General features: G+C 50.7%; 8 protein-coding genes, 1 long non-coding RNA gene and 3 other non-coding genes across 13 annotated transcripts in view; 7 read left to right on the top strand and 5 right to left on the bottom strand.

Moving 5' to 3' along the window:
* Positions 1 to 2209: 2209 nt before the first annotated feature.
* Positions 2210 to 7349, bottom strand: LOC101006181 (kallikrein-2). The gene is given in 5 exon segments (XM_021931355.2): positions 2210 to 2933; positions 2935 to 3042; positions 4405 to 4541; positions 4655 to 4941; positions 6451 to 7349. Coding segments are annotated over 5 exon segments (735 nt in total). The 5' UTR covers positions 6606 to 7349; the 3' UTR covers positions 2210 to 2885.
* Positions 7350 to 11578: 4229 nt separating this feature from the next.
* Positions 11579 to 17720, bottom strand: KLK3 (kallikrein related peptidase 3). Of its 2 annotated transcripts, none has more exon segments than NM_001112745.1 (5): positions 11579 to 11734; positions 13110 to 13246; positions 13391 to 13677; positions 15252 to 15411; positions 16673 to 16718. In NM_001112745.1, coding segments are annotated over 5 exon segments (786 nt in total).
* A 28942-nt stretch (positions 17721 to 46662) lies between these two features.
* Positions 46663 to 49013, top strand: KLK15 (kallikrein related peptidase 15). The gene is made up of 3 exons (XM_021931354.2): positions 46663 to 47419; positions 47540 to 47676; positions 48352 to 49013. The coding sequence occupies exons 1-3, from the start codon at positions 47140 to 47142 to the stop codon at positions 48502 to 48504; spliced, it is 570 nt and encodes a 189-aa protein (XP_021787046.1). The 5' UTR covers positions 46663 to 47139; the 3' UTR covers positions 48505 to 49013.
* Positions 49014 to 50509: 1496 nt separating this feature from the next.
* Positions 50510 to 55123, top strand: KLK1 (kallikrein 1). The gene is made up of 5 exons (XM_003915973.3): positions 50510 to 50612; positions 52444 to 52594; positions 53834 to 54120; positions 54239 to 54375; positions 54920 to 55123. Exons 1-5 carry the CDS (start codon positions 50567 to 50569, stop codon positions 55073 to 55075), a joined length of 777 nt encoding a protein of 258 aa, XP_003916022.2. The 5' UTR covers positions 50510 to 50566; the 3' UTR covers positions 55076 to 55123.
* Positions 55124 to 67247: 12124 nt separating this feature from the next.
* LOC101004443 lies at positions 67248 to 74222 on the top strand. Its single transcript, XM_009195068.4, has 4 exons — positions 67248 to 67770; positions 70428 to 70468; positions 72568 to 72593; positions 72971 to 74222. Exons 1-4 carry the CDS (start codon positions 67763 to 67765, stop codon positions 73208 to 73210), a joined length of 315 nt encoding a protein of 104 aa, XP_009193332.1. The 5' UTR covers positions 67248 to 67762; the 3' UTR covers positions 73211 to 74222.
* On the top strand, positions 70267 to 70357 carry LOC116271783. Its single transcript, XR_004180533.1, has one exon. It is a non-coding gene; the product is annotated as a small nucleolar RNA SNORD88 (small nucleolar RNA).
* On the top strand, positions 72393 to 72485 carry LOC116271785. The gene has a single exon (XR_004180535.1). It is a non-coding gene; the product is annotated as a small nucleolar RNA SNORD88 (small nucleolar RNA).
* LOC116271784 lies at positions 72805 to 72895 on the top strand. The gene has a single exon (XR_004180534.1). It is a non-coding gene; the product is annotated as a small nucleolar RNA SNORD88 (small nucleolar RNA).
* Positions 74223 to 75749: 1527 nt separating the features above from the next.
* Positions 75750 to 80955, bottom strand: ACP4 (acid phosphatase 4). Its single transcript, XM_003915970.5, has 11 exons — positions 80646 to 80955; positions 80473 to 80577; positions 80311 to 80397; positions 79371 to 79517; positions 79034 to 79132; positions 78865 to 78960; positions 77399 to 77531; positions 77245 to 77327; positions 76326 to 76450; positions 75943 to 76121; positions 75750 to 75865 (listed from the first exon to the last, which is right to left on the bottom strand). Exons 1-11 carry the CDS (start codon positions 80754 to 80756, stop codon positions 75750 to 75752), a joined length of 1281 nt encoding a protein of 426 aa, XP_003916019.1. The 5' UTR covers positions 80757 to 80955.
* A 4381-nt stretch (positions 80956 to 85336) lies between these two features.
* Positions 85337 to 85816, top strand: LOC103880159. Its single transcript, XR_641051.4, has 3 exons — positions 85337 to 85452; positions 85543 to 85602; positions 85721 to 85816. It is a non-coding gene; the product is annotated as an uncharacterized LOC103880159 (long non-coding RNA).
* A 17619-nt stretch (positions 85817 to 103435) lies between these two features.
* GPR32 (G protein-coupled receptor 32) lies at positions 103436 to 108702 on the bottom strand. The gene is given in 4 exon segments (XM_021930451.2): positions 103436 to 104308; positions 104311 to 104960; positions 104963 to 105335; positions 108589 to 108702. Coding segments are annotated over 4 exon segments (1248 nt in total). The 3' UTR covers positions 103436 to 104197.
* Positions 108703 to 139241: 30539 nt separating this feature from the next.
* The window catches only part of CLEC11A (C-type lectin domain containing 11A), a 2449-nt gene continuing 1792 nt past the window's right edge, over positions 139242 to 139898 (bottom strand). Inside the window, exon 4 of the mRNA XM_003915968.4 lies at positions 139242 to 139898. This exon is cut by the window's right edge and continues 42 nt beyond it. Coding sequence (XP_003916017.2) covers positions 139495 to 139898 — 404 coding nt within the window. The 3' untranslated portion in view covers positions 139242 to 139494.

Below are 139898 nucleotides of genomic sequence, written 5' to 3'. Positions count from 1 at the left end.
TTTAAATTCCATAAAACCTACCTTCAGGCTGGGCGCAGTGGCTCATGCCTGTAATCAATCCCAGCACTTTGGGATGCCAAGGCAGGCGGATCACCTGAGGTCGGGAGTTCGAGACCAGTCTGACCAACATGGAGAAACCCCGTCTCTACTAAAACTGCAAAAATTAGCCAGGTGTGGTGGTGCACACCTGTAATCCCAGCTACTTGGGAGGCTGAGACAGGAGAATCGCTTGAACTGGGAGGCAAGGGTTGCAGTGAGCCGAGATCATGCCATTGCTCTCCAGCCTGGGTGACAAGAGCGAAACTCTGTCTCAAAAAAATAATAATAAATAAAAAATAAAATAAATAAATAAATAAATAACCTGCCTTCAGTGTTTAGTCATGTGTTTCCTCCTCTCCTATTTTTTTCTCTTCCTGAGTCTTTAGTGTCAGTATCTACACTTCCAGCACTCACATCGTTCAGTATTTCTTTGACATTTTTCTTTCTCTGTCCTTCAATCTGGTCTAAAATGTCACTATTGCGTTCTTCACCTCTATCAAATTCTATTAATCCATTTTTTTTTTTACTTTTTTCAACTATTATATTTTTCCTACCTAATATTTCTGACCTACTTTTTCTCATATTTTATGTATGTTAGCCTTGCTCAATATTCCTAGTATCTTCTTTTATCTTTCAGCATGCTTATTAAGTTAACTTCTGATTCAATATAAAATCAATCGGGTTTCTTTCAAATAGTTCATCATTGCAGAGATAATTCCATGGGCTATTCAATCACAAAACCAAACCAGTCCCACAGGTGCACTCATCATCCCCTGTCTTTCCCTGACCCCCTGTACATTACTAAATATCCATTTACAATTACACAGTATAAGGTCAGAAAACAAGATTCAATTTTATTTGCTGCCTCAGTATATCTGTAACCAGGAGTGCCACAAAATCTCCTACTCTTGCCAGACATGTCCCACACCCACTGGAAAAGGCTCCCACCTGGCTACTTCCTCCATCAGCTGAGTCAGCTGCATTCCACAAGGTTGTCAGTCTAATGAGTCTCACTACCTGCCAGTCTCAAAACTTAGTAAAGCAAGACCATGACATTCCCCCATGGAAATCAGAGTTCACCCCACCCTCTTGTTACTCTAAAGCCTGCCTCTCACAGTCCTTGCTTCTCCATGCCAATCCTGAGCGCATCCCCCATGTCATCCTGCATGGTGTGCAGTGTCCTCCTGCTCTAGGCTGTGAATCTCTGTGGCTAAGAAACTGTTGATCTCATATCTCCAGTGCTATGTGTGGGGTGTTCAACCATCTTCATAACCCCAGGGTGGGAATTCCTCCCTCACCGATGGTGTGAAAAGAAGGTAAATAAAACAATGATTGAATGCGCTTTGAGTTCAGTGTCATTCCTCTATTTTCCCCTATTTCTGGATTCTTCTTTGTAGGGATAGCTCCACAGATCACCTGATCACAAGACCAAACCAAATCCCCAGGGGGGTTTCCTTATCCTCTCCCTTTCCCTCACCCCCTCCACAGTAAAAGGTTGATGCAGCAGCCCTGCACTGCTCAAAACCTGTACATTCCAAGAAAAGGGCTCATCCTTGAATAACTCCTGGGAGATGATATTTGATTCCTTGGACTGTTCTGCCCAAGTGCCTTGGTATACTTGGGGCCTTGGGCCATGCCAGATGCTTCATGCTAAAAATGGGATTTGTGATGCATGCCTGTTTTTGTACATCTGGGACTCTGGGCCGTGCTGTATCTGTTTGAACTCTAGGGAACCTCAGGTCAGAGGACTTAAGGTCAATTATTCAAGTACTCCATACTCATCCTACAGACCCCCAGTAAAAACCCTGGACACTAAGGATCAGGTGAGCTTCCTTAGTTGGGATTACTTCATACATATTATCATGTATCCTTGCAGGGAGAATTATGTGCTGTCCATAAGACTCTACTTGGAGAGAATAACTGTCAGATATGCCCTCCATCCAAAGGGAAAGGCCCCCACCTGGCCAGTTCCTTTATCAGCTGGATCAGCTACACTCCACAAGGTCCTCAGCCTAATAGCTTTGACTTCCTGACAGTCTGAAAACTTAGTAAAGCCAAGTTGCTCATCTTCGTAACTGCAAGTTTTCCTCTGTTTTCTCCACACTGTAATCTATACGTCTGTTTTGTTTGCTGATTTCAATGGGTATCCTATCGATGTGACAAACCATAATAAACCACGGCATGATGCCTCTTTATTTCTGGAAGTCCTGCTAGGAAATCATGAAATCTGACGGTGGCTGGGGGACCTGAACACACCTCCTGTAATTAATCAGCTTCCAGTTTCTCCCCTTAGTCCCTCCTTCAACAACACAGGAGGACCCTCCCCTTCTTTCTGCTCACGGTCTTCTCTAGGCTTCCCAGTGCTCCCAGGACAGAGTGGGTTACGTTTTCAGTGTCATCCTTGCTGTGTGCGTGCCTCGTGCGTTGTGCCTCCAGCTTATGTTCAGTGATCTGTAGAGAGTGTCCACCTTGTGTCACTGTCCATTCTTCCAGGGTGGGCCCCACCCCTCCCGTCTCTGCACCCCACAAACAACATGGTCACCCGCGTCCTTGTGTGTGTCCTCACTGAAACTGAGTGAGAAGTCTCCAGACACAGCCAGTGTTCCGAGGGAGAGGATGAAATTACACGAATTTCAGAAACACTGGCCTACACCTGTGTCTGCCCATTCCTTTTCCTAGCAGCCCTGGAATCCACACCAGAGAGCACAGGTCAGTAGGACTCAGGAGGCTCAAGCTTTGGCCAGGTGAGTTCCAAGCTTCAGGTGTCCAGCATCCAGAAAGGCCAAGTGATGCCAGAACGTGAGGTGGACTTAAATCTACTAGAGGTAGGGGTAGGACGGGGGCACTCAGGGGTTGGCTGCGATGGTGTCCTTGATCCACTTCCGGTAATGCACTTACCTTGGTGTACACAGCAGGCTTTTCAGGCAGGGCACAAGGCTCAGGGCCCCATGACGTGATACCCTGAAGCACACCATTACAGACAAGTGGACCCCCAGAATCACCCTAAAGGTAAAGGGGGAGAGACACAGTGAGAAAGATTGGCCCCAATATATGCCTAGGCAACTCCATCTCTCAGAACTGTGCAGGTAGATGACTGAGAGCAATTCCCAGCTCTCAGGGACAGAGAGAAATGTCTCCAGAACCCACTCCCACAAGAGTATGGGCAGAGAGTCCAACAGAGGGAACAAGGCTCCAGTCCCGGCCTATGGGGAAGGGACTTCAGGATCCAGCTCCTGCACAGGGGGCAGGGTCCAGGAGGACAGTCCCTGCAGACAGGTCAGTGGGAGGAGGAGCAGGAGCATCTGCAGGATGCTGCCCCTGCGGGTGCATAACAGGGGCCACCTCTCCAGGACTACTCTCTGACTAGATGTCCCCTCTCCAGGGCATCTGGGAGCCATGGAGGGCCACAGGCAGGGCTGGCCATGGTCAGTTCAGTGATCACAATGACCCACTGGGGCCAGGTGGAGAATGGAGTGGAGGGGAGAGACTGAGGGCCAGGAGACTGAGGGAGGCTGGGTGAGGGCCCAGGTGGGGACAAGGCCTGGAGCCACCCCAGGTCATCCTCATCATCACTTCCCCAACACCCCAGCTGCCCTCCCTCCCTGCAGGCTGATCCCACAGGGAGGCCAGCAGCAGCCTCTGGACACCTGAGCCACACCCTTTCCCGCTTCTGTCCAGCACCATCCATAGCTCCTGACTCCTCTGAGGAAAAGCATGTCCTCCTGTGGCCCAGGTGAGGCCCTCCAGAAGGGGCCCTCTCTTCCCCATGTGAGGCCATCTCACGCCCTGCCCCTCATCTCTCACTCCAGCCATGCAGACCCCTCGCTGCTCCTCACATCCTCCAGGCCCCTCCTCCCAGGCCTGGGCAGGTGCTGCTCCCTCTGCTCCCCCAGGTGCCGCAGGGCTCTGCCTTCCCCTGCGGCAGGTGTTTGCTCACTCCTACCTTCTGCAGGATGTCCCCTAGCACATTCCCCACCCCTCCTCCCTGCCCCAGAGCCCAATCACTTCCTGACGCCCTCCAGCATTTCCGCGTCGTGGTCCCCGTCCCTGCCCGTGCCCCTCACCAGCATGGGGGCTGCTCTCTGTCTGTTCACTGCTGCTTCCCAGGGCCTATGGCAATGCTGGTCACGCAGCAGGTGCCCAGTCAACACAGGAATGGGAGAATTATGCTGTGAGAATCACCTGTTGCGTTGAGGGAGTCAGGGAAGGGGGGAGGAGGGAGTGGCAGATGAGGCATGGGGAGGGGGCGTGGCTACAGCTGGGGAGCAGGGGAGGCAGATGTCTGGTTGGCTTTCAGATCCCAGCCCAGAATTAGGGTCTCCACTCACCTTTCCCCTCCAGATGTTGGGAGTAAGGATGACTCACCCCACAAGTGTCTTTACCACCTGTCCAGAGCCCAGCACACAACATGAACGCTGTCACCTTCTCAGAGTAAGCTCCGGCACACATGTCATTGGACAGGAGATGGAGGTTCACACACTGAAGACTCTTTAGGCGCAGGACTACGGGTCAGAGCAAAAACTGGGCTGTGGCCGGACCCCACCTGGTTCTTTGGCCCCACTTCCCCAGACCCAGGCATCTGGGCTCCCAGCTACACCGTCTGGCCCAGGCGTACATTCCTTTGGTTGGATGCTGCCCCAGCCTGAGGCATAGCAGGTGGTCCCCAGTGCTGGCTCCTGGGTGGGCAGGCCCAGGACCTTCACAGCATCTGTGATCTTGGCAGACTCCAACAGGCGGAGCAGCATGAGGTCGTGGCTGGAGTCTTCATCTGGTCTAAGGCTTCGACGCTTCAGAAGGCTCATATTGTAGAGCGGGTGTGGGAAGCTGTGGCTGACAGGGGCCCTCTGGCCGGTGTCTTCAGGCTCAAACAGGTTGTGCCGACCCAGCCAGACCTGGCTATTCCTGGGGAGGAAGGGGGTGGATGCATGAGGAGAGAGAAAATGGGGAAAGGTAGATGGGGCAGGGGAGGATAAGGGAGACTCCAAAGGGGAGAAAAAGAAACAGTGAGAAAAGCAGGGGTGGGGGAGACAAGTCGTGGTGAAATACAGACAGTGAATTAGAGAACAGGAGTGTGATTGTGTGAGAGGCAGACACAGAACCTGAGAGAAACGAAGTGGAAAAGAGAGAGCACAAAAAGGCAGAGGAATGACAAAAGCAGAGGGGAGAACAGTGAGAATTAGGATGAGCAAAGAAGAGACAGAGACAGTGAGAAACAGACACGGGCAAGAGAAAGGGAGAAGGAACAGAACCAGGAAGGGAGTGAGAGATGGACAAATGAGAAAAGGACGCGGGAAGTCAGAGAGAGCAGGAGAAACAGCAGAGAGGGAGCCAGGGGTGATACAGTGTGGGAGAGAAAAAGGAGGGAGGCCACAGAGGCACCTGAGGGGTGTGGGGTAGCAGGGGGAGGAGGAGAGGCATGAGGGAGGCTCACCTGAAGCTGGGGCTCAGGGCCGCATCCTCCCTTCTTTCTCCAGCTCCTTTCCCCTTCTTTCGCTTTTGTTTTTGTTTGTTTTTGTTGTTGTTGTTTGTTTTTTTCTGAGATGGAATCTTGCTCTGTCACCAGCTGGAGGGCAGTGGCACGATCTCGGCTCACTGCAACCTCTGCCTCCCAGGTTCAAGCGATTCTCTTGCCTCAGCCTCCCTAGTAACTGGGATTGCAGGCATGCACCACCACGCCTGGCTACTTTTTGTATTTTTAGTAGAGATGGGGTTTCGCCATGTTGGCCAGGCTGGTCTCGAACTCCTGACCTCAGGTGATCCACCCATCTTGGCCTATCAAAGTGCTGGGATTACAGGTGTGGCCACTGTGCCCAGCCACCTTCCCCCTCCTTTCTTGTTTCTCCTTCTCCTTCCTCCCTCCTCAATTGCGCACCCAGCTGCAGCTGAAACCAGCCTTTCCTGTGTCTCCCCAGGATGGAAGGATGTCCTGGAGAGAGTGCTGTGCAGTGACAGGCACCCCCCCTCTCACACACACACACACACACACACACACACACACTGAGCTTAAAGTCCTTCCTTTTTCGGGGTGCTCCCCACCCACTGTCACAGGCCCATCTGGGTGTATTCAGTAGTGATGAGGAAGGGCTGAGGCAGAGACCCAGGAGAAAGACAGGCAAAGAGATGGAGGGTGAGACACAAGGTGACAGAGATGGCCGCAGAGAGATCCAGAGACACACAGAGATGGGGGAGACACCAAGACAGGGAGACAGAAAAAAGAGAGGGAGATAGAGACCAAAACACATACAGACACAACCATACAGACACAACCAGAGCCAGATACCAAGAGACACAGTGAGATCAGACACAGAGAGAGACACAGGCAGCCACGGGGAGGGTGGTCCAGCCCCAGCCCTGCCTCCCAGTGCAACCTGGGCCAGGACTTTCCCTCTCTCCTTTAGTCTGAAGTCTCACCTAAGAAGTGACCCTGGGGGAAGTATCCAGCTGTTATTCCTGTGGGTCACAGACATTCCCTCCCCAGTTCCCAGGATCCTACTTACTTCTTTAGACAATGGGCAGCTGTGAGCACCCACTGGGGGTGCACCAGGACACCCCCACAGTGTGCCCATCCATGACTGTACACGGCCGCCTGCCAGGGTTGGGAATGCTTCTCGCACTCCCAGCCTCCCACAATCCGAGACTGGATGAGGGGCACTGCACCTGCAGAGGGGGTGCTGGGTCAGGGGGATCAGACCCAGAAGAATTGGATAGGGGAGGGAGCTGAGCTGTGGGTTTGAAGAGATACGGGGGCAGAGGACCAGGACTGGGAGTCCAGGACACAAGCAAGGGGTCCTGGGAGGGCTGGGAATTCTGTAGCTATTCCCTGCGTTGGCAGGTTGGTGGCTGGACCAGGTGGGGAGACTTCACGCTCTGAGAGCAGAGCTGACCCGAGATCAGAGTAGGGGACATGGGACAGCATCTGGAGCAGGCTTCGGGTTGGGGGTTGGGTCATTTGGAGTGATTTGGGGTCTTACACTGGGAGAAGGGAAACTGTGGTGGAAGCTGTGGGTTCTAAGAGAATAAGGGGTGCCAGAAACCAGGGATAAGTGCCCAGTGGAGAGGTTTAGTTGCTGGGAGAGGGAGGTTTGGGACGGTTTACCATGTCCAAGGTTAAGCAAACCGTTCTGTCTGGGTTGTTTCTTGCTTTGTTTTGTTTTGTTTTTGAGGTTTTGAAAAGGGTGCAGATTTAGGGCATCAGAGAACTGGCCGTTGTGGTTGGGGGTGCTCGTGTTTTTTCCATGGAAAAGGCTGGCCATTGAATGAAGAGCCTGGGGCAAAGAGTCAGGGAAGGAGCAGTTTTCAGAGCCCCAGTGCCAGACTGGGGGTGGGGGCAGCATTTGTTGTCTTAGGCCAGACAGCCTTGGGGGAAGAAGGAAGTGTCCGGTGGAATCCGGTGGAATCTCCGTTTCCTGGGACAAGGCTGGGAAGCCAGGTGTCAAGGGCCAGGGCACAGGGTTGAATGCTCACAGCTGAACGGGACAAGTCAGTAGACTGTGGCAGGACTGAGGGGCTCAGGAGGCGGCCGGATGATAGGGTCCAAGGAACCAATGGCATGGAGAGAGGTCCTTGAAAGGTTTTGAGCCCCATAAAGAGAAACACAGGGATGCCTGGGAACTTGCTCTTTAGTAAAGCGGCTGGGAGCAGGGATTTGGCTGGGCAATGGGGAGAAAGGTCTGAGGTAAGTGGGAGGGAGCGGGGACCTCGTGTGGGCATGAGGACTGCTGCCGTGTGGAGGAGTCAGGGGCACATTGTCTGGGAGGAACTGTGGGCTGAAGGGACGAGGCGGGAGGGAAGGGCTTCAGCATAAGAGTCAGAACCCGCCCCCTTTCCTTTATCCGTCCATCTCACCAGTGCATCCCACAGACAAGGCGATGAAGAGAACCAGGACCCACATGTTGACACAGATGTCCACAGCCAGGCGGTGAGCTTGGGGCTGGGGAGCCTCCCTGTAAAACCCTATAAAGGGCTTTATTCTCCAGGACTCTGCCCCAGCCCTGCAGGCACCTAGATGCTGATCAAGGCCCTTCCTATGAGGCTGGAGGCTGGACAACCCCCTCCCATACCCAGAGCTGTGGAAGGGGAGGGACAGCCAGCACTTGCTGTTCCACACAATACTAGATAAGTCTGGAGGCATTCCCAGGGTGTGAGGCCAGATTGGGCAGGGCCTATGGATCATGGAGACATAACCTAGGGGACAAAGCCAGAGAAGGCAGGCTCAGGATGAACAGCAACAGGGGTTGGGATGATCACTGACTCTTTTTAAAAAAAAAAAAAAAGATTCTGAGACAGAGTCTCACTCTATTGCCCAGGCTGGAGTGCAGTGGCTTGATCACAGTTCACTGTAGCCTTGAACTCCCAGACTCAACCGATTCTCCTGTCTCAGCCTCCAGGATAGCTGAGACCACAAGCATGCATCACCACATCCAGCTAATCTTTAATCTTTTGCAGAGAGAGAGTGTGGCTATGTTGCCTAGGTTGGTCTCCAACTCCTGGGCTCAAGCGATCCTCCCACTTTGGCCTCCCAAAGTGATGGGATTACAGGTGTGAGCCACCACGGCCAGCCCTGATCATTGATTTTCAATACAAAGTCTCATGTGCCTAAGTCCCAAGTACTTCCTTTGCACCCCAAGACCTAATATGCCCTGAAATATCAGAACTATGGGATTGTGAGACTTTCTGGTCCCTATACCAGTCTAGGCCCAGAAGCTGGACCTCCAACTCACCATGTTCCTGAAATAGAAGCTTCGGCATTCAGTGCTCTCTGATTCTTGCACTTCTACACTCAGAAAATAGTTCCCCACATATATTTCTCCTCTCATCATAAAACCTTGTGATACCATTGGAGATTGGATTCTCCAATCCAGAAATACGAGTCTCCCAGACCAAGTTCCCTATTATTTCGAAATCTAATGTCCACTAAACAATATGGGGTTCCAGTGGCTCCTCACTCCTCATTCTCCACACCTGTGCACTCTATTTGTACAACGGGGATTCCTGTTGACCTGCCCTCCTAGGTCAGAATTGTCCTCATGCAAAATCCAATGCCTGCTTCTCACTGAAATGTCTAGCTATCGGGAGCCAGGTTTATACACTCTAAGATTAAGTTGCAAGCCAGGCACGGTGAATGGCTCATGCCAGCAATCCCAGTGCTCTGGGAGTCCAAGGCTGAAGAATCACTTGAAGTCAGAAGTTCAAGATTAGCCAGGGCAACAAAGTGAGACTTTATCTCTAACAAAAAAATGTTTTTAATTAGCCCGGTTTGGTGGCAAGCACCTGTAGCCCCATCTACTCAGGAGGCTGAAGCGGGAGGATCCCTTAAGTTCAGGAGGTCAAGGGTGGTTCGGTGAGCTATGATCACACCAAAAACAGCTAATGCATGCTGGGCTTAATACCTAGGTGATGGGTTGATAGGTACAGCAAATCACCATGGCACACGTTTACCTACGTAACAAAGCTGCACATCCTGCACGTGTAGCCCGGAACTTAAAAAATAAAATAAAATAAAATAAAATAAAATGTAAAATAAAATAAAATAAAATAAAAAACAGTCCCATGTCGCAGGAAGAGCTCCAAGGCCCCCTGGATCACAAGCCCAAACCAGACCTGAAGAAAATTTCCTCCTCCCCTCCTTTCCCTCACCCCCTGTGCAGAATCAAATATAGCTTCATACTCAAGCAGTATAAAGTCAGAAAATAAGATTCCATTTTATTTGCTGCCTCAGTACTTGTAACTGAAAGGATCTCCAAGGTATATCCCCCACCCCCACAATGGGAAAGGCCCCCACCTGGCTACTTCCTTTATCAGTCGGGGCAGCCGCCCTCCACAAGGTCCTCACCCTGATGGGTTTTATTCCCTGCCAGCTTGAAAAATTTGTAACAAGACCATCACATTCCCCCACGGGAACCAGAGTTCACCCTGCCCTCTTGTTACAACAAAGCCCACCTCCCACAGTCCTTGCTTCTTCAAGCCAATCCTGAGTGAAATTCCCGTGTCATCCTGCCTGGTGTACAGTGTCCTCCTGCCCTAGGCTGTGAAGCTCTGTGGCTAAGAAACTCTTGTCAATCTATCTCCAGTGCTATGTGTTAGGTGTTCAGACATCTTCATAACCTCAGGGTGGGAATTCCTCACACCAATGACCTGAAGAGAAGACAAATAAGCCAATCACTGTATCCCCTTTGAGTTCCGTGTGCTTCCTTGACCTTCCCCTATTTCTGAATTCCTCCTTCTTGGGATAGCCCCATGGTCCACTTGACAACAAGACAGAACCAGATCCCCAGGCAGTTTCCTCATCTTCTCCCTTTCCTCACTCCCCGTACAGTAAAAGGTTGACTCAGAAGCCCTGCACTGCTCAAAGCCTGAACCTTCCAAGTACAGGGCTCACCCTTGGATAACTCCTGGGAGATGACATTTAATCGCTTGGAATATTCGGCCCAAGTGCTTTGGTATACCTGGGGCCTCAGGCGGTGCCAGATGATTCATGCTAACCATGTGATTCATGATGAATGCCTGTTCTTGTACATCTGAGGCTCTGGGCCCTGCTGTATCTGTTTGAACTCTGGGGAACCTCAGGTCTGAGAAGTTAAGGTCAGCTATTCCAGTACTCCATGCCTATCCTACAGACCCCCAATAAAAACTCTGGACACTAAGGCTCAGGTGAGCTTCCTTAGTTGGAAATACTTCATACACACGGTCACACATCACTCTGTGTGATTTAGGTGCTGTCCACAACACCCCACTAGGAGAAAACAATGGAAACTTTTTCCCTGTTTTCTCCACACCCCCACCTAGATGCCTGTTTCCTTTGCTGATTTCAGTGTGTCTCCTGTCAATGTAACAAACCAGAATAAACCACAGTATAACAGCTCTTTATTTCTGTGAGTTCTACTAGGAAATCATCAAATCTGAGGGTTGTCTGGGGGACCTCGACACACCTCTCCCCATGGTGAATCAGCTTCCAGGGAGTCCAGTCCCTCTCCTTACTTCATCCCCATCCCATGCCACAGGAAGACCCTCCCTCCTCGGTTCGCAGCCTTCTCTAGGCTTCCCAGTGCCTCCAAGACAGAGTGGATTATGTTTTCAGCTCCATCCTTGCTGTGAGTGTCTGGTGCGTTGCACCTCCAGCATCTGCTCAGTGCTTCATGGACAGCATCCAGCACGTGTCACTGTCTACTCTCTCAGTGTGGACCCCACCCCTCCTTCATCTCTGTACCCCACAAACAACACAGACACCCCCATCCTATCTGGGTCCTCAAAGAAACTGAGTGAGATGTCTCCAGGCATGACCAGTGTCCCCCAGGACACGGAGAGGACAAAATTACACCCATTTAAGAAACACTCTGGTCTACACCTGTGTCTGCTGATTTCTTTTCCTAGCAACCCTGGACCCCACACCTGAGGCCAAAGGTCAATAGAACTGGGGAGGCTTGAGCCTTGGCCCGGTCATTTCCAAGGTTCCAAGTGCCTGGTGTCTAGAATAGCCAAATGATGCCAGAACTTTAGGTGGATTTTTTTTTTCGCTACAAGTAGGGAGTTGATGGGGTGCTCAGGGGTTTGCCATGATGGTGTCCTGGATCCACTTCCGGTAACGCACCACCTTGGTGTACAGGGAAGGCCTTCGGGGTAGGGCACATGGTTGACTGCCCCATGACGTGATACCTTGAAGCACACCGTCACAGACCAGTGGGCCCCCAGAATCACCCTAAGGGTAAAAGTGGGGAGAGAGTGAGATAGGTCAGCCCCAGTTTCTGCCTGGGCAATCCTGTCTTTCAGACCCGGACAGGCACATAACAGATAGCAGCTCCCAGCTTTGGGAAAAGAGAGAAAGGTCTCCAGAGCCGACTCCCAGGAGAAGGTGGGCAGGGATTCCAATAGGGGGGACAGGGGCTCCAATCCTGGCTGATGGGGAACTTCAGGGTCCAGCTCCTGTGCAGGGGGGAGGGTCCAGGAGGATAGTCCTTGCAGACAGGTCAGTGGGACGAAGGCCAAGGACCATCTGCAGGATGCTGCCCCCGTGGCTCATCACAGAGGCCACCTCTCCAGGACTACTCTCTGACTAGACACCTCCTCTCCAGGGCACTGGGGAGCCATGGAGGGCCGTGAGCAGGGCTGGCATGGTCAGTTCAGTGATCAGAATGACCCACTGGGGCCAGGTGGAAAATGGAATGGAGGGGAAAGACTAAGGGCCAGGAGCCTGTGAGTGGGGCTGCGTGAGGGCCCACGTGGGGACAAGGCCTGGAACCACCCTCAGGTCAGCCCCATCATCACTCCGCCCACAGCCCTGCCATCCTTCCTCCTTGCAGTCTGATCCCATAGGGAGGCCAGCAGCAGCCTCTGAACACCTGAGCCAGGCCCTTTCCCACTTGTGTCCAGCACCATCCCTAGCTCCTGACTCCTCAGAGGAAAAGCATGTCCTTCTGCGGCCCAGGGGAGGCCCTGCAAGAGGGGTCCTTTCTTCCCTGTGCGAGGCCATCTCGCCCCCGTCCCTGATCCCTCACTCCAGCCACGCAGCCCCCTCGCTGCTCCTCACGCCCACCAGGGCCCTCCTCCCAGACCTGAGCAGGTGCTGCTCCCTCTGCTGCCCCAGGTGCTGCATGGCTCCCCCATCCCCTGCGGCAGGTGTTTGCTCACTCCCATCTTCTGCAGGACGTCCCCTCCCAGTCGTACTCCCTACCCCTTCTCCCTGCCCCAGAACCCTTTCACCTCCTGACATCCTCCAGCATTTCTGCGTTGTGGTCCCTGTTCCTGCCTGTGCCCCTGACTGGCACAGGGGCTGCAGAAGGGAGGGGCTGCTCACTGCTGCTTCCCAGGCTCTAGGGCAGTGCTGGGCGCATAGCAGGTGCCTAGTAACCGTGTGCTGAATGCAGGGACACATGGACTGTGCCGTAAGAATCACCTATTGCCTTGAGGGAGTCAAGGAAGGAGGAAGGAGGAAAGGAGATGAGGCACAGGGAGGGGGCGTGGCTACAGCTCGGGAACAGGGAAGGCTGATGCCCGGTTGGCTCCTGGACCCCAGCCCAGAATTAAGGTCCCCACTCATATTCCCCCTCAAGATCTTGGGAGTAGGGATGACTCACCGAGCAGGTGCTTTTGCCGCCCATCCAGCTTCCAGCACACAGCATGAACTTGGTCACCTTCTGAAAGTGAACTTGCGCACACACATCATTGGAAATAATATGGAGGTCCACACACTGAAGTTTCTTTGGAGTCAAGTCTACGGGCCAGGAAAAAACACTGTTGTGGGCCGTACCCCACCTGGTTCCTTGGCCCCTCCTCCCTCAGACTCAGAAGTCCTGTCCCCTCCTCCCTCAGACCCAGGTATCTGGGCTCCCAGCTGCACCATCTGGCCCTGGCATACGTTCCTCCGGTTCGATGCTGCCCCAGCCTGAGGCGTAGCACGTGGTCCCCAGCGCTGGCTCCCAGGTGGGCAGGTCCAGGACCTGCACAGCATCTGTGATCTCGGCGGGCTCTGACAGGCGGAGCAGCATGAGGTCGTGGCTGGAGTCATCACCTGGCCCGAGGTATCGATTCTTCAGGAGGCTCATGTTGTAGAGCGGGTGTGGGAAGCTGTGGCTGACCTGAAACACCTGGCCCGTGTCTTCAGGATAAAACGGGTTGTGCCGACCCAGCAAGATCACGCTGTTGCTGGGGAGGAAGCAAATGCAGGAATGAGGAGCGAGGATGATGGGGCAAGAGAGACGGGACAGAGGAGCAAGGGGGAGGCTCCAAAAGAGAGAAAGAAACTGCGAGAAAAACACGGGGTTGGGGAAGACACAGTGAGGGCCAAAAATACAGACAATGAGTTGGGAAACAGCAGTATGACAGGGTGAAAGGCAGATACAGAAACAGAGAAACCAAGGGAAAGAGACAGAATGTACAAGGACAGAGAGAATGAAAGGGCAGAGGGAAGAACAGTGAGAAACTAGGTGAGCCAAAAACATACAGGATGAGAAAGACAGAAACATAGAGAAACAGACATGGGCCAGAGAAAGAGAACAAAATGAGGCAGAAAGTGAGAAATAGACAAATGAGAAAGGGAACCAGGAAGTCAAGGAAGAATGAGAAATAAGTAGAGAGGAAGCCAGGGGTGATAGAGTGTGGGAGAGAAAAGGAGAGAGACTGAAGCGGAGTGGGCACCGCCGGGGAGGGGAGGCCTCAGAGTGGCTCTGCTGCTTTGGCGTCGGTTTCCAAGGGGGTAGGTAGCCTCGCCTGCAGGCCCGATGCTGTATTCCCCGCCGCTTCCCTCCCCAGGGTCCTTTCCCCCAAACCCTGTTCTCCTTCCCCCTTCTCCTTCCTCCTCCCTCAATTGCCCATCCAAGCTCCAGCTGGAACTAGCCCTTCTCCGTGTCTTCCAAGAGTGGAGGGATGTCCTGGAGAAGGAATGGAGTGAGAGGGGCCTCCTCATACCCACACACACACAAGCGATAAAACCCTTCCTTTTCTTTTCTTTTCTTTCTTTTTTTCTTTTCTTTTGAGATGGAGTCTCACTCTGTCACCCAGGCTGGAGTGCAGTGACGCGGTCTCAGCTCACTGCAACCTCCACCACCCAGGTTCAAGCAATTCTCCTCCCTCAGCCTCCTGAGTAGCTGGGACTACAGGCTCGCGCCACCATGCCTGGCTACTTTTTTGTATTTTTAGTAGAGATGGGGTTTCACTATGTTGGCCAGGCTGGTCTCAAACTCCTGGCCTCAGGCGATCTACACGCCTCGGCCTCCCAAACTGTTGGGATTACAGGTGTGAACCACCGTGCCCAGCCAAAGCCCTTCCTTTTCTCAGGGTCCCCCCACGCCCACCCTGTGTGTGTGTTCACTAGGGAGAAGGCATAGGAGAGACAGAGACGCAGAGAGAGCCTGGCAGAGAGATAGAGGGTGAGACACACTGGCTGGAGAGGGACCAGAGATGGACAGAGAGAGGGGGGGATATGGAGACTGAAGACAGAGAAGAGAGGGAGAGAGCGAACAAAATAGTCACACAGAGAGACACAACCCAAGCCAGATACCAAGGGACATAATGAAAGTGACACAGAGAGACATAGAGGGACATAGACATGGGGAGGGTGGTTCAGCCCCAATCCTGCCTCCCCATGTGACCTGAACCAGAACCTTCCCTCTCTCCCCCAATCCCAAGGCTGGCCTTAGAGGTTATCCTGGGGGAAATGCCCAGCTGTTATTCCTCTGGGACACAGACACCCCCTCCTCAGACCCCAGGCCTCTACTCACCTCCTGATGCAGTGGGCAGCTGTGAGGACCCACTGGGGGTGCACCAGAACACCCCCGCAGATTGCCCTGCCACGAGAGGCCACAAGCACCTGCCAGGGTTGGGAATGCTTCTCGCACTCCCAGCCTCCCACAATCCGAGACAGGATGAGGGGTGCAGCGCCTGCAGAGGGGGTGCTAGATCAGGGGGATCAGGGTTCACAGGAGGAACTGGGGGACTCGGATAGGAGAGGGATCTAGGATGTGGGTTTGAAAAGACATGGGGGCAGAGAACCAGGGCTGGGAGTCCTGGGACATGGGCAGGGGGAGCTGGGAAAGGCTGGGAATTCTGTCACTCTTCCCTGGGTTTGCAGGTTAGTGGCTGGGGCTGGTGGGGAGGCTTCATGCTCTGAGAGCAGAGGTGACCCCAGGGATCAGGGTAGGAGACACAGGACAGCGTCCAGACAATATCTTGAGTCTGGGGATGGGGTCCTTGGTGGTGATTTGGGGTCTTGGACTGGGAGAAGGGAAACTTGGTACAAGTTGTGGATTCTGAGGGGATAAGGGGTGCTAGGAACCGGGGATAAGTGCCTTATGGCAAGGTTCAGTTGCTGGAAGAGGAAGGTTTTGGAAAGTTTAGGAAGTCCCAGATTGAGAAAACAGTTCTGGCCTGAGTGGTTTTTTTGGGTTTTTTTTGGGTTTTTTTGGTTTTTTTTCCCGTTTCTGTTTTTGTTTTTAGGTTTTGAAAAGGATGCAGATTTAGGGAATCAGAGAGCCAGCCGTTGTGGCTGGGGATGCTCGTGTTTTTCCTATGGAAAAGGTGGGCCACTGAATGAAGAATCTGGAGCTAAGTCAGGGAACGAGGACTTCTCAGAGTCCCATTGCCGGACTGAGGGACCCGTTTGTTGTCTCCGGCCAGGTAGCCTGGCTAGGAAGAAGGACGTGGCTGGTTGGCATCTGGGTGTCCTAGGGCAAGATCAGGAGGCCAAGCATCAAAGTCTTTGGGATGGGGTTGAACACTCACAGCCGAATGGGAAAAGTCAGTAGACTGTGATGGGACTGAGGGGCTCAGGAGGCAGACCAGTGATAGGGTCCAAGGAACCAATGGCATCGAGAGAGGTCCTTGGAGGTTTTGGGCCCCACAAAGAGAAACACGGAGATGTCCAGGAACTTCCCCTTTAGTAAAGCAGCTGGGAGCAGGGAGTTGGCTGGGCAATGGGGAGAAAGTTCTGGGGTAAGTGGGAGGGAGCGGGGACCTGGTGTGGGAGTGAGGACAGTTCAATATGGAGGGGCTGGGGGTATAGGTTTGGAGCGGGACTGGGAGAGACAGAAAAGAGCCCAGCACCCTGTCTGGGCTGGGGTGCTGGGTGGGAGGGAAAGAGCCTCAGCTTGAGAGTCAGGGCTGACTCCCCTTCCTGCATCCCCCCAACCCTGGCCCCTCTCACCAATCCACGTCACAGACAGGGTGAGGAAGACAACCAGGACCCACATGGTGACACAGCTCTCCAGGTGCAGGCGGTGAGCTTGGGGCTGCGGAGCCTCCCCGAGGAGCCTTATAAAACCTTCATTCCCCAGGACTCCGCCCCTGCCCTCCCGGCACCCAGATGCTGACCAAGGCCCTCCCCATGCTGCTGGAAGCTGGACAACCCCCTCCCACACCCAGAGCTGTGGAAGGGGAGGGAGAACCAGCACTTGCTGTTCTGCAATTACTAGATCACCCTGGATGCACCAGGCCCCATAGCTCATGGAGACTTGATCTAGGGGACAAAGGCAGAGGAGACAGGCCCGGGATGAAACAGAAACAGGGGATGGGTACAATCCCCGATTCTTCATACAAAGCCTCACATGCCTAGATCCTTTGCACTCCAAGACCCAATGTGCCCTAAAATACCAGCACCCAGGGGACTGGGAGACTCTCTGATCCCTGTACCACTCTGAGCCCAGAAACTAGAACTTTTATTTCTCATGCTCCTGAAATAGATGTCTTAGCATTCAGCACTCTCTTTTCCTTGCACTTCCAACCCAGAATCCAGTTCCACACATACATTGCTACTGTCATCATAAAAAGATCTTGTGGTCCATAGACACTCTAACCCAGAAATATGAGTCTCCCAAAGTTCCCTAGCATTTCAAAATCCAATGTCCGTCAAACAATGTGAAATTCCAGTAACCCCCCACTCCTTGTTCTCCAGACCTGTGCACTCTATCTGTGCAACAGAGATGCCTGCTGACCGGCCCTCCCAGGTCAGAATCACCCTCATGTAAAATCCAATGCCCCTTTTCCAATAAGATACTTAGCCTTCAGGAGCCAGTTTATGTACCTCAAGATTAAGTGACAGGTCAGGCATAGTGGCTCACACCTGTAATCCCAACACATTCCGAGGCCAACGTAGAAGGATCGCTTGAAGCCAGGGGTTGAAGGCCAAGCAGAGGAACAAGGCAAGATCCATTTCTACAAAAAAAAAAAAAAAAAAAAATTGTTTTTCTTTTTGAGACAGAGTGTCACTCTGTTGCCCAGGCTGGAGTGCAGTGGCACGATCTTGGCTCACTGCAACCTGTGCCTCCCAGGTTCAAGTGATTCTCCTGCCTCAGCCTCCTGAGTAGCTGGGATTGCAGGTGTGTGCCAATACGCCTGGTTAACTTTTGTATTTTTTTTTTCAGTAGAGACAGAGTTTCACCATGTTGGTCAGGCTGGTCTCGAACCCCTGACCTCGTGATCCACCCACCTCGGCCTCCCATAGTGTTGAGATTACAGGCATGAGCCACCGCACCTGGCCCAAAAAAACTTTTAAAATTACCTAGATATGGTGATAGACCACTGTAGTCTTAGCTATTGGGAGACTGAAGTAGGAGAATCTCTTAAGGCCAGGAGATCAAGGCTACAGTGAGCTGTGATCATGCCATTGAAATAGAGGGAGAACGAAACATTGATTAAAAAAAAAAAATTAAGGTGGCATGCAAAATCACAATTTATAGTCTCAGAAGAGAATCAGGAACTCTTAAGAGCCCTGGTACCTCCGCTGCTAACTCCATAAGATTTCATTAATTTCCAAAAAGTTAGTTATTTCAGCTGTTCAATAAAACCAGAGTAGCTCACCTGATCCAGCCCGAACTGTGACTCAAGAATTTGACAAAAGTGGCTGGGCGCGGTGGCTCACGCCTGTAATCCCAACACTTTGGGAGGCTGAGGCGGTGGATCACGAGGTCAGGAGTTTGAGACCAGCCTGGCAAACATTGGTGAAACCCCGTCTCTACTAAAAATACAAAAATTAGCCAGGTGCGGTGGTGCACACCTGTAATCTCAGCTACTTGGGAGGCTGACGCAGGAGAATCACTTGAACCCAGGAGGCAGAGGTTGCAGTGAGCCTCTCCCAGGTTGCAGTGAGTTTGCAGTGAGTCGAGATCGGCACCACTGCACTCCAGCCTGGGCAATCAATAGAGTGAGACTCTGTCTCAAAAAAAAAAGAAGAAGAATTTGACAAAATCTTCCCCTGTTTCTAGCAGAGTGATCAGATAAACTCAAATACAGTGAGGGAGACAGAAGTGGATATAGATAATCACAACTTAAGACCATCTTACAGCTGGAGTGGAAGGATATACTCAGCCAGTGACCTGACCTCCTCACACGTGAATTAAGGTTTCCCTGGATTCATCCTGGAAAGGAAGTTTGTCTCCACTCCAGTGAGAACCTCATGGATCGAGTGTCCCTAAGCATATCCTCAACTCATCCTCAATCAAAACCTGACCCAACCCAATTTAATACAAACCAATCCAACTGCATCATACACAGCCCTGACCCCATCAACCCAATGCAACTTAACCTAACAAGCCAACCCTTATGTCTTCCCTCGTTGTTTGATTCCCCATCAAACAAAACTCATGGCCACTGTCAAATCTGATAGCTACTTTCATGTCTTCTACCTCCAAAATCAAACCCAGCCTCATCCCCAATTCAATCCCCACAGATTTCTGAGCCAACGTCAAAACAAATCTATTTCCATCCCAAAGCCATGCCATCCTAAATCACCTCGACAGTGCCAATCCCAAACTCAACCCAAGCACAATTTTACCCTATCTCCAACCCAACTCCAATCTGACCCTCCATTCTAACTGGTCTTCATGCTCCACTCCTATACCCAGCACGTCTAACCAAAGAAAACCAAATACAACCACACGCCAGTTCTCAAGCCTGTCCAGAGCCTCCTCTCTACCCGTGATGATGCTCCCTTGGCTGTAACCTCACAGGAGCCCGTGCCTTCACCCCCTACTCCTGCACACACCATGGTGTTCATCAGGGTCCTTGGTAGTCCCTTTTACACAATGTGGTGGACGTAAGGCTGATGCTGGCACAGTGCCTCGTATTTGGGAGACTTACTTGGGAGAGCAGTGGACTTGGGGAAGACGCATAAGTTCAGGTCCCTGTGCCCTCCACCCAGAAGCCTTTGGGATTTCATGGATGGTGACATACAGCCATTCATTCTCTAGCACTTTTGCGTCCTGGATCAAGTCCTAGATCCCTATGATTCCAGGCTCCCTGTCTGACACCAGGCCCTAGCCTGGCACCATGCAGACCACTCCCACCAGAGGAGGATGTCGGCAGCTGTACGGTTGGCAGGTGGCTGGAGAGGCGAGCTGCAGGGATAGTTGCAGTAACATGACGTCATGGTGCTGGCCACACTCTCATAGTGTGGATGCTGGATGATGAGTGGATGACACCCAAGGACTCTGGGACGTCGCTCATATGCAGATTGTGCTCGCCCCGGGGCACCTTCATGGAGCTAGAAGGGCTGGTGATACCCTCAAGTGGAGTAAGGATTAGGTGGCAAGATGGAAGAATGGGTAACCCTCAATCCTCCGACTCTTGGGGAATCAAGAGATCCCATTACTGTCAACCCAAACCCTGGACCCAGTGGTTCCAGCCTCTGCCCTTCAGGGGCCAAGGAGGGACTCAAGCCACAAATATACCCCCAGAACTCTACCCCTCAGGATTCCAGCACCTTCTTCCTGAGGATATGAGATTCTTAGGCCATTCCCACATCAGTACCTCAGGAGCTGGGATCTTAGCAGTCTCCTCCCTCATTGACCTATGAGTTCAGAACTGACACTATCCCTGCCCCAGGACCTTCACCTCCAGCCTCTTCCTCCTTTGAAATTCAAGAGGCTGGACCCACTCCTCACTCAAACCCAGAAGTTCTGATCCCCAGCCATGCCCCTTCAGGATCCTGAGCACTGCCTTATTCTGGATTTGGCAGTGAAGTGCTGCCAGACACAGTCAGGATCGGGACTCAGAACCTTGGTTTGCCATAAAGAAGCGGGATGTGATAGAAAAAGTATTTAATGGTGGAACGTTGAGATTGTCCTGCAGACAAGGGTGGAAGACTCTGGCTGAACAGTGTTGGGAGGCAATTCTCCATGGTTCTGTCACGTATCTGTGTGTCTTCTGAGCAAAGACAGCAACACCTTTTTTTTTCTGGATTGTCTTTTCAAGAATGTTTGTGTAGCAGGCATCCTTGCAAGATGATATCTCTCTCAGATCCAGGATTGCGTACTGTGTCAAATGAGGCCAGTATGCCCCACCCCATACTGATGCTGTGAGGATTAGATGAGCATCTGTAAGTGCTGAAGATCATGCCTGACATCCCAACCCGTTCAGCAGTGCAAGCATACACTTACTTGGCCTCCTTAAGAATGACATGTGCTGGGTGCCTCATGCACGTGACCACATTTGATCCTCACAATGACTGTGAGGGAGACGCTGTGCAACAGAGGACAGCCTCTTGAGACCTCAGGCCTTTGCCGTCAGGCCTGAGGCGTCATCTCTTATTTTTTTTTTCTCCCTTTCTTCTTTTCTTTTCCCGCGGGTGCAGTGAGTACAGAGTGTGCCACTGCACTGCTGCCTAATTGTTACAGCAAGATTCGTCTCAACAACAACAAAAAGAATTATTGGGCCAGGCAGCTGGCTCATGCCTGCAATCCAGCACTTTGGGAGGCCAAAGCAGGTGGATCACCTGAGGTCAGGAGTTTGAAGAGACCAGCCTGTGTAAGGTGGCTCCATGTCTACTAAAATACAAAAAGTGGTTGGGCATGGTGGCAGGAACCTGTAATCTCCTTCTCAGGGAGGCTGAGGAAGGAGAATCACCTTAACCCAGAAGGCAAAGGTTGCAGTGAGGCCAACATTGTACCTGTACTCTGTGGGTAGCAAGAACAAATTCCATTGGGAAAAAAGAAATTATGATTTTTTTTCCAAGCCTTCAATCAAGCCTTCCTTGGATTTTGTTTATATTAACTGCAAGACCAGCTCAGTGGGGAGACCCTAAGCCAGCAGCTAGAGGAATTAAAGACACACACACAGAAATATAGAGGTGTGAAGTGGAAATCAGGGGTCTCACAGCCTTCGGAGCTGAGAGCTAAACAGAGATTTACCCACATATTTATTAACAGCAAACCAGTCATTAGCATTGTTTCTAGAGATATTGAATTAACTAAAAGTATTCATATGGGAAACAAAGGGATGGGTAATTAAAGGGAATGGTTGGGCTAGTTAACTGCAGCAGAATGTCCTTAAGGCACAGATCGCTCATGCTATTGTTTGTGTAAAACTGCCTTGCTTGGTGAAACCAAGCCTGTAATCCCAGCACTTTGGGAGGCGAGGCGGGTGGATCCAGTCAGGAGGTCGAGACCATCCTGGCTAACATGGTGAAACCCGTCTCTACTAAAAATACAAAAAGCTGCTTGAGGCGTGGTGGCGGGCGCCTGTAGTCCCCAGCTACCAGGAGGCTGAGGCAGGAGAATGGCGTGAACCTGAGAGGTGGAGCTTGCAGTGAGAGCGAGGTCAGCGCCACTGCACTCAGCCTGGGTGACAGCGAGACTCTGTCTCCAAAAAAAAAACGCTACCTTTAAGTGGTTTTCTGCCCTGGGGCAGACCAGGTGTTCCTTGCCCTCATTCCTGTAAACCCACAACCTTCCAGCTTGGGCCTTGGAGGCCATTATGAACATATGTTACAGTGCTGCACAGATTTTGTTTATGGCCAGTTTATGGCCAGATTTTTGAAAGACCTGCTCCCCAGCTTCACTATATCTATTGATACATTCCACAGTAAGGCAATAAAACTAGAAATCTTTTAAATATTTTGTTATTAATTTATTTTTTAAATAGCAATAATACATATATGTTATAACATATTTTAATGAAAAATGTTTAATGAAAACATATTTTAATGAAAAGTTTAAGACAAAAAACTAGTGAGAAAAAGCGTTATATGCTTTTACCAAGTCTCTTTAATGTCTGGCTTAATAGAGACAGCTGGACTCTCACTCTGCTTGGGTTTTAATTTGCACAATATGCATCATGTAGGCTCTAGAAAATTCCACCTTGTGCTTGGCCAGAGAACAAGAGTGAGAAAGGTGCAGGCGCCCGGTGGCTCACACCTGTAATCCCAACGCTGTGAGGCGAGGTGGGCAGAACACCTAAGGTCAGGAGTTCAGACCAGCCTGGCCAACATGGGTGAGAACAAATCTCTACTAAAATATAAAAATTACCTACCTGGACATGGTGGCTGTAATCAGCTACTTGGGAGACAGGCAGAAAGAATCACTTGAACCTAGGAGACAGGGTTGCAGTGAGCTGAGATGGTGCCATTGCACTTCCAGCCTGGACAACAAGAGTGAAACTCCATCTCAAAAAAAAAAAAAAAAAAAAAAAAGAGTGAGAAAGGTAAAATAATGTGTACAGATTATTATGAAACTAGTGTTTGACCTTGCATGTACCTGGAGAGTCTCAAGGAATCCTTTCACTCAGAGTTCCAGAATCCCCACAGCGACAGCCTGAGATGGTCAGAGAGGCCCTCCCAGGGACAGAGAGGGACACAGAAGGAAATACAGGGATGAATATGGTGTACTCTTCAAAGATTACCTTCATGTTTTTCTCTTTATGAGTACTACTTCAATGCCATACTTCATGTTGATCAGGTTTCCTAGGGTCTTCCAGCTTCTTAGAAAAAAAAACAAAACAAAGATTCTTAATAAACTTAGGTAGAACCCTGATTATTCTAATGAAAAATAACAAATGTAAATAGCATATCTAAATGATAAAGGAATAATACAGGAACTCTATTTAAAAGGTACACAATACCAAAATCGTACCAAAGATTTAGAAGATACGCTAATTTTTAGCAGCAATTGTCTTAAATGCCTTATAAAGCACTTTCTCCTAGATTCCTTTGTCCTCATACTCTTCAATTATCTCTGCTTATGATCAAATGATTTTGTAATCTCTCATTTCTTTTCTTTCCTTTTTTTTTTTTAGACAAAGTCTTGCTGGAGTGCAGTGGTGTGATCTCGGCTCCTGCCAGCCTCCCAGGTTCAACAATTCTTCTGCCTCAGTCTCCCCAAGTAGCTGGGACTACAGGCACATGCCACCACCTGACTAATTTTGTATTTTTTCAGTAGAACCGGGGTTTCACCATGTTGGCGAAGCTGATCTGATCCTTCATACCCTTCAGGATCCTGAGCACTGCCTTATTCTGGATTTGGCGTGAGTGCTGCCGAACACAGTCAGGATCGGGACTCAGAAACCTTGGTTTGCCTGCATAAAGAAGCGGGATGTGATAGAAAAAGTGTTAATGGGTGGGCGTTGAATTGTCCTGCAGACAGGGGTGGAAGACTCTGGCTGAACAGTGTTGGGAGGCAATTCTCCACGGTTCTGTCCATTATCTGTGTGTCTTCTGAGCAAAGACAGCAACACCTTTTTATTTCTGGATTGTCTTTCAAGAGTGTTTGTGTAGCAGGCATCTGCAAGATGATATCTCTGTCCAGATCCAGGATTGCGTGCTATCTCAAATGAGGCCAGTAATACCCACCCCATACTGATGCTGTGAGGATTAGATGAGCATCTGTAAGTGCTGAAGATAATGCCTGACACATCCCAACCATTCAGCAGTGCAAGCATACACTTAACGGCACTCCTTAGAGCCAGGCATGTGCTGGTGCCTCATGCACGTGACCACATTTGATCCTCACAATGACCCTGTGAGGGAGACTGTGCAACAGAGGACTGACCTCGCCCAAAGACCTCAGGCCTTTGCCGTCAGAGCCTGAGACGTCATCTCTTATTTTTTTTTCTCCTTTCTTTCTTTTTCTTTTCCACGGAGATTGCAGTGAGCTGAAATTGTGCCACTGCACTGCTGCCTGGTGACACAGCAAGATTCCGTCTCAACAACAACAAAAAAGAATTATTGGGCCAGGCACGCTGGCTCATGCCTGCAATCCCAGCACTTTGGGAGGCCAAAGCAGGTGGATCACCTGAGGTCAGGAGTTTGAGACCAGCCTGGCCAACAAGGTGAAACTCCATGTCTACTAAAAATACAAAAATTAGTTGGGCATGGTGGCAGGCACCTGTAATCTCAGCTACTCAGGAGGCTGAGGAAGGAGAATCACCTTAACCCAGAAGGCAAAGGTTGCAGTGAGCCAACATTGTACCACTGTACTCTAGCCTGGGTAGCAAGAACAAAACTCCATTGGAAAAAAAAAAATTACTGAGGGCCTTCCTTGGATTTTTGTTTATATTAACTGCCAAGACCAGCTCAGTGGGGGAGACCCTAAGCCAGCAGCGCTAGAGGAATTAAAGACACACACACAGAAATATAGAGGTGTGAAGTGGGAAATCAGGGGTCTCACAGCCTTCGGAGCTGAGAGCCCCAAACAGAGATTTATCCACATATTTATTAACAGCAAACCAGTCATTAGCATTGTTTCTAGAGATATTGAATTAACTAAAAGTATTCCTTATGGGAAACAAAGGGATGGGTTCAATTAAAGGAATGGGTTGGGCTAGTTAACTGCAGCAGGAGCATGTCCTTAAGGCACAGATCGCTCATGCTATTGTTTGTGGCTTAAAACTGCCTTTAAGTGGTTTTCTGCCCTGGGCGGGCCAGGTGTTCCTTGCCCTCATTCCTGTAAACCCACAACCTTCCAGCTTGGGCCTTAGGGCCATTATGAACATGTTACAGTGCTGCATAGATTTTGTTTATGGCCAGTTTATGGCCAGATTTTGAAGGGCCTGCTCCCAACAATTCACTATATCTATTGATACATTCCACAGTAGATATTAAAACTGAGAAATCTTTTAAATATTTTGTTATTAATTTATTTTTAAATAGCAATAATACATATATGTTAACATAACATATTTTAATGAAAAACAGCTATATTTTAAGACAAAAAACTAGTGAGAAAAAACGTTATATGCTTTTGCAAGTCTCTTTAATGTCTGGCTTAATAGAAGACAGCTGGACTCTCATATCTGCTTTAGGGTTTAATTTGCTACAATATCACATCATGTAGGCTCTGGAAAATTCCACCTTGTGCTTGTGAGAGAACAAGAGTGAAAAAGGTGCCGGGCGCAGTGGCTCACACCTGTAATCCCAACACTTTGTGAGGCCGAGGTGGGCAGAACACCTAAGGTCAGGAGTTCAAGACCAGCCTGGCCAACATGGTGAGAACACGTCTCTACTAAAAATATAAAAATTACCTGGACATGGTGGCGGGCGCCTGTAATCTCAGCTACTTGGGAGACGGAGGCAGAAGAATCACTTGAACCTAGGAGACAGAGGTTGCAGTGAGCTGAGATCGTGCCATTGCACTTCAGCCTGGACAACAAGAGTGAAACTCCATCTCAAAAAAAAAAAAAAAGAGTGAGAAAGGTAAATAATGTGTACAGATTATTATGAAACTAGTGTTTGACCTTGCATACCCCTGGAAAGGTCTCAGGAATCCTTCCACTCCAGAGTTCCAGAATCCCCACAATGACAGCCTGAGATGGTCAGAGAGGCCCTCCCCCAGGGACAGAGAGGGACACAGAAGGAAATACAGGGATGAATATGGTGCTTTTCTTCAAGATTACCTTCATGTTTTCTCTTTATCGAGTACTACTTCATGCCATACTTCATGTTGATCAGGTTTTCTAAGGTCTTCAGCTTCTTGAAAAAAAAAACAAAACAAAAGATTCTTAATATAAACTTAGGTAGAACCCTGATTATTCTAATGAGAAAAGAAATAACAAATGTAAACAGCATATCTAAATGATAAAAGGAATAATACAGGAACTATTTAAAAGAGTACACAATACCAAAATCAATGCAAAATTTAGAAGATACATAATTTTTTTAACTTAGCAATTGTCTTAAATGCCTTATAAAGCTTTTCTCCTAGATTCCTTTGTCCTCATACTCTTCAATTATCTCTGCTTATGATCAAATGATTTTGTAATCTCATTTTCTTTTCTTTCCTTTTTTTTTTTTAGACAAAGTCTTGCTGGAGTGCAGTGGTGTGATCTCGGCTCACTGCAACCTCCCCCAGGTTCAAGCAATTCTTCTGCCTCAGTCTCCCAAGTAGCTGGGACTACAGGCACATGCCACCACACCTGACTAATTTTTGTATTTTTTCAGTAGAGCCGGGGTTTCACCATGTTGGCCAGGCTGATCTCGAACTACTGACCTCATGATCCACTCGCCTTGGCCTCCCAAAGTGCTAGGATTACAGGCATAAGCCACCACACCCGGCCTGTAATCTCATTTTCTAGGAGAAGAAAAATAGTTTAATTTTTATCACATTTGATCAAAATCTGTTTTTCATTATTAATCCTTTGGAAACATTTCTTTCAGCTTCAAAGTTTTTATTTATTTAAAGTTCATATGATTTGTTCAGTATTTTTGCCCAATTTGGGGAGAAATAATAGTAAGTTTCTTTCAAATGTCAGCGGAAAGATTTCAGGATATTTCAAGTGTTCTGATCCACCAACTAATCTAACATGGTTTATAAGCTAATGACATTAGTTTATTGTTCCTTTTCTTATTGAGGGATATTATTATGAGTTTATGTTATCTTCGTCAAGTCACAGTTGTGACAACTAGCAAATATCAAACGAGAAATTAATGAATAGCTGTATAGATGGGATGAGATACAGAAATAGATGGACAAAGAGAGAGGGTTAGAGAGGCTAGAAAATATGGGAGATAACCTTTGTTATCTAACACAAAGAAAAGGCTTCCTGACACAATTTCAGAAGCAGAAATCATAGACCAAAATTTGGATGTACTTCATTAAAGGAAAATTTAGAATTACTGCTTAGAGGGCACTGTCGTCCAGAAACTTGTATAAGAATTCAGAATTTCTATTTATAAAAGATGACATGGCCGGGCGTGGTGGCTCAAGCCTGTAATCCCAGCACTTTGGGAGGCCGAGACGGGCGGATCACGAGGTCAGGAGATCGAGACCATCCTGGCTGACACGGTGAAACCCCGTCTCTACTAAAAAAATACAAAAAACTAGCCGGGCGAGGTGGCGGGCGCCTGTAGTCCCAGCTACTTGGGAGGCTGAGGCAGGAGAATGGCGTGAACCCGGGAGGCGGAGCTTGCAGTGAGCTGAGATCCGGCCACTGCACTCCAGCCTGGGCGACAGAGCGAGACTCCGTCTGGAAAAAAAAAAATAAATAAAAAATAAAAAATAAAAGATGACATATACCCCATTCAAAACCAAAGAGATCACTATTTAGAAGACACGAGAAACTTCTGACATGAACAAAAGAGCAACCCCTTAAAAAATGGACAAAGCATATGAACAGGCAATTAATAAACAAGAAAAGTCAAAAAGCTAATGCGGGTAGAAAATGGTGGCTAGGAAGCAGGACTAACTTGCAACTCCCACTCAGATGGACAGAGCGGCATGTGGAGACTCACATCTTGAATTTTTGCTCCAAGAACTACTGCAGGAACATACCAGGAAAGCCAAGAGAACCCACAGACCCTTTGAAGGAAGCAAATTGCTGAGGCAGCCTCCAGCAGACAGCTGAAAAACTGTCATTGCCCAAAGTGTGAAAGTGTGAAAGGGGGATCATCCGCCCCTGAACACATATCCTCACTGGGGAATCTGAAGGTCCAGATCATGGGAGAAGGATTTGACCTTACCTGGAGCTGAGATGAATTTAGAGAGCTGAACGAAATACAGGGGTAGAGGAAGCAGCAGGAAGAGCCCTGAGGGTACTCTTGGTCCCCAGGGAAGTCATTTCTGACTTTGTCTCACAGGGGTCCTTGGGGAGAGCTGCCTTTCACGCACATCCGTGTGAAGAGACCACCAAACAGGCTTTGTGTGAGCAATAAAGCTTTTTAATCACCTGGGTGCAGGCAGGCTGAGTCCGAAAAGAGAGTCAGAAAAGGGAGATAGGGGTGAAGCTGTTTTATAGGATTTGGGTAGGTAGAGGAAAATTACAGTCAAAGGGGGTTGTTCTCTGGCGGGCAGGGGTGGGGGTCACAAGGTGCTCAGTGGGGGAGCTTTTTGAGACAGGATGAGCCAGGAGAAGGAATTTCACAAGGTAATATCATCAGTTAAGGCAAGGACCGGCCATTTTCACTTCTTTTGTGGTGGAATGCCATCAGTTAAGACAGGAACAGGCCATTTAAATTTCACTTCTTTTGTGATTCTTCAGATACTTCAGGCCATCTGGATGTATACGTGCAGGTCACAGGGGAGATGATGGCTTAGCTTGGGCTCAGAGACCTGACACTGCCAATGGAATTGGGGAAAGACTACAGGGAGAAGGAAACTTCCAGCTGAACTGTGTAACAATTTCAACTGAACGGGAAGTTTCCTGTACAGAACTCAGTGGAGGGGGTGAACTGTGAGTGCAGACGTGAGCACAGAAGCTGCAGCAGGTGGGGAGGCATGAAACCTTTAAGCCCTGCTTGCTTTCTCAGCAGGGAGGCTTGCAGCCTGGGGCAAGTTCCCAGCCCTGCTCACTCGCTGCCTGGAAACAAACTGTGCATTAGTGGGGGGTGCACACAGTGGGAATGAGACCAGCCTTTCGGGCTGCATGGGAGCTGGGTGAGCCCTGAAACTGCTGGCTTTCTCCCACTTTCCTGGTGACCCACATGATGCAGTAGAGGCAGCCATAATCCCCCTGGGAACATAACTCCGTTGTCCTGAGAACCACCCCCTATCCCCACAGCAGCCACAGCGACCCTCACCCAAGGAGAGTCTGAGCTCAGACACGCCTAACCCTGCCCCCACCTGATGGTCTTTCTTTACCTGCCCTGGTAGCCAAAGACAAAGGACATAATCTCTTGGAAGTTCTCTGGCCCCATCCACCACCTGAGAAACCCGAATACTTATCCAGGTGACCCTAGGGCAAGCCGTTTTCCTTCCTGTACTACTGCAGCTGATGCTGTCTTGAAAGTGTCACCTCCTGGCTGGAGGCCAACCAACACAAAACCTGCACACGAAAAAATAATACAACCAAGGACCCCCAGCGAGTCTACTTTACTCCCCTCCTACCTCCAACAGAGCAGGTGCTGATATCCACAGTTAAGAGACCTGAAGATGAATCACATCACAGGACTCTTTGCAGACACTCCTCAGTACCAGCCCAGAGCCCAGACGCTCCACTGGGTAGCTAAATCCAGAATCTGAATAGCAGCCCTTGAGCCCCAGATCTTCCTTCTGACATAGTCTACCCAAATGAGAAGGAACCAAAAAACCAATTCTGATAATACGACAAAACAAGGTTATTTAACACCCCAAAAAGATCACACTAGCTCACCAACAATGGATCCAAACCAAAAAGAAATCTTTGAAATTGCCAGAAAAAAAATTCAGAAGATCAATTATTAAGCTACTCAAGGAGTCACCAGAGAAAGGCGAATATCAACTTAAAGAAATTTAAAAAGTGTTACAGGATACAGACAGAAAAATCTCCAGAGAAATAGCATAAATCAAAAACAATAACAACTTCTGGAAATGAAGGACACACTGAGAGAAATGCAAAATACACTGGAAAGTCTCAGCAACAGAATCAAACAAGTAGAAGAAAAGACTTCAAGGCGGTAGCAGTGGCTCAAGCCTGTAATCCCAGCACTTTGGGAGGCGAGGCCAGATTGGATCCCACAAGGTCATGAGATCAGAGACCATCCTGAGATTGGTGAAACAAATCTCTACTATAAATACAAAAACTAGCGAGGCGGTGGCGGGCGCCTGTAGTCCCAGCTACTGGGAGGCTGAGGCAGAATAGAAGCGTGAAGACAGGAGGCGGAGCTTGTAGTGAGCTGAGATCCGGCCTCCAGCCTGGGCGACAGAGCGAGACTCGTCTCAAAAAAGCAAAAACAAAAAACAAAAAGAACTTTAGAGCCAAAGACAAGACTTTTGGATAAGCCCAATCCAACAAAGACAAAGAAAAAAGAATTTTAAAAAAATGAACAAGACCTCCAAGAAGTTTGGGATTATGTTAAATGACCAACCTAAGAATAATTCATGTTCCCAAAGAAGAACAGAAATCTAAAAATTCGGAAAACATATTTGAGGGGAATAATCGAGGAAAAACTTCTTTGTACTAGAGATCTGGGCCCAAATACGAGAAGCTCAAGAGCCTGTGAAATTCATTACAAAAAGATGACCACTGGTGGTGGTGACTCCATGTAATCCCAGCACTTTGGGAGGCTGAGGCAGAGGGATCACGAGGTCAGGAGATCGAGGCCATCCTGGCTAACACAGTGAAACCCCATCTCTACTAAAAATACAAAAAATTAGCCGGGTGTGGCAGCGCGTGCCTGTAATCCCAGCGATTCAGGAGGCCGAGGCGGAAGAGTCGCTTGAACCGGGAAGGCAAAGGTTGCAGTGAGCCAAGATCATGCCACTGCACTCCAGCCTGGGCATCAGAGTGAGACTCCATCTCAAAACAAAACAAAAAGATGACCACCTGGGCGCATAGTCATCAGGTTATCCAAAGTCAAGATGAAGGAGCATCAGGTAACCTATAAAGAAAACCTATTAGATTGACAGTAGATTTCTCAGCAAAAACCCTACAACCTAGAAAGGACCGGGGTCCTGCCTTTAGCCTCCTTACATGAAACAATTATCAGCCAAGAATTTTGTATCCAGTGAAACTATTGGTAGAGCACACAAAGACTCCGGGTCAGAGACAAAGGACTTTATTACTCATGGGACAGCAGGTAGCTTGAGGTTCATGTTCAAATGGGCTCACATTGCCCCCTAGGTCCTACAGGGATGATCGGAGTGGCTCAGGCATATGCTGTGCTCACATGGTTTGTGTCAATGCTGGGGAACCTCTGTTTACATGTGTTTACAGATCTTCAAGCTTATAAGGGAGAGGCAAAGAAATCTGCCTGACTTTGGACCTTAGGGAGATATTATCTTTGTTATCTTGGACTGCTGATCCACCTGCCCTGGAAGGACATACTGTATTTACTATCCTAGCCAATAAATAAATCATTATGGAAGGACATTATCTTTATTGTCTAAGACAGTAAACAAACATGTTCTGATGCTCTGGAGAAACACCCATAAAAAGACAGTCCGGAACTAAAAAGTGGCTAATACCTTTTTCAGGAGACAGGCAGAAAGGTAAGAGAACCATGGATAATTGTATCCTAACACCATTCAGTTCACAATCTTGATGCTTCCCCACAGGATAATCTCAGGCTTCCCAACCAGGCATTCAAAGTGCAGGCATTTGGTCTGGGATACAAAACCCAGCCCCAGTTTTTTTTTTTTTTTTTTTTTTTTTGGAGACAGAGTCTCACTCTGTCACCCAGGTTGGAGTACAGTGGTGTGATCTTGGCTCACTGTAACCTCCACCCCACCGCGAGTTAAGTGATTCTCCTGCCTCAGCCTCTTGAGTAGCTGGGATTACAGGCACACACCACCACACCTGGCTAAGTTTTGTATTTTTGGTAGAGACCATGTTGGCCAGGCTGGTCTCAAACTCCTGACCTCAAGTGATCCACCTGCCTCAGCCTCCCAAAGTGCTGGGATTACAGGCATGAGCCACCACGCCCAACCCGTTTGCTTTTTTTTTTCATTCATTTTAGAGACAGTCTCACTCCATTGCCCAGGCTCGATACAGTGGCACAACAATAGCTCACTGTAACCTTGAACTCTTGGGTTCAAGCAATCCTCCTGCCTCAGCTTCCTCAGTAGCTGGGGCTACGGGCACGTGCCACCATGCCCAGCTCATTTTTGTTTGTTTGTTTGTAGAGACAGAGTCTCACTATGCTGCTCAGGCTGGTCTTGAACTCCTGGGCTCAAGCAAGTCTCCCACCTCAGCCTTTAGAGTATCTGGGACCACAGGCGTGTGCCACCGCACCCAACCTCATTTGTCTATTTTTCACTCACTTCCTGGTTCTATTCTCTCTCCCTTCCTCTTTCCCATGTCTGTTTCTCACTCTCTCTCTCTCTTTCTCTCTCTCTTTCTCTTTCTCTCTCTCTTTCTCTTTCTCTCTCTCTTTCTCTCTTTCTCTCTTTCTCCCTTCCTCCCTTCCTTCCTTCCTTCCTTCCTTCCTTCCTTCCTTCCTTCCTTCCTTCCTTCCTTCCTTCCTTCCTTCTTTCCTTTCTTCCTTCCTTTCTTTCTCTCTCTCTCTTTCTTTCTTTTTTTTTCTTTTCTGAGTCTCACTCTGTCATCCAGGCTGGAGTGCAGTGGTGCCAGAATCAGTTCTCTCCAATTTACATCTCCCAGGTTCAAGTGATTCTTCTGCCTCAGTCTCCCAACTAGCTAGGATTACAGGTGCGTGCCACCATGCATGGCTAATTTTTGTATTTTTAGTAGAGATGGGGTTTCACCATGTTGGCCAGGCTGGTCTTGAACTCCTGAGCTCAAGTGATCTGCCCGCCTCAGCCTCCCAAAGTGCTGGGATTGCCAGCATGAGCCACCACGCCTGGCCTGACCCTGTCTGTCTCATGCTATCTTCTCACTCCCTGTTTCTCACCGTTTTCTGCCTTCACCATTCCCTCCCTCTTAGATGCCTCTTCCTCACTCCAGTCCTTACTTTATCTCTTCTACACTCCCTGACTCCGCCCTCCTTTGTTTTTGTCCTATTCCTCCAGGCTTCTCTTTCCAGCCTCTTTTCATGTCTCCTTCTCTAGATAGGAAGCACCCATCTAAAAAGGTGAATGCTCCTGCAGTAAACAATCATCTTGAGACCCGTCTGGCCAAGGCTAGAGCCCCCACCAGCCCTCCTGACCTGCGTCCTGAGGTGTGGAGTCAGGTGCAGGGGAGAAAGGACGCTTCAGTGACAGGGATAGACCAGTGGTTCCCCAATGGGGCAAACTCGTCCCCTGCACCCGCCCCACCCTCCTCCACCCACCCAGGGGCACACTGGCATTTTCCGGTAATATCGTCTCATTCCGGTTCTGCAAAGACACACATAAGAGGGGGCATGTTATTTGTGGGGTGCAGAGATGGAGGAAGAGTGGGGTCCACCCTGGGAGAGTGGACAGTGACACGTGGTAATGCTCTCCAGGGACCACTGAGAGGGAGCTGGGGACACAACATACCACACACACAGCAAGGGTGGAGCTGAAACCCGGCAAGAGTCACATTATTCTTTTTTGTTAATTTGTAGTTTTTGTGGGTACATAGGAGGTGGATATATTTATGGGGTACGTGAGATATTTTAATACAGGCATGTAATGTGGAATAATCACATGAGGGTAAATGGGGTATCCATTACCTCAAGCATTCACTCTTTGTGTTACAAACAATCTAATTACATTCTTTTTGTTATTTTGAAATGCACAACTAAATTATTATTGACCATAGTCACCCTGTTGTGCTATCAAATACTAGATCTTACTCTATTTCCTTGTTCGTACTTCCCCACTACCCACACACCCCCACCCTTCCCAGCCTCTGATAATCATCCTTCTACGCTCTATCTCCATTAACTCAGTTGGTTTTGTTTTTGTTTTTTGTTTTTTGTTTTTGAGATGGAGTCTCGCTCTGTCTCCCAGGTCACTGGAGGTCTTGGCTCACCACAACCTCCTCCTCCCAGGTTCAAGCAGTTCTGTGCCTCAGCCTTCCGAGTAGCTGGGATTACAGGCACGCGCCACTGCGCCTGGCTAATTTTTGTATTTTTAGTGGAGACGGGGTTTCGCCACGTTGGCCAGGCTGGTCTTGAACTCCCGACCTCAGGTGATCCACTCGCCTCAGCCTCCCAAAGTGCTGGGATTACCAGCGTGAGCCACCGCACCCGGTAACTCAATTGTTCTAATTTTTAGCTCCCACAAATAAATGAGAACCTGTGAAGTTTATCTTCTGTGCCTGACTTACTGCACTTAACATCACAACCTCCAGTTCCGTCCATGTTGCAGATGACAGGCTGTCATTCTTGTTGATGGCTGAATGGTGCTCCGTTGTGTCTATGCACCACATTTTCTGTATCCATTCATCTGTTGATGGACACTTAGGTTGTTTCCAGAGCTTAGCTACTGGGAATAGTGCTGCAATAAACATCATTCTTGGCAATACCACAGCCAGCATTCCCGCACTGGGAGGCAGGGTGTTCCATGATGACGTTTTACAAACAATCTCAGCCTGGGCAACATATCAAGACCCCATCTCTAAAAAAAAAAATAGCCAGGCATGGTGGCACACACCTGTAGTCCCAACTACTTGGGAGGCTGATACCAGAGGATTGCTTAAGCCCAGGAGTTTGAGGTAGCAGTGAGCTGTGATTGCACCATGACACTCCAGCCTGGGCAACACAGCAAGACCCCAACTCTAAAAAATAAAAACTAAAAGAAGCTGACAGGATCACGGGGAGAGGGGAGCAGAAACACAGACATGGGGAAAGTGAGCAGCAGTCACGGCAGGGAGAAGAGACACATCTCCCCAGCTCTCTCCTTCCTCAGACCCCCCAGCCCCTCCTCCTTCAGACCCAGGAGTCCAGGACCCCAGCCCCTCCTCCCTCAGACCAGGAATCCCAGCTCCCAGACTCTCCTCTCTCAGACCCAGGAGTCCAGGCACCAGCCTCTCCTCCCTCAGACCCAGGAGTCTGGGCCCCCAGCCCCCTCCTCCCTCAGACTCCCCAGCCCCTCCTCCTTTAGACCCAGGGGTTCAGGACCCCACCCCCTCCTCCCTCAGATCCAGGAGCAAACCTCCTATGAACAAAGGCAGAAGGGAAGCTTCCAGAAAGGGAGGAGGACGGAGCTGGAAAGTGGGCTGGGGGCTCAGGAATCTGGAGAAGAGGTCTATGGGTGGGGGTGGAACACACAAAGGAAGAAGCAGGCAGGGCAGGCCTTTCTCTCCCAGCCCCAGAGTACAGGACCCAGGAGTCCGGGCCCCAGTCCCACCTCCCTAAGATCCCCCAGTCCCTCCTCCCACAGACCCAGGAGTCCAGGCCCCCAGCCCCTCCTCCCTCAGACCCAGAAGCAGATCTCCTATGAACAAATGTACAGTTGGTGCCACCTATTGGTAGGACAAAAGAAAAGAAGATGCAGGTTTTTCTGCCTCCTCCCCTCCAGCTTCCCCCAGCACAGCCCAGGAAACAAAGTCTCAGAGGAGAACTCGTTTGCGTGTGGCATTCTCTTTGCTTGACGTCACACTCTCACACCAGGGTCTCACACATCCATATCCTCTCCCTGGGCCTCCGCTCCCCCATCTGTAAAACAGGAGTCTTGATAAAGGGGTCACAGGGATTCAGAAAAAGATACCACATCTGGGAGATCAAAACAGTGGCTTCTGGCCAGGCGTGGTGGCTCATACCTGTAATCCTAACATTTTGGGAGGCCAAGGCGCACTTGAGGTCAGGAGTTCAAGACCAACCTGGCCAACACTGTGAAACCCCATCGCTACTAAAAATACAAAAATTAGCTGGGTGTGGTGGTGGGTGCCTGTAATCCCAGCACTCAGGAGGCTGAGGCAGGAGAATCACTTGAACCCGGGAGGCGGAGGTTGCAGTGAGCCGAGATTGCGCCACTGCACTCCAGCCTAGGCAAAAAGAGGGAGACTCTGTCTAAAAATAAAAATTAAAAGGCCGGGCGCGGTGGCTCAAGCCTGTAATCCCAGCACTTTGGGAGGCCGAGACGGGTGGATCACGAGGTCAGGAGATCGAGACCATCCTGGCTAACACGGTGAAACCCCGTCTCTACTAAAAATACAAAAAAATAAGCCGGGCGAGGTGGCGGGCGCCTGTAGTCCCAGCTGCTCGGGAGGCTGAGGCAGGAGAATTGCGCGAACCCGGGAGGCGGAGCTTGCAGTGAGCGGAGATCTGGCCACTGCACTCCAGCCTGGGCGACAGAGCGAGACTCCGTCTCAAAAATAAAATAAAAAAAAATAAAATAAATTAAAAAAAAAAAAAAAAAAAAAAACAAAACACAGTGGTTTCGTCCAGTCCTGAATCTGCTGCTGCCCAACTGTGTCATCTGAGAAACACCCCACATAACCACTCTTCCCCAGCGTTCAGTTCCCAAGGGCCATAGGACAGACTGATAATGGCCCAGCACTCACTCAGTGCCAGGCACAGATTTCAAGCATGAACACCACAAAACGCTCCTACAGAAGAGGGAGGAGCAATTATTACCCCTACTTTATAGTGAGGCAGCTGAGGCACAGAGAGGCTAAGTGACTTGCCTGAAGGTGCACAGTATTATGGGACAGAGGCAGAACTCAAACCCGGGCCACCTGGCTCCAGCAGCCACATTCGAATCACGTGCCATGTTAACCGGTCTTGCAAGCGTCAGCCTGATTTTATGATTCGCACACCTGCTCCATGGATATGACCTCATCCAACCCCTGTGAGGTCCCTCCCATTTCCACCCCACCCCAACCGAAGACTTCACAGATGAGCACCTGACACCCATAGAGCTGACGCTTCTCACAAGGGGCACCAGGACCCCGAGAGCCATTCTCTTGATTCCACTTCTGCAGCCTGGGTGACCTTCACCAATGGCCCCAGCACTCCCATCTGTTCATGTGTAGAATGAATGAATCGTCGTAATTGACTATATGCTCTGAGCTCCTAACACAAACTAAGTCGTTACTCCTCGAAAAACTCTACGAGGGGATCCTCTGATTTTAAGGATAAGAAACTGACACACAGAGAAGAAAAGACACTTACCAGGGTCTCCCAAAATAGTAAGTAGTAGAACAGAGATTTGCGCCCATGCTGTCTGGATCCAGATCCAGCGCCCTGAAACAGCAGCTTGTCCGGTCCCAGAAAGAACGGAGGCCATGGTGAGATTAAGTTAGAGGAGGGCTAGCACCTCATGGGGAGCCCCTTCAGGCACCACGAGTCCAGTCCGGCTCCCGAGGTGGGCAGTCTGCAGTACCCCTGAGAAGGAGGTCTGAGGGGAGGCTTGTTCCAGCGGGGGACTCTCAAAGGGCTTCAAACTGCAGGCTGAGAAACCGGGACCCTGAGAAACAGGGGTGATGGGGAGCTGCAAGGGAAGGCTGTGAGCAGAGGAGGGGCGGGGCGAGCTCCAAGTGCAGAGAGACCCTCTGGGGCCACGTGGTGACCGACAGGAGGCTGTCCTCCCGGACAGGAGGGGCGAGGGTCCAGAGACAGAGAAGGACGTCTGGGCTGGAGCCAGGCCAAGGGGACAGAGAGGAGGGGACGGGGCAGAGAGAGGCAGGGGCCGAAGGGACAAGGCTGGGGACTGATGGGCTGTAGGGGTAAGGGGAGAGATGGGGCAAGGTCCGTGCCAAGGGCGTCTGGCCGAATCGTGGTCGGTGACGCTGCCCCTGAGATGGAGAACATGGAAGAACAGGGAAGGAGGGTTTGGGGAAATAGAGCAATGAGTTGGGACTCGGTGAGTGAGAGGGGCCTAGCGACATTGGTGCAGGGGGGCGCACAGGAGCAGGTGGCTGCCCAAGCCGGAGTTCAGGGTCAGATGGAGGAGACCTGCGTGGTTGGTGGATGAACCACGGGAGTTGATGAAAGACTCCTAGAGAATGTTCTCAGCAGGAGGAGGAGTGGGGCAAAGGCGGGACCCAGGCCGCGGTGGAGGTGAAGGACGTCCGGGGACACGTCCAGGAAGACATCGATCGCGCGGGCCTGAGCCGGCCACAGTGCGTGGGGGCGGGGCGCTGACGTCACTGCGTGGGGGCGGGGCTGCGGGAGCCGCTGGCTGCACGCCCTTCAGGGAGCTGTGCGCAGACTGGGTTCGCGCCTGGGTTCCGCGCAGCGGGAGTGACCTCAGTGTCCCCGTCTGTATCAGGGGTACTTCATCAGTACCTGTCTAGGCTGGTTAGGAGGAGAAGCACGTGAGATCGTGACGGAAAGCGCTTACAACAGACCTGGCACCGAGGAAGCTCCAGGGGCTCGGCTCCTTCCCCTTGTCACCACTGCGCCCCACCAGAGGGAGGCGGCTGCAGGGGGGGCGGCGAACTGGGCCACCCGGCGTTCCGCAGTCGGAACACTGATTCCTCTCCCGCGTGGCCTCTCGCTTCTGCAGAAGCCTTGCTTGTGCTGCCCCCTGTCTGGGCCTCAGTTTCCTCTATATTCAGCAGGAAGCCGTAAGGTTACTAATACAACCACCTCACAGGGGTGCCCGGAGCCTAAGTGAGATCCTACAAAGCGAGCACTTGGCACGGGGCAGTGGCCTGCAGCCGCATTCCATAAACAGGGCTGCTCAGCTGAAGCGGTGGCCCAGGGTGAGGCCGCAGACTTTGAGCATGAATTTGTGGGGAAGGAGGCAAAGGGACATAGGAGTTCTAGAAGAGCTTCCAACCTGGGAATCGATTATGTCTGCCGGTCTGGGCTTGTAGAATGTCTGGAGACCCGACGTTCTAGAATGCATGAGGTTTCTGGGGACTCCAGAGCGCCCAGTGTTCTAAGGTTCAAGAGTGTTTAGAGCTCTGTGGTTTTAGGCTATTCTAAAATCTTAGGTTCCAGAGTGTCCTAGACTGCCAGAATGTCTTAGGGCCTGTGATTTTAGAATCTGAAAGTCTGATATTCTAGAAATTCCAGGGGCCTATAATTCTAGAATGGCTGAATCCCATGTGATGACTCCTTCCCATAAAGATGATGGCTTTCCACACATGGACAGAGACCACGCTTACAACAGGTCCCATCCTTCACTGGTGACCTGAGGTCAGTCCCTCCTGTCTCGGGACCTCCTCATTAATTAAGCCAAAATAGACTCTAGACAATTGCTTGGGGCCCTCTGGGGTTCTGAGACGTTGGAAGCCAGCCTCAAATACCCAAAGCCTTGGGTCATCTCAGTGACAATCTCCAACCTCTGGAATGCAGAATCCAGAGTTCAAGCTCTAGAACCCAGAAATAAGACTAAGGACCAGAATAGAGACCCTAGTTTCCCAGACTCTAAATTCAGACTCTAGAGTCAAGATTCTAACAGTCTCAGAATTGTGAAAACCAGGTCCCTGTCTCTCAATCCAGCCTTTTTAAATTTGATGTGTGTGTGTATGTATTTATTTATTTTGATTTTTAGTAGAGATGAGGTCTTGCTATGTTGCTCAGGCTGGTCTCAAACCCTTCAGTTCCAGTAATCCTCCTACCTTGGCCTCTCAAAGGCATGAGTCACTGGGCAGCCACAGTCCAGCTTTTAAATGCAAAACACAGATTTGAAACTCCAAACTTTATGCTCCAAAGTCTACCCCTGAAAGCTCAGAGCCTAGATCCACCCTGTAGAATCCAGACCCCAAAGCAGGCACAGTGGCTCATGCTTGTAATCCCAGCACTTTGGGAGGCCAAGGATGGCATATCACTTGAGATGAGGAGTTCAACACCAGCCTGGCCAACATGGTGAAACCCTCTCTCTACTAAAAATATAAAAGTTAGCTGGGTGTGATGGCGGGTACCTGTAATCCCAGCTACTCAGGAGGCTGAGGCAGAAGAATCGATTGAACCCAGGAAGCGGACGTTGCAGTGATCTGAGATCACGCTACTGCACTCCAGCCTGGGTGACAAGAGCGAAACTCCATCTCAAAAAAAAAAAAAAGAATCCAGACCCCACAATTCAAAATCCCAAATCTACCATTTGTAGTCTAGGCCCCAGGCTTCTCATAGCAGGTGCAAAGGTTTCTGGCCTCGAGTGCCAGATTCCAAACACCAGATTCCGGGCTCCTACTCTGGGCTCTAGATTCGAATGCCCCAGGATCCAGAATCTAGGTTCAAGATCTGTCACTCAAAGGCCCGACTCCAGGATCCAGATTCCAGACCCCAAGCCCAAGAACTCAGACTTTGAAATCCACACTCCAGACTGCAGGTCATTAATCTCCAACTCAAGATCCCCAAATCTGGAATCCAAGACCCAGATCCAGAACCAAAGACCTGGATCCAGAATCCGGGATCCGGAACTCTGCCCCAAGCCCCAGAACAGTGACTCTAGGATCCAGTTTCCACACTCCAGACCCCAAATTCCAGACTCTGTCTTTTGATCTCCTCCTAATTTCTGTTTTTGTCCTCCTGTCCCCTCCCCCTTAAGGAACTGCCCCTGGTGGAGAATTCCTCCTTGTGGACTCAGACAACAGCTTCAACCTAATAAATGCTCATTAGGCCAAGTCTCCCACCCCACCAGCCACCAAGGCGTCTCTGCCTGTAAACCTGACTCTCAGCCACCTCCCACCCCACCCTACGCCACCACACCCCCAGACCCAGCTGGGACTGGGAGCTTATAAATTCAGGCATCCTGGTGCCTGCTCCCTTTCTTCTGGCACCCAAGCTACCCTAGATGCTGCTGGAGGACCTGGAGGAGGTGAGAGCTTTGAGACAAGACTGGAGGGAGGGGCAAAGGGGAGATTCAGTGTGCCCTGGTCTCAAGGGGAAACGTCAACCACCCTGGGAGAACTGAGTGTCAAGGGCATGGGTAGATCCATGTGTCCTTTACCAATGCCCCAAATTGAACCTGAACCAAGAAAATGTCCTAGAGTGGCCAGAAGGAGCTGCAGTGGTGGGGAGGGAGGGGGATGGAGTGGATCAGGAGGACGTCCCTGAAGCGCTTGTACCAGAGCCAAGAACGTGGTCAGGAGTGATCACGGGTTCAAGTCAGTTCAGCACAACCTCCCGGAGGCCTCCTGTGTACCAGGCCCCAGGCGGGGCAGTGCTGAGGACACAGAAAGAACCTGACCTGAGCCCCATCTTCAAGGCCCCCAGATGGGGAAACGAACGGGCCAGACCTCAGCAAGTATGGGCCATCTGTGCTATAATGGAGGCAGAATGGGTGCTGTGGGATTCAGGGGAGACATCTGTTAGGTGTTGGGGCCTCCCAGAAGAGGTGGGGGCAGAGTCTCAGAGGACAAAGATGAATTTGGAAGAGATGGAGAAGAAGGACTTTAATTCACTCCCAAAGCTTCCTGAGGCCTCTCCTGGGCAGGGCCCTGCAGTGCTGGAGGCCCAGAGTGGAGTCAGACCAGCTGCTCCTCAGGAGCTGCCAGTCTAGAGGGGGAGGCAGACACCACTGAGGTTCAGGGGAGGTCAGAAAAGGCCTCAAGGGGGAAGCAGGGCTGGAAGGGAATGGCGTTGGATACGTGGTGGGAGGAACAGCCTGAGCATGAAATGGCAGGAGGAAAAATGGCAGCACTGGCTGCGTCTAGGACAAGGTCATGGGAGATCCGGGCAGAGCGGCTGGAAGGGAAGAAGCCACTTTTGTCCTTGAAAGTGAGGCTGGGGCCAGGCAACCCACGCCTGTAATCCCAGCACTTTGGGAGGCTGAGGCGGGTGGATCACTTGAGGTCAGGAGTTCAAGACCAGCCTGGCCAACATGATGAAACTTCATCTCCACTAAAATTGCAAAAATTAGCCGGGTGTGGTGGCACATGCCTGTAATCCCAGCTACTTGGGAGGCTGAGGCAGGAGAATTGCTTGAACCCAGGAAACAGAGGTTGTAGTGAGCAGAGATCATGCCACTCCACTCCAACCTGGGCGACAGAGCCTGACTCCATCTCAGAAAAAAAAAAAAAAAAAAAAGAAAAAAAGAAGAAGAAGAAGAAGAAAAAGAGAGTGAGAGAAAAAAAAAAGAAATTGAGGCTGAAGGGCTGGACTTTATCCTGGTGGTGCTAAGGGTCCACGGAGGGTGGTGAGCAGGGGAGGGGAGGGGCACAGTCAGCTCCAGATGTGGAAAGATCCTTTGGGGTAATGGGTGGAGGGCAGGCTGGTGGAGGGGACTGGACTGGAGGGGGACCCAAAAGGCCAGATAAAAGGTTGGGATAGGCCAGGCATGGTGGCTCACGCCGGTAATCCCAGCACTTTGGGAGGCCAAGGTGGGTGGATCACGAGGTCGGGAGATTGAGACCATCCTGGCTAACATGGTGAAACCCCGTCTCTACTAAAAAAATAAATAAATAAATAAATAAATAAATAAATAAATAAATAAATAAAATTAGCCGGACGCGGTGTTGGGCACCTGTAGTCCCAGCTACTCGGGAGGCCGAGGCAAGAGAATGGCATGAACCTAGGAGGCGGAGCTTGCAGTGAGCCGACATCATGCCACTGCACTCCAGCCTGGGCGACAGAGTGAGACTCCGTCTCAAAAAAAAAAAAAAAAAGAGGTTGGAATAGGGGTCCTTGGTGATGGGGAGAGATCCAGGGGCTGGTAGCATGGTGCTGGGGGCTGACAGGTGGAGGAGTGGGGATGGGGTCTGTCCCAGTGGCTAAGGAAGAATAAACCTTCCAGAGATGGGGGACCAAGAAGGAAGCACAGAGTGGGGTTGGAGGAAGGGGTTACCGGTGGTCCGAAGAAATTTATTAACAGTGGGTGGGATAAGTCTGTGTCTGGAGGAATCCTGGTGGAGGCAGAAGGGTCCTGCCTCACCTGGATTCTCTCCCTCCCTCCCCAGACTGCAGCGGAACCCTGGTCCCTCCTCCACAATGTGGCTTCTCCTCACTCTCTCCTTCCTGCTGGCATCCTCAGGTGAGGTGGATCCAGGAGGGGGCCAGGTCTGTGGGAGCAGGTGCCCCCTTCCCATGCATGTCTGGGCCCAGTGATCTGCCAGCCCCTACCTCACCCAGAGACCACTAAAGATCCTTCCTTCACCCTCCACCTCCACCTGCACCAATGTCCCTAAGCCCTTACCGTCAGGGGCTGGTGCTGCTGCTCTGGAGTCGCTAGGCTGCCTGGGGCCTCTCCCTGCCCATGACAAGGAACACGGTCCTGGGGTTACACAAACCTGAGCTGAGTCCTGGGGCAGCGGCTTCCTTGCTGTGTGTCCTTGAGGGAACTGCTTCACCTCTCTGGGCTTCGAGTGTCTTCTCTATCAGACAGCACCGCTTGAGACAATAACGGTGAGGTCTCAATAGCATAACAGAGGTAATATACACAGTAAGTAATAGACAAGCGCTGACAGGCCAAGAGCACAGACAGACTCCAGCTTGAGTCCCACGCCTGCCACTCCCTGTCTCTTACAGGGTCTTTGAGGGGATTAAACGTGGTTGTGTGTGAGAGAGGAGCACAAGCCTGGCCCAGGTAGTGCCCCTTCAGGTGTGCAAGCCAGGCATGGTGCTTAGAGCTTCCATACAACGTCTATGTGTGGTGGGCACCACCGACCTCATTTGACAAGGGAAGGGGCTGTGGCTCAGAGAGGGACGGCCACATCAAGGTCACCCTGGGTGGCAGGCAAACTCCAGACTGAACTCAGCTGCCACACACCAAGAAATTAATTGTAACCTGATGCCTCTCCTCTGGAGAAATTGAGGGGGGGTAGACTTTCATTAACGTTCTGCCACAAATGACCCTCACTCCTGAGGGCCCCTCAGACCCCCACCCTCCAGCCTCCCCTCTGGCTGTCTCTGTGCACTCACCTACCTGTCTCCCGCCTGCCTGCTGCGCCCAGCTGGGGCCTCCACCTTCCTCTGGCTTGGACTGGTCAGGTGCTGCCTCGGTGCCCAGCTGTTCAGTCCATACCCTCCGCCCTTCGGAGGACGACCTCACCCTTCCTTTGTTAAGCCCCTTGTCTACCACATCCGCATTCCCCTGGTCTCACGGGGGCCTTTGGCCCAGTTCCTGTCTGTGATGGGCAGAGTGTGGGCATTTGGTTTGGCTGTGCAAATCCTGCCCCTGTGTGGGTGGGGGTGTGCATGGCTTCAACCTTGAGGGGACACAACTCCATTGACCAGTGGAGAGGGTCCTGTCCTGTGACCTTGAATGTCTCTAATTATGTCCTTAAGCATAATGTCATTCTGTGTGTGTGTGTGTGTGTGTACATGCACGTGCACAGTGGGTATACAAGGCCCTGTATGTTCACATCCTCTCCACATGCATGAACCAGATCCCCATATGTGAAACCCAATCAGTGACCTTGAACGCCACAGATCTGGCTTGGGGGCTGATCCAGAGATGGATAAATATTGTCCTGTCCTGGCTGCCTCTGGCTGCGGCTGCATGTCTTTGACCTTGAATGCCCAGCCCCATGTCTGGGTGCTGCCCCAGACAGCAAGTCCACATGAGAGTTGGCCTTCTGGATTAATGTCTGCAGCTCTAACTCTAGAAAACGGCTTGTGGGTGAATCACGGTTTTAACCTTGACTTTTTTTTTTGGAGACAAAAGAGTCTTGCTCTGTCGCCCAAGCTGGAGTTCAGTGGTGCAATCTCGGCTCACTGCAACCTCCGCCTCCCAGGTTCAAGCAATTCTGTCTCCGCCTCCCGAGTAGCTGGAATTACAGGCACGCACCACCACAGCCAGCTAATTTTTGTATTTTTTTTTTTTTTTTTTTTTTTTTAGTAGAGACAGGGTTTTCCATGATGTTGGCCGGGCTGGTCTCAAACTCCTGACCTCAGGTGATCCACCCACCTCGGCCTTGGCCTCCCAAAGTGTTGAGATTACAGGCGTGAGCCACCGCACCTGGCCAACCTTAACTATTTATTATATGTAGGTCTGTGCAGATGTCTGACTTACTTTGGCCATCTTCAGGATGGACCTAAACTTTCACATGTATGTCCCTATGACTAAATCCAGGTGTCATTTGTAAAAAACAACTAATATTTATTAAATAGCTACAATGGGCCAGGTATCACTCACCATACATTCACACATGCACACACACACATACACATTCCTACCTCATCCTTACAGCAATCCTCATTTTACAGATGAGGAAACAGAGGCACAGAAAGGTCAAATAACTTACTCAAAGTTTCACAGCTAGTACATTTGAACCCAGGCTTAAGGACCCCTTCTTTGTCCAGACCCTATATGCAAGTGTCTGTGACACTGGATGCCAAGACCCACACTAGATATATTGAATTTAGGTCTAAACCATATCCAGTTCTGTGTGTGTGTTTGTGCATGCGTGTGTGTGTGTGTGTATTCGTGCATGCGTGTGTGTATTCATGTCTTAACCATCCATATTCATACACACATATGAACATCTGTGCTGTGATTCTTTTCTTTTTTTTTTTTTGAGACGAAGTTTCACTCTTGTCACCCAGGCTGGAGTGCAATGGAGCAACCTCGGCTCACTGCAACCTCCGCCTCCCGGGTTCAAGCGATTTTCCTGCCTCAGCCTCCAGAGTAGCTGGGATAACAGGCACCCGCCACCATGCCAGCTAATTTTTTGTATTTTTATTAGAGACGGGGTTTCACCATATTGGCCAGGCTGGTCTCGAACTCCTGACCTCAGGCTATCCATCTGCCTCGGTCTCCCAAAGTGTTGGGATTACAGGCATGAGCCACCGTGCCCAGCCTGTGCCGTGATTCTTGAAGCTGCAACCCATGTGCCTGCAAGTGAATTTCAGCTTCCAGTCCTATCCATAGCTGTACCTAAGTTTGGAAGCTGGATGTGCACGTATGCATGTCCATGACCTCGTATGGCCACATCTGGGACTCACATTGCACACTGAATTTGGCTGACATGTCCAGACTCTGGGGCCAAGGCTGTGTCACACATACTGAGTAGCCACATCCGTTTAATGTCGGTGACAATTTGGTGACCTTGAATGACTGGTTTCAAGTGGCCCACTGTCTGAACCTGTATCCAGTGCCCCTGTCTCCACCCCTAACTACAGAGGACTTCTTGTCCTCTGGTCTGTTCCCCTTCCTGTCTCTCCCTGAGTCTTATAGCAAATGGGGTGGGGCCTAGAGTTTTGGAGAAAACAGGCAGCGGTTGTAAATAAACAACAGGGAAGGCGGGATGTGGTGGCTCACACCTGTAATCCCAGCGCTTTGGGATGCTGAGGCGGGCAGAGCATTTGAGGTCAGAAGTTTGAGACCACCCTGGCTGACATGGTGAGACCTCGTCTCTACTAAAAATACAAAAATTAGCCAGGTGTGGTGGCGGGCACCTCAGCTACTCTCGGGAGGCTGAGGCGGGAGAATCACTTGAACCCAGGAGGCGGAAGTTGCAGTGAGCCGAGATCATGCCACTGCACTTCAGCCTGGGCAAAAGAGTGAGACTCCGTTAAAAACAAAACAAAACAAAAAACAGAGCAAGGTATCTTGAGAAGTTGGGAAAGGCATAGGCATATAGTAGTTAGGGTAGGGTGCAAGGAAGGTGTAGGAGGCAATGCAAAGGTCCCTGTCCTCAGGCATCCTCTACCCCTTCTCCTAGCAGCCCAGGATGGTGACAAGTTGCTGGAAGGTGACGAGTGTACACCCCACTCCCAGCCATGGCAAGTGGCCCTCTACGAGCGTGGACGCTTTAACTGTGGCGCTTCCCTCATCTCCCCACACTGGGTGCTGTCTGCGGCCCACTGCCAAACCCGGTATGAAGGCAGGGCTCAGGGTCCTGAGGGAGCCTGGTGCGGGGAAGAGCTCCTAGGTTTGGGGGAAGACGGAGGCAGACGCCGGAACTCCTGGGTTCTGAAAGACGAGGAGGCTGGATGTCAAGCCTCTGGGTGAGAGGGGGAGTGTGTGTTTCAAAGCCTTAGATCTCTGAAGGGGTAAGGAGAAGACTCGTTCCAGCTTTTGAGCCTCAGTTCTAGGGATGTGAGAATCCTGGAATCAGGGAGAGACCAGCAGGGGGCTGGGAGTAGTTGGAGGGGATGGAGTTCTAGGAGTGTGCCTGACTTCAGACTCGTTGGTCCTTGAGGAGCATTTTGGCTTCAGGGTCTTGGGAAAAGGTAATGGGATATCGAGATTCCTAAAGGGTCGGGGGACCTCGGGCTGCCCACTCTTTGATCCTTCTGTCCTCTACTTGCGGGTAACCACTGGCGGGAAAACCACTCGCCCGCACAGCTTCATGAGAGTGCGCCTGGGGGAGCACAACCTGCGCAAGCGCGATGGCCCAGAGCAACTACGGACCGCGTCTCGGGTCATCCCACACCCGCGCTACGAAGCGCGCAGCCACCGCCACGACATCATGTTGCTGCGTCTAGTCCAGCCCGCACGCCTGACCCCCCAGGTGCGCCCCGTGGTGCTACCCACGCGTTGCCCCCACCCGGGGGAGGCCTGTGTGGTGTCTGGCTGGGGCCTGGTGTCCCACATCGAGCCTGGGACCACCCGGAGCCCCCAGTCACAAGGTGCGTGAAAGGATGGAGCTGGATGCGAGGCCTCAAGGAATCCTATGCTCCAGGGCTCTTGGGCGGAGGGGACAAGGGCCAGAATGTATGGATCTGCTCCAAGTCCACTGTCCTCCCCAGTGAGTCTCCCAGATACGTTGCATTGTGCCAACATCAGCATTATCTCGGACACGTCTTGTGACAAGAGCTACCCAGGGCGCCTGACGAACACCATGGTGTGTGCAGGCGCGGAGGGCAGAGGCGCAGAATCCTGTGAGGTCAGAGCCCAGAGGGGCCCTCAGGCGGAAAAAGAGGGATGGAGACAGGTGTGGGAGTCCGGATGGGGTTGTATTTTCTTTGCTTTGGGCCAGAGAAGATGCTAGGGTTAGGCTTGGAGATGGAGTAGGAAGAGAAGTTAGAATAGGGGTGAGGTTGGAGTTGGGGTTATAGGTGGGGATTGCGTTGTTTGAGGTGGATAATGTGATAGTTGGTTTGAGATGGCATGGGTTGGGGCTGAGAATGGGAATGGTTTGGTTTGATTTTGGGTGGGAAATATGTTAGGATTGAATTGGGATGAGGTAGATTTTATTTGGAATGCAGAAGACACGAAGATTGAGATTGAATTTTGAGATGGGCATGGGTTTGGTTTGATTTTGAATGGTGAGGATGTGGGCTGGGTTGGATTTAACTTAGTTCAGTTGCACTGGGGTTGCATGGGGGTGAGATTGGACATAGGTTGGGTGAGTTGTATTGAGCTGTGTTGAACTGGGGTTGGGGTTGGGTTGGCTTCGTTTGGGATAAACTGGGACAATCCCAACTGAGTTGGGTTGGGATTCCCTGGGATGGGGATGGATTAGGTTTGGGGTGAGATTGCAAATGGTGATTAGGATGAGGATGATTGCAGTGAATCCAGGAGGTTTCACTCAACCTGAGACCCCATCTTTTCCCCACAGGGTGACTCCGGGGGACCCCTGGTCTGTGGAGGCGTCCTGCAGGGCATTGTGTCCTGGGGTGATGTCCCTTGTGACAACACCACCAAGCCTGGTGTCTATACCAAAGTCTGCCACTACTTGAAGTGGATCAGGGAAACCATGAAGAGGAACTGACTATTCTGGCCTATTACCTGTGCCCCTGACTGAGCAGAGGCCTCCACAGCTGGCCAGCAGCCCCACCTGACATGGAACAGAATGGAGCCATCCCCCAAGACCCTGTCCAAGGCCCACCAGATGTTAGCCAAGGATTGTCCCACCTGAGGACAGAGCTGGCGCTCAAGGTCACCTGTTTAATGCCAAGATAACAAAGCACTGATCCAAGCTTCTCTGTAGGAATTTCTGTGACTTTTTTCTGGGGTCAAAGGGAAACCCAGAGACACTGTACAGTGTTCCTTTTCACCCACCACCCCGATCCCTAGGTGAGGAGAAGCAGCTTGAAGCAGGGCTCCATTCATTCAACACACATGACCACCCACGTGATCTTGAACAAGAGGCCCAATCTCCCTTGGCCTTGGTTTCCCCATCTGTAAAATGAGACCATCTTATTGCTGACTTCAAAGGGCTATTTTGAGGATTAAATGAGATGATTCCTCTGAACTGATTAAAATAGTGTCTGGCACTGAGTAAATACCCTCTATCTCTGGATCCCACTTACAGGACCTAGCAGACACTAGGTTACCAACAATGGCTTTTTCTTTAAGATTTAGTTCTGAGCTGGGCACGGTGGCTCACACCTGTAATCCTAGCACTTTGGCAGGCCAAGGCGGGCCTTGAACGCTTGAGGTCAGGAGTTCAAGACCGGCCTGGCCAACATGGTGAAATCCCATCTCTACTAAAAATACAAAAAAATTTAGCCAGGCATGGTGGCACACGACTGTAATCCTAGCTACTTGGGAGGGTGATGTGGGAGGATCGCTTGAACTTAGAGGGCAGGAGTTTCAGTGAGCTGAGATTGCGCCACTGCACTCCAGCCTGGTGATAGAGCAAGACTCCATCTCAGAAAAAAAAAAAAAAAAAAATTTAGGTTCTGGGCTTCCTGGTAGCCATGGCGAAAAGGCAAATACTGTCCTTTTCTTAGCCAGGTCCCTGATATACAGCAGAGGCTGAAACTCTGAGCTGCTTTGATTTTACCAAAAAGCTAAGACAACATGTTGGAAGCCTATGGGTTTACCATTGAGGCTGCAGGAATCTAGTTCCTAATATCATCAGAGACTACAAAATGTGATGTTCAAGGTAGCTGAACATTGGAAGTACATGAACCTGGCCCATGAGACCTAAATATTGTACTGGTGGATTGGGGGTAGGGGGGAGGGGTCATTGGACTCTGTGGTTAGCCTGATCTTGACCTGTGAGGGAAGGTTGTCCAGATCTCTAGGACTTTGGAGGACAGGAGGTTGAGCACCCATAACTGGGAGTAAGAAGTGGGAGGCTCATTGGGACCCCAACATTGTTTGGGAGGGACGCTGGATTTTGTAATGCTAAAGAACTTACCCTGGGAGACCCCTGAAACTTCACAAGCCTGGATCTGGAGGCACTAGGAATGTGGTGATGTGTACCCCAACATTTTATTATAAAAGGAATAGTAGCTTTGGGGACCTAGGTCCTGGGTCTGGAAGTGCAAGAACCAGGGCATTCTGAAGGCCAAGGCTTATATTTCAGGGGGAACTGGCAGCTGAGATGCTAGTATCTTGGCTCTGAGCGGTGCAGGGAATTACAGCCCTAACTGCTGATATTTGAGGGCACCAGGCCTTGGGGTGCAGGGCCTTAATTGGGACTTAGGTGTATGGGGCTTTGTACCGGGGGTCACTGATTCCTCCACCCTCCTGTTTCTGCTTCCCCTCAGTCCCCCCTTGCCTCACTGGCTGTTCCCCAGAGCAAAGCCCCAGAGCCACAGGCCCTGCCCTCTTTGGCTTCAACCCCAGGAATGCGTCCAGCGTGATCTAGGGCCTGCAGAGCAGGTGCTGGCTCTCCCTCCGCGTCCACAGCTCTGGGGACTGGGAGGGGGGAGGTGGGGAGGCGATTGTTCAGCCCCCAGGCAACAGGGGAAGGGCCTTGGCCAACATCTGGGAGCCAGCAGGGCAGGGGTGGGGCTCTGAGGGGATAAGAGCTTTTAAAAGGCTCCCCAGGGAGGTTCCCCAGCTCCTCCACCTGCCGGCCCCTGGACACCTCTGTCACCATGTGGTTCCTGGTTCTGTGCCTCGCCCTGTCCCTGGGGGGGACTGGTGAGACAGTGGGGGGATGTGGGAGGGGGAACGGGCCCTGATTCTCTTGCTGCCCTCACCCCGCCGATAAGCCCTTCCCCTCCAACAGCCCAGCCTCGTCCCTCCGGCCCACAGTCTATCCTGGTCCAGGGTGCCCCAGCTCTTATCTATCTTGCATGGCCCCACCCTAAACTTCCACCCCAGCTCCTCCATGTTGTCACAGTCCTCACTCCCACACCAGATCCCTGCTCCTCCCAGGAAGCCTCAGTACTTTCTTCTCTTCCCTAGCCAACGCCCTGTCCCACCGCTTACCAAAGGGGCAGATTCTGGGCCATCTCTGTCTCTCTCTGGAGGACCCCAACTCTCCCATGGGCTTCCCCAACCCCACAGGACCCCAATCATCCCCTCCTGCCCCTTAGGTTCCCTGCGGCCACCTATTTGGCTCCTGAGTCTACAAATCCCACCACACTCCAGTGACTTTTTCCATCCAGCTGTCCGCTCTCAACTGTGTCTTCCAGACCCTGACATCTGGTCTCCCCAATCCTTCCAGGGTCCTCCAAATTTCACCCGACAACCCTGCTTCCCAAACTGGCATGTGGGATCCCCCATCTGGTATGGGGGGGTCTGCAAATGTCCCTTCCCACCCAGCACCCCCAGCTCTCCCAGGAAAAACACGTACACCCTCCCACCACATGCTCCTTTCCTTGGGGAATTTCCATCCCGCCCCAGTCCCCAGCCCTTCTCCACCTGAATTGTTCCTGCACAGCTCTGGTTTTCTGGAACCCCACCCCAAGGACCCTGAATGCCTTCTCAGCCAGCCCTTCCGCCCTGGCCTCCCCCAAGTCCACCAGTATGTGATTCTACAACCTCACATCGAGCGGGTCCTGCATTGCATTCCCACACCTGCTCGGCACCTGTTTTGACCACTTCTCTCATCCTCTTCCTGGGATTGAGGGCCCCACATTCCTCCAGTACCCTCAGACCATGAACCCCATCCCCTTGAGAAACAAAGATCCATCCTTCACCCTGTCCGAGAAGGACGGCCACTCACGCCTCCCTCCTCCTGAGCCCCGTCCCAGTCCTGACCCCAACTCTGTTCTCAGGGCCCCAACCTCCCCTCAGATTGCCATTCCCAGTTCACAGGAAGGACCCCAAAACCTCTCGGAAGCCCACCCCTACCCTTAACCATAGCCCTTTATTTTACCCTTTAACCAGGAAGCCCTGAAATCTAACTGTCCCAGCCAAGCTGGCCCCTTCAAACCCCAGGGTAGGGACCCCAAGTCACCCCCAAACTCGTCAGTCCAGATGCTCTTCTTGACCTCTCAGACCCGGTTCACTAAAGCTGCATCCTCTCCTGAACCCCCAAAGCCCAACCCAGATCCTGTTTCCCTAGCCTGGGAGCCCCTTAGCCCTCCAGATTCTTCCTTAGTGAGCCTCTGATCCTGTCTCACCCTTGGCGCCTTGATCCCTGGTTTCCAGAATCCCTTTCCACTCTCCTAACCCACCACCTCCCATCCCCCAGCCCCAGACCCCAAATGACCTGACACCCAGATGCAGTGTCGGCTCCAGACTCCTACCTCATGTCTCATGTCTCCTACCCTGATCCCTGGAGGCTGCTCTACTGTCAGAGCATGAAATCTCCCCACCAGGGCCAGCCAGCACTCCAAAAGCCCAGGGAACAGTCCAGAGTCCCAGCCCTTCCCAACACCCCTTGCCCATGTCCCCAGACCTCCAGCCCTGGTCCTCTACCTGCAATGTCCCTTCAGACCCACAGCCTCAGCTCCTTCTCCTAGCCTTGTCCCTGGCCTCTCCTGCCAACCCTGCCCTCCCTGACCCAGCACCGCCTCTGCAGGTGCTGCGCCCCCGATTCAGTCCCGGATTGTGGGAGGCTGGGAGTGTTCCCAGCCCTGGCAGGCGGCTCTGTACCATTTCAGCACTTTCCAGTGTGGGGGCATCCTGGTGCATCCCCAGTGGGTGCTCACAGCTGCCCATTGCATCGGCGAGTGAGTAGGGGCCTGGGGCCTGGGGCCTGGGAGGAGGGCATCTCTGCTGCCACAGGATTGAGAGGCCAGTGGCATTCCCCTTGGATAACCTCAGGCAAGACTTGGGGGGGCTGAGGCAGAGAGGAAGGCTCTGGTGCAGGTCGCATGGCAGGGCAGAGCTGGGCTGGACACCCCACCCCAAGGCTCCCTGGGTCTCTTGGGATCCGGTTCTGCTTGTGCCTCTGTGTGACTGTGCTTTGGTCTCTATCTTTCTATCTCTTCCCTGTCTCCTTGTCTCTGCATCTCCCCTGTCTCTGTCTGTCTCTGGGTCTCTCTGTGGCATCTCTGTCACGGTGTCTCACCCTCCATCTCTCTACCCATCTCTCTCTCTCTGGGTCTCTACTTCACCCTCCCCCGTCCCTACTAAAAACACACCCAGATGGGCCTAAGGGAGGCCCCAGAGTGAAGGAAGGGCTTTATCCCCAATGTGTGTGCCTGGGAGAGGCGCCTCTCCCTCTGCCCAGCCCCCCACAGGGTATCCCTCCTCTCTGGAGGGACACAGGGAACAGCTGGTTTCAGCGGGAGCTGGGTGGGGCAACTGAGGGAGGAGGAAGGAGGCGGGGCGAGAAACGCGGAGGAGGGTGCTGGGGAGGGAAGGGGGCCTCGACCTTGGACTTCAGGCCAGGCCACCTGTCCCTGAGGAGCCCGCACCACAGCCCCAGCTGCAGCTGAGCCGCTCTCAGGCCTCCCTTCCTCCCTACCTGCCCCCCGCCTCCCCAGGGCCTCCCTCCCTTTTCTCTCCCACACTCGGTCACTCCTCCTTCCTCTCTGCCTCTCTTTCTCGTTCTCGCTCTGACTTCCCGCGTCCTTTTTCCTTTGTCTGCTTCTCGCTCCCTTCTGGGTTCTGTTCCCTCTTCCTCCCTCTTCCCTGGGCCTGTTTCTCGCTGTCCCTGTCTTTTCTCCTTCTCACCAGCCTCTTTTTTCCTCATCCTTTTTCTCATTGCCCTCCCTTCTGCCTCTCTCACCCCTCTGTCCTTTTGAGCTCTTTTTCGCTCTGTCTCTTCATTTACCTTTTGCACTCTCACACTTTCATCTTCCCATTCGCTGTCTGTATTTCTCCATAACTATATCTTTCTTCCTCTGTCTCCGCCCACCCACGTTTTTCTCTTTCCCTCTTTGGGGACCCTCCCCCATGCTCCCCTGCCCCATCCTCCTTTCCCCTTCCCGTCTTCTCATCCCTCCATTCCCATCTTTCCTCAGCAATTACCAGCTCTGGCTGGGTCGCCACAACTTGTTTGATGACGAAGACACAGCCCAGTTTGTTCATGTCAGTGAGAGCTTCCCACACCCTGACTTCAACATGAGCCTCCTGAAGAACCACACCCGCCAAGCAGACGAGGACTACAGCCACGACCTCATGCTGCTCCGCCTGACGCAGCCTGCCGAGATCACAGACGCTGTGCAGGTTGTGGAGTTGCCCACCCAGGAACCCGAAGTGGGGAGCACCTGTTTGGCCTCCGGCTGGGGCAGCATCGAACCAGAGAATTGTATGTGGGGGCAGGCTGTGCAGCCCAAGGCGGGGATGGGGACTCCTGCCTCCGAGGGAGAAAGGGCCAGGGAAGCAGGTGAGGTTGGGCTGCAGCCCTTTTTCTCCCGCGTTTGTAGTCTCATATCCAGATGATCTCCAGTGTGTAGACCTCAAAATCCTGCCCAATGATAAGTGCGCCAAAGCCCACACCCAGAAGGTGACAGAGTTCATGCTGTGTGCCGGACACCTGGAAGGTGGCAAAGACACCTGTGTGGTGAGGCAGCCCTGCCCCAGGCTCTGGAAGGGCTAGGGGAGGGGACCCAGCCTCTGAACTGGCTTCTGAGAGCTAACCAGGCGTCTGCTGCACTGCTTCCCAGCTAGCTGTAGCCAGCCGCCCCGTCAGTGCCCCAGGTCCCCCTCCTTTCCCCGCCCATCCAGGGACAACTGCATCTCACCCCACACATCAGAGTTCACCGTTCCTCCTGGCAACGGGTAGTTACTATCAGAGAAAGCTCCCTGGAGAGGTGGCCTCTGCAATGCGCCCGCAGGGGCAGCATCCTGCAGATGGTCGTGCACCTGCTCCCCGTGACCTGTCTGCAGGCACTGTCCTCCTGGACCCTGGTCCGTGTGCAGGAGCTGGACCCTGAGGCCCCTTCCCCCTTGGCCAGGACTGCAGCCCCAGTCCCCTCTGTGGGAACCCCTGCCCACCTTCCTCTGGGAGTAGGCACTGGAGGCCCTGTCTGAGAGCTGGGGCTCCCCAGGCAGAACTTGGGCCCCGTCGACCTTTCTCACTCTCCCCTCCCACCTTGTGCTCCCAGGGTGATTCAGGGGGCCCGCTGACGTGTGATGGTGTGCTCCAAGGTGTCACATCATGGGGCTACATCCCTTGTGGCAGCCCCAATAAGCCTGCTGTCTTCGTCAGAGTGCTGTCATATGTGAAGTGGATCGAGGACACCATAGCGGAGAACTCCTGAATGCCCAGCCCTGTCCCCTACCCCCAGTAAAATCGAATGTGCATCAAATGTGTGTCACCTGTCTTTCCAGGTTTGGTGCACCTGGACCCACTCGGCTGAGGCTGCAGCCACCCCGGCTGTGTTAATCTTATGCCTGGAGGTCTGAGGTCACCAGCAGGTGGGGAAAGGAAGGGGCTGTGACAGGTGCAGACAGTCAGGGAAGGGCTCAGATTCCAAAGGGTAAGTCAGGGACGCCAGACCAGTTCACTCACACTAGGATGGACACTGACCTGGTGGGGAGGTGGGGGCAATGGAGGGTCCGAGGCTGAGAGGTTAGTAAGTGCTCATGTTTTATTGTGGCGGGGAAGCCAGGAAAGGTACAGAGGGATGTTACTGCAAGCCATGCCTTCTGGGGGAAGGTACGGGAGGGGATGTTGGACCTCTGGGGTGGTGGTGCTGTGAGGACCCAGTGGGCAGGGACAAAGCCGCAAAGGGCAGGCCCTAGAGCCAGGTTTGGAGTTTGCCACCGGTCCTCTCGGAGGGCGTGGCCTGATCTAAGCGGGAGGGGCCTGAGGGGAGGTCTAATATCTGGGGCGTGGCCACGCTGAAGGGGTTGGCATGGCCATTGCTACCGGTCAGTGTCCTGAAGAGCTCGGGTGCTATTCCTGGGAGGTGCTTGGGTCTCCTTCCTGAGGGCCCAGGGTGTGCTCGGAGTCTGTCTGAGTTCCGCTGTTTGGATGTCCGCCTTGCTGTGCCCTGCTGCAAGGCCCACCCGCGATAGCTCAGCCGCCGCGCATTCAAGGGCTGCCCTCTGCTCCACATGCCCACTGGGCTTAGGTAGGACACGGCTCCTGGGAGATGGCTAGGTGGGCCGCTGGACTCCGAGTCCCACTCTCAGACACCCTCAACAGCACCCTCAAAGTTATCCAAGACACCTCGGTCACCCCAGTCATCTCCAAAGTCACCCTACTTCTGCTCTAGTCTCTGCTCGTCACCCCCCAAGGTCCCCTAGTGGCCCCATTCACATGCCAAGAACCTCCTCAGACATCCTAATGTCATCTCTTGTTGACACCTCAGAGGCTCCACAAAACACACATAGATTTGCACACAAGAAAAACTTTCAAGTCAAACACTCTAAAACCAATGTGCCCAAAAGCTTAGTTTCAGTTTACAGTGGACATTAATCCAACTTAGATTTCCAGCAGAAGAGAGTTTCACCTGTGTCTGAGCGGCTACATCTCCTCCTTTTGGCCCCTTTTCTACTTTGTCTACTTTTCAATAGTGCAAAATTGTTTTAGCCAAATAGGCTAAGACCTCGTCTGCTTTGTTTCTGGCAAACTTCACATCTCTAACACCCAACAAGAAAGAAAAAAGATCATCATATACACAGAACAGTAACAGCACTCTGGGAATTTGGGAAAATATCAGACCTCTTGGTTTTTTGTTTTTGCTTTGTTTTGTTCGTAGAGGTGGGGTCTCACTGTTACCCAGGCTGCCCACTATGCATTTCACCTAACTCACATAACCCTCCACCTAACTCACATAACCCTGGTTGAGGGATTCTCCTGACATACGCTGCCCTCGGGGCCACAGAGGTAATCATGTGATTCTGGCTGAGCCAATCACAGTACCCCATGCCGCAGACCCTGCAATTGGCCCAAAGATGGACACATGACCAAAGCCAACCAATCAAGCTCTGCCCCAGGACTTTTTATTAGGAAGCTGTCAGAGAAGAGCAGTCTCTCCTCAAGGATTACAAGCCTGGAGCTGCCTGAGCCTTGGACCCAGCCTCATGGGGAGAGTAAAACTAAGAAGGAAAACAGACAAGAGAAAGAGCATTGAGATGACACTCAAGTCCCTGGCTCTCGTCATTCCAGAGAGCAGCCCACTCTGTGGTTTGGTCAGAATGAGTGGACATTTGCAGCTTACCTGCCCGCCATGCATTTCACCTCCTGCCCATTCCCTATTCTCAGCCCCAGTTACAGGTCAATCAGCAAACTGTACTTCACTGTCCATATAATTGGCTCGGGGTGCTCCTGTACCCCAAGCCACACAGGACCCTTGCAAGAACTATTGGTAACTTTTTTCTACTGGACTCGGCAGTTATTATCAACTGCCAAGTTGCTAACAGCTCTGCCAGTTTTTTGTCTGTCTGTTCTCAGATCCATTCCCCGCTCTGCCCTGTTCTGCACTGCAAGGACCACATTTCCCAGCCTCCTTTGCTCACCATCTTATCACTGTGTTTGGCTAATGGGAGGCACTGGCAGAAGACTAGTTCTGGGAGGAGAGGGCAAGCCAGGGTATTTATCGCCCTGTCTATCTCTGCATATGGTGGGTCTTCAGTAGTAGTTGTATCTATTCTCTGATTCTAGCCACTTCTGAGCAATCCAACCGTCAGCCTATGCCTTCCAGAGGGCTCCAGTTTCTGGACTGTAGTAATACCACCTCCTCCCTTTGTCCTTCTGGCTGAGCAGCAGCATCCTGTAGTTCCTAACCCCTGGTTTGCCTCATTGTTTCCTATTGGCTTCTCAGCTCCTCTGTTACCCATGAACCAATTCCCTGTATTTACTTCCTTCTGAAGAATCTGGAATGATTTATTTTCCTAACTGGATTCTGACTTGCCACTACATAGAGCCTTGAGAATGAAGCCAATCCAAGTAGCCAAAAAACAGTAATATCTGATACTATCACTTGGGCCCCTGGATCCAGCCATGCCTGAAGGCATTCCTACCCTTACCATTTTTCACTCAGGTGATTCTATAAAGGATCACCTAGCTAGTTCAAGATAGTTCACTCAAGCTACTACAACTAGTTCACTCAAGCTAGTTCAAGTTAAGAGTTTGTGTCACTTGTGGTTAGGCACGATGGCTCACATCTGTAATCCCAGCACTTTGGGAGGCCGAGGCAGGTGGATCATCTGAGGTCAGGAGTTCGAGACTAGCCTGGCCAACATGGTGAAAATCCATCTCTACTAAAAATACAAAAGTTAGCCAGGCATGGTGGCAGGCACCTGTAATCCCAGCTACTTGGGAGGCTGAGGCAGAAGAATCGCTTGAACCCGGGGGGTGAAGGTCTCAGTGAACTGAGATCGCATCACTGCACTCCAGCCTGGGTGAAAGAGTAAAACTCCGTCTCAAATACAAAAAGTAAAAAAAAAAAAAAAATTTTAAAGAGTTTATGTCACTTGTGACCCAAAAACTCCTGACTAATTCAAGTCCCTTCCTTGGGACAGCAGGGAGCACAGAATTCAATGTTCCCTGCATACCAACTCCAAAATCACAATCAAAACCTAAAAATAAGTAATGAGAATTTAAAAAAACAGAACTGAATGTTCACTAAAAATCTGGAGGGAGAAACTCCCAAAGCCAAGAAGCAATTAATAAAGTCACAGAGACAAAGGTGAAGAAATTAAACTACCTAAAAATTCCAAGGCCGGGCAAAGTGGCTCATACCGGTAATCCCAGCACTTTGAGAGGCTGGGGCGGCCAGATTGCTTGAGCTCACAAGTTTGAGACCAGCCTGGGCAACATGGCAAAACTCCATCCACCTCTACCAAAAATACAAAAATACAGCTGGGAATAGTAGCGTTCCCCTGTAGTCCCAACTACTTGGGAGGCAGAGGTGAAAGGATGGCTTGAACCTGAGAGGCAGAGGTTACAGTAAGCCAAGATCTCATGCCAGTGCACTCCCGCCTGGGTGATAGAGCAAGACTTTGTCTCAGAAAAAAAATAATTCTAGATTTATGTACCTTAAAAAATAATGATAAGGGCCGGGCACGGTGGCTTATGCCTGTAATCCCAGAACTTTGGGAGGCCAAGGAGAGTAGATCACCTGAGGTTAGGCATTCGAGACCAGTCTGACCAACATGGTGAAACCCCATCTCTATTAAAAATACAAAAAAATGAGCCAGGCCTGGTGGCACCAATTACCTACAATTCCCAGGTCAGTATCCAAGACTCTCCACCAGCCAGGAACAGTCACCAGGTCGGTATCCAAGAGCCTCCACCAGCCAGCAGCAATCGCCCGGTCAACATCCAAGACCCCTTGCCAATTATTCATAATCACCAGGTCAGTATCCAAGACCCTACAACAGCTATCAGCAGTCAACAGATCAGTATCCCAGAAACACCAGCCATTACCTACAGCCACCATTTCAGTATGCAAGGTGCTTCACCAATTTTCCAAACTCGCTGCTTCAGTATCCAAGGCTTTCACCTCCTGACTAATCATCAGTTATCCCCAGCAACAAAGATCATGGCCAAAACTACCTGTCAACAACCAAGACTGCCCACTTAAGTGTTCCAACCCCCAAGTTCCAAGCCCGGGCCATTATCAATGCGCCCCCATCACTTACCTACAGCCCCGAGCCCAGTATCAAAAGCATTGAATCAGTTATCTGGGAGTCCCAGGAGAGTCTGAAGGCAAGTGTGCTCAGCTCTGAACTCAACCAAGGTCCTCTAGACAACATCCAAAACCTCTCATTGTGCAGCTCCATTGAGGTCAATTCTGGCAGGTATGAGGCAGTGCCCAGGCCGGAGGCCAGGTTCTGAGCTAGACTTCTGGGGGAGGACTCCTGCCTGCATGAGTATGACCAAGATGCTTGGAAGGCCTGCCCTGTCCGTACCACTCCTGGGACCCATCTCTCCACTTTATCCCAGGGACCCCTTCACCTGTCACAGAACAGTTTCTTCCTTCCCTGCAATGATCTTCACAGGCACTTTATGATTCTCACCACCCCAGGGTGGTCCTCCCAGCCACGGGATGGTCCTCCTTGCCATAGGATGATCCTCACTGACTGAGATGGTCCTCACTGCCCCAGAGTAATCCTCACTGCCCCAGGATGGTCCTCACAGCACTGGGATAGTCCTCATTGTCATAGGATAGTCCCCGCTGCCCCAGGATAATCCTCACTGCCCTGGGATAGTCCTCACTGCTCCGGGATGGTCCTCACTGCCCTGGGATAGCCCTCACTGCTCTAGAATGATTCTCACTGCCCTGGGATAGTACTCACTGGTCCAGGATGGTCCTCACGGCCCTGGAATAATCCTCACTGCCCCAGGATTATCCTCACCACCCTGGGATGGTCCTCACTGCCCGAGATGGCCCTTACTTCCCTGGGGTGGTCCTCACTGCCTGGGATGATCCTCCCTGCCTGAGATAATCCTCCCTGCCTGAGATGGTCCTCACTGCCTGGGATGGTCCTCACTGCCTGGGATGGTCCTCACTGCCCGGGATGGTCCTCATTGCCTGAGATGATCCTCACTGCCCGAGATGGCCCTTACTTCCCTGGGGTGGTCCTCACTGCCTAAGATAGTCCTCCTTGCCTGAGATGGTCCTCACTCCCTGGGATGATCCTCCCTGCCTGGGATGGTCCTCACTGCCTCAGAGGGTTCTCACTGCTCTAGGATTGTCCTCACAGCCATAGAGTGGTCCTCACTTCTGGGAATGTTCCTCACTGCCCACCCCACTTCTCACTGCCCAAGAAGCTGCCCTCACCAACCTAGAGGTAGATCCTCAGTGCTAGAAGTATCAGTCTCAATGTCTCTTCTCTGGAGTCCAATTTAAATTTTCCTAAAATGAGAATAAACAGTTTGCAAGAACAAACAATTTACTCCCACACCAACTGGTGACCCTTGTCCCCATGCTCAGAGCCTGGGCCAATCGTGGTGTTCCTGATTATCTTCCTTCCCCAGACTTGCCGGACCTTTCCTGGGCCTTCCTCCTCTTCTCCAGCATCACCAGCTTCTGCCTTTGCATAGCCCTAAGAAGCACCAACCTCTTTACTGGCTCCAACCCATCCGTGCTGGATTTCTTCACGTTCATCACCAGCATCCTGACAGGCACGGCATTTCCCTCAGGAACCAAGGTGAGGAGCACCTCCTCCAGTGCCAATCATGAAACCCAGTCCCATCCCCACCACACTCCAATCCCATCCCCATCCTCACCATCATCTGCAATCCCAAACCCATCTCCTTCCAAATCTCTAACCCATTTCAATAAAAAACGTCAACCACCAGCCCAACCCTATCTCCAGCCCCAACATCAGCCGCCACTTCAACTCCCATCTCCATCACCAACACATCTCAAACTCATTCACATCCCTTTCCCTCATGTCCCTACTCTATCCCAATTCTACATTCTTTCCAATCACCAAACCATCCTCATCACCATCCCCAACCTCTCCATACATCTCAACAACCAACTTAGCACCAGGCCCAACCATCCTCAACGTATGTTTCAAATGCAAACCAATTATATCATCTGTGAACTTCAATGCCAAACTCAATCGAATCCATTCCCAACTCCATCCTCTTACTCATATCCAATCCATTCTCATCCCCAACCATAACCTATCCTCATCCACAACCCACTCCCATCCCAACCCGCCTCCAACCATAACCCATCCCCACAACAATCCAGTTCTAACCATAACCCAACCCCATCCTCATCCCCAACCACAACCCATCCCCATCCCAACCCACCCCCAGCCAGACCATCCCTGTTCCAACCCATCCCCAACCACAAACCACTCTATTTCAACCCATCCTTACCCCCTAACCATAACCCACCCCCAACCACAACTCACCCCAACTATGACCCACCTTCAACCACAACCCATCCCGACTACAACCCATTCCCAACACCATTCTCAACCTCGTCCTCTATCACTCAAACTTCAACCTCTACCCAATACCCAATCCTATCTCTCATTCTAACCTCATCCCAAATCCTGTCCCACCATCACCAGCAGCTCTGTGATTTTGTTCAAACTACTTCATCTCTCCAAGCCACAGTTTTCTCATCTGTAGGATTGGGACAAAAGTTGCTGCCGACAGAGTATGCAGGGATTGAATTAGAAATGTCAGTACTTAGCCGAATGCGGTGGCTCACACCAGCACTTTGGGAGGCGGAGGCAGGCAGATCACCTGAGGTCAGGAGTTCAAGACCAGCTTGGCCAAGATGGTGAAACCCCCATCTCTACCAAAAAACGCAAACATTAGCCAGGCATGGTGGATTGCATCTGTAGTCCCAGCTACTGAGGTGGCTGAGGTGGGAGATCACTTGAACCCAGGAGGAAAAGAGATTGCATGCATGGCATGTCAGTACTCAATGGTAGCTATTTAACTGTGGCACAGGATTCTTATACGATAATCCTCCTTAATAAATAACTTAAAATTAATATTGAATTAAGTGAATTTAGTTTCCAATACGTATTGCCCAATCATACTTTAAGAGGGGGTTAATTTGGAAATTAGGGATATTGTGTTCCTTTCCCTTGTAGTCATTAGATGCACAACTTTTAGTTGCTTCAGGAGAAGGCTATTCTTGCAGTGATAATAAAGGTCAAGGGCAGACATTCAACTTCCCTCTTCCTTGTTAGTAAAAGCATCTGGCAGTGGGAGGCTGTAATCCAGCACTTTGGGAGTCCCAGGCGGGTGGATCACAGTTCAGACCAGCCTGGCCAACATAGTGAAACCCTGTCTCTCCTAAAAATACAAAAATTAGCCGGGCGTGGTGGTAAATGCTTGTAGTCCCAGTTACTCGGGAGGCTGAGGCAGGAGAATTGCTTGAAACTGGGAGGCGGAGGTTGCGGTGAGCCAAAATTGCGCCACTGCACTCCAGCCTGGGCAACAGACTCTGTCTCAAAAAAAAGAAAAAGAAAAAAAGCATTTACCTAGTTTATCTAGTAGCTCTTCCTAATTGTTTAAATACAAAGTACAAGGTATAGAACATTGCATTGCAGGAAAAAACTATGAGATTTTTAAAAAGTATAGAAAACACATTCGTTTTAAACCATCTATAACAGAACATTTTTCTATAAGAAAATCATTTCTGTCTATTCCTCCTTTTAATTAAACAAAATACCTTTTATATTATTTTTCAATAACATCAGACAAAACTACCCAGTACTCCACTGTCCAGGGGAAAAAGTCTTTTCCTATTCACAAATTATCTTTAATTCATGTCTTTCCAATATATCCAGAATGACCAAGTTCCTCGTCTATTGCTTCAGAAGCCCTAAAGACCCAATACAATGAAAATAATCAATCCCAATCCCAAAGGGCTTGCTGTGTACCAGGAAATGTGCCAACCTCAATAACTCCTCATGATGGCCCAAGGAGACAGGACCTATGATTGTGCCCACTCTACAGATGAGGAAACTGAAGTTCAGAGATATGGCATGGCTGCCCTAAGTCTAGAGGTAGAGGCAGGGAAGATCCCTGCTGTTGGCCTCAAAACCTGTGGTTACAGACTTACCATTGCCTGGTTAAAGTCCAAGGCTTGCACTTTCAGTATCCTCTAGCAGGACACAGTCAGGAGCCCATCGTCCTGCTTAGGAGCAAAGGTGCAGGGTCTGGGAGGTTAAAGAAAGTGGGGAAATAATGAGCCAGAGCCAGGCAGCCCCACGACTATGGGAAGGAGTCCTCACATACCTGATTCTCAGCCTCCTAACACCTGTGCTCATGCAGCAAACCAGCATCATACTGGGTATCCTGTTCTATCTGCTGCAGGCCCACAAGTACCTGCAGGAAGGCGTGACCTACCAGCTGGCACTCAGCTTCTAGCTGACCTGGGCCAGTGTCTTCCTCTTCCTGATGACCACTGTGGGAGAGGATGAAGTTGGGTTTGGGCACGGGTTCAGGGATGCAGACAGGAATCTTGTGGGATAGCATTTGGGACAGGGGTGGGGTTGTGGACAGGGCTGGATAGGAAGTGACGAAGTGGGAGGTGGGATTGGGGATGCACATGGGGCTGTATAATGAGGATGGGACTGGGTTGGAGTTTGGGAATGGGTTAGGGACAGTGTAGGGGATGAAGGTGAGTTTCGGTTTAGGGATGGGTTTGGGAATAGGTTAGGGGATTGAGATGGAATTGGTGATGGGTTTAAGAACAGGTTTGGGGATGGGGTTTGACGCAGAGCAGGGCATGCAACTGGGCTTGGGGACAGGACTGTGATTGGGATTGGGCAGATGAACTCTGTGTCTCATCTCCTGTGCCCTCTTCCTCTCCACAAGGCTTCTTGTCCTATCTGAATTACATGTACTTCTGGTCTATCCTGGCGCTCCAGCCCATCCGGACCTAAGGCATGTGAATGATCCCACCGTGGGCTTGCTCCCACAGCACTCTGTCAAGCGTCTGATGACCCTGCTCTCTGGCCCCTCACCCCACCAAGATGCGTCTTTTTTCAGTCCCTTATGACCCGCCTCAATCCTGATTAATAATATATCTTTTAAAATAATCTGTATTTTCTGCCCAGAATATTCTTTAATTTAGCTCCGAGCCTTGGAAGCATTGGTGGAACTGAAACCCCTCTCTGGGGCCATCTTTGGGCCCTCTGGGGTAGAAGGATAGGGAAAGGAAGGGAAGGGACTCATAAGTAAGGGAGTCAAGGCACAAGGTCAACCAAGAGGCCAAGCCACTGGTCCCTGGCATACACACAGTGCTTAATCAGTGTTTGCCAAATATCTCATTCTCCCCAAACCCTTTTAGCTTCATCCTTTATTTTTGTGGTCCTTAATAATTCACCCTTCCGGAGGCAAATTTCCCCCTGCACCCACACTTCACCTCCTGCCCTTACCAGTAGCTCCTTCCACCACCCTTTCTTTTCCCCAAAGTCCCCCAGTAGAGGACTGTGTAATGGCCCTTTGAAGATGGTTTGGGGCTAACAGAGGGCCATTTCCTGGACAGGGCAGAGTTGCAAGTCAAGTACAAAGTCATATCATTGTCCTACAGGGCCTTGGCCTGGGGCTGCCATCTATCTCCCTCTCCTACAGTGGCTAAGCTGCCTGGCTTTGAGTCTAGGCTCTGTCACTCAGTAGTTCTGTGACCAGAGGCAAGGTGTGGAACCCATCTGTAAAAGGAGGATAATAATAGTACTTTAATCTAGATAGGATTTAACACAATGCCTGGCCCATAGTGTGTGCTCTTTCTGTACTATTGCAATAATCCTCCCCCGTTTCCTGCAAAAGGCTCCCAAATTTATTTACTTACTTAATTTTGAGATAGGGTCTCTCTCTGTCACGCAGGCTGGAGTGCAGTGGCGCAACAGCTCATTGCAGCCTCAACCTCCTGGGCTCAAGCGATTCTCCCACCTCAGCCTCCTGAGTAGCTGGCTCCACAGGCATGTGACACCACGCCTGGCTAATTTTAATTTTTTTTTTTGTAGACATTGATCTCTCTTATATTGCTCAGTCTGGTCTCAAGCTTCTGGGCTCAAGCCATTCTCCCGCTTTGGCCTCCCAAAGTGCCGGGATTATAGGGTTAAACCACTACTCCTGGCTGCAAATTTCATCTTTAAACACAGATGGGGCTGCAACTATGTGCCAGACACTGGATGGATAGCACTGATCAAACCAGACACAAATCCTTATCCTTATGGAATTGACACTCGGCAGGGCAGCAAAATATGTCCATAAACAGGTAGTTAGGGCCGGGCATGGTGGCTCACACCTGTAATCGCAGCACTTTGGGAGGCTGAGGTGGGTAGATGGCTTGAGCCCAGAAGTTCAAAACCAGCCTAGGCAACAGGGCGAAACCCTGTCTCTACAAAAAATACAAAAATTATCTGGGCATGGTGGTGTCCTGTTGTAGTCTTAGCTACACGAAGGCTGAGGCAGATGGACTGATTGAGCCTGAGAAGTCGAGGCTGCGGTGAGCCAGTATTATGCCACCGCATTCCAGCCTGGGTGACAGAGCAAGACCCTGTCTCAAAATATAAAATAAAATAAAGCAGATAATAGGTTAGAGGTAAATGTTATGAGGAAAAATATAGGAGAGTAAGTGAGATGGGATTGAGAAGAAGAAAGCCTCATGGTCGTATAAAGTGGAGGCAAGGAGGTCAGGGCACTCCACTCCAGGATGACATCTGAGCAGAGACAGGACCAAAGGAGGCAGAAAACCATGCAGATGGGGGAAAACAGTTCCAGGCAGAGAGGACAGCACATGCAAAGTCCCTGAAGTAAAAACGTCCTTGGCAGGTTCTAGGAGCACCAGGGAGGCCAAGGGAGAGAAAGAGATGCAGGCTGAGAGGGGACAGGGGCCAGATCACCAAGGGCTGCGTGGGTCACAGTGAGGACTTTGCTTTTATGCTGGAGTTAGGCAGCAGCCAGTGACATAAATGTCTCTTATTTCCTTAAGAGAGGAATGTAGGTCTCTTCCTTTTACTTCAGACCACAAGTTTCATGAAGGGAATCTCCTCACTGACCAGGGACCCACTAAACAAAACGTGTTCAATTCACACAAAGGAGCCCTTTGACATTGTTTGTTGAATGAGATAATTCTGTATGTACTCATATGGGAAACAACTTATGGGACAAATTAGAGTGGAAAAAAGTATCTTTATTCATTGTGTGTGTGTGTGTGTGTGTGTGTGTGTGTATAAAGTCCACACCAGGCCAGGCCTGGTGGCTCACACTTGTAATCCTAGTGCTTTGGGAGGTTGAGGCAGGCGGATCACTTGAGGTCAGGAGTTCAAGACCAGCCTGGTCAACATGGTGAAACCCTGTCTCTACTAAACATACAAAAAAATTAGCTGGGCGTGGTGATGGGCACCTGTAATCCCAGCTACTCGGGAGGCTGAGGCACGAGAACTGCTTGAACTCGGGAGGCAGAGGGTGAAGTGAGTTGAAATCAGGTCACTGCACTCCAGCCTGGGTCACATATCAAGATTCCACCTGAAAAAATGAAACATAAATAAAGTCCACCCCAAACTGTTGACAGTGAAACTCCTAGAAAGTGAGTTTGGAGTAGAGAAGTTTCATTTTTGTTTGGCTGTCATGCAGTGGAAAGACTGTATAATCGTATCAGTGGAAAGATACTCCTCAGCTCTCCAACCCTACCAAGAATGCAGGCCCCCAGGCCTTAGACCATCAAAAGTGGGTGTGAGCCCCAAAAGCCTCCCTCAGCTCCACGAGTCCCAGCTCCCAACCCCCTCTCCTCCCAAACAAGGGAATCGCGACCCCAGCCCCTCCTCCCTCAGACCCAGAAGTGCAGACCCCCAGCCCCTCCTCCCTCAGACCCAGGAGTCCAGGTCCCCAGTCCCTCCTCCCTCAGACCCAGGAGTCCAGGTCCCCAGTCCCTCCTCCCTCAGACCCAGGAGTCCGGGACCTCATCCCCCGCTTCTCCAGACCCAGGGTCCCTACTTCCGGCCCTTGCTTCCCTGCTCTAGACCGGCCTCTCACCGTGTAGGCTCCGCCTCTAACTCTGCGCCACGTGGGCGCTTTCCCAGGACGGCCCCCTGTCAATCTCCGCACTGGCCCCCGCCTCCCGACCCATGGCGGGGACTTAATTTCGGTCCGGCCCTTCGGCTTGGGCCCCGCCTCTGCAGCCTCAGCTCTAACCCCGGCCGCGCAAATAGTCCCAGCGGCTTCTCTCTCGGGTCGGGCCGCCCTTGGGGGCCTTTCACTTCACGGCCCATCTTTGGTGCTGTCTTCAGAGTTGCCGGACGCAGGTGACAAGACAATCATTTCCATCATGTCCTTGCCCCTTTTTGTCAGCCCCAGAGACAACGTCTCCTCGCTTGTTCGGGAAGATTCTAGCGGAAGCAGGCAGTATTCCTTTCCCTAAGCATGAAATGGGGTTTCCCAAACAGGCGTGTGTATTGGACGCCTCTGGCGGAGAGCAGGCTGGCGCCGAGGCCCGGCCTTGAGAGCGGCGCGCACTATAAAGCGGCGCGTGCTGCAACCCGCGTCCGCTTTGTAGAGAGAAATGCTGGGGTAAGGTTCTTAATTGTGGCTTTTTCCCGGGTGTGTGGCGGGGCTTTGAGATGATGGACTCACGTGTCCTGAAGGTCTCGAGGTTGGAACGGGAGCGGCCATGTAGTCGCGTGGACAGGGTCAGGGCGTTTGCAGGGACCCAGAGAGCGCGCTCTGGGGCGAGTCTGGGAGTTTTCTGCGGGGGTGGTGGTGGCTGTTTGGGGCACTTGGGAGGTGGCGACTTCTACAGCTGGCGCGAGCAGGAATGCCCGGGCGGACCCTCCTCCGTCTGCCCTCGGCGGAGCTCGCCCCTTGTGCTGTCCGCACGCCGCGGGCCTCCGCCATCTTGTCCGTTTGGTTGGGGGAGAGGGGTGGGCGGGTTGGGAGGCGACACTGAGTTCTTTCCGAGGGTTTCAGATGCTTCCTTAGGATTTTGCTCTTGTGTTCACAATTCCGGACGGCTGGCGTTTTTGTGCAACCTAGAGCAAAGACGGGGACGGAAGAGGACGGGGCTTTGGGGGGGTTCCATAGGGGCAGAGACAGGGTATCGAGTTACCAAGAAGTGGGATTGAGGTTTCTAGATGAATTGCTGGGGTTTTTTGAGAACCATGTAGGAATGGATGTAGAAGAAAGCAGACGAGGCCTTTGCTTACCTACAGGAGTCATTCTGACCGTTCATGCCACGTGAGAGGGTTTTGTTAACGTTGGTTTTTGGCTTAGGTCCTTTAAGGTCTTGAGCATCAGTTTCCTGACTTGAGCAGGGCCCATGCCCCTGCCGAGGAGGCTCACCCTGGAAGCAGCTAGCCGATTTCCTATCACCCCCACCACGACCCTGCGAGGATCTCTATTTGACTTTGCTCCTTCAGGCATCCACCTAGAAAATCATTGAGTTTGTTCATGTCACAAGTGAAAGTATTTTTCTCATGCGTTCATCATTGGCACGTCCTCCTTTGGCAATATTAAAATCTACTAACAAGTGGGAAAGTAACATTTGCACCATCTTGCCATATTCAAGAACTTTGTGCTTGGTTGAAAGTAAGTTTCATGGCCGGGCGCCGTGGCTCACACCTATTATCCCAGCACTTTGGGAGGTGGGTGGGTCGCTTGACCCTAGGAGTTCGAGACCCGCCTGAGCAACATGGCAAAACCCCATCTCTGGGAAAAGTAGAAAGTGAGCCAGGCGTGGTAGTGCGGGCCTGTAGTTCCAGCTACTTATGGAGGAAGTGGGAGGATCGCGTAAGCCTAGGAGGCAGAGGTTGTCTTTAGCCAAGATCGCGCCACTGCACTCCAGCCTGGGCAACAGAACTCTGCCCTGAAAGAAGTAGTGTACTTGTATAGCTAAAGTACCATTTTTCTACTTAATGTTATTAGCATTGTCACCCTTAATGACGTTAATTCCTTAATACTGCAGTTAACAATCTGCTTTGTGCCTGATCCTCAGTCATCTTCGAAATGGTTTTTTGTTTGTTTGTTGTTGTTTTTTTTGAGACGGAGTCTCACTCTGTCCCCCAGGCTGGAGTGCAGTGGCTCCATCTCGGCTCACTGCCGGCTCCACCTCCCGGGTTCACGCCATTCTCCTGCCTCAGCCTCCCAAGTAGCTGGGACTACAGGCGCCCGCCACCACGCCCGGCTAATTTTTTAGTAGAGACAGAGTGTCACCGTGTTAGGATGGTCTCGATCTCCTGACCTCGTGATCCGCCCACCTCGGCCTCCCAAAGTGCTGGGATTACAGGCGTGAGCCACCGCGTCCGGCCCATCGAAATGTCTTACAACTGATATGTTCAAACTTGACTCAGTCAAGGGTCTCTGCTCATTACTTACTATTATTTAGAAGTTGGCTTGGTTTCTTCCTAGAATAGCCCTCTTCCTCCTCCCTTCTCTCAATAAGTTCTTCCAGGGGATTTATGTCTTGGCAGCTTTCTGTTTACGGCTTATGAGCAGGTGTAGACAGTGCCAAAGAAACCTGCAAAGGGTTGGGGATGAACACCAGGGACATCTTCATGTAGTGCATTTGGTATCCTGCTCATCCCATGAGGACAGTCCCCCGAGGACCTGTGGCACTGGGGAGGTTGGGGCATCTTGGTGTTTCCATGAGCAAAACTGGTCATTCCTACCTTCTGGATGGGTTTTGAGTTTCCTACCCACCCCCCCCCCTTTGTTTTTTTGAGACAGAGTCTTGCTCTGTCGCCCAGGTTGGAGTGCAGTGGCGCGACTCGGCTCACTGCGCAACTTCCGCCGCCTGGGTTCAAGCAGTTCTGCCCCAGCCTCCCGAGTAGCTGAGATTACAGGCATGCACCACCAAGCCTGGCTAATTTAGTAGAGAATGGGGTATCATCATACTGGTCAGGCTGGTCTCGAACTCCTAACCTCGTGATCCGCCCACCTCGGCTTCTCAAAGTGCTGGGGTTACAGGTATGAGGCACTGTGCCCGGCCACGTTTCCTACTCTTTAAGCTCTGTTAGCTTGGCCTTTGTTCCTGAAGGTAAGTGGCCTCAGGACCTGGTTGCAGAGGGACTGGGGCTCCCATGATGTCTAGCACTGGGCTCCGATCACCCCTGAGGACACAGTGCACCCCAGGACCTTTGACACCTGGGAGTCTGAGGGGCCCCAGTTTTAATGGCTCATGGACTTGCAGACTATTTCTTCCCCCACTCTCACGGTGTCTTTCTGTGTTACAGGTGCAGCTTCAAGCTTAGGACTACCCACCATGGCCATCCAGGTAAGAACCCTTGCTCCTGCTCCTTGACTCACCTGGGTTTAAAATATCTGACTGTCTAAGTTGACTTCATACCGTATCTCTGGCAACTAATTTATGTGTCAACGATTGTACTCAGTGTTGACATACAAAAACCATCTCAGGCCAGGCGTGGTGGCTCACGCCTGTAATCCCAGCACTTTGGGAGGCTGAGGTAGGTGGGCTACCTGAGGTCTGGAGTTTGAGACCAACCTGGCCAACATGGTGAAACCCCGTCTCTACTAAAAGTGCAAAAAATTAGCCAGGCGTGGTGGCACATGCCTGTAATCCCAGCTACTTGGGAAGCTGAGGCAGGAGAATCACTTGAACCCGGGAAGCAGCCTGGGCAAGAAGAGTGAAACTCCGCAGCAAGCCTGGGTCCAAATCCCAGCTCTGCTGTTTATAGCCTTTGAGACATTTCACCAGGCCGTCGCTCTTATGCACCTCACTGCTGTGTCTGTGGAGCAGGCACCGAGCAGATGGCCCAGGACAGTAGCACTTCCTGCCGTCCAAAGGTAGGGCTTGAATAAGAAGAGGAATGTGTGGACTGGAGAGAACAAGCATTTGTGTTTCAGGGGAAAGAACTAAATCAAACATGTCAAAACTCAGCAGTGGAAAAGAAACAGTAACTCCCAAGTGATCCTGTCACGTTGTTCATGGGTTTTGTAGGCTGAATGCAATGTGTCTTTAAGCACAGCTTAGCCTCCAGTGAACCATTTATATATAAACTGATAAAATTCAAGGAATCCCTATTTTCACAATAAAAATAACAGGCTTTATCAGGAGAATTCTTTCAAAGAACAAAATCATTAGACAAGCGTGAGTGTGTTATCAGAAAAGAGGTGTTCTCAGCTCTGGGAGGATTTTCCTTAGATGTCAGGAGCTGGAACGGTGGCTGCAGTGAAATAGACCTGAAAGTGTGTTCTCTAGGTTCTTGGAGGTTTCAGCTGTTTCTGGCAAGGGCTGCTTCTGGGGAGGGTTGGCTGGGATTGCAGCTCCCCGGAGTATCTCTCTGAGGGTCCTGTGCTCTTAATCCGAGATCCTCTGTGGGGAGTGAATGGAGCTGAGCGTTTGTCATGTCTGGCATAGAGGGGATTCCTGGGGACGTAAGGAGTGGGGTCGGTGCCAGTAGGGATGTGTGAGAGGTGAGAAGACAGAGCTGGTGCGGGGTAGGGAAGACAGAAGGGACATGTAGCATCTGGATTCTAGGCCAGCGCCTTCCGTATGACCATCCAGATAGAAATGTTGCTCGCCTTGTCCCGTGTGGCAGCCACTGGCCACGGGTGGCTCTTGGACACCTGGAATGTGGCTAGTTTGTGGCTGGGAGCTGGGTTTTAAATTTTTCTTGTTTAAACAAGGGCCTCCTCTGTGGACAAAGCACATTTCTTTGCAAAATGGAGCTTTTGGTGTTTTGTGGTTGATAAACAGCAGCTCACACTGAACGAGTGCCTGCAGTGTTAGTGCTTTTGCAGAGAATAAACTGAACTTACCCTGCCAGGGTCCCAGTGGGAGGCAGCTGCCCCTTCCCCATGTCACAGAAGGTTCTGGTGAAGTCAGAGCAGCTTGGAAGAGCTGGGTTGGGGCAGCAGACCTGAGACGCAGGCAGAGGCGATTGAGGGGTATCCCATTAGGGCACGGGAGGTCCAAGCAGAAGGGTTTGGTCCCGTCCTCTCACTGAACCCCACAGATGTGCCGTTTTCCAGAGAAACACCACCGTGGTGGGGGTGGGGTCAGTGGGCCTAGATTATACGAGGAGCCACACCCAGACTGAGCTGGATGGGGGAGGGGGCGACCTGGCATCCCCAGGGACCAAGTGTCATTCAGTTTGTTGCCCGATCTCTCAGCACCCTTCTGTGATGTCCCCCTCAGGACAGCAGGTGGCCCTGGGACCCATGTCAGGAGGGTGTGAGGGCACCATGATGACCAGCACTGGGCTCCGACCGCCACTGAGGACACAGTGCCCCCCCCCGGGACCTTTGACACCCGGGGGTCTGAGGGGCCCTGACTCTGGGGAAGGCTTGTGGGGTGTCTTGGCTGCCCTGCACCCTACTGACCTTCCCTCCCCTGTGCCCTCCTGCCTCCAGGTGCTGAAGGGCCTGACCGTCACTTGGTAAGAACAGAGGAGGCTGCCTGTTACTCACGGTGATGGTGAGAAGGTGGATGTAGACAGGTGCCCAGCAAGTGCCAAGCCAGGCGCTGCCATAGGCACTGGGCTCATTAACCTTCTTAGTAACCCTGTTGGTGGGCGGAGGTGGGATGGGGGCTGGGACTGGGTTGTAGCAAGATGTCCAGTGTCAGGGGTCTTGAAAGGGCTGCACTTGGGGACCCCATGATGTCCAGCACTGGGCTCTGACTGCCCCTGAGGACATGGTGCACCCCGGGACCTTTGACACCCGGGGGTCTGAGGGGCCCCACTCCAGGAGGTGATGGGTGGGGGTGTGGCCATTTCCCCCATTCAGCACCTTTTCTATGTCCTTCCCCTGACAGCGTCCCTCCAGGCTTTCTGCTGTTTCCTGCCTAGGGGTGGCTGCAGCCATGGCTAGGAAAGTGCTGCACCCACCCTCCTGGGCCGGAGCTGGTTCTGCTCCTGCTACAGGGATACTGAGCTCCTGGCTGTCTCAGCGCTTCGGGCAAGAACCTCAACAAGCTCTCCTGGGCCCTGCAGGTGTACGGCCGGGCCCCTGCCTTGTGCTTCATCTCAAGAACTGCTGCTGCTGGCGGACCTGATCCGACCTGACAACGTGCCATTTTCAGCTACCACTGCAAGGCCCTGAGGGCAACAGCAGCGCAGCACTGCCCACCTGGCTGCTGGTGGCCTGGTGCCAGCTGGGAGTCCTCCCAGCACTTCGAGGCCACTGAGCCGCCCTTCCAGCCCTGGCCCACCGTGGAGAGGGGTATCCAGCTTCCTCTTCAACCTCATCGTCTGCCCCCGAGCCAGTGACTCCCAAGGACATGCCTGTTAGGTTACCCAGGGCCTGTACCAGCGCCAGCTGGTCAAGGGCATGACGTTGTTCTAGGCCATCCTGGACATCCAGGCCATTGCCGACAGCAGGCTGCTTTCCATGAGCCAGAGGCTGCCAGGCTTACGCTAGGACCCAACCCAGTGCACAAGGACCTGGCTGCTGAGCCACACACCCAGGAGAAGGTAGATAGGTGGGCTACCAAGGGCTTCCTGCAGGCTAGGGGAGGAGCCAGCCTGCTCCCCTGTTCTGACCAGGCCTGTGGGGAGGAGCTGCCCATATGCCGCCATGAGACCTGGGCCTGGCTCCGGAGGACAGATACCGCCTGGCCTGGTGCTCCAGGGGTGAAGCAGGCCAGAATCCTGGGGGAGCTGCTCCTGGTTTGAGCTGCAGTCAGGAAGTGCGGGACAGGGTAGGGGAGGCAAAAAGCCTTGGGCAGTACCCTCCCCGTGGAGCCATTCGGCATCCCTCGAGCTGGCCACACCCTGACACCATGTTCAAGGGCTCCGGAAGAGAGGGGTGTCTGTCCCCAACCTCTCCCCAGTGGGTGTCACTGGCCAGACGTTATGAGGGGAGCAGGCTGCGTGAGTGGACACTTACCATGAGTCCCTGGGGGGAGTGATTCCCGCAGGCATTGTGTGCCATATTACATTTCTGCCCAGGCAGCAGGGTAGTGGGTGCCATGGGTGCCCACCCCTCCACCACATGGAGCCCCAAAGCACTGCAGGCCAAGCAGGGAGACCCCACACCCATGACATAAAAGCATCTTGAAGCTTTTACTTAGTGTTTGTAAGGATTGGTTTGTTGTTTTTTGAGATGGTTTTTGCTCTTGATGCCCAGGCTGCAGTACAGTGGCGCAATCTTGGCTCAAGGTTCCTTTTTTAGGTTCTGGTCACTGGGAGTGGCTTTGAACTTTGCTCCAACTGCTCCGTGTAATGGGGACCAAGTGGCTGTTACTAAGCGTCCACTGCACCCAGGCTCCCCACGAGTGCTCTGGTTAGACGCTGCCACACAGCCATGGGTGTGGGACAAGGCCTGGGAGGGACTGGTGCTCTGCCCTGTGCCACATGAAGAAGCAGTCTCCCCCTTGGGCCAGGGACTCAAACGGCAGCCATGCGGGTGCTCCACAGTGCCTGCTACTGCATGAGTGGGGGCGGAGTAGCTCTCATCAGCATGTGATAAATGTTCGAGTGGTGGATGCATGGCCCGTGCGATGGTTGGGACCCGAACACTCTGTTTTATTTAACCTAAATTTAAATAGCCACACGTGGTGGTGACTACTGTATTGGCCAGCGCCTCCACATCGCTTGCAGCATTGCCGTGCACAACCCAGAGAGCGCCGTCATCTTTCCCTGCTCTCTGCCTGCCCCCAGGAAGGAAGTCTGGGAGTTGAGGATTCTGCTGGCTTAGAGTCGTGGTTCTGCCGAGTGAGACACAGAAGGGCCTATTACTTGCCCAGAGGCGCACAGCCTTGGAAACCAGGCTTTGAATCGTGCACCTTTCTGAGGTCTCTGCTGCCGGATCCCCCTGACCCCACCCGAGTTCATGGTTGCTTTGAGAGCTGGTGTGGGTCACTTTCTAGACGAGGGTCCAACTCCTGTGAGCCCGGTCTCCACAGAGCACATGGCCCACATCGAGGCTCACTGAGCAAGCTCCTGTCACACAAGCTGCGTGTGGAGGTACATACAGGGTCCACTAGGTCCTCGGCCAGCCACATGCTTCCTATGCTTGCATAGAAACATGCATAAACATGCCAGCCGGGTGTGGTGGCTCACAACTATAATCCCAGTGCTTTGGGAGGCCAGGGCAGGAGGATTGCTTGAGGCCAGCCTGGCCAACATACCAAGAAAACAAAACCAGGCATGGTGCACACCTGTAGAAGCTGGAACGAGTTCGAAGCTGCAGTGAGCTATGCTTATGGCACTACTCCAGCCTGGGCCACAAAGCAAGACCCTGTCTCTACCAAAAGTGCCATGCAGGCATGCCTGCTTGTTCAGACATGGGCACATTTGTGCTTGAATGTGTGCCACAGACACGTTTTTATCAGTAAGTACGTACAGACTACCTGTGCACGCGCATAAGCGCAAAAACAGTGGTCACACATGACATGCATGCATGCACACTCATGCCACTGTCACAGACGCGCATATAAGCACACACAAACTGGTTTCCAGGCCAGAGACTCCACCCAGCCCTCGTTCCCCACGCACACAGGCGCACAGTAAGTCACAGAAGCCAGAACAGCTAGTGAGCATACGTGTTGGGGTCCAGTGTCAGCTGGGGGTAGGGAAACAATGGTTTCTGGCTCACACGGGGCCCCCCAAGGCCCGCAGGCACCCTGGTCTCCAGGCCAGCAGGCCCAGCCCCAAGCTGAGTGCCACCAACACAGCTACAGCTCCGGCCAGCAGGGGCACCACTGGAGCTGCAGGGAGAACATGCAGGGTGTGAGTTTCAGGACTTGGAACCCTCCACTCCCACCCCAGCACAGAGGACTGTCACCTGGGGGGATGGCAGCCTCATAGGGGCCATGGCAGGAGACCCCATGGGCCGGAGGCCGAGCCGAGGCAGTCAGCTGGTAGAAGCGGCGTAGTGGACAGGGAGCCGGGCACCCGGGGAGACTGAGAGGCAGCGGCAGGTGGGCGGAGCCATTGCGGTAGAAGAGGGAGATGGTGACATTCCTGGAGAGAGAGGACACAGTGGCACCTTCTCCCTCCCGTCATTGATCTTAAAACCTGGAGAAACGGGCTCCTGACTCCCACCTGTTATCCTCCCAGCACCATCCCATGCAGTTCCCTGCCCCGCCATGCCTTCTGCCTAGCACATCACACCTTGCTTTGGGAGTTCTGTCCCGCCCATCTCCCTGGGCACCATCCCATCCTCACCCTCCGTTTTTATCAGGATCCCTCAGGTGCCTCCGGAACTCAAAGCCGAGGCAGGCAGCATATGGCGGGGTGTGTCCATCATAGAGGCCCAGGGCCGCCTGGAGGGCCAGCAGGGTGCTGTCGTGCTGCAGGTGGAGCCGAGGGGTGAGACACTTCTCTCTGGAGGCCTCCTTTCTCCTGAACACTAGACTTGTGCATCCAGATGTCCCCCAGGCTGCTTGGAACCAACCCCCCAAACTTGCTCCTCCCTCCCTCTCACCCTGAAGGCAGTACCAACAGTTACAGGTGGCCATTTAATAAAGATGGCTCAAATAGGTACAAAATATGATTGGACTAAGCAGCCTGTCTCCTCTGGAAGGACAGATTGCTTAGTCCAATATTTTCTTTTTTTTTTTTTTTGAGACGGAGTCTCGCTCTGTCGCACAGGCTGGAGTGCAGTGGCCAGATCTCAGCTCACTGCAAGCTCCGCCTCCCGGGTTTACGCCATTCTCCTGCCTCAGCCTCCTGAGTAGCTGGGACTACAGGCGCCCGCCACCTCGCCCAGCTAGTTTTTTGTATTTTTTAGTAGAGACAGGGTTTCACCGTGTTAGCCAGGATGGTCTCGATCTCCTGACCTCGTGATCCGCCCGTCTCGGCCTCCCAAAGTGCTGGGATTACAGGCTTGAGCCACCGCGCCCGGCCAATATTTTCTTAATGAAAACAAGGAATTATCTTTAATTCATACATTCTTCCTCCCGTAACACCATCACCTCCCTCTTTCCAGACTAATGATATAGCCCAAGAGTAGGGTTTGGAGATACAGGCTACCCAAGGCAATGGACTGGGGTCCACTGGGACCGCAGGCTCTTCCTCACCCAAATCGCTGTCACCCTCATCCCTGTGCCTCAGTGTCATATGGCACTGCTTCCCAAGGACTCACGGCTGAGTACATGACCATCTTGAGGGGCAGCCCCAGGCGCTGGACCCGGGAGAAGTTTGCAAGGATAGCATTCAGCAGGATCCCTGAGGATGGGAAAAAAGAGCTTAGAATCTCCCAGAGGGAGGCACCCCAGCCTCCCAGCCCCACACCTCACCCCCTGTCAACTGGGCCTTCTCTGCTGCCCGGGGTGGGCCCACGTGGGCTCCAATATCCAAAGCCGAGATCTGGGCAAGGGTCCGCAGGACATCTGGGGAGGCCCAGGCTGGTAGTGGAAGACCATGGGCTTGCTGTGGGGAGACGGGAAGAGAAGACTGACGGACCATCCTGAGCCCTCGAGTTTGCCTCTGGCCCCACAGGCCTGTGCTGCCCCCTGCTCTTTTGAGTCTCCCATGGGCTGGATCTGGATCAGGCTGGGAAATCATGAATGTGGACAGCAGTGTGGTTTTTTTTTTTTTTGCTTTTTTTGTTTTTTTGGTTTTTTTTGAGATGGAGCCTTGCTCCATCACCCAGGCTGGAGTACAGTGGCACAATCTCGGCTCACTGCAATCCTCGCCTCTTGGGTTCAAGTGATTCTCCTGCCTCAGCCTCGCGATAGCTGTGATTACAAGTGCGTGCCACCATGCCCAGCTAATTTTTGTATTTTTAGTAGAGACGGGGTTTTACCATGTTGGCCAGGCTGGTCTCGAACTCCTGACCTCAGGTGATCCACCCACCTCGGCCTCCCAAAGTGGTGGGATTACAGGCGTGAGCCACCGCGCCCAGCCAACAGCGATCATTAATTAATAATAGACGTTGTCATTCCACAGCCCAGAAGGCTTTATCTGAAACCCCTGGGACCAGAGGGGTTTCACAGCTCAGACGTTCTGGACTTCAGAAAGATCTGATGGTGCTGATACCACACAGCATGGAACACACACAGCAAGGGCTGGGGCAGCCCCCTTAGTCACACACATCGCTGCTCCCACCCTGTGATTTGGAACATTCCGTGAGCTGGACGAGCAAAGACTAGCAAGAGTGCTAGCTAGGTGTGGTGGCTCGCGCCTGTAATCCCAGCGCTTGGGGAGGCAAAAGGATTGTTTGAGCCCACGAGTTCCTGGGCAACATAGTGAGACCCCATCTCTGAAAAAAAAAAAAATTTTTTTTTTTTTTTAAATTATCCAGGCATGGTGATGTGCACCTGCCTCAGCTACTTGGAAGGCTGAGGCAGGAGGATTCCTATAGCCAGGGAGATGGAGGCTGCAGTGAGTTATGATAATTCACTCCAGCCTGGGTGACAGAGCGAAACCCTGTCTATTTCAGGTCAGCTCCCACCGCCCAGGTTTTGGGTTTTCTGATTACAGGGCTGTGGGGAGGAATTGCCAAATGTGTAGCCTCAAACCCTAGCAAGGCCTTCACTGTGTGCCAGGCACTGTTGTAAGCACAGTGCGTAGATTAACCATTTGAATCCTCACGGCGTCCTGGGGAGGTATTGATACCGGTGTTGCCATCCCCACTGTGCAGATGGGAAAACTGAGGCACAGAGGGTTAACTAAACGCATGAGGGAACAGGGCTAGTGAGTAGCAAGCTGGGATTGGAAACAGTTGTCCTTAAACCCTTGGCTGGGAAGGGGCGGGGCTCACCTGGCACATGAGTGTGTCCAGAACCTTCCATGCCCTGCGCAGCGGCTCTCCAACCAACGACAGCCCCGTGAAGTTCTCCAGGCGAGTCAGGAAGCCCTGGATGCACGGGGCTGGGTAAGCCCTGGCCGGTCCCCTGCGCCTTGCCCCACCCCGCCACCGCCCTGCTCACCGTCCAGCCCTCCAGGGCCTCCTGGTACTCGGCGGCCTCGGTGGCCTCCCGCAGCAGCTCGTGGTATCTGGGACAGCTGCGCATGGGGAACCTCAGCAGCTGGGGAGAACTGAGGCTCAGAGAGGACAGCCACGTGCCTTGGGTCTCACAGCGGGTTGGGGGAACCCGGGCTTTCTGCCCCCGCGTCTGTCGCAGTTTCTCCCAGATCCAGAAGAAGCCAGACAGACCGGCTCGAGGACAGCCTTGCTTCTCGGAGCTAGCTCAGGTGGCCAGACCCAGAGCTGCCTCTCTCTCCACCCGCTCCCTCCCTCACCACACCTGGGTCCAGCGCCCTGACCTTGTCCTCAGCCACGGGCACCGTGTGCACTGGGATCGGCCTCCAGTGGGCCTCCGGGCTCCCTGGAGCAGCCTCAGGAAACAGCCCGGCAAGGTTGGCCTGCGCGCTCTCCAGTGTGCGGTCGAAGTCCGTGCTGCGGATGTACACCTGGAGCGGGGTGGAGAGAGGGCAGGCGGGGGGTCGTGGTTGGGGTCAGAGGTCAGCTGTGGTGGCAAATCAGAAGCCTGAGATTCAGTTTGGAATAGGGGTCAGACACTGAGAATCATGTGGCCGTCAATGTTGGAAGTTGGGATCAAGGGTCCAGAGGTTAATGTCAGGAGCAGTTGGGCTGGACGTCCGAAACTGGACAGCCATGTTGGATTTAGGCGGTCATTTGAGTCAATGAGGGTCAAAAAGGAAGATCAGAATCGGTGGAGGCTGGAGGTTAGAGGTCAAGTTTAGGAGGGCAGCGTGGAGGCTTGGTGTCAGAGTTCAATACATGTTCATCAGAGGTCAGGAGGACTGTCTGTAACTGGGGGATGTCAGAAGACATAGGAGGAAACAAAAGAGGTAGGTCAGAATTGACAAAGTGTAGAGGTTAAAGGTTAGAGGTCAGGAAGGCAAGTTATGTCAATAAGGGTCAAAGATCGAAATCAAGTTTGGGGTCAAATGTCAGAGGCCAGAGGTCTGATTGGAGTCAACGGGACTAGAAAACAGAGATGGAGGCCAAATAATAAAGTCAGAGTTGATGGAGGTCAGAGGTCGAGATGTGACAGGTTGAGATGGAGTCAGAAGTCAGTGTGGGTTAGTCAGTGTACCGGGGGTCAGAGATTAGAGGTAGAGGGCAAGTCAGGTTGATGGAGGTCAAAGGCCAGAGGTGGAGGCCCAAAGAGAGTGTTGTAGTCAGTGGAGGTCAAAGGTGGAAGGTCAGGGGACCAGGTGGGGGTGACTATGGCAGTACCTCCTCCCGCCGGTACTCAGGACTCAGGAAGGCCTCATAGCGGCTCCTCAGGAAGCGGCCCAGCTCCAGCTGCTGGCGGACCCCCTCCTGGGGACAGAACAGCCTTAGTCTACCCCTCTCCACCCCTCCCACCCTTGCCCTCACCTCCCACCCACTTCTCACCCTGGTCAGCTGGCCCAGGCCTCGTGGCCACAGGGTGGAGGCCACCTCCTTGTGTGGGTCCGTGGGGTAGGAGGCCAGCGGGGCCCGGTCGCCATGGCGGAATACCTGGGGACAGGACTGGTCAGGGCTAGCCCTGGGGGAGCTGAGGGCAGGCCGGGGCGGGGGCGCCTCACCAGAGCCACGAACACCAGAGATCCTTCTGGCAGGGCCCGGGGTGGCAGCAGCAGCAGCAGCAGGAGCAGGAGAGGTCCAGCAGGGTGGCCCCAAAACCCCAGCCCGGCCATTTCCACCCAGCCCAGACGCTGAGCTCAGCCCACTGTCTGGGCCGCAATCCCGCCTGTCCCAGCCCTGCACTCAGCACCCCCATTATAGCAGGCCCTGGCACGCTTCCCCAGGGGCCACAGATCCCATCCCCCAGCGCCTCTGCCAGTCTTTGATTAACCCGTTTCATCTTCGTTTCATCTTCACTGCTGCCCCAGCAGACGCTTGATGTGCTCGTCATCATCCCCATTGTGCCGATGGGGAAACTGAGGCACAGAAGGGTTCTGTAACTTGCCCCAGAAAACACTGAGGTTTCTCAGACAAAGCTGCGCTTTGAACCCAGGTGCCTTTAACCTGGATGCAGACTTGGAAAGAGACCCTCACCCCGCATTGTTCGTCTCAGCCACAGCCTTGACCCCCTGAGTCAGAGAGGTCGATGGTAGCAACCATGGCTTGATTTTCTGTACTTTGATGCGCTGACACCAGGGGCCTTGCTATTCATTAGAAGGACCGCCCCTCCCGGGGTTCCCAGTTCCTGGAAATAGTCACGGACTGGCGCAGGCGCGTGCCTCTTCTGTACAAACCAGCCAACCCAGAGCCCACACCCCAACCACCCGGGCCACCATCCACCTGCCCTGATCACCTGGGGCAGGGTACTGGACAACTCAGGACAGCCCCTGTGCCCCAGAGTCTGCTGAAATGGCTCAACCAGCCACTCTCTACCCTACCTTATCCCACAGAAAACACAAAGAAGCTGCTTGCTTCAGGTCTGTCTCCCGGGCACCCCAGTGCCTCCCCATGTGGCCCCCGTGGCATGCTCCCTCCGCTGGAGAAACTGTGAGTATAACAAGTCATCTTTCTTTCTTTCTTTTTTCTTTTTTTTCTTTCTTTTTTTTTTTATTTTATTTATTTATTTATTTATTTTTGAGACGTAGTCTTACTCTGTTGCCCAGGCTGGAGTGCAGTGACATGATCTCAGCTCGCTGCAACCTCCACCTCCCAGGTTCAAGAGATCCTCCTGCCTCAGCCCCCTTAGTAGCTGGAATAACAGGCATGTGCCACCATGGCCAGCTAATTTTTGTTTGTTTTTTTTTTAGTGGAGATGGGTTTTCACCATGTTGACCAGGCTGGTCTCGAACTCCTGACCTCAGGTGGTCCACTCGCCTCGGCTTCCCAAAGTGCTGGGATTACAGGCGTGAGCCACCGCGCCCAGCCAACAAGTCATCTTTCAGTGGCAATCGTCTGCTGCTCGGGCGGCCTTACCATCCCACAATGCTGATAAAATCTACACTTCTCAGCACCGTTTGGGGCTGGCTGGCTCTCCTGCCTCACTGTGCACAGTCAGCCTCCAGTCCTGTCCTGTTTTGTTTGTTTGTTTGTTTGTTTGAGACAGAGTTTTGCTGTATTGCCCAGACTGGTCTTAAACTCCTGGGTTCAAGCAGTTCTCCCACCTCGGCCTCTCAAAGTGCTGGGATTACAGGTGTGAGCTCCTGCACCAGTTACGGAAGTTTCGTGAATCTCTCTCTCTCCCCGCACTTGAAATACGATAGAGGCCCCTGGAATAAAGTAGTAGAAGAGCTGGAGGCTTAAGCCAGACCAGGAGCTGGCAGCTCACACCTGTAATCCCGGAACTTTGGGAGGCCAAGGTAGGAGGATTGCTTGAGGCCAGGAGTTCAAGACCAGCCTGGCCAACATGAAGAGACCCCCACCGCCCTGACTCCATCTCTATAAAAAATAAACAAAAATTAGCCAGGCATGGTATGGTGGCGTGTGCCTGTAGTCCCAACTACTCAAGAGACTGAGATGGGAGGATCACGTGAGTCCAGGAATGTGAGGCTTCAGTGAGCTATAATCATACCTTTGCACTACAGCCTGGACAACAGAGTAAGACCCTGTCTCTAAAAAAAATAGAAAAGAGAAAAAAAAAAAAAACAACCCTGAAGCAAAATTAAGAAACTAGAAACCATGTTCTAGCCCCTGGAGATGTCAGCACTTTAATATCTACTGATGTATTGGCTCCCGTGACAGTTTACCACTCAGTGGCTTCAAACGACAGTTCGGGAGGTCGGAAGTCTGCAATCAATATAACTGGGCCAGGCATGGTGGCTGACACCTGTAATCCTGTCACTTTCTGAGGCCAAAGTGGGCAGATCAATTGGGTCCAGGAGTTTCAGACCAGCTTGGGCAACATGGTGAAACCCCGTCTCTACTAAAAATACCAAAAAACTAGCCAGGTGTAGTGGCGCACGCCTGTAGTCCCAGCCACTTGTCGCTTGAGCCCGAAGTTGAGGCTGCAGTGAGCCCTGATTCTGTCACTCCACTCCATCCTGGGCGACAGAGCGAAACCTGATGTTTAAATGCAGTTTTTCATACATGTACTTCTTACCAAAATGAGATCATACAGAACCTGCAATTTTGTAACCTGCGTCTTTCAGTTAACCTCCTCTTCTCCTTGGCAACAGTGCTTTCGTCTTGTCTGATACCCACTCCCTGTTCAAATGTCCCTCCATTTCTCCCCAGAGAGACTTTGTTTGGTTTTGTCTTCTGAGACAGGGTCTCACTCTGTCACACAGGCTGGAGGGCAGTGGTACAATCTCGGCTCACTGCAGCCTCTGCCTCCTGGGTTCTGGTGATTCTCGTGCCTGAGCCTCCTGAGTAGCTGGGACTATAGGTGCACACCACCGCACCTGGCTAATTTTTGTATTTTTAGTAGAGACAGGGTTTCGCCACGCTGCCCAGGCTGGTCTCAAACTTCTGGCTTCAAGCCATCCTCCTGCCTCAGTCTCCCACCTGAAGAGCCTTTATAACTTGTTTGTCTAAACCAAAACCTGGTCCAGGATCACCCATCAAAGCTGGTCCTGCGTCTCTTAACGGATTTTTTCAAATATAGCAAGGCCACTTGCTTTTGTTTTGCATTGTGGCATGGATTTGTTGGAGAGACAGTGCTCCTTGCTCTGCAGAATGTGTTGCCTTCTGGAATTTTCTGGGTAATGCCCTGAGGTATTGTTTTACAATCCGTGTTATTCATAGGAGCGATGTTGTACAACTGTGACCACTGAATCAGCAAATAAGGACCCACTGCTTCATTAATACAAGTATATATTTTTCTATTTATTTATTTATTTTTATTTATTTATCACGCCACTCTGTTGCCCAGCCTGGAGTGCAGTGGTGTGATCTCGGCTCAGTGTAACCTCCCCCACCTGGGGTTCAAGTGTTGCCCGTGCCTCAGCCTCCTGAGTAGCTGGGACTACAGGTGCACACCACCACACCCAGCTAAATTTTTTGTTTTTTTAGTAGAGATGGGGTTTCACCGTGTTGGCGAGGCTGGTCTCAAACTCATGACCTCAAGTGATCCTCCCGCCCTGGCCTCCCAAAGTGCTGGGATTACAAGTGTGAGCCACCACACCTGGCCTATATTTATATATATTTAAAGAGATGGGGTCTTACTATGTTGCCCAGGCTGGTCTCGAACTCCTGGGCTCAAGCGATTCTCCTGTCTCACTTGCCCAAAGTGTTGGGATTACAGGCATGAGCCACCGCACCCAACCCTATATATGTGTGTGTATATATATAGTACATATATATAGTACATATATAGTACACATATATAGTACATATATATGTACACACACACACACACGTATTTCCCCAATAAGTGTTCACAGTTGTACAACATAGCTACCAAAAACAGCAAGACTCTATCTGCCAGAAATAATGCAAATAGCTACCTGAATAGCCAGATTGTATAGTCTCCTTTTTTGTGGTAGTGATAGGTAAATAGATATCTCACACATGCATGTATCACATGTATTTTATTTTATTTTATTTTTATTTTTATTTTTTTTTTATTTTTTATTTTATTATTATTTTTTTTTTTGAGACGGAGTCTCGCTCTGTCGCTCAGGCTAGAGTGCAGTGGCCGGATCTCAGCTCACTGCAAGCTCCGCCTCCCGGGTTTACGCCATTCTCCTGCCTCAGCCTCCCGAGTAGCTGGGACTACAGGCGCCCGCCACCTCGCCCGGCTATTTTTTTGTATTTCTTAGTAGAGACGGGGTTTCACCATGTTAGCCAGGATGGTCTCGATCTCCTGACCTCGTGATCCGCCCGTCTCGGCCTCCCAAAGTGCTGGGATTACAGGCGTGAGCCACCGCGCCCGGCCTATTTTATTTTATTTTTTAGTTGTAGTTGTGGAGACAGGATCTCGCTCTGTTGCCCAGGCTGGAGTGCAGTGGCGTGATCTTGGCTCATGGAACCTCGACCTCCTGAGCCCAAGTGATCCTCCCATCTGGAGGAGGAAGTTTTGCCTGGACCTCCTCAACTGTTCTCCTGGCCTGCAGGCTCCTGCTCTGAGATATTTCTACATCCAGAACTGACCCGGTCCCTCCCCTGCTCTCAACCCTCCCATGGCTCCCCAGCACCCTCCGGGGAAAAACCCAGACGCCTCAGTATGGTGTTCGAGGTTCAGACTCTCCAGTCTCACATGTCCCGATGTCACGTTCAGATGCCGTGTGTGGCGGGCCACACCAGGGTCTGTCTCTGCCCTGTGCCTCTGCCAGAATGCCCTTCCCCCGTTGCCCTGGCCACCATTCTTGTTGCTCTGACAACCCCCTCTTGGGGTTCCAGTGGCTTCTCCCCTCTCTGGCTCAGAGGCCCAGGAAGGGGAGAGAAGACCAAGCAAGAGGTGGCTGGAATCCCAAGGCCATGAACTTCCAGGAAGTGAGGAGGGGTCTGGCAGGGAAGGGAGGCCTAGGGCAGGGCAGAGGGCGGGGAGGGGAAAGGTCCTGACCTCTGATCTCCTCCCCCCAGAATGTGACTCTGGCCATGGCCGTGTTCACCATCCTGACTTCCATCTACTTCTTCAACAAAGTGAGCAGGAAGAGGGCGGAGGTGGGGGCTGAGTCTCTGTCTCCCTGGTCCGGTTTTGTCATCTTGGTCTCTCTTTCTCTCCCACGTCTCGGTATATCTCCCTGTTTTCCTCTCTCAGGCTCAGCAGTGAGAAGACGCAGGACCTCCCCACCCAAAAGCCCTGCCTCTGCCCGGACCATCGCTCTGAGGCCGAATAAATGTAACTGAATCTGCACATCCTGCTCCCCCGCCCACTGCCCCTGCGCCCGGCCTCAGGCCTACATCACACCTGGGGACTCCGTGTTTCAGGAGGGACTGGGGTGGGGGTCCGGACTCCGGAGTCTGAGGTAGGAGAGTGGTGAGGGCCCACCCTCTCAGGTTTGAGGCTAGGAGCTGGGAGTCTGAGTTGGGTTTTGAGGGATGAGTAGGAGTCTGTCTGGGGCATTCCAAGAAGAGGAAGAACATTTCAACTCTGGGTGTAAGGGCACAGAGGGAAGAAAGAGCAGGGCAGATTCAGCACCTGGCACCAACACAGGCTGCTGTGTACTTCGGATTTGTTATTTCCCTCTGATCCCCCGACTTCTTCTCCATCAGACAAAGGCGAAAATCTTCGTCCAATGGGCCCCAGAAAACCACAGCCAGGGCAGCCTGAGATCCAAGATGTGAATGCACTTGTCACATCAGCTGCAACGGGCTTTAGTTATCATCGTTTTCTCCATCACTGTCATACTGTATCAACACATCTTCCTCTTTTTTTTTCTTTTTGAGATGAGATCTCACTCTGTTGCCCAGGCTGGAGTACAGTGGTATGATCATAGCTCACTGCAACCCTGAACTCCCAGGCTCGAGCGATCCTTCTGCCTCAGCCTCCTGAGTAGCTGGGACTGTAGGTGTTCACCACCATGCCCAGCTAACTTTTATTAATTTTTTTAGAGACAGGGTCTCACCATGTTGCCCAAGCTGGCCTCTAACTCCTGACCTCAAGCAGTCCTCCTACCTCAGCCTCCCAAAGTGTTGGAATCATAGGTGTGAGCCACTGTGCTCAACCTCTTTTCTTAACAAGCTCCTATTTAACCTTCAACACCCACCAGCAATGTCCCTTCCTATAAAAGTGTGCAGACTCACCCCCATAGCCAGTTCCTTAGCAGCCCCCTTGCATAGTGCCCTTCCCCAACCCCCTGCCTCTATCTCCAGCATCCTCAGGTCAATGCCCTGGGGGACACTTCAACCTTCAGTTGCATTTCACCTACCTTCTCATCTAGGCAAAAGCAATTTCATTTCAGCTCAATATCTGAAAAGACAGCTTTGGAGTAGGGTTGACTGTGCGTGCTAGGTTTTCCTGGAAAAGCTCAACAAATTTCCTCCTTTCCTTTCTTCCTTTCTCCCTCCCCTCCCCTCCCCCTCCCCCCCCCCTTCCTTCCCTCCTTCCTTCCTTCCGAGACAGAGTTTTGCTCTTGTCCCCCAGGCTGGAGTGCAATGGTGCAATCTCGGCTCACCGCAACCTCCGCCTCCCAGGTTCAAGCAATTCTCCTGCCTCAGCCTCCCGAGTAGCTGGGATTACAGGCATGCACCACCACGCCTGGCTAATTTTGTGTTTTTAGTAGAGATGGGGTTTCTCCATGTTGGTCAGGCTGATCTCAAACTCCCAACATCAGGTGATCCACCCGCCTCGGCCTCCCAAAGTACTGGGATTACAGGCGTGAACCACCGCACCCGGCCTCACAAATTTCATTTTATTTTATTTGAGATGGAGTCTCGCTCTGTTAAACCCAGGCTGGAGTGCAATAGCGCGATCTCGGCCCACTGCAACCTCCACCTCCCAGATTCAAGCAATTATCCTGCCTCAGCCTCCCAAGTAGCTGGGACTACAGGCACCTGCTACCATGCCTGGCTAAGTTTTGTATTTTTAGTAGAGACAGGGTTTCAGTATGTTGGCCAGGCTGGTCTTGAACTCCTGACTTAGTGATCCGCCCGCCTCGGCCTCCCACAGTGCTGGGATTACAGGTGTGAGCCACAGCGCTTAGCCACAAATTTCAGTAATGGCCACAAATTTCAGTAATAAAAAGATTCATAGTCGCACTATAATTTTATCTCAAATTAATAGAATTTTTGTGGATCACCAACATTTGGGCCAATGTTTTAGCATCAGTGGCAACAGCGCCCTCCTGAAGTTCTCAAAAGCTTCTATTTGGAGGCGGGCTTTACTTTCGAGTTATTGGCTGCAAAACTCCAAATAGCCACACAGTGGCGGTGTTGCACTATTTTCTCAACCAGAAATTGGCTGCCTTAAGGGTTGAGCGCAAGAAATAAACGTCGGTTTTGGCAATACCACAATTGTTTGTTTGTTTTTGAGACAGAGTCTCGCTCAAAACCACAATTTTTTGAGACCTGGGGGGTTCCTGGCTGCTTCCTCCCTCCTCCCTGCCTGGGCTTCCTCCCCCGCTGGACCCTCACCCCAGCCTTCTCTCTCTCTCCTCCAGTCCTCAGAGGGGTCCTCTTGTACCCAGAGCTGACCCTGTCCCTTTCTCCTCACAGCCCTCCACTGGCCCTGAATTCCAGGCCCTCCACTGAGCATCGGAGGCTGCAAGTAACCTGACCCCCTCCAGGCTTTAAAAAAAAAACAAAACTCACCCACCTCCCACGCCGGCCCTGGTGTATTCTTGGCCACAGTGAACTCGAAGATAGTCCCGTGTTTGCACTGCTGGGTCCCAGCCTGGAATCCCCTTTCCCATGTCTTTGTTTGTTAGAGACCGAGTTTCGCTCTGTCGCCCAGGCTGGAGTGCAGTGGCGCGATCTCGGCTCACTGCAAGCTCCGCCTCCCGCGTTCACGCCATTCTCCTGCCTCAGCCTCCCAAGTAGCTGGGACTACAGGCGCCCGCCACCACGCCTGGCGATTTTTTTTTTGTATTTTTAGGTTTCACTGTGTTAACCAGGATGGTCTCCATCTCCTGACCTCATGATCTGCCCACCTCAGCCTCCCAAAGTGCTGGGATTACAGGCTTGAGCCACCGTGCCCGGCCTTTTTTTTTCACCTCAGCCTCCCTAGCAGCTGGGACCACAGGTGCACGCCACTACGCTTGGCTAATTTTTTTTTTTTTTTTTTTTTTTTTAGCAGAGATGAGGTCTTTCTATGTTGCCCAGGCTGGTCTTGAACTCCTGGCCTCAAACAGTCCTCCCACCATGGTCTCCCAAAGTGTTGGGATTACAGGCATGAGTCACAGCACCCCCATCACCACTAACAAATACTGACAGCAAAGCTGGTCTTTGCGTTCCGCCACCCGCTCCCCTCCGTTTCCCTTTTGCACCCCAGGGTTTGAACCACTCAGTGCTGCCTTTCTCAGTCCTCTGGGAGCTATCAAGGTTGTATTTTCTTTTTCTTTCTTTTTCTTTTTCTTTTTTTTTTTTTAAAGATGGAATCTCGCTCTGTCGCCCAGGCTGGAGTGCAGTGGCACAATCTCAGCTGACTGCAACCTCCACCTCCCAGGTTCAAGCGATTCTTCTGCCTCAGCCTCCTGAGTAGCTGGGATGACAGGTGCTGTCACACCTGGGTAATTTTTTTCGTATTTCTTTTTTCTTTTCTTTTTCTTTCTTTTATTTTTATTTTTTTTTAATTTATTTATTTTCAGATGGAGTCTTGCTTTGTCACCCAGGCTGGAGTGCAGTGGCGAGATCTTGGATCACTGCAACCTCCACCTCCCGGGTTCAAGTGATTCTCCTGCCTCAGCCTCCCGAGTAGCTGGGATTACAGGTGCGTGCCACCACACTTGGCTGATTTTCCTATTTTTAGTAGAGATGGGATTTCACCATGTTGGTCGGGCTGGTCTTGAACTCCTTAACTCAGGTGATCGGCCTCGGCCCCCCAAAGTGCTGGGATTACAGGCGTGAGCCACCGTGCTCGCTTTTTTTTTTTTTTTTTCTTTTGTATTTCTGGTAGAGACGGGGTTTCATCATGTTGGCCAGGCTGGTCTTGAGCTCCTGACCTCAAGTGATCCACCCACCTCAGCCTCCCAAAGTGCTGGGATTATAGGCGTGAGCAACTGTGCCCAGCCCCAGGTTGTATTTTCACAACCACAGATAGATGGGTCTCAGCCCAGCTGCCCGCAGAAATCCCTGGGGAGGTTTTTAAATTCCCAGAACCGAGCTCCACCCAGGACCACTTAAACCACAGGGTCTGGGGATGGGGCCCGGACATCGATTTTATGTTAAAAGCTCTCCCTGGAGATTCTGCTGTGCAGCCAGGGTCAGCAGCCCTCGCTGTAATGCGTTCCCAGAAGACGAAGAGGTCGATTTTCCTCTTCCTGGAGCTGAGCGCATTTCAGAGGGAGCTCCATGGATATATCAAAGACTCAAAACATGGGGCCAAATTTACCTTTCAGTTTGGAAACATTCAGGAGCTTGAAACTGAAGGAAGGTGAAGCACATTGTTCCCCAGGGCAGAGGGCCTGGGGCGCAAGGTCGGAAGGCACTTGCATATTTCACAATGGACTCCTTCAGGAACCAGAAAAGCTGGCGGCCCGCTCCTGTCCCTCATTCTGTCTCACGTGCGGGGACCAGCAAGCTCTGTTTGCACACAACTTCTGACTTCAGCACTGGCTGTTCCACATCTCAGGAATTGCTCAGTCCTGGGACAGCCACAGCGGGTGGTCACCCTTGTTCCACTTGCCGAATTCCTAGGCCACGTCTGCGTTCCAGGCTTTCCACCCAGGCCCCTGCCTCTCGCTCTCTCAAAGCTGGCTCTCTCTTCTCTCTGTCTCTGTCGTTCCGTCTGTGTGTCACTGTGTCTGTCCTGTTCAGTGGTGATTCCCCCCTCTTCGTGTTCCTCCAGCGCCGGTTCTATGTCCGTCTCTCACTAGAGTTCTCCATGTTTCTGTCTCTCACTGAGTCTTGGCCTCTTTGGCCTTTTCTGTGTCCCACTTGCCCCTCCCAGCAGCCTGGCCGGTCTCTCCCCTCCCCTCTGTGCCTCTGTGTGTCTCCCTTCCATCCACATCGCTCCTGCTCCCGGCGTCGCCTCTTCCGTCTTACTGCTTTCTCTCTGGGTCTCTCCCTGCCTCTCTGGGGCTCTGTCCCCCTCTCTCTGGGTCTCTGTCCCCCTCTCTCTGTGTCTCTGTCTCCCTCTCTCTGTGTCTCTGTCCCCTTCTCTCTGGGTCTCTGTCCCCCTGTCTCTGGGTCTCTGTCCCCTGTCTCTCTGGGTCTCTGTCCTCCTCCCTGCTCCTCCATCTCTCTCTGCCTCCCCACCCTGCCTATCATCTCTGTCTTCTCTCAGCTCAGAGTCTCACATTATCCGGAGGTTGACATGGGGGGCTGTCCCCTCCCCACCCACCCTTTCTCACTCCCCAGGAATTTTCCTTCAGGTCCTCACAGGTCGGCGAGGGCCCCATCCCCTGTGCCCACTGCCACCTGTGCATCTTCAGACCCTCCCCCTTGGCAGGACCAGAGGGCCTGGTCCTCACCCATGTAGAGTAGAGGGTTGAGGCAGTTGCAGGCCCCCGCCAGGGACACCCACAGGTCCCCCAGTTCCAGCCCGGCCTCCCCCGCGCCCAGCAGCCTCAGCGGCACCAGCAGGCAGAAGGGAAACCAGCAGAAAAACAGCATGGGCCCCGATGCCCCCAGCACGCCCGGCAGCTCCGGCCACCCCATGAGCCAAACACCAGCTGATGATCTGGAAACAGACCAGGAGGAAGAAGAGGCTAAAGCCCAAAGATGAGAGACGCAGAACCTCAGGCTGGTGCTCCAGAGTAGAGATGGCCAGGACTGCTGACAGAGCACTACACTAGGAGTCCACAGATGGCCCACCCTCTGGCCTTCACCTTACTTCAGCCCCCTGTGCTACCCAATTCCTCACGCAGCTTTCTGAGCCCAGTTTTCTCAGGTGGAGGAGGGCCAGGGCTCCTTCAGTAATTCAGGAGTGAGGAACACGGCGCGCCGTAGACATCACCACACTGGATTCTCCCAAAGGGCTCCCTTAGGCCTCCTCCCTGTTCCTCAGTACACCCACCACTCTCCCACCTCTCAGCCTTTGTACCTGCCTGGAGTACCCTTCCTTATGGAACCCCCTGGCTGCCTCACGTCGTTCAAGTCTCTGCTCAAAGGCGGCTTTTTATGTTTTGTTTTTTGTTTTGTTTTTTTTTTTTTTCCCTGAGCCGGAGTCTGGCGCTGTGTCACCCAGGCTGGAGTGCGGTGGCGCGATCTCGGCTCACTGCAAGCTCCGCCTCCCAGGTTCAGGCCATTCTCCTGCCTCAGCCTCCGAGTAGCTGGGACTACAGGCGCCCGCCACCACGCCCGGCTAGTTTTTTGTATTTTTAGTAGAGACGGGGTTTCACCATGTTAGCCAGGATGGTCTCGATCTCCTGACCTCGTGATCCGCCCGCCTCGGCCTCCCAAAGTGCTGGGATTACAGGCTTGAGCCACCGCGCCCGGCCTTGTTTTTTGTTTTGATTTGTTTTGTTTTGTTTTTGAGACAGAGTCTCACTCTCTCGCCCAGGCTGGAGTGCAATGGCACGATCTCAGCTCACTGCAGCCTCCACTTCCCGGGTTCAAGCGATTCTCCTGTCTCAACCTCCCGAGTAGCTGGGATTACAGGCGTGCACCACCACGCCCAGCTAATTTTTTAAAAATTATTTTTTTTTAAATTTTTAGTAGAGCTGGGGTTTCACCATGTTGGCCAGGCTGGTCTTAAACTCCTGGCCTCAGGTGATCCACCTGCCTCGGCCTCCCAAAGTGTTGGGATTACAGGCGTGAGCCACTGCATTCGGCCAAAGGCAGCCTTTTCTGAGAAACCTTTCATGACCACCCTGTGTAAAGTGGCAGCTCCTCAGCACCTGCTGGCCCCTTAACCCTCCTTTTCTCCCCTTCAGAGCACTTCTGATCCTGCATTGTTTGAAATTTCTGTATGGTGTTGTCTGTGTGCATCCCTGCCTCCTCCCGATGCTTTAACATAGAGACTTTGTGAGAGCAGGCCGGGCGCAGGGGCTCACACCTGTAATCCCAGCACTTTGGGAGGCAGGTGGATCACCTGAGGTCAGGAGTTCAAGACCAGCCTGGCCAATACGGTGAAACCCCCATCTCTACAAAAAATATAGAAATTAGCCAGGCATGGTGGCGCACACCTGTAATCCCAGCTACTCGGGAGCCTGACGCAGGAGAATCACTTGAACCCAGGAAACAGAGGTTGCAGTAAGCCAAGATTACGCCACTGCACTCCAGCCTGGGCAACAGAGAGAGACTCTGTCTCAAAAATAATAATATAAATAAATAAATTAAATAAATAAATAAATAAATAAGAGGTGTAATTAGTTTCCTCTTCCTGCTGTAACGGATTACCTTAAATTTAGTAGTGGTCAGAAGTCCTAAGTAGGTCTTTCTGGGCTTTAAAGGAGAATCGGTTTCCTTTCTTTTCCTAGGTCCTAGAGGATACCCACATTTCCTGGCTCAAGGCCCCACCCACATTTCCAAGGCTGAAAGTCCCCCTCCTGTATCTTCTTTTTATTTGAGATGGAGTCTCACTCTGTTGCCCAGGCTGGAGTGCAGTGGCATGGTCTTGGCTCATTGCAACCTCCACTTCCTGGGTTCAAGTGATTCTCCTGCCTCAGCCTCCCAAGTAGGTGGGATTACAGGTGTGCACCACCATGCCCGGCTCATTTTTGTATTTTTAGTGGAGACGGGGTTTCATCATGCTGGCCAAGCTGGTCTGGAACTCCTGACCTCAGGTGATCTACCCACCTCGGCCTCCCAAAGTGCTGGGATTACAGGCATGAGCCACCACACCCGGCCCCTTCCTGCATCTTCAAAGCCATCTAAGTAGGATCTTCAGATCTCTCCCTCACTCTCACTTGTGTGCCTCCCTTTTCCACTTAAAGCAACTTTGTCCGATCTGTGGCCCACAGGCTGCATGTGGTCCAGGAAAACATTAGTAAAGCTTCTTAAAACATTATGAGATTTTTTGGTAATTTTTTTTTAGCTCATCAGCTATTGTGTTAGTGTATTTTGTGTGGCCCAAGACATTTCTTCTTCCAGTGTGGCACAAGGAAGCCAAAAGATTGGACACCCCTGACTTAAGCCCTGTGATTATATTAGGCCTACTTGGATAACCCAGGCTAATCTCCCTATGTGAAGAAAGCAATCTTAATTCCATTGGCAACTTTAATTTCCCTTTGCCACATGATATGACACGGTCACAGGTTCTGGGGATTAGGATGTGGACATTTTTGCGGCCGTTAATCCACCTACCACAATGGGCATGGGGACCCTCCCTCACTCCCACCCATTCATTGAGTCAACGAGTTTACTAAGCATAACTCAACCGGAAACTGTTTCAGGTACAAACTGGATGGAAAATCCCTGCTCTTATTTTATTTATTTATTTTTTTTTGAGAGAGAGTCTCGCTCCATCAGCCAGGCTGGAGTATAGTGGCAAGATCATGGCTCACTGCAACCTCAGTCTCCCAGGTTCAAGCGATTCTCCTGCCTCAGCCTCCCAAGTAGCCGGGATTGAGGCGTGCGCCACCACACCTGGCTAATTTTTGTATTTTTAGCATAAGAGAGAGAGTTTCACCATGTTGGCCAGGCTGGTCTCGAACTCCTGACCTCAAGTGATCCATCCACCTTGGCCTCCCAAGGTGCTGCGATTACAGGTGTGAGCCACCACACTGGGCCACTGAGGTGTTTTCGAGATCACGCTCTGGGTCTGACTCCTCTGGGGGTCCCCAGGACCCACGACTACCATGGGAGTCACACAAGGGCCCCCATTTTCAAAGGAGTGAATCACTGACACTTAGTAAACCCAGATCAGTCAGCGTGAGAATGTATATGTGCAAGGGGGCATCATTCAGCACTGGGCGCATCCCAGAAGCGGGGAACACAGCAGCAAAGGGAACAGACAAAAATCCCCCACCGTGGTGGGGAGACAGCAGGTGCGGCTGTCACTCCCCCGCCTTTTCCTTTTATTCCACGTGAACAAGAACGGAAACCAGGAAACCCACACCACATCTGGTGGTGGGTAGGGAAAGACCCGGGCTGTGGACTCCCACGGTTCTACATTCCAGTCTCGGTCCTGACATCCCCATCCTGGCTGGGACCTTGGCCCCCAGGAGCTGCTGTGTCCCAGCAGAGCCGCCGTGAGCATTGGAGATTACAGGGTTGCCCGTCAACAGGAGCAGAACCTACAACTTTGCAGCCACACGGGAAGGTTTCGGGCTCACGGGGCTGGGAAGGTGTCGGGAGGTGAGGATTCCCATGACAGCTATTTTCCGACACTTGATGACAGTCTGTCTGTCTCCTACGGCTGGGAACATCTCAAACCAGGCCACGATGGGGGCGCCGCCTCCCCTCCCGTATTGCCTGAGAGAAACAGAGGTAGTGATTAAGAGCGCGTAATTACCTCTCCTGCCTGGGAGGTGAATGCCTTTCTGTGGAATCATTCCGTTCAGAATTGTCTGCCCCCAGGTTGCGAGCTCTATGAGGGCAGAGACTCCATTCTTTTCAGGCACGTTCAAATCCCCAGGGTGGCAGAGATTTGCACCGACTATGAGCTCAGCCAACACTTGTAGGGACAAGGTATAGCAAGGAGGCAGAGGCTGTAGGCTCTTAAGGATAGAGAGTGTCAGCCTGCCCTGAAATGTCAGTTTCTCCCCTGCAATGTTAGCCTCTCCCACTGAATGTTAGCACCCTTATTTGAATGTTAGCCCCGCCCCCCTGAATGTCAATTTCTCCCTTGCAATGTTAGCTCCTCCCCACGAAATGTCCATTTCTCCCCTGCAATGTTAGCTCTTCCCCTCTGAAATGTCAATTTCTCTCCTGCGATGTTAGCTCCTCCCCTCTGAAATGTCAATTTCTCTCCTGCGATGTTAGCTCCTCCCCTCTGAAATGTCAATTTCTCGCCTGCGATTTAGCTCCTCCCCTCTGAAATGTCAATTTCTCTCCTGCGATGTTAGCCCCTCCTTATTGTTAGCTCTTCCCCCTAGAATGTCCATTTCTCCCCACGGATTGTTAGTTCCTCCCCTTGGCATGTTACCTCCTCCCTCATAAAGGTTGGCCCCTTCTTTATTGCCTGAAACACAGGTAGTGATTAACAGCAAGCAATTACCCTAAAATGTTAGAAACAGAGGTAGTGATTAACAGTGTGTAATTGTACTAAAAATATTAGCCCCTCCTCCTGAAATGTTAGCTCCTCCCCCCTGGAATATTAGCTCCTCCCCCTGAGATGTTAGTCCCTCCCCTCTGAATGTCAGTTTCTTTCCCTGGAATATTAGTTTCTCCCCTTGGAATTTTAGCCCCACCTGCTGAAGTTATTCACTCCCCCTAAATGCTAGCCTCTCTCCCTTAAATGTTAGCCCCTCCCCCTGGCACTTCAGGGCTACCCCCTAGAATGCCAGTCCTTCAAATGTAGGTATCTTTGTCTTCTCTGCCTTTCTCCCACGCCAAAAACAGTGACCTTCACCAGGCAGGTGCTCGGTAAACATAACTGGATGGGTTAATGGAGTCAGACTGGTCAAGTTCCCATCCTACACTTACTTGCTTTGTGACCACCTTCTTCCTCCTCCTCCTCCTTTTCTCCTTCTCCTTCTCCTTCTTCTTCTTCTTCTTCCTCTTCTTCTTTTTTAAGACGAAGTCTGGCTCTGTCGCCCAGGCTGGAGTGCAATGGCGCTATCTCGACTCACTGCAGCCTCAGCCTCCTGGGTTCAAGCGATTCTCGTGCCTCGGCCTCCAGCGTAGCTGGCATTACAGGCATGCACCACTACACCTGGCCAATGTTTGTATTTTTAGCAGAGACGGGGGTTTCATCGTGTTGGCCAGGCTGGGTCTCGAACTCCTGACCTCAGGTGATCCGCCCTCCTCAGCCTTCCAAAGAACTGGAATTACAGGCGTGAGCCACCGTGCCCGGTCAGCTGTGTGACCTTCGGTAAATGACTTTACCTCTCTGAGCCTCGAGTTTCCTCCTCTGTACAACGGGAATAATCGCAGCACCGCCCTCAGGGTTGTGATGCTGACTTTGGGAGTTCACACGTTTAGAAAGCTCTGGACAGCGACTAGTACTTAAGTCATGATCAATACCTGTGAGCTGTCATTAGTTAAGGGATGAAGGCATGAATCGCAGTCTTCGGCTGTTTTAGTAATTCTATTGGATACGGAGATTTAGTCCCTGTTTGGCAGAGTATAATCCGGAGGCTTAGCTCACCTTCCACGACTCTCTCTCGCCGAGGCTGCCCAGGAAAATGCCAGATCCTCTCAAGCACGGAGCCGTGCCCAGCTCCCGCGCGCTCCCCGAGACTCAAACCCACCTCTACCACCGCACCTGGCTCTGCCCCAGACCACGTCTCCCCAGGGAGGATCCTGCAGCAGGCTGTAAAAACCGCAGAGCCTCCTTGGAAGAATGCTGAACCGCATTCATTAGAAAATCAATGCAAATTAAAAACCTCCCCGGGATCCCACTTTTCTCCTCTGAGAAGACAAAGATCAAAGAGGCTGACTTGGCAGTTGCTGCGTTGGCGAAGCGTGGGAAACAGGCTTGCAGAGCGCTTGTGGCGGCGTCTGCGACATCGAACACGCCCTCTGACCCCGCAGTTCCCCAGGAGGAATTTATGCAACAGAGGATGATACTGATCACAGCAAACACATCGCACCTCCTCGGTGCCAGGCACGGAGCCAAGCGCCCCACCCACGGCAACGCAAGTAATCCTCACAGCGACCCTCTCAGGGAGCTACTGCCATTATCCCCATTTTACATTGGTGGAAACTGAGGTACGGAGAGTGGGAAGCAACTTGTGTCCCATTGTGCTCTTCTGCCTTCTTGAAGCATTCACAAAAGTACACAAACACAAAATGTAAAAGAATATTATTGTTGGTTGTGTGTGTGTGTACCTGTGTGCACACATAAGAGAGAGTGAGAGAGCATGGAAAAGAGAATTTTTCCTTTCAAAGAATCAGCTTCTTACTATTGTCCACAATTTTTTACTTTTTTTTTTTTTTTTTTTTTTTTTGAGACGGAGTCTTACTCTGTCGCCCAGGCTGGAGTGCAGTGGCGGGATCTCAGCTCACTGCAAGCTCCGCCTCCCGGGTTTATGCCATTCTCCTGCCTCAGCCTCCGGAGTAGCTGGGACTACAGGCGCCCACCACCTCGCCCGGCTAGTTTTTTGTATTTTTTAGTAAAGACGGGGTTTCACTGTGTTAGCCAGGATGGTCTCGATCTCCTGACCTCGTGATCCGCCCGTCTCGGCCTCCCAAAGTGCTGGGATTACAGGCTTGAGCCACCGCGCCCGGCCCACAATTTTTTACTTTAAATTAATTCCATCTAATCTCTATGAATGTTTTCTTTCAACTTTTAGTGCACTATTTTATAGTTTTTTTCTTCTTCTTCTTCCTGAATTGTTTGCTTTGCTAATTTCCTCTCGGACTTCTCTCTGTCTCTCTCTCTCTCTCTCTCCCCCCCCCTAATTAAAATTTAAAGGTTGGGTGCAGTGGCTCACGCCTGTAATTCCAACACTTTGGGAGGCCAAGGTGGGAGGATAGCTTGAGCTCAGGTGTTTGAGATCAGCCTTGGTAACATAGCAATACCCCATCTCTACCACTAAATAAATAAATAAAACAAATAGCTGGGCATGGTGGAGATACTGGGGAGGCTGAGGTGTGAGGATCACTGGAGCCTGGGAGGTTGAGGCTACCGTGAGCGATGGTGCCACCATACTCCAGCCTGGGTGACAGAGTGAGACCCTGTCTCAAAACAAACAAACAAACAAATAAATAAGCTATAGATTTTCTTCTGAGCACAGCTTTGGCCCCATCTCATAAGATTTTTTAAAAATATGTATTTATTTATTTATTTTTGAGACGGAGTCTTGCTCTGTCACCCAGGCTGGAGTGCAGTGGCATGATCTCGGCTCACTGCAACCTCTGTCTCCAGGGTTCAAGCAATTCTCCTGCCTCAGCCTCCCGAGTAGCTGGGACTACAGGCATGCACCACCATGCCTGGCTAATTTTTGTATTTTTGGTAGAGACGGAGTTTCACCATGTTGGCCAGACTGGTCTCGAACTCCTGACTGCAGGTGATCTCCCTGCCTCGGGCTCCCAAAGTACTGGAATTACAGGTGTAAACCACCACGCCTGGCAATAAGTTTTTATATGTAATGTGCTTTAAATGAAGTAGAACTTCAGTTTTAATTATCAGTTGAACCCAGATGTTATTTAGAAGGGTGTTTTGTAATGTCCAAGGAATTGAAGCATTTGTTTAATCTTTTGTTAATTTCTAAATTTGAATATGGCCCGTATTACTTCTGCTTTGGGGAATCAACCTATGTTTTATTTGTGACCTAATGCATAGTCTTTTTTTTTTTTTTTTTTTTTTTTGAGAGGCAGAGAATATGCAGGATCCTGCTTTTTAAAAAACGCTCCATGCCAAGCACAGTGGCTCACATGTGTAATCTCAACACTTTGGGAGGCTGAAGCAGGAGGAGCTTGCTTGAAGCCAGGAATTCAAGACCAGCTTGGGCAACATAGCAAGATTCTGTCTCTACAAAAAAAAAATTTAATGAGGGCATGATGGCACATGCCTGTCGTCCCAGCTACTTGGGAGGCCAAGGCAGGAGGATTGCTGGGGCCCAGGAATTCAAGGCTGCAGGGAGCTATGACCATGCCACTGTACTCCAGCCTGGTCAACAAAGCAAGACCCTGACTCAAAAAAAAAAAAAGTACTCTAAGTTGTGTGGGACAGTTAGGAAATTTGGAACATTATATTTATTAGACCAGCACCAACAGTAAAGTTCTCAAGGGAGATAATAATATTATGATTTTACAGGGAAAATGCCCTTGTTCTTAGAAGATACAAGCTAAAGAATTAATAGGTAAAATATCATGATGTCCTACCTGTGCCTACTTTAACACAGTTCAACATTTTTGGGAGGTATCTCTGAGCATTGTACCCTTGCAGCACAGTGGGTATGCTGGGAGCTCCCTCCCTGCGTTTCCCAGACCTCATGTCCCCATTTTGGTCTTCTCATCATACTTGATGTACTACGGTGCATGGACAGATGGAGAGAGAGACCAACCCAGTGTGAGGATGGACAAATATTAGCATTGATATATTTAATTGAAAGATATTGGCCGGGGTGGGGAGACTCACACCTGTAATCCCAGCACTTTGGGAGGCCAAGGCGGGTGGATCACCTGAGGCCAGGAGTTCGAGACCAGCCTGGCCAGCATAGTGAAACCCATCTCTACTAAAAATACAACAACAACAAAAAAATTAGCCAGGTGAGGTGGCACATGCCTGTAATCCCAGCTACTCGGGAGGCTGAGGAAGGAGAATCATTTGAACCCCGGAGGCGGAGGTTGCAGTGAGCCGAGATGGCACCACTGCACTCCTGCCTGAATGACAGAGCGAGACTCCATCTCAAAAAACAAAACAAAACAAAACAAAAGTTATCTTTAAAGGACATGGAGGACTGACTGAGAGGGCGAGGAGATGGGAGGGGAACCCTGGGGTGGCCACGTTGTTTTATGGCTGGGTTGTCTGGTTGTTCACTAGGTAATAAATCAAATGAATTCCCCCAATTATATTTTCTTTTTGTATTGTTCAGAATGTGTGTTTTATTGAATAATTTTCAAAGTTTCAAAAATATCATTGCATCAAATTCAAAGCAACCGGAGTGCCCATGAGTAAGGGATTAGGGAACTACTTTTGAGCACACTATATACATGTAAGGGAATACTTAGCCACCACCATTGAAAAGTCATGTGCTAGACATCTTGGTATTTCCATCCCAAAGGAAAATCTCTTTGGAAAATACTCACGATGTGGAATCATAACTATGGCATGTTCTATTTGTGTTGAAAGTGCTTATGCGCCTGGCCCAGTGGCTCACGCCTATAATCCCAGGCACTTTGGGAGGCCAAGGCAGGTGGATCACCTGAGGTCAGGAGTTCAAGACCAGTCTGGCCAACATGGTGAAACCCTGTCTCTACAAAAACACAAAAATTAGCCAGGCATGATAGCGGGTGTCTGTAATCCCAGCTACTCGGGAAGCTGAGGCAGGAGAATCAGTTGAACCTGGGAGGCGGAGGTTGCGGTGAGCTGAGATCTCACTACTGCTCTCCAGCCTGGGCAACAGAGCAAGACTCTGTCCCCTCCACAGAAGGAAGGAAGGAAGGAAGGAAGGAAGGAAGGAAGGAAGGAAGGAAGGAAGGAAGGAAGGAAGGAAGGAAGGAAGGAGAAAGAAAGAAAGAAAAGAAAGAAAGAAAGAAAGAAAGAAAGAAAGAAAGAAAGAAAGAAAGAAAGAAAAAGAAAGAAAGAGAAAGAAAGAAAGAAGGAAGGAAGGAAGGAGAGAGAGAGAGCGAGAGAGGGAGAGAGGGAGAGAGAGAGGGAGGGAGGGAAGGAGGGAGGAAGGAAGGAAAGCTTATGCATGGGTTGGATATCTGGGAGGATACACAAAAAACTGACAACAGTTTTCTAGTGAGAAAATGTAACAATGGAGGAATTGGAATGAAAGGGAGAACTATTTCTCATCACTTTCAAGTTTTTTTTTTTCTTTTTTGAGATAGTCTTCGCTCAGTCGCCCAGGCTGGAGTGCAGTGGCGGGATCTCGGCTCACTGCAAGCTCCGTCTCCCAGTTTCATGCCATTCTCCTGCCTCAGCCTCCCAAGTAGCTGAGACTACAGGAATCTGCCACCACACCCGGCTAATTTTTTCATATTTTTAGTAGAGACGGGGTTTCACCGTGTTAGCCAGGATGGTCTCGATCTCCTGACCTCATGATCCGCCCATCTCAGCCTCCCATAGTGCTAGGATTACAGGCATGAGCCACCATGCCCAGCCCAAGTTTTTAAAAATATATATATACTACTTTTCCCAGTTTATTTATTTTTAATCAGATCCACTAGTCAACAGAATAGGTAGGTCTCTCTCTCTCTCTCTCTCTCACACACACACACACACACACACAGAGAGAGAGAGAGACAGACAGACAGACAGAGAGAGAGAGAGACTCACTATGTCACCAGGCTGGAGTGCAGTGGCACGATCTCAGCTCATTGCAACCTCCACAGCCCAGGCTTAAGTGATCCTCCTATCTCAGCCTCCTAAGTAGCCAGTACTACAGGCATGTGTCACCATGCCAATCTCTTGTAAAGACGGGGTATCACCATGTTGCCCAGGTTGTTCTCGAATTCCTGGGCTCAAGCAATCCTCTCCGCCCAGCCTCCCAAAGGAGTTAATTTTTTGTTGTTGTTGTTGAGACGGAGTCTCGCTCTGTTGCCCAGGCTGGAGTGCAGTGGCCGGATCTCAGCTCACTGCAAGCTCCGCCTCCCGGGTTTATGCCATTCTCCTGCCTCAGCCTCCCAAGTAGCTGGGACTACAGGTGCCCGCCACCTCGCCCGGCTAGTTTTTTTGTATTTTTTTTTTTTAGTAGAGACGGGGTTTCACTGTGTTAGCCAGGACGGTCTTGATCTCCTGACCTTGTGATCCGCCCGTCTCGGCCTCCCAAAGTGCTGGGATTACAGGCTTGAGCCACCGCGCCCGGCCAGGAGTTAATTTTTTTTAAGGTGCCTCTGTGTTTCTTGGCACTCAGTCACTGTGTCACTTAATCCTCTCCTCACCCAGAAGATGGAAACACTTGCTTCTATTTTATAGACTTGGGGCAACCGAGGCTCTGAGAGGTAGAGTTCTCAGGGCAAGGCAGAGCTGGCACTTTTTTTTTTTTTTTTTTTTTTTTGAGACAGAGTCTCAGTCACCAGCCTGGAGTGCAGTGACAAGATCTTGCCTCACTGCAACCTCTGTCTCCCGGGCTCAAGAGATTCTCCTGCCTCAGTCTCCCGAGTAGCTGGGATTACAGGCGTCTGCCACCATGCCTGGCTAATTTTTGTATGTTTACTAGAGACATAGCTCTTATCATCCTGCAGGCTGGCTTTTTCATGTGACGGTTGGAGAGGGTTCCAAGAGTGAGGGAAGTATGAGGCAGAGGCTCAGAACTTTGCACAAGGTGCAAGTTCTCAGAACTTTGCTCAGAGCTTTGCACGAGAACTTTGCACAAGGTAAGCTTTGCACTACCACTCAAGCTACTGGTCAAAAAGCAAGTCACGAGCCTGGCCTAGATTCAAGGTGTGAGGAAAGAGACCCCACCCCTTGACAGGAAAATCTGAAAAGTGACATTGCCAAGGAGCACGTATGCAGGAAGGTGTGCAGAACAGGGGCCATTTGTGTAATCTGCCACAGCAGCCCTGATGGAAAGCTACTGCTGCTCCAGGGAGTCCCTAGGCTGGCCCTGAGATGCTTACACCCAGGTTGTGAAAAGGGAGGTTTCAAATCCTAGCTCATTGAAGCCACTATTATTTCGTGTCTCTCCTGCAACAGCTGAATCTACCCCTTAACTATTCATTATGCTGCCAACCTCTGGAACTTGTGTAAAGTGACTTAATAAATTTCCTTATTGTTGAAGCCAGTTGGAGTTAGGTTTTCTGTTACTTAAAACACCCCAAAGCCAAACTGATGCATGTGAAGAATACTCCTTTCTGGGGATTGAAGTCCTAGTGGTCCCTGGTCACAACAGGCCATTCCCTTGGCTCTAGGTTGAGGCAAAAGGAAAATGTCATGCAATCCAGAAGCTGTCACACCACTTGCTCATGATTCAAAGAAGCAGTTCTGCCCAGGTACGGTGGCTCATGCCTGTAATTCCAGCACTTTGGGAAGCCGAAGTAGGCGGACCACTCAAGGTCAGGATTTTGAGACCAGCCTGGCCAACATGCAGAAACCCCATCTGTACTAAAAATACAAAATTAGCCTGGCATGGTGGCGCATTGCCAGCTACTCAGGAGGCTCAGGTAAGAGGATCACTCGAGACTGGGAGACTGAGGTGGCGTAGCTGTGATCACACCACTGCACTCCAGCCTGGGCAACAGAGCAAGACCCTATCAGAAAAAAAAAAAAACAGGTTATGTTTTTAAGCCTCTAAATGTGAAGGGGTTTTGTTACACAGAAAGAGCTAACTAGTACATCTGCACTCTGGACAATAGAAAGGGGGAAATGTGGAAATGGAAGGCAGGCCCCTTGCATTTAAAGGCACTTCAAGGAAGTTACATTGATTGCTGCCACTTACATCCTATTGGTCAGAAAGCAGTCACATGGTTGGAACTACATGCAAAGGATACTGGGAAATGTAGTCTTTCCTTTTTTCTAGTTAACCACGTGCCTCATTAGAACACAGGAATTTTACTACATAGAAAGAGGAGGCCAGGTGCTGTGGCTCACACCTGTAATCCCAGCAGTTTGGGGAGCCAAGGCTGGAGGATCACTTGAACTCAGGAGTTTGAGACCAACCTGGGCAACATGATGAAACCCCCTGTCTACAAATTACCCAAGTAGCACATGTCTATAGTTCCAGCTACTAGGCGGAGTGGGGCGTGGGGAGTGCTGAGGCAGGAGAATGGCTTGAGCCCTGAAGGTCAAGGCTGCAGTGAGCCGAGATTGTGCCACTGCACTCCAGCCTGGCAACAGAGCAAGACTCTATCTCAAAAAAAAAGAGGGGGGAGGGGGAAGAATGGCCACTGGGGAATAAGTAGCTGTCTCTACCACAGAGCTTTAGATGAGGGGTTGCTGGAAGACTTCCAGAAGGAAGAGGCAGGATTGGGCAGGGTTTTAGAAGCCAGTCAAGGTAAGAGGCCGCAAGCAAACTAAGAAAGATGGCTTACAGCTTCCAGCTGAAGGCTTCCATCGTTCCCCGGGGGCTTTGCTGCGGGGACAGGATGACTGAGAAACTCCTCTCCAAACGCCCTGGCCAGGGCAGAAGGCAAAGACTGGAAAAACTTTTCTTGGAAATCTCTGCCAATGAAGACGTAGAGGAAGGGGTTGAGGCTGCTGTTGACACAGCCCAAGGCAAAGCTAGCCTGGAGGATGAGCAGTATCCGGGGGTGGTAGAGTTCTTTGAGCATCACCCGTCGCCACAGATGGACCAACAGCACCACGTTAAACGGGGACCAGCAGATAAAGAAAGCGCTCACCAGCACCAGCAGCAGCCTCTTGGGCTGGTTGGCGTGGACCCAGCCGTCCCACAAGAGCTTGGCCCGGATGAGGTGGGCGCAGGTGCCTATGATTACTAAGGGCCCAAGGAAGCCCAGCAGGAAGTGGCCAATGCTGCCTATAATGTGGCTCTCCACGACCCCTTCAGTCCAAATCTGGGCAGTCTCATTCTCCGAGTTGAACTCCAAGTAGCAGTGCGTACAGCCATTCCATTTTCTGGTTGTCCGGAATTTCATGTGTGCAGAGCACAAGACGGCGGCCAGGAGCCACACCCCGAAGGCCAGCCAGCTCGCTCGCTGCACAGTGCGGTGGTTCAGGGCCCAGACAGGGTAGAGGACAGAGATGCAACGGTCCACAGAGATGAGGACCAGGAGGCAGTTAAGGCAAAATAGCCGAGGAACACAAAGGTGATGTAGAGTTTACAGGCCCACTCTCCGAGGAACCACTGCTTGGAGGCAATATAGTACATGGCAATGGGCAGAGACAGTGAGAGCATGAAATTGGCAAGGGCCAGGTGGAAGAAGCAGACGGTGGAGACCTTGCGGGCCATGCGGAAGACAGTCATCCCCAGCACCAGCCCATTGCCCAGCACTCCGACGACAAAGGACGCAGACAGGACAGCCACGGTCAGCGGGCGGAGGGACCCCACCTCCTCAGACAGGCATCTGGAAGCATTCATCTTCCTGAAACAAGAGTGATCACGTGTCAGGGCCCCAGGTTGCCTGTCACTGCAGTCCCTGGTCCCCTCTGAGACCCCCTCTCATGATTTCTCCATTTCATAACTTTTATGGAATGCTTATTATTATTATTCTTTTAGAGACAGCATCATGCTCTGTCACCCAGGCTGGAGTACAAAGGTACAATCACAGCTCACTGCAGCCTCCACCTCCTAGGCTCAAGAGATCCTCCCACCTCAGCCTCCTGGAGTAGCTGGGACTACAGATACTTACCCCCATGCCCGGCTAATTTTTTAAATTTTTTTTGGGGGGGGGGCATGCAGTCTTTCTCTGTCTCCCAGGCTGGAATGCAGTGGCCTGATCTCAGCTCACTGCAACCTCCGCCTACCAAGTTTAAGCAATTCTGCTGCCTCAGCCTCCCAAGTAGCTGGAACTACAGGCACACGCCACCCACACCTGGCTAATTTTTGTGTTTTCAGTAGAGATGGGGTTTTATGATTTTGGCCAGGCTCGTCTCCAACTCCTGACCTCGTGATCTGCCCGCCTCAGCCTCCAAAATGCTAGGATTACAGGTTTGAGCCGCTATGCCTGGCCTTAATTTTCTTTTTTGTAGAGATGGGGTCTTGCTGTGTTGCCTAGGCTGGTCTTCAACTCCTGGCTTCAAGTGATCCTCCCACCTTGGCCTCCCAGAGTGCTGGGATTACAAGAGTGGGCCATTGAGCCCAGCCTGAATGCTTTTATGATCCATTAACACTGTTCTTTCTCCTTCTTGTTCTTCTCCTTCTCCTTCTCCTTCTCCTCCTTCTTCTTCTTCTTCGACAGAGTCTCACTGTGTTACCCAGGCTGGAGTGCAACGGCACAATCGCAGCCCACTGGACACAATAATATTGTTCTAAGTACCAGAGATAACTCATGTAACAAAACAAGCCCTCATGGAACTTACATCCCGTGAGAGATGCCAGGTGTAATACATATAATAAATTAACTCATGATATACTGCTTTAGAAGACTACCAGTGTTATGGAAAAATAATAAATAAAGTGGAGGGGGCAGGTATGGAGGCTCATGCCTGTAATCACAGCACTTTGTGAGGCTGAAGCAGAAGGACTGGTTGAAGTTAGGAGTTCCAGTCCAAGGTGACCAACATAGTGAGACCCAGTCTCTACAAAAAATAAATAATTAAAAATTTTCATGCCTGTAATCCCAGCACATTGGGAGGTTAAGGCAGGTAGAACACCTGAGGTCAGGAGTTCAAGACCAGCCTGCTCAACATGGCGAAACCCTGTCTCTACTAAAAATACAAAAATTAGCCAGGCATGGTGGCTCACTCCTGTAATCCTAGATATTTGGGAGGCTGAGAATCACTTGAACCTGGGACATTGGAGGTTGCGGTGAGCTGAGATCAGGCCACTGCACTCCAGCCTGGGCGACAGAGTGAGATTCTATCTCTTTAAAAAAAAAAAAAAATCAAATTAAGGAGAATTGGGAATGTGAGAGACAAGAGAGAAAGCAGAAAGGGGCCACTGGTACGCTGAACGGGGTGGTCAGGGAAGACCACAGTGAGAATGTAACATTTGGCCAGGCTCGGTGGCTCACACCTATAATCTCAACACTTTGGGAGGCCAAGGCGGGAGGATCACCTAAGGTCAAGAGTTCGAGACCAGCCTGGCCAACGTGGGGAAACTCCATTTCTACTAAAAACACACAAAAAATTAGCTGGGCGTGGTAGCACACACATGTAATCCCAGCTACTCGGGAGGCTAGGGCAGGAGAATCACTTTAACCTAGGGGGCAGAGGTTGCAGTGAGCCAAGATCACACCATTGCACTAAGCATGGGCAACAGGGTGAGACTCTGTCTCAAAAAAAAAAAAAAAAGAATATAACATTTGAGCAAAGATTTGGAGGAGATGACAAAGTGAGGCACATACGTATCTGGAGGAAGTACCCTTCAGGCAGAACCAGCAGCTTGTGCAAAGGTCCTGAGTCAGGACGGTGCCTGGAATGTTCAAGGAACAGCAGGGAGGCCGGTGTGGCTGGAGCCATGTGGGCAATGGGGAGAGAGGTGAGAGGTGAAGGCAGAGAGGGAAGCAGGCAGATGGAGCAGGACCCTGTGAGTCATAGTGCACACTCTCCTGGCCTTTCCTGTAAGATGGGGGTTACAAAAGACTGTTGAGCAGAGGACAAACAATATCTGACTTAGGTCTTAACAATCACTGTGGCTTTAAGGTTGAGACTAGACTGAGGGGGCGGGATGGAAGCAGGAGGCTGGGAGGAGGCTGCTGCAGGAACCCAGGTGGGCAGTCATGGGGATGGGGACCAGGGTGATGGCAGAGGAGGTGGTAGGAAGCAGATTCCAGGGTCAAGGTGGAGCTGGCAACATTTGCTGCTGGGCTGGATGTGTGAGGTGAGCGGGGAGCAGTGTCTGGGTGACTGCAGGACTTTTGAACCGATGGAAGCTGGAGTTGCTGTGCACTGATGCAGGAGAGCAGGTTTGGGGTGAGACCAGGAGCTCGGGGTTGGTCACTTTGCCTTTGAAATGCCTGTAAGACATCCCGGGGAGACTTCACTAAGGCAGCTGGATACTAGCAGCAAGATTACAGGAGGGGAGCCCGGCACGGTGGCTCACGCCTGTAATCCCAGCACTTTGGAAGGCTGAGGCGGGCGGATCACCTGAGGTCATGAGTTCGAGACCAGCCTGGCCAACATGGTAAAACCCCGTCTCTACTAAAAATACAAAAATTAGCTGGGTGTGGTTGCAGGTGCCTGTAATCCTAGCTACTCGGGAGACTGAAGCAGGAGAATTGCTCGAACCCAGTAGATGGGGGTTACAGTGAGGCAAGATCGCACCACAGCACTCCAGCCTGGGTGACAGAGTGAGGCTCTGTCTCAAAAACAAACAAAAATGACAAGAGGGGTTCCTGGCTGGATACGGGCATGTGGGAGCCATTAGAATTTAGATGCCAGCGGAGCGCAGTGGCTCACTTTTCTAGTCCCAGCACTTTGGGAGACAGAGGCGGGAAGATTGTGTGAGCCCAGGAGTTCCAGACCAGCCTAGATAACACGATGAGACCTTGTCTCTACAAAAATAGTACAAAAGTAATTTAGATACCATTTATGCCTTTGAGCTTGAAAATGACCTCCAAGGGTGAGGTGCAGACAGAGAAGAGAGGTCTGGGGTTGAGGAAAGCTTGAGTTTACACAGCAGACAGGCATAGGTCGAAGCTCTAGTTGAAACACTGGATTATGACTGTGTGATCTTGGGCTCAGGGCTTCCCCCACACCCCGAGCCTCAGTATGCTCATCTGAGATAAGAGTGTAGAATCCTTGAATACCTCTGTCTCCTCCTTCCCTAACCCGCACACCCAGTTCATCACAAAGCCGTTGTTTTTGCTGCCAAAAAGCCTTTTGCCTCTGTCCACTATGTCCTGTCTCCATAGCCCTATCATGCAAGTACACAGCACCCCAGTTTTTTGTTTTTTGTTTGTTTTGTTTTGTTTTGTTTTGTTTTTTTGAGACAGGATCTCGCTGTGTTGCCTAAGCTGGAGTGCAGTGGTACAATCTTGGCTCACTATAACCTCTGCCTCTCAGGTCCAAGCAATTCTTCTGTCTCAGCCCCCTGATGAGGGTAATTGGGACTACAGGCACACACCCTGGGGGCATGCCCAGCTAATTTTTATATTTTTAGTAGAGACGGGGTTTCACCATGTTGGCCAGGCTGATCTTGAACTCCCGACCTCAGATGATTCACGCACCTCAGCCTCCCAAAGTGTGGGGAGTAGCGGCGTGAGCCACCGCGCCTGGCCACCAACTTTGTATTCATCCCCTACCAGCCACTCACCACCCTACAGCCAGAGTGATCCTTTGAAAGCCCAAACCGTGTAACTGCAGCGCTGTGGGAGACCCAGGCAGGAGAATCGCTTGAGGCTAGGGCTTCAAGACCAGTCTAGGCGGCAAGGCGAAACCCTGTCTCTACAAAATAAAAATACATTAGCCAAACAGGGTGGCTTACATTGTAGTTCCAGCTACTCGGGGGGCTGAGGCATGAGGATCACTTGATCCCAGGAGGTCGAGGCTGCAGTGAGCCATGACTGTGCCACTGCACTCCAGCCTGGGCAACAGAGTAAGACCCTGTCTCAGAAAAATACCGTTCAAACCAGACAACTACACTGTGGCTCTTCATTGCTTGTGGGATAAATATGAGTTTCCCCAACACTGCTGGTGAGGGCTGGGGCACCTGCCAGCCTCTCCAGACTTCTCTCGCACCTTCCCCCTCTTTGCGCACCACATCCCGGCTTCCCTACCTTTGTCTCTATTGCCAGGATTCTCTTGTTTCCCTCCCACCCCAGGGCCTTTGCCTGTGCTGCCCCTCTGCCTGGAACACCCTTTCTGTCCTCTGCTTTTTTTTTGAAACTCATTCCTGAGATCTCAGTACAAATTTCACTTTCTCCCCGAAGCTTTTCCTGGCCCTTTTCAATCAGACCCTCCTACAGGAGCTTCTCTCCCATGAAGTGATGGTTACAGGCTGGGCACGGTGACTCATGCCTGTAATACCAGCACTTTGGGAGGCTAAGGTGGGAGGATCACATGAGGTAGGGAGTTTGAGACCAGCCTGGCCAACATGGTGAAACCCCACCTCTACTAAAAATACAAAAATTAGCTGGGTGTGGTGGCGCATGCCTGTAATCCCAGCTACTTGGCAGGCTGAGGCAAGAGAATCCCTTGAACCCGGGAGACGGAGTTGAGAGTGAACTATGATCATGCCACTGCACTCCAGCGTCGGTGACAGAGCAAGACTCTGATCTCCCCTGGCCCCCTCATGCCCCCTGCAAAAAAAAAGAAAAAAAGAAAAAAAAAAAAAAGAGCTGGTTACAGGCAGCAGCAATTAGACCGTGTTTGTTGGATCGTTTGGTGGTCACCCATCTGCTCCGCTCTCTGAGTTCCCTAGAGGCGAGGATGGTGTGTGGATTGCTCCCTGGCCCCAGGAACATAGCAGTCACTTGATACATAATTGATGAGTGATCATTAAGGAGGACAATCTCCCCTTTGTCATCTGAGGATGGATTCATTCATTTAGTGTGAAATTATGCATTGAGCCCAAATAGTACGCCAGACACTACCAAGCGCTGGGGATGCCGCAGTGAGGAAGACAGTCAAATACCCCTGACCAGGCACAGGTCATGCATATGGCATGAGAACAGTCCTCACCCAGAGGAGGTGGCCCGGAACTTTCAGCCCCTCTTTGCCACCTTTTTTTTTTTTTTTTTTTTTGAGACGGAGTCTTACTCTATTGCCTAGGCTGGAGTGCAGTGGTGTGATCTCGGCTCACTGCAACATCCGCCTCCCAGGTTCAAGCAATTCTCCTGCCTCAGCCTCCTGAGTAGCTGGGATTGCAGGCAGCTGCCACCACACCCGGCTGATTTTTGTATTTTTAGTAGAGATGGGGATTCACCATCTTGGCCAACCTGGTCTCGAACTCTTGACCTCAGGTGATCCACCCGCCTCTGCCTCCCTAAGTGCTAGGATTACAGGGGTGAACCACTGCGCCCAGCCCACCACTTCCTTTTTGTATACCCTGGAGAGTGCCCTTCAACTCTCCTAGTCCCTAAGCTCCTATTTCCTGGCTCCCTGAGACCGCTCCCCCTCAACAAATCCCAGTCCCCTGTCACCTTGTGCTGTATCCGAGGGTGAGGGAGCTCTTTCCTTCTTCGTCGTCAGTCCCAGGAGGCTGCCAGCCTCAAGCCCATGTTAAAGGTAGGGGCTAATGGCAGGAAGCTAGCTCTGAGTTTTGGAGCAGATAAATGTCCAGGAAAGAATCTTGAGCAAGAGCCTCAGAGATCACTATCAGTCCGGGAACTGTCACCAGATGTCAGCCCTAATAGGCCCCGGGGGCTGCAGGCTTGGGGGATAAGGAGGAGGCGGGTGCCAGGGAGATCTTTTCGCAAGACCATTCCAATTCTGCCCTCCTTGTGCTAATGAGATTTGTTGAGAGATACAAAACACTTAAAACTTCTTGCGGCCAGGGTCGGTGGCTCACGCCTGTGATCCCAGCACTTTCGGAGGCCAGAGCAGGTAGATTACCTGAGGTCAGGGGTTCAAGACCAGCCTGACCAACATGGCGAAACCCTGTCTCTACTAGAAACACGAAAATTAGCCAGACATCAGGGTGGGTGCCTGTAATCCCAGCTACTTGAGAGGCTGAGGCAGGAGAATCACTTAAACCTGAGAAGCGGGAGTTGCAGTGAGTCGAGATTGAACTACCCACACTCCAGCCTGGGCGACAGTGAGAATCCTCAAAAACAAAAACAGAACAAAACAAAAAGAACTTCTTGGCACATAGTAGGCGCTCAAACATTGTTAGCTCTCTATTATTAATACTGCTCTTATTATTATTATTATTATTATTATTATTATTATTATTGAGACAGAGTCTCGTTCTGTCACCCAGGCTGCAGTGCAGTGGTACAATCTTGGCTCACTGCAAGCTCCGCCTCCCAGGTTCACGATATTCTCCTGCCTCAGCCTCCTGAGTAGCTGGGATTACAGGCGCCCGCCACCATGCCCGGCTAATTTTTTGTAATTTTTAGTAGAGACGGGGTTTCACCGTGTTAGCCAGGATGGTCTCGATCTCCTGACCTCGTGATCCGCCCTCCTTGGCCTCCCAAAGTGCTGGGATTACAGGCGTGAGCCACCGTACCCAACCACTGCTCTTATGATTAATACTGCTATAGTCCTGCTTTGATTAACATCAGGAATAAATTCTGAGAGACACATCCTTAGGCGATTTCATCATTGTGCAAACATCAAAGAGTGCGCTTCCACAAACCTAGGTGGGAGAGCCTGCCACACACCTGTGCCGGATTATCTAGCCCAGGGGTCTAGGCCACAGCCCAAGTGGGACCATCTGTTTATTTTTTGACATGGAGTCTTGCTCTGTTACCCACGCTGATATGCAATGGCCCAATCTCAGCTCACTGAAACTTCTGTCTCCCAGGTTCAAGCGATTCTCCTGCCTCAGCCTCTGGAATAGCTGGGATTACAGGCATGTGCCGCCACAGCGGGATAATTTTTGTATTTTTAGTAGAGATGTCTTTTCACTATGTTGACCATGCTGGTCTCAAACGCCTGACCTCCAGTGATCCACCCACCTCGGTCTCCCAAAGGGTTGTAATCCCAGTTACTGGGAAGGCTGAGGCAGAAGAATCGCTTGAACCCGGGAGGCAGAGGTTGCAGTGAGCCGAGATCTCACCATTACACTCCTGCCTGAGTGACAGAGCAAGACTCCATCTCAGAAAAAGAAAACACGTAACACACAATCACACACATCAGCCTAGGCCTATGCAGGGTCAGGATCATCAGCGTGACTGTCTTCCACCTCCAAGTCTTATCCCAGTGAAAGATCTTCAGGGGCAGTAACACCCTTGGAGCTGTCATCTCCCAGGATAACAATGCTTCCTTCTGGACACCTCCTGAAGGAGCTGCCTGAGGCTGTTTGACAGTTTTTCCCTTTCTATTTTTTTTTTTTTTCCCTTTTGAGGCAAGGTCTCACTCTGTCACCCAGGCTGGAGTGCAGTGGCACAGTCTCAGCTCACTGCAGCCTATGCCTCTCAGGCTCAAACGATCCTCCCACCTCAGCCTCCCGAGTAGCGGGAACTAAGGCACGCACCACCACACTCAGCTGATTTTTAAATTTTTTTCTTTTTTGCAAAGACTAGGTCTCCCTATATTGCCCAGGTTGGTCTCGAACTCCTAGACTCAAGCAGTTAACTTTTCTTTATAAATAAAAGGCGTACACTCTAAAACAACAACAAAAATTATAGTACAGTGAATAAAGGCCGGTCACAGTGGCTTACACCTGTTTCCCAGAACTTTGAGAGGTCAAAGTGGGCAGATCACTTGAGGTCAGGAGTACGAGACCAGCCTGGCCAACATGTGAAACCCCATCTCTACTAAAAATACAAAAATTATTCAGGCATGGTGGTGCATGCCTATAATCCCAGCTACTCAGGAGGCTGAGGCAGAAGAATCACTTGAACTGGGGAGGCAGAGGTTGCAGTGAGCAAAGATCGCACTGCTGCCCTCCAGCCTGGGTGACAGAACGAGACTCCATCTCAAAAAACAAACAAACAAACCGACAAACCTATATATAGTAAATACATACACCAGTAACATAGTTGTTTATTGACTTTTTTTTCTTTTTTGCAGAGACAGGGTCTCATTATGCTGCCAGGGCTGGTCTCGAACTTCTGGCCTCAAACCATTGCCCTACTTCAGCCTCCCAAAGTGCTGGGATTACAGGTGCGAGCCACCATGTCCTGCCTGTTGCCATAGACGAGTATGATGTACTGTACACAGTTGTATGTGCTATGCTTTTATGACTGGCGGTCAAGTAGGTCTGTGTACACCAGCATCAGCACAAACATCAGAGTAACGCCTTGAGCTACTCCATTATGACAGCTACAACATCACTGGGTGATTGCAGTCTTCCAGCTCCGTTACAATGGGTGGGGCCGCTGTCGGATGTGCAGTCTGTCATTGACAGAAACCTGGTTATGCTGCGCATGGCTTTATTTCCTCAGGAGAATGCTGTGGCCTCAGCGGTAACATTTCACTGACTCTAAGACACATCATGTCAACAGGTGTCACCAGAAAGACAAGATGTTGTAACCAAGCGAGTTATAGAGAAACGCCGCACTTTGAGACAAATTATACAGTCCTTTATTAGCCGGCAACCGAGAGACAGCTAGCGCTTAAAATTCTCTCAGCCCCGAAGAAGGGGCTAGATTCTCTTTTATAGTGTGGTCTAAATAGGAGAGGGAGGTTTCACTGAAGCAGTTTTACAGAAGCAGAAGAGGCAAAAAGTTAAAAAATTAATTGGTTATAGAAGCAGTTACAAAAAATAAACAGTTCCAGGTGCAGAGGCTTAAACTATCACTAAGAGATAAATGCAGGGGCTTTTAGGTACCTTCCGCCGAGCACATTCCCAGGAGCTGCTGGTACAACCTGCCTCAATATCTTATCGGCAGGTGCATTCCTGGATGTGCTTGGAGTCAGTTTGCACTAGTTATTCCCTTAAGGGGGATAAAAGGGGCTGCAAGTGAAGAAACTAAAATGGAGTCTGTCCGGCTCTCTCTGCTAGGAGAGAGTCACTCAGGTTAAAACAAGGTAAGGTATCACAAAGACACGACCTAAAAAATACAATCCAATGCTTTCTATTCTATTCTATTCTATTCTATTCTATTCTATTCTATTCTATTCTATTCTATTCTATCCTATCCTATCCTATCCTATCCTATCCTATCCTATCCTATCCTATTTTATTTTATGTTTTGAGTAGGAGTCTCGCTCTGTCACCCAGGCTGGAGCACAATGGTGCAATCTTGGCTCACTGCAACCTCCACCTTCCAGATTTAAGTGATTCTCCTGCCTCAGCCTCCCAAGTACCTGGGATTACAGGTGGGTGTCACCTCACCCAGCTAATTTTTGTATTTTTAGTAGAGACAAGATTTCACCATATTGGCCAGGCTGGTCTCAAACTCCTGACCTCAGGTGATCCACCTGAGGCCAAGGCAGGCGGATCACTTGAGGTCAGGAGTTCGAGGCCAGCCTGGCCAACATGGTGAAACCCTATCTTTACTAAAACTACAAAAATTAGCCAGGCATGGTGGCACACACCTGTAGTCCCAGCTACTCGGGAGGCTGAGGCAGGAGAATCACTTGAACCTGGGAGGTAGAGGTTTGCAGTGAGTTGAGATTGCACCACTGCACTCCGGCCTGGGCAACAGAGTGTAACTCTGTCTCAATAAATAAATAAATATTTCAGCATCAATTTCCAAAAGAAAGGACTCCTTTGAAAGAAATACAGTTACCAGGCATGGTGGCGCATTTCTGTGATTTTAGCACTTTGTGAGGCCAAGGCAGGCAGATCATTTGAGGTCAGGAGTTCAAAACCAGCCTGGACAACATGGTGAAACCTTGTCTTTACTAAAAATACAAAAAAAAAAAAAAAATTAGCCAGGTGTGCTGGTGGATGCCTGTAATCCCAGTTACTTGGGAGGCTGAGGTAGGAGAGTTGCTTGAACCTGGGAGGTAGAGGTTGCAGTGAGCGGAGATCATGCCACTGCAGTGTAGCATGGGTGACAGAGCAAGACTCCTTCAAAAAAAAAAAAAAAAAAAAAAGGAAAGAAAGAAATAAAAAGAAATATAATTTTATTACCACATCCCCAAAATAGCAATAATTCCAATTCCTTAGCGCACACACACACACAAGTCCCTCAATGTTTATATTCCCAATTGTCCCATAACAATTATAAACATTTTTGGGAAGGGGGTGTCTTAACTCTTCCAGATCACTTTTGGACTCAGAAGCATCCATGTCTTTATATTTCTATACACTGCCATCCTCTGTGGCATCTAGATCAAGGGGATTGGCAAACTTTTCCTGTAAAGTGACACAGAGGAAATGTTTTGGGCTTTTCATGCCCCAGAGCCTGTGTCAACCAGTTAGCTCTGCTGTTGTGGGATGAAGGAGGATCCACGAAAAACAGTGGGCAGGGCCGTGTGCCAATAAAACTTTATTTATGGACATTGAATTTTGAATTTCGTATCATTTTCGTGTGTCATGAACGTTATTATCCTTCTTTTGATTTTGCCTAACCGTTAGCTCACTGACTGCCCCAAAACAGGCAGTAGGCCAGGGCACTAAACTGGTGGAGTCATAGTTTGAAACCCAGAAATTATCCTATCACATTCAACCTGACTGCTAAAGACTGCCTGTAAGGAAGGCTCATTTTATTGACTCATACCTGTAATCCCCAGCACTTTGGGAGGCTGGGAGATGATGGATCACTTGAGGTCAGGAGTTAGGGCCTACCCACAGCCAACGCCGTCAAACCCCATCTCTAAAAATAAAGATTAATAGCCAGGTGTGGCCAGGTGCCTGTAGTCCCAGCTACCGAGGCTGAGGCAGGAAAAATCCACTTGAACCCAGGAGGTAAAAAGGTTGCAGTGAGGCAGGTGCTGCCTCCCAGCCAGGAGTGACCAGGGAGTGGACTCCATCTCAAAAAATAATAATTAAAGCTAGAGACGGTTCTTTTCTAAAAAGGAACAGCAGGAGGCTGGTAAGATGGCAGTTGTTCTTCCCAGGCATGCATGCCTGGTTCAGGGGATTACCTCTCCCCATGGAATTTGGGAAATCCTCGAGTGTAATGTTCCCTCCTGCCGCGCAGCGTTCAGCCTCTTTTTGCACTTTGTTTGGGTAGCCGTCTGGCGGTACTGTTTGGATGCAGGGGAATGTGGACCTGGTTCTTTACATGTTTATGCATAAAATATATATTATATGTCTCATATGGCCTATATTATATTTATATATTGCATATATGCCATTATATTTTATATATATTATATTTTATATAATATACTCTTTTATTTTTATATATTATATATTTTTATATATTTTTTATATAATATATAATGCTCTCTTTATATATATTATATGTATTTGTGTGAAGTCCTGCCCCAGAACGGTAGGCCAGTTTTCAATCTGACTCCACTGGCCTCCACCTCAGGTTCGGTGGATTCTCCTGCCTCAGCCTTCCAAGTAGCTGGGACCACAGGTGTACAACACCTCATTCTGAGGCTGGCATGGCCCAGCCAATTTTAGTAGGATGGGTTTCACCATGAGTCCCGTTCGAATCTCAGAACTTCTGACCTCCAGGTGATCACTACCTTAGCCTCCCAAAGTATTCAGGTCAGGTAAACCTTGACCAGCTTGACCTATTACCACATGGTGCTGAAGTTTGGGTTGCGGTGGCCCCATCACCCCGGGTACTAGGCAGATCCCCGATAGTTGGTTTTCAACCCTCGCTGCCTGCCCTTTCCCTTCTCCAGCAGTCCGGGTACCCTTTGTTTCCATATTTTAGTCATGAGTACTCAGTAATTGAAATCTCACTTTGCAAGGCGAGGAACTTATGTAGTATTGGTTTTCCTGTTCTTGCGTTGAATTCAATGGGAGATGTGGCACTTCCAGCGCATGCGCGTACTTTTTAGAGGGGTAAATATTTCATTTTTTTTTTTTAGACAAGCGTTTCTCTTTTTTGTGCCCGGGCTGGAGTGCAATGGATTTGATCTTGGCCACTGCAACCTCCAGCCTCCCGGGTTCAAAGTCCTCCTGCCTCAGCCTACGCTCGCAGTTTGGGCGCTGGCAGCCGCCTTCAGTATTTTTTGTATTTCATGAAGAGATGAGTTTAGCAGCTCATTGCAAAAGCAGGCTGGTCTGAACTCCCACCGGCGCAAGTGATCCACCCACCTCAGCCTCCCAGGTACCGGGATCCACAGGCATGAGCCACTGCACAACCTCCAGCATATATTCATCTCACGCTCTTTACCCGCTGCGCTGCTGTGGCTCCTGAACCTTTTAAATCGCAGGTACCCCATGACGGTTTGCGTTATTACCCAGCTGATGGTGCGGCGATTTAGATGTTTATTTCACTGTTTTGCATTATAAATGGTGCTGCAAATAACACCTTTGGGGATGAAAATTTTGTCTGTGTTCAGGATTATTTCTTTGCTCTCAATTCCCACAAGTGAACCCCAAGAAAGAAAAGATCTTGTCTCTGTCACCCAGAAGGTCCTGACAACCCTATAACCCAGCAGGACAGATGCTGCCCCCGGCCTCCCGCACCGCCCCGGGGATTCCTGTGAGATTGTTTCCTGCTTGTTGATGGACGGGGTTGGATTTTGATTTCTTGTGTGCGGGAACGTCTTCCTGCGATGACGGTTGGCCACTCTCCCTCCTTCCGATTTGCAAACGCCTCTCTGTGTCTTTTGCCCACTTGCCTACTGGAATCCGACTTTGTTCCTTCTCTGTGTGGTTTACATGATAAGATTATTGATGCTATTTCTGTCGCAGGGAATATAAGGTTTTTTCCAGGTCTCTTTCTTGACTTGTAATTTTAGTATGAGTTTTGTTTTATACACAGAGATTTTAATTTAAAGGCTGTCAAATCTGTCTCCTTAATACGAGAACAAAAGAGAAAAACTTAGTTAGCATTTTTAAAGTAAGGCATAATTTGCACACAGCACAATTCACCCTTTTTAGGTGCAGTTCTGAGGTTTTGGCAAATGCACACATCAAGTGACCATCCCACAACCAAAACACAGAACAGTTCCATCACCGCAAATCCCCTCACCCCCCGTTATGGCACAAGTGTTTAAAACATAAGAAAGCTAAGAGAATAGATGTGAATAGGCAATTCTTTTCTCCGGGTTGCTCTATGTTTTATGATATTGACCCCTAATTTTTGTCTTTTTTTTCTTGAATAAAACCAAAAATGCTAAATGAGGGGGAAATTGCAGATCAAACTAAAATTTGTAGTTAAAGAATCCCCTGCCATCCTCGTTCTTCCCTCAGATAATGAGAATTGTTAACAGTTCATATCTTTCTTTTCTTTTCTTTTTATAGAGATGGGATCTTGCCATGTTGCCCAGGCTGGTCTCAAACTTCTGGGCTCAAGTGATCCTCCAGCCTTGGCCTCCCAATATGCTGGGATTACAGGTGTGAGCCACTGTGCCTAGCCGAGTTCAACTCTTTTAGATTCCACATGTAAGTGAGATTGTGCAGTGTACTTTTTTTTTTTTTTTAACCTAGAGATTACTTCACAGTTACAGAAAAGTTACAACAGTATAAAGAGGCTGGGCACAGTGGCTCACACCTGTAATCCCAGCACTTTGGGAGGCCAAGGAGGGCAGATCACCTGAGGTCAGGAGTTCCAGACTAGCCTGGCCAACATGGCAAAACCCCGTCTCTACCAAAAATACATAAAAATTAGACAGGCATGGTGGCGTGCGCCTCTAATCCCAGCTACTTGGAAGGCTGAGGCTGTTTTGTTTTTGTTTTGCTTTGTTTTGTTTTGAGACAGAGTCTCCCTCTATCGCCCAGGCTGGAGTGCCGTGGTGCGATCTCAGCTCACTGCAGCCTCCTTCACCTCACTTGAACCTGAGAGGCGGAGGCTGCAGTGAGCCGAGATCGCACCACGGCACTCCAGCCTGGGCGACAGAGGGAGGCTCCATCTCAAACACACACACACACACAAACACACACACACACATGCACGCACGCACCCTGAACCATGGAGTGTGGTGAGCACATCGAGGTGCTGGGACGGTGGTGCCTGGAGAGGACCTGGCAGCTCCATGCCCTTCCCCGTAACTCACCCCATGCATCTCTTTCGTTCCTGAATTCTATCCTTTATAATAAACCAGTAATAATAAGTAAAATGCTTGCCTGAATTCTGTGAGTTGTTCCAGTGAATTTTTTTTTTTTTTTTTGAGACAGGGTCTCGCTCTGTCACCCAGGCTGGAGAATGGTTGCCTGATCATAGCTCACTGCTACCTCAATCTTCTGGGCTCAAGTGAGCCTCCTGCCTCAGCCTCCTGGGTAGCTGGGACTACAGGTGCATGTGCCCACACTTGGCTAATTTGTTTTTATTTTTGGTAGAGATGGGGTCATGCTATGTTGCCCAAGCTGGTCTCCAACTCCTGGGCTCAAGTGATCCTCCCTCCTTGGCCTCTCAAAGTGCTGAGACTACAAGCATGAGCCACGGTGCCCAACCTGTAGCGAATTAGTGTATTTGAGTAGGTGTTTTATTCCATTTGCGCTACTATAAAGGAATATCTGAGGCTGCGTCATTCATAAAGAAAAGAGATGTATTTGGCTCACGGTTCTGCAGGTTGTACAAGCATGGCACCTGCATCTGTTCAGCTTCCAGTGAGGACTTCAGGGAGCCTCCAATCATGGTGGAAGCCAAAGGAGGAGCCAGCACGTTGACACAATGAGAGATGGAACAAGAGAGAGAGGGAAGAGGTGTCAGACTTTTTTTTTTTTGGTTGATGTGGGGAGGGAGACAGATTCTCACTCTGTCGCCCCAGCTGGAGTGCAGTGGCACAATCTCAGTTCACTGCAACCTCCACCTCCTGGGCTCAAGCAATCCTCCTGCCTCAGCCTCCTGAGTAGCTGGGATTACAGGCACGTGCCACCACACAGGACTAATTTTTGCATTTTAGTAGAGATGGGGTTTCACCATCTTGTCCAGGCTGGTCTCGAGCTCCTGATCTCAGGTGATCCACCTGCCTCGGCCTCCCAAAGTGCTGGGATTACAGGCGTGAGCCACCGCGCCTGATCCAGACTCTTTTAAACAGTCGGATCTCATATGAGCTCACAGACTGGGAACTCTCATTACTGCAAGGACAGCACCAAGCCATTCATGAGGGATCCGCCCCCAAGACCCAAACACCTGCCCTCAGGCCCCACCTCCAACACTGGAGGCCCCATTTCAACATGAGATTTGTGGAGGAGGCAAACATCCAAACCTTATCAGTGGGAGTTTTGGGAACCCCTGAACTGGTGATTGGCCGGGCGGAAATTCAGGTCGCGTGGACACCCTCCTGTAGCTGGCATCTGAGGTGGGGGCAGTTTTTTGTTTGTTTGTTTGTTTTTTCGTTTTCTTTTTGTTTTGTTTTGAGACAGAGTCTCACTCTGTTGCCCAGGCTGGAGTGCAGAGGTGTGATCTCGGCTCACTGCTACCTCCACCTCCCGGGTTCAAGCAATTCTTCTGCCTCAGTCTCCCAAGTAGCTGGGACTACAGGCGCACACCACCACGCCCGGCTAATTTTTGTATTTTTAGCAGAGATGGGGTTTTACCATATTGACCAGGCTGGTCTTGAACTCATGATCCGCCCTCCTCGGCTCCCCAATGTGCTGGGATTACAGGTGTGAGCCACCGCACTAGGCCTGAGATGGCGGCAGTTTTGTGGCCCGAGTCCATAACCTGCAGCGTCTGACACTAACTCTGGGCAGTGGATGCTGGAACTGAATTGAATGTTTGGGCACCCGGTTGGTGTTGGAGAACTGGGGAATTGGGGGAAGAACCTCTCAGGGTCCCTTTAGGATGGAGCTCCTAGTTGGATACAGCTGTGTGAGCCTCACAGCAGGGACTCAGGGAATGTTCACTGCAGAATGAACAAAGTGAGACCTGGAGAGCTGAGGAAACCTGCTCCAGCGACAAGGCAGAGAGTCCCAGGGCTAGAATCCCATCCCATCTCCTCTTCCAACCAGCCTCCCCACAGGAAGCCCAGGCCAGAGCTCAGACCGGCCCACATGGCTGAGTATTCGGAGCAGGATGACAGGGCATTCCAGTCCTCGGGGTGTTAGGTTTTGAAGGGAAGGCGAGGGTTAAAGAATGACACCACAGGCCGGGCACGGTGGCTCACACCTGTAATCCCAGCACTTTGGGAGGCCTAGATGGGTGGATCACCTGAGGTCAGGAGTTTGACACCAGCCTGGCCAACATGGTGAAACCCCAACTCTACTAAAAATACAAAAATCAATCAGCCAGGCATGGTGGCGTGCACCTGTAATCCCAGCTACTCGGGAGGCTGAGGCGGGGGCATTGCTTGAACCAGGGAGGCGGAGGTTTCAGTGAGCTGAGATCGTGCCATTGCACTCCAGCCTGGGTGAAAGAGCAAAACTCCATCTCAAAAAAACAAACAAAGAAACAAACAAAACAGAGAGAGAGAGAGAGAGAGAGAGAGAGAGAGAGATGGTGGCTCAACAGCAACACAGGTATATTGCAAAAACCTGTGGAGATGGGGGACCAGCTTAGGGCCCGAGCCCACAGCCGCTTATAGGCTGGGGTACTTAAAGGTATGGGTGGGAGGGTCTGAGCAGTATGGCTTGCTGCCTGGCAGGATATCGATAAGAAGTGCGATCAGGCGGTTTGGCCCTTTTTCCAGTGGGATATGATAAGATATTCCTTGGACCTTTGCCCAGCAGACTATGACAGGGATTTTTCCTTCAGTCGGGCCTTTGCATGGCAGGGTATGATAAGGATGTCTCTCACCGCCTGAACCCTCATGGAATATTTCACTTTGACCAAGGTCTGTGAAATGGCAGAAGGCTTCCAAAATGGTGCAGTTTGGACTAACACTGGGTAGGCAGCGAAAGAGCAGAAATAGTGCTCTGTGTCTGGGCATCTTCCGGTCACCACGCGGTGGGGATTGCTGAAGGTGCAGGGGCGGGGAGTGGACACAGGCCACGGGAGAGGCTATTCTGGAGCCCCTGTAAGTTGACTAGCTTTGCGGGCTCCTCCTGGCAGCCTCCTTCAGTGGGGAGGGTGAGAACCTTGCACAGAACCTGACTGAGAGCCCCAGGAGGAGAGGGAGCTGCCCTAGGTGACAGGTTACAACAGGCTGAAGTGACACCAGCCTCTGTCTGATTCCAGATCTCTCTCTGTTTCCCATATTTGCTGAGGAGAAGCCATAAGCTCAAGCAGCTCCTACTGTTGTCCCAGTGATGCTAGACAGGTGAGACCCCAAGTTGGGGCTTGGCCTGGGAGGGCTCGTGGCTTTGGACAGGAAAGAATTCAAGGGTAAGCGGGTGGTGTTAGTCAGCAACTTCTTCTGACCTGTCATCAGAAAGTATAGACAGCAATTTTTTTTTTTTTTTTGAGGCAGAGTCTTGCTCTGTTGCCCAGGCTGGAGTGCAGTGCTGCAATCTTGGCTCACTGCAACCTCCGCCTCCCAGGTTCAAACAATTTTCCTGCCTCAGCTTCCTGAGTAGCTAGGATTACGGGTGCCCGCCACCATGCCTGGCTAATTTTTGTATTTTTAGTAGAGACAGAGTTTCACCATGTTGGCCAGGCTGCTCTCGAACTCCTGATGTCAAGCGATCCTCCTGCCTCAGCCTCCCAGTTGGCATTACAGGCGTGAGCCACCACGCCCAGCCAACATTAACTTTTATCGAAGCCGCAGTGTATAGCAGAAACAGGGGTACTGCTCCTTGTCTGAAAGGCTACCCCATAGGCAGTGTGCCCAGAGCAGCAGCTCAGGGGCGGTCTGCAGCAATACTTATACCCACTTTTAATTATATGCAAATTAAGGTACAGATTATCTAGTAATAACTAGGAAAAGGGTGGTAACTTCCAGGTCATCAAGTCACTGCCATGGAGAGGAGTGGTAACTTCCCGGTGTTGTCATGGCAACGGTAAACTGACATGACACTGGTGGGCGTGTCTTATGGAGAAGTGCTTTCCCCTCTTCCCTGTTTCAGCTGGTCTTCAACATGATGCTGAGTCCAAGCCCCACCTCCAGAGTCTAGTCCCACCTCCTACTTCATCAGGCACTGGGGGAGGGAGAGAGAGGATTTACCGCTTAATGGTTGCAGAGTTGCTGTTTGTGGGGGGGGGATGAAAAATTTTTAAATAGATTGTGGTGATGGTTATACAACGTTACGAATGTAATTAATGCCACTGAATTATACATTTAAAAATGGTTCAGTGAAATTTTGTCACACATTAACATAATGTTAAAAATGAATAACGCAATATACCAACAACCGCTGAATTTTACTCTTTACATGGGTGAATTGCGTGGTATGTAAATTATATCTTAACAAAGTGATTTCTTTTTTTCTTTTTTTTTTTTTTATTGAGACTGAGTCTCACTCTGTCGCCCAGGCTGGGGTGCAGTGGCGCAATCTCAGCTCACTGCAAGCTCCTCCTCCCAGGTTCACGCCATTCTCCTGCCTCAGCCTCCCAAGTAGCTGGGACTACAGGCGCCCTCCACCACGCCCGGCTAATTTTTTTGTATTTTTAGTAGAGACGGGGTTTCACCGTGTTAGCCAGGATGATCTTGATCTCCTGACCTCGTGATCCGCGCGCCTCCGCCTCCCAAAGTGCTGGGATTACAGGCGTGAGGCACGTGATTTCTCTTCTTAAATTCAGTGTCTTACTCACATGTGGCCTGTGGCTACCATCCAGGCAGTCCAGGGCGGGGCTATTTCACTTCATGCTTGGGTTCCCAGCCCTGCCACCTGGCTGGGTGGCCTTGGATAAGTAAAGTCATCTTTCTGAGCTCCTTTTCTTCGTCTGTAACATGGAGATAACAACAGCACCCACCTCAAGGCTGTTGCAGGGTTTAAATGAGAGCAAAGTGAAAAATTCTCAGCAGGATATCCGGCAAACACAGAGTACTCTTTTCTGTGAGCCGTTATGATTATTGGCCCACTAAGAAAATATCACCAAAGGATAAACTCCCAAAAGTGCAGTCGGTAGGTCAGACATTCATTTAAGAACTGCTGGAAGATGTGTATTGAAACAACCCCAGGGAGGCAGGTGTGGACACCACCGGCCTCCTCTGGGCAGACAGCCTGTCCCTGCGTGGTGTGATTGGCACCCAGCTCTCTCAGTCTGGCTCTTCTGTGTCGACAACTGGCAGATGGGACAGCTCCTTGCTGCTGTCATTCATGCGTCTCTAGTTATGGGAGAGGGCGGCCCCCTTAGATGCTCTGTGCTATGGTGGAGGAGAATGTGACAATGATGCTGTTAGATGCAACGCACGAGGGAACCCAGGAATGGTGCACACTGCGGAACACGCACAGGTGCGGGCGTGCACGGCAGGGCTCCACCTGAGCCTGTTACGTGAATGAATACGTGAAGAGAAATAAAAGGCAGAGAGAAAGCCCTCAAAAGGAAGACTTGGCTGGGCGTGGTGGCTCACGCCTGTAATCCCAGCACTTTGGGACTTTGGGAGGCGGAGAGAGGATCACTTGAGCGCAGGAGTTGGAGACCAGCCTGGGCAACATGGTGAGATCCCCATCAAAGAAATAAAGAAAGAAAGAGAGAGAGAGAGAGAGAGAGAGAAAGGAAGGAAGGAAGGAAGGAAGGAGAGAAAGGAAGAGAAGAAAAAGGGAAGAAAGTGAAGAAAGGGAAGAAAAGGAAGAAACTTGTTAACAATTCTCATTATCTGAGGAAAGAACGAGGATGGCAGAGGACTCTTTAACCACCGATTTTAGTTTGATCTGCAGTTCCCCCCACCCCCCCAATTTGGCATTTTCGGTTTTATTCAAGAAAAAAAGACAAAAAAATTGGGGGTCAATCTTTTAAAACGTAGAGCAACCCGGAGAAAAGAATTGCCTATTCACGTCTATTCTTTTAGCTTTCTTAAGTTTTAAACACTTGAGCCATAACGGGGTGTGAGGGGGTTTGCGGTGATGGAACTATTCTGTGTTTTGGTTGCGGAGTGGTCACGTGATGTGTGCATTTGCCAAAACCTCAGAACTGCCCTTAAAAAGGGTGAATTGTGCTGTATGCAAATGATGCCTGTATTTTAAAAATGCTAATCTTTTTTTCTTTTTTCTCATATTAAGGAGACAGATTTGACAGCCTTTAAATTAAAATCTCTGTGTATAAAACAAAACTCACACTAAAATTATAAGTCAAGAAATAGACTTGGAAAAAAAACTTATGGCCCCTGTGATAGAAATAACATCAATAATCTTATCATGTAAACCACACAGAGAAGGAACAAAATTGGATTCCAGTAGGCAAGTGGGCAAAAGACACGGAGAGACGTTTGCAAATCGGAAAGAGGGGGAGTGGCCAACCGTCATCGCAGGAAGACGTTCCCGCACACAAGGAATCAAAATCCAACCCCGTCCATCAACAAGCAGGAAACAATCTCACAGGAGTCCCCGGGGCGGGGCGGGAGGCCGGGGCAGCATCTGTCCTGCTGGGTTATAGGGTTGTCAGGACCTTCTGGGTGACAGAGACAAGATCTTTTCTTTCTTGGGGTTCACTTGTGGGAATTGAGAGCAAAGAAATAATCCTAAACACAGGCAAAATTTTCATCCCCAAAGGTGTTATTTGCAGCACTATTTATTGTAAAAATCACCAAAAGCAAAATAGCGGTACTAATCTTTTTGTCTTTCTTTTATTTATTTATTTATTTTATTTATTTTGAGATGGAGTCTCACTCTTACTGCACAGGCTGGAGTGCAGTGGCGTGATCTCGGCGCACTGCAACCTCCACCTCCCAGGTTCAAGCGATTCTCCTGTGTCAGCCTCCCAAGTAGCTGGGATTACAGGCGCACAACACCATGTTCAGCTAATTTTTGTGTTTCCATTAGAGATGGGGTTTCACCATGTTAGCCAGGATGGTCTCAAACTCCTGACCTCGGGATCGCCCGCCTCGGCCTTCCAAAGTGCTGGGATTACAGGCGTGAGCCACAGTGCCCGTCCCTAGGTACTGATATTTTTAAAACATTGACAAACAGAGCCATGAAGACGGGGTTATCATGCTTGTATGCCTGATAACACAAACTATCACATGCGGGGTACGATGGCTCATGCCTGTAATCCCAGCACTTTGGGAAGTCAAGGAGGGAGGCTCACTTTGAACCCAGGAGTTGGAGACCAGCCTGGGCAACATGGCGAATCCCCATCTCAACGAAAAATATCAAATATTAGCTGGGCATGGTGGTATGTGCCTGTAGTCCCAGCTACTCCGGAGGCTGAGGTGGGAGGATCACTTGAGCCCAGGAGTTGGAGGCTGCACTGCAGTGAGCCAAGATCACACCACTGCACTCCAGTCTGGGTGACAGAGCGAGACCCCATCTCAAAAAACAGACAAACAACAACAAAAAAAAAACCCAAAAAATAACAACAACAACAAAAAAAACCAACAACACCTATTACAAAAGACTCTATAAAAACCACAACCTGGCACGAAAGCCATCACAACCTGCCACCAAAAATACTGCAAGGACATCTCCCCCGCAATTGCCTGTTCACCCTCAGACTGGTGTCACCTTTATTATCGATCTTTGCAGCCAAGGATAATTATTTCAAAACAATTATGTAATCCTCCTCTTCTTTCCCTTTAAAAAAAACCTTCTTCTTCCTTCACCTCCCTGCATATGCACATAGTTTACTATGACATGCATTTCCTACTGCAATGATCTATTCCCAAATAGCATACTTTCTTTTGGAAGCCTCTCTCTGTTTCTTATTTAGTTTGACATTGCAATAGCAAAACACTTAGGGAAGGTGGAAAAAAAAAGAAAACCCTTAAATTTGCACCAAGACGGAATTGGGTAAGAACACCATCAGCTCTTCCCAGGGTACTATGATTTTAAAAGACTGAAGATGGCATGGCAGCAGGGGAAATGCTTCTAGAAATTAAGTATCTAAAACCAGCCTGCCCACTTGAAAATATTAGTTAGGATATCAGCTTGACAAGAAGCAGTGCCCAAATCCAGGCAGAGTAGAGCCTGGGGAGAACAACCATCATCTCACCAGCTCTCCCCGGTGTTGCCCTTAGAGAAGGAACTGGCTTCAATAAAGGAGACACCACCTTTGAAAAACACACTGTAACTGATCAATTCTAAGAAGTCACTTTTCCCATATCTTGACGCCTCTGAAACCGGGAGGCATCTTCCAACGGCCGGCACCATACGACTGCTGTTTGAAAGGCATGAAAACCTGCAGAAGGGGTGTCCACAGCCGAGAAGAAAATCCACCAGACGACAGTGGAGCACTCTCAGCCCCTGGGAACCAACTGGGTGGGCCTGCGTGGGTCAGGAGGAATTGGTGAGGAATAAGTTGTGTTTGGTGTTTGCTCTGAAAACAGAAGTCAGCAATAAAGTGTTTCCTCTAATTGCAAAGCTGGATCAAGAGCCCCAGCAGTAATGATTTTTAGTTCTTACATGCAATCTTTTTTTTTTTTTTTCTTTGAGACAGGGTCTCCATTCCCCCACTCTGTCATCCGGGCTGGAGTGCAATGGCGCCATCATGACTCACTGAAGCTTCGACCTCCCTGGCTCAGGTGATTCTCTCGCCTCAGCCTCCCGAGTAGCTGAGACCACAGGTACGCACCACCATGTCCAGCTAATTTTTGTATAACTTTTCCATAATAAACAAAAAAAAGATCTCAATTGTGAAACAATTTTAGGAATCCTTTATTTTACTTGTATGTTCCTTTATTGTTTGCAATAAATACACCCATAAAAGCTCTTTCAGTAAATAAGAAATAAATATTCCAAGTGGTAAGGAAGCATTGTTGCATCTTATAGGCAGTACACACTTTTCTTTCTTTATATCAACCATAAAAGTGGAGTGTCTTAGAGTCCATGAAATGCAGTAGCTAAAACATTCTCCAGAAGGAATAATGCTAATAATAGCAGCTGATGGGCCAGGCACAGTGGTTCACGCTTGTAATCCCAGCACTTAGGGAGGCCAAGGCAGGTGGATTACCTGAGGTCAGGAGATCGAGACCAGCCTGGCCAACATGGTGAAATGCCGTTTCTACTAAAAATACACAAATTAGCTCATGTGGTGGCAGACACCTGTAATCCCAGCTACTCGGGGGGCCAAGGCAGGAAAATTGCTTGAACCCAGGAGGCAGAATTTGCAGTGAGCTGAGATCACATCACTGCACTCCAGCCTGGGCAACAGAGTAAGACTCTGTCAAAAAAAAAAAAAAAAAAAAAAAGGCAGCTGACAATTTTTTTAGCACTTACTGAGTCCCCAGCGCTTTCTCAGTGCTTTGTAAATATTAACTGATTTTGATGAAATTATGGAAAGTGGAGGGAGAAGAAGAGGGCGGAGGGCAAGCAGAAACCCCGTGTACCAGAGGCAGCCAAAGAGCTTCTTAGAAGCAGACTCACATATCCATCTCCCACAGACTGTTTTTGCAAGTTCCCAGGACCTTCTTGGTGGCAAAAGTCTTCAGGGACCACAAGTTCACAAGCACCAGAATTATCTGTGGGGAAAGGTTGATGTCAACTCTTGAGCTTAGGTATTCAAAGCTTAATGCATTACAGTCTGGCGCAGTGGCTCATGCCCCCAATCCCAGCACTTCAGGAGGCTGAGGCAGGCAGATCACCTGAGGTCAGGAGTTGGAGACCAGCCGGGCCAACATGGCCAAACCCCATCTGTACTAAAAATACAAAAATTACCTGGGCGTGGTGGCAGGTGCCTGTAATCCCAGCTACTCAGGAGGCTGAGGCAGGAGAATAGCTTGAACCCAGGAGGTGGAGGTTGCAGTGAGCCAAGACTGCACCACTGCACTCCAGCCTGGGCAACAGAGCAAGACTCCGTCTCAAAAAAAAAAAAAAAAAAATTTATAACAATGATACCACAACAAGGGGAAATGGAATAGAACTATCTAGGAATAACCTTTTATATCTCACTGTAATAAAGCTAGCATAAATCTGAAATGGATTCTGATAAACTAAGATGTATATGGTAACCCTCCAAAAAACAAAAACAAAAAATAAAATGTACGAAGAACTCAAGTAACCCAATTTTAAAATAGGCGAGGCCAGGCATGGCAGCTCACAGCTGTAATCCCAACACTTTGGGAGGCCAAGGCGGGAAGATCACTTGAGGTCAGCAGTTTGAGACCAACCTGGCCAACATAGTGAAACCCTATATCTACTAGAAAAATACAAAAATTATCTGGGTGTGATGGTGGGTGCCTGTAATCCCAGCTACTTGAGAGGCTAAGGCAGGAGAATTGCTGGAACCCAGGGGCGGAGCTTGCAGTGAGCTGAGATTCCACCACTGCCCTCCAGCCTGGGCAACAGAGTGAGACTCCGTCTCAAAAAATAAAACAAACAAACAAAAAAGGGTGAATGATCTGAATAGACATTTCCCAGAGAAGATATAAATGGGCTAAATGTCCAGGAAAATATTAACACCATTAATTATCACAGAAATGCAATTCAAAACCATGCAGCCTCCCAGGCTCAAGTGATCCTCCCACCTCTGCCTCCCAAGTAGCTGGGACCACCAGCGCACACCACCGTGTCATGGTCTCACCATGCTGCCCAGGCTGGTGTCAAACTCCTGGCCTCAAGTGATCCCCCCGCCTTAGCCTCCCAAAGTGAAGTGTTTTAATTCTTTTTTATTATTATTATACTTTAAGTTCTAGGGTACATGTGCATAACGTGCAGGTTTGTTACATATACATACTTGTGTCATGTTGGTGTGCTGCACCCATCAACTCGTCAGCACCCATCAACTCGTCATTAAGTGTTTTAATTTTTAACCACAATAGACGTACAGCCTTACGAAATTATTTTCCCACATCAGTTGAAATCATTATATTTTCTTCCTTGGCCTATTGATATGGTGAATTATAGTGAAAGAACTTTTTTTAAAAAAATTTTTGAATCATCTTTGCATTAGGAGGAGAACTCTTATTTGATCATGAAGAATTATGGTACGCTGGATTTAAGAGGCAATTATTTGATTTGGAATTTTTACATCTTCATTCACAAGTGAAATGAATCTATAATTTTCTTGCATCTGGTCCTTATCCGATTTTGGATTCAACATTGCATTAGCCTCTAAAAATGAATCAGGCAGTTATTACATAATTTTCCAGCGATTTTCTGGAATAATTCATACAAGATAGGAATTAAACATTCTTTGAATGTTTGGTATCACTTGCTCAGAAAACCATCTGTGCCGGGGGGTTTTGGGGGGAGAGGGGAGATCTCTGAATATAATTTCAAATTCTTTAATAGTCACTGGCTTATTCAAGTTATCTGATTTTGTGTCATTTTAGCATTGTATATTTTTCTAGTAATTGAACCAGTTCATTCAGGTTTTTAATGTTAGCACATAGCCATAATATATTTTCATTACTTTTTATATCTCTGTCCTGGCTATAATTATTCACCATTTTACAATTTGTATTTTATTTGCAGCCTGTCTCTTTGTTCTTAATTGGTTTGCCAAAAGTAAGTCTGTCTTAGTTGCTTTTTCAAAACCTAAAATAGATTTTGGTTTTGTTAATCTTTTCTTCCCCATGCATTTCATCGATTTCTCCCCATATTATTTTTAATCATTTTCATACCATACCCCTGAAAAATGTGTGAACAATGGCTACAGGCACCATCACGAGCGCATCTTAGTAACAGAAGTTTGTCTTTAAAAAGCAAGTTGCATTGGCTGGGCACGGTGGATCACGCTTGTAATCCCAACACGCTGGAAGGCCGAGGCAGGTGGATCACTTGAGGTCAGGAGTTCGAGACCAGCCTGGTCAACATGGTGAAACCTCATCTGTACAAATACGAAAATTAGCCAGGCATGGTGGCATGTGCCTGTAGTCCCAACTACTTGGGAATATGAGGCAAGAAGAATGGCTTGAACCTAGGAGGCAGGCTGCAGTGAGCCAAGATCGCACCACTTCACTCCAGCCAGGGTAACAGAGCAAGACTGTCTCAAAAAAAAAAAAAAAAAAGCAAGTTGCATACAGTAAGATACAGTTGTAAGCTGAAATGCAGCCCCCAAAATTCATATTTTGGAGCCCTAACACCCAGTACATCAGAACATGACTGTATTTGGACATAGGATCTCTAAAGAGGTAGTGAAGGTTAAATGGGGCCATTAGGGTGGGCCCTAATCCAGCTGGACTTCATCCTTATGGGAAGAGGATATATGGCCACACAGAGAGTCACCAGGGATGTGCACACAGAGAGGACCACGTGAGGGCACAGCAAGAAGGCAGCCGTCTGCAAGCCAAGGAAGGAGGCCTCAGAAGAAACCCACCATGCCAACATCTTGATCTCAGACTTCCAGCCTCCAGAACTGGGAGACAATCAATTCTGCTGTTTCAGTCCCCCAGCCTGTTGTACTTTATATAATTATAAATATAATTTATATAATTAGATATATATAATTACTTTATATAATTATATAATTAGATATATATAATTACTTTATATAATTAGATAAGATGTTGTTTCAGGAAACATACACACATGCTAAAATAATAATGAAAATCAAGCAACGGCGAAACACAATTCAGGATTGTAGGTACTGGTGACGGGGATGGGAGAAGGTGTTTAACAGTAACTTCCTATTCTTTTTCTTCTCTCTCTCTTTTTTTTTTTTTTTTTTGAGACAGGGTCTCCCTCTGTTGCCCGGGTTGGAGTGCAGTGGCATGATCACTGCTCACTGAAGCCTCGACCTCCTGGGCTCAAGCAATCCTCCCACCTCATCCTTCCAAGTAGCTGGGACTTCAGGCTCTTGCCACCACACCAGGCTAATTTTTGTATTTTCTTTAGAGACAAGATCCCTCTATATTGCCCAGGCTGGTCTCAAACTCCTGAATTCAAGTGATCTTCCCTCCTCAGCTTCCCAAAGTACAGGGATTACAGGCGTGAACCACTGTCCCAGGCCAGGAGCATCTTTTTTTTTTTTTTTTTTGAGACGGAGTCTCGCTCTGCCGCCCAGGCTGGAGTACAGTGGCCGGATCTCAGCTCACTGCAAGCTCCGCCTCCCGGGTTCACGCCATTCTCCTGCCTCAGCCTCCCAAGTAGCTGGGACTACAGGCGCCCGCCACCTCGCCCGGCTAGTTTTTTTTTGTATTTTTTAGTAGAGACGGGGTTTCACCGTGTTAGCCAGGATGGTCTCGATCTCCTGACCTCGTGATCCACCCGTCTCGGCCTCCCAAAGTGCTGGGATTACAGGCTTGAGCCACCGCGCCCGGCCTCTTTTGTTATTCATAATAACTCGCATCTGCTGAATCATCAATGGATGTGAAATCAAGGGGGAAATTTTGATGAAAGGCAGATACCTACTTGTCTTAAAGTATCTGCCCCTGGACTGCTTATTAGCCGCAAAGGAGTATTACACAGCTGAGAAACTGGACATCAGCTTGCTGGGTGATCAAAACTCACTTCACTAATGAGGGACCGTAGGATACTGACTGTGTCCAGATGGGATACCGTCAAAGAAGTACACACCTCACCTCATTATTCTGGTGGAGAATGTATAACTTGAATCTAATCTTCATGAGGAAACATTAGATCAACTAAAAATGTGGAACTTCTATTTTTAGAAGGGCAAGGAGCTGTTCTTCCAGAATGTCTCTCTCTCTCATATATATATATATATATATATATATATATTTTTTTTTTTTTTTTTGAGACAGAGTCTCGCTCTGTTGCCCAGGCTACAGTGCAGTGGTGTAATCTTGGCTCACTGTAAGCTCCGCCTCCCGGTTCCCGCCATTCTCCTGCCTCAGGCCTCCCGAGTAGCTGGGACTACAGGCGCCTGCAACCACACTTGGCTAATTTTTTGTATTTTTAGTAGAGATGGGGTTTCACTGTGTTAGCCAGGATGGTCTCAATCTCCTGACCTCATGATCCGCCTGCCTCGGCCTCCCAAAGTGCTGGGATTACAGGCGTGAGCCACCGCACCCGGCCCCCAAAATGTCAATATTATAAATATGGAAATGTTCCAGATTCAAGGAGGCTAAAGAGACATGACAACTGGCTGGGCACAGTGGCTCACGACTGCAATCCCAGCATTTTTGGAGGCCAAGGCTGGTGGATCACCTGAGGTCAGGAGTTCAAGATCAGCCTGGCCAACATGGCGAAACCTCGTCTCTACTAAAAATATAAAAATTAGCCGGGCATGGTGGTGCACGCCTGTAATTCCAGCTACTTGCGAGGCTGAGGCAGACGAATCGCTTGAACCTGGGAGGCGGAGGTTGCAGTGAGCCGAGATGGCACCACTGCACTCCAGCCTAGGCTAAAGAGCGAGACTCTGTTTCAAAGAAAAAAAAAAAAGACATGACAACTAAATGCAACGCCTGACCCCAGATGGGATCCTGAACTGGAGGGGGAAGTGCTATGAAGGACGTCATTGGGTAAACTGACATAATTTTGAATACCACCAGTGGATTAGATAAAAGTATGCATAAATGTTACATTTATAGAAGTTGATTATTGTAGTTATGGAGGATAATATTTCTATTCTGAGGAAATACACACTGAAGAATTTAGGGGTCAAGGGCCATGATGTGTGTAACTAACCCTTAAATGCTTTTGAAAACATACATGTAAGGCCCAGCACAGTGACTCATGCCTATAATCCCAGCACTTCAGGAAGCCAAGGCAGGAGGATCGCTTGAGCCCACGAGTTTCAGACCAGCCTGGGAGAGACCTTGTCTATAAAATAATAATAATAATAAAATTGGCCAGGTGTGGCAGTGCATGTCTGTGGTCCTAGCTACTTGGGAGGCTGCACTTGGGGGGCACTGCTGAAGCCCAGGCAGTTAAGCTGCAGTGAGCTGTGATTGCGCCACCACACTCCAAAGCAAAGGAGCGAGACTCTGTCTCAAACCAAAAAAAAAAAAAAAAAAAAAGATAGAAGAAAATGGCCTGGGCCCAGTGAAGCTCATGCCTGTAATCTCAGGCTGGGGGTTGGATGACTTGAAGTCAGGAGTTCGAGACCAGCCTGGCCAACATGGTGAAACCCCATCTCTACTAAAAATACAAAAATTAGCCTGGCATGGTGGCGGGCCCCTGTAGTCCCAGCTATTCAGGAGGCTGAGGCAGGAGAATTGTTTGAACTCAGGAAGCGGAGATTGCAGTGAGCCAAGATTGCACCATGGGACTCCAGCCTGAACAACAGGGCGAAACCACCTCTAAAAAAAAAAAAAAAAAGAAAGAAAGAAAGAAAGACAGGGGAGAAAAAGAAAGAAAAAGAAAGGCAGGAAAAGAAAAGAAAAATTATATATATATGAGCTAAAGCTAGCTAATACTGTAAAAATCTGGCCTGCCCTTCATCTATAAACCCAGATAAAACTGTAAGGTTAGCAGGACACATTTCACCCAGGGGGAAGCTGCAGCAGTAAAAGTGTTCTAACAGCCCCCTTTATGAGTGACGACTGCTATCTTACTCACTGAGAAACTTTGTTCTCTAAAATCATAGACTGTTGGAAACTTTGCAGTATGAAAGTCTATCGGTAAGAATGAAACAGCCTAATCTTTCCTTCCTGGAAGATCTGTCACTTTGACCAAGATAAGAAGCCTCCATTTCCAGCCCTGGTGCAGAGTTTTAAATAAAAAGTTTCTGGGCACAGCATGCCACATTTATATTAACATTGTAGTTTCCAGGGAAACAAGACCTTAGGTCCACTTTGCAGTCCAAATCTGATTTTTCCTTTTTTTTTTTTTTTGAGACAGGATCTCGTTCTGTCACCCAGACTGGAATACAGTGATACAATCATAGCTCACTGCAAACTCAAACTCCTGGATTCAAGCAATCCTCCCACCTCATCCTCCCAAGTGGCTGGGACTACAGGCATGTACCACCACACCCAGATAATTTTCTTCTCTCCTCCCCTTCCCCTTCCACTCTCCTTCCCTCTCCCCTCCTCCTCCCCCTCCCCTCCCCTCTCCTTCTCTCCCCTCCCTCCCCTCCCTCCCTTCCTTCCATAGAGCTGGGATTTCACTATGTCACCCAGGTTGGTCTTGAACCCGTGGGCTCAAGCAATCCTCTTGTCTTGGCCTCCCAAAGTGTTGGAATTACAGACATGAGCTTACTGCACGCGGCCCAGGCCTGATGCTGACTCACTTATACACGTTCCTACCTTGTTCTAAACCTATCTAAACATTGTTTCACTTAAATTTCATCCGAATTTCTCTCTTCCTCCAAATCCTATAACTCGATTGCAGCTTCTGCTCTGAGGGGTGATCGCTCTCATTTCAGTGGGTCAACAAACCTGACTGTCTTGCTTGTCCCTGATGATTGGGCTGGGATGGATGGGTGGGTGGGTGGGTGGATGGATGGATAAATGGAATGATGAAGCCAAAGCAATGGGGTAAACTGTTAATAAACAAATCAGAGTAGAGTATTTGTTTGTCCTACAGTGTTTATATTTGTGTAGGTTATCTATAAGTTTAAACTTATTTCCAAATTAAAATTTTGTCTGTTTTTTTTTGTTTTGTTTTGTTTTAAGGTGCATGCTTGTAGTCCCGGCTACTCAGGAAACTGAGGCGGGAGGATTGCTTTAGCTTAGGAGGTTGAGGCTGCTGTGAGCTATGATTGCGCCACTACTGCACTCCAGCCTGGGTGACAGAGTGAGACTCTGTCTCAAAAAACAAAAACAAAAGCAAAACAAACAAACAAACAAAAAACCAGAACCCGAAAATAAGTAGAAAAGAAAGAAACTAAGTTGGTTTGGACCAGTGTTTAGCCACAAAGAAATTTTATATTGAATTTTATATTGTTAATTCAGCACATCGACGTTTAAATTTTGAAAAGCTTCTTACCATTTTCTATGACACTAATATTTCATATGAATTTATTTCACTTTTTAAAAAATGGTTATGATCTACCCAAGGAAATGCACCTGTTCTGAGAAACTCTCGTCCGAGAGATCCAAACGCGAGTTGAACGTTAAGGCTTCGCGAATTGCGGTTTTCCTACCAGTGGGCGCGTGACCGGACTACATTTCCCAGAGTACCTCGGGGCGAGGCCGGGGTGGAGAGGGGTCTGAGCTCCCACCTCACCGCCAAGGCGTGGCCCTCAGGCTTGCTGGGAAAAGGAGGCGAACCTCACGTGGGAGGAGGGGCGGGGCTTGAGAGGTGACCCGTTGGAGTCACCAGGTTACTGCGGAAAAACGTGGTTCTGGGAAGGCGGTAATGGTCCTGCTGCTCGGCCTCTTGGGCTTTATCGCCCTGCAAGCCCGTGCGGCCGCTGGTTCTTCTTTCTTCTCTGGTTCTTCCTCCCCTGCTGAATCATCCCAGGCCTCCTGCCCTTGTTCTACTTCCCTGGGATTCCTTAATGCATCTATTCTAATCAGCATTAAAAGGCGCCCCCTGGTCCATGGCTCTGGCCTTGCAAACTACCAGCGCTCCGCAGAGAGCCAGGGAGAGGACACTGGCAAACTCTGGCCCGTGGGAAGTCTGGTGGGGCTTCCTGGAGGAGAGGGTAGGTTTCCCACGCAGACCAGAGTCAGGAATCAGCACCGAATGCTACATATAGGTGTGCTGTTCTGATGCATAAACAGTCCTTGCAAGCACGCCACTCCCTTCAGACCTCTCTCTCGGCATGCCCACAGCTGGCCCTGTGCTTGGTATGGTAGCTCCAGGCCCTGCCAGGGAGACAGATATTGTCTCTCAGACCACACAGTGGCACCCAAAGTGATGTGGAAAGCCCCGGACCCTATGGGAAACTAGAGGAGGTGCCTCACCCAGCCTTGGGGAGGCCAGGGAGGAAAAGCAGCAGAGATCCGACTCATCTCAGGGTCCCCTGCATGATGCCACACAAGAGCCTTCATTCAAAGGGCTCCCCTGTGCCAGGCGATGCTGGGGACAGAGATAGTCATACCTTGTCCTGCCCTCCCCCTACGCACCTGGAGTGTCCCTCAGCCTGTCTGATCAGGGCTGGGTCAAGAGAGGAACAAGGGGTTTGTGGATACCAAAGGGGATCCCTAACCCCGCGCGGGACTCGGGGGAAAGGCTGGATGTTTGGGGTGATGTGTTATCCAATTCTTGGAAGTGGGTGGAGGATGGAGATCTTTGCATATGCAAATGCAGTGTCAGGAGAGAGCACACAGAGGTGAAGATCAGATCTGGGAACTGCAAAGACCCCTCTGTGTCTGGTATTATTCTAGATCAATACTGTTATTATCCCCACAGGACAGATGGAGACATTGAGAAACAGCAAGGTTATGTCTCACTCAGGTTTTCCCAGGAGATAAGTGGCTGATAGGAGACAGGACTGGAACCTGGGCCATCTGGCTCCAGAATCCGGGCGGGCAGCCATGGTGTACCATGCCCAAATACTTTCCAGAATGGAAGCTCTGCTAGGGCAGAGACCCCTGTGGGAAGTAACAGGTACTCATCATTGTCTGCCTAATCTGATCTCTGGCTGCCTATAAGATCTAGAGCTGCCTATTCCTCCCTGGGGAAACTGAAGCTCAGCATGGGAAGAATTTCTGATTGAAGGCTGACTCCAGGCCACACCCCCACTCTCCTATTCTGCATTCCCCTGGGACTGTGGGGCTGAGAAATGACTCCAGTAGAGAGAAGGGTGGGTGATCTTCCCTCTATCCAAGCTGACCCTGATGGCTTGCTCCTCCCTTGTGGATCCAATGGTGACCCTTTAGGCAGTGGTGCCATGGCTGAAGGAAGGGAAGAGGCAGAGTGGTAAGGACAGACAGGGTCACATTCCCATTCCTGGGCTCCCTGATGTCAGGGTCACGCCCATGATGCCAACCTTGGGGGAGGTACTAGGGTGATTTCCAAAGTGCCTCTCCTCCAAACAGCTGTCCACTATGCTGAGGCCCAGGCTGGCTGACTCCTGGGTGTTTTCACTGCCCCCAGGGAGTAAAGATATGAAAACGGTGAGGGAGAGCCAGGTGCTGTGGCTCACGCCTGTATCCCCAGCACTTTGGGAGGCCCAGGCAGGCAGATTCATTGAGCTCAGGAGTTCAAGACCAGCCTGGGCAACATGACAAAACCCGACCTCTCTAAAAAAATACAAAAATTAGCCAGGTATGGTGGGGTGCACCTGTAGTCCCAGCTACCTGGGGGGCTAAGGTGGGAGGACTGCTTGAGCCCAGAAGATTGAGGCTGCAGTAAGCCATGATTGTACCACTGCACTCCGCCTGGGCGACAGAGCAAGACCCTGTCTCAAAAAAAGAAAGAAAAAAAAAAAAGGGTGAGGAAGGAAGGTAGCGTGTGGCTCAAGTTCAGCCATCACTAAATGCACACTGTCCTGGTCTCACCTGAACATCCCAAGAGCTGCACAAAGTAGGAGGGAATGTGCCCATGTTCAGATGAAAAACCCGAGGCTTGCAGAGGGGAAGGGCCTGGCTCCGGGCCTCACTGGCAGGAAGCAGAGGAGGGAAAATTGGAAGTCTAAGCTTCAGGGTTGGGTGGGTCCTTAAGTCCATGTCTCAATATATCATCTCAACAAGTCCATGAAACCGTATCATCTGGGGAAACAAATTGGAGACACACCACTTAAACAAATTAAACAGGCTTTCCTGCAGGACTTGTCAGAGCCTTTAGCTCCTTCATGTTTCCCAAATCTCTTTGACCAGGACCAAGACCAAGGCCTGGGACGATTGACAGTCCCTGGGTTCCAAAGGCCGAGAGAGGGCACGATGGAGGTGAAGGTGTCTACAGCATTTGCACGCGTGTACTCCGGGCATCTGTGCACAGAACAGATGAATGTGTGTACATATGCACCAGTGTTTCTCCATCACTCTATCTGGGGCTCAAATTACATCTTTAAAAACCAGAACAGGCGTCCAAAGGCCAGGACACGCGCCCAAAGACCAGGTTCTGGCCCTTCCCGGCTTTCCCTGCAGAAGATAAAGTCCAAGAGTGCCTTCACTGCCCCTCAAGTCAGATTCCACAAGGATTTATTGGCACCGGACCTAGCCTGGTGTCCGCCCCTTCAAGGAAGGACACTAACAAGGAGGAGTCCCGGCACCGCAAGAGCCCTCCCAGGAGCGCCCAGCCTGGAGCGGGGTGGGGGAGATGCTGCCATCCGTGGACAGGAAGGGAAGGGCGATCTCGCAGGAGGGTGGGCACGGCGCAGGGAAAGGCCGGCTGGTGAGATGGGCAGGGAGGCGGGGGACCGGCCCCGCTAGAAGGGGAACTCGCAGACGTAGTAGAGGCGCCGCTGGCAGTCGTGGTCCCACCAGGAGCCGTCGTCAGAGGCCTGCGCCACGCAGTTCTCCAGCGTGCCGCCGTTGGGCTGGTCCGGGCTGAGCGGGTGCGGCGAGGCGCTGGGCTGGGCGCCGAGCTCGGGGCGGGGTGCGCGATGCCAGGCGAAGAAGGACACGCGCTGGCCGTTTTCGAAGAGGTAGAGGCCCTCGGCGCGCCGATCGTGCACGCCCAGCCACACCGGCCAGTTGTAGGGAGCAAGCGCCGCGCGCAGGTAGCGAGTGAGCGCCTCCATCTGCTGGCGATCAGCAGGCTGCGCCAGGGTCCCGCCCCGCGCCGTGCACCGCGCCTGCGCCGCCGCCTGAGTTTCGAAGTCGCGCGAGA

The sequence above is a fragment of the Papio anubis genome, chromosome 20 (assembly GCF_008728515.1).
Source record: "Papio anubis isolate 15944 chromosome 20, Panubis1.0, whole genome shotgun sequence".
NCBI classification, from domain to species: Eukaryota; Metazoa; Chordata; class Mammalia; order Primates; family Cercopithecidae; genus Papio; species Papio anubis.
This window is presented reverse-complemented; position numbering and strand designations above follow the sequence as displayed.

Coding starts and splice junctions, on each gene's coding strand:
- KLK3 (XM_021930252.2), bottom strand. CDS start 17,060: ATGAAGAATCGGGGATTGTACCCATCCCCTGTTTCTGTTTCATCCCGG. Junction 15,412..16,672: donor CCTGTCTGTGACGTGGATTG/GTGAGAGGGGCC, acceptor CCCCCTCTGCAG/GCGCTGCACCCCTCATCCTG. Junction 12,176..13,109: donor GCGGCAAAAGCACCTGCTCG/GTGAGTCATCCC, acceptor ACCTGGCCCCAG/TGGGTCATTCTGATCACTGA.
- KLK15 (XM_021931354.2), top strand. CDS start 47,140: ATGAGAGTGCGCCTGGGGGAGCACAACCTGCGCAAGCGCGATGGCCCA. Junction 47,420..47,539: donor CCGGAGCCCCCAGTCACAAG/GTGCGTGAAAGG, acceptor TGTCCTCCCCAG/TGAGTCTCCCAGATACGTTG. Junction 47,677..48,351: donor GAGGCGCAGAATCCTGTGAG/GTCAGAGCCCAG, acceptor TTTTCCCCACAG/GGTGACTCCGGGGGACCCCT.
- KLK1 (XM_003915973.3), top strand. CDS start 50,567: ATGTGGTTCCTGGTTCTGTGCCTCGCCCTGTCCCTGGGGGGGACTG. Junction 52,595..53,833: donor GCTGCCCATTGCATCGGCGA/GTGAGTAGGGGC, acceptor ATCTTTCCTCAG/CAATTACCAGCTCTGGCTGG. Junction 54,376..54,919: donor GTGGCAAAGACACCTGTGTG/GTGAGGCAGCCC, acceptor TTGTGCTCCCAG/GGTGATTCAGGGGGCCCGCT.
- LOC101004443 (XM_009195068.4), top strand. Junction 70,469..72,567: donor TACCCACCATGGCCATCCAG/GTAAGAACCCTT, acceptor TCCTGCCTCCAG/GTGCTGAAGGGCCTGACCGT. Junction 72,594..72,970: donor AAGGGCCTGACCGTCACTTG/GTAAGAACAGAG, acceptor TTCCCCTGACAG/CGTCCCTCCAGGCTTTCTGC.
- ACP4 (XM_003915970.5), bottom strand. CDS start 80,756: ATGGCCGGGCTGGGGTTTTGGGGCCACCCTGCTGGACCTCTCCTGCTC. Junction 80,578..80,645: donor CTCTGGTGTTCGTGGCTCTG/GTGAGGCGCCCC, acceptor TCCTGTCCCCAG/GTATTCCGCCATGGCGACCG. Junction 79,518..80,310: donor CTGAGTACCGGCGGGAGGAG/GTACTGCCATAG, acceptor ACCCCGCTCCAG/GTGTACATCCGCAGCACGGA.